Source organism: Cheilinus undulatus, linkage group 9 (assembly GCF_018320785.1).
Source record: "Cheilinus undulatus linkage group 9, ASM1832078v1, whole genome shotgun sequence".
Lineage (NCBI taxonomy): Eukaryota > Metazoa > Chordata > Actinopteri > Labriformes > Labridae > Cheilinus > Cheilinus undulatus.
The window spans coordinates 39,474,647-39,618,825 of record NC_054873.1 but is presented as its reverse complement, the minus strand read 5'-3'; the positions used below and the strand labels follow the sequence as shown (position 1 = coordinate 39,618,825).

At 38.8% G+C, this 144,179-nt stretch overlaps 1 protein-coding gene and 1 long non-coding RNA gene across 3 annotated transcripts; one reads left to right on the top strand and one right to left on the bottom strand.

The window, feature by feature from the left end:
- Nucleotides 1-45,773: 45,773 nt before the first annotated feature.
- shq1 (SHQ1, H/ACA ribonucleoprotein assembly factor) lies at nucleotides 45,774-128,395 on the bottom strand. 2 transcript variants are annotated; one of them, XM_041794973.1, is made up of 12 exons: nucleotides 128,335-128,395; nucleotides 118,703-118,871; nucleotides 98,766-98,830; nucleotides 95,533-95,661; nucleotides 95,245-95,393; nucleotides 72,138-72,250; nucleotides 71,939-72,036; nucleotides 69,286-69,443; nucleotides 68,715-68,768; nucleotides 53,199-53,322; nucleotides 48,148-48,268; nucleotides 45,774-47,114 (listed from the first exon to the last, which is right to left on the bottom strand). In XM_041794973.1, the coding sequence occupies exons 2-12, from the start codon at nucleotides 118,843-118,845 to the stop codon at nucleotides 46,982-46,984; spliced, it is 1,287 nt and encodes a 428-aa protein (XP_041650907.1). In that variant the 5' UTR covers nucleotides 118,846-118,871; nucleotides 128,335-128,395; the 3' UTR covers nucleotides 45,774-46,981. The 2 variants fall into 2 exon arrangements, with proteins under 2 accessions (XP_041650907.1, XP_041650908.1); XM_041794974.1 differs by lacking the exons at nucleotides 98,766-98,830; nucleotides 128,335-128,395 and having other exon boundaries at nucleotides 118,703-118,866.
- Nucleotides 82,935-83,641, top strand: LOC121514721. Its single transcript, XR_005992324.1, has 3 exons — nucleotides 82,935-82,970; nucleotides 83,175-83,339; nucleotides 83,560-83,641. It is a non-coding gene; the product is annotated as an uncharacterized LOC121514721 (long non-coding RNA).
- Nucleotides 128,396-144,179: the final 15,784 nt, after the last annotated feature.

The following is a 144,179-nucleotide window of genomic DNA, read 5'->3' as shown; positions in this document are numbered from 1 at the left end:
TCATTCGCCTGCTCCTCTGCTGCAGCTGCCCCCTGCTCCTCCCCTGGAAATGGCTGCTCATCTGCTCCAAAAAGACCCTGGATGCCAGTGCGATGTTGCAACTGCTGTGCCAGACAACCTTGCACAAAAATCTGATATGGTGACAAGTGTCTGGCAGTCCTCAGCTGGTGATGGTTCCATTGATTGATAAACAATCTGAGGTCACGGTTTAGCTGGGGCATGTAAACAAAGTGAAGAGCCCAGAGGTGCATTTCATTGTTCACATTCAATTTTCCTTCGTTCTCCAGAAATATAAACAAAGAATGGTAGATGTTTGTAGTGCCTCTCCATACATCACCCCACAGTCTCTCAATCCGTTGATTATGAGTGCTTCTCCCTCTTAAAGCACTCCCCCTGGTCGAGCCTCGGAAGACATTCATAAATAGACAAACAGAATTGTTTTCCCTCCATGATCGCATCTGACTCTGGATGGGATACCATACTGGCTGATGGCTTCAACAAACAGGTCCATTACAGTGTTGCTTCTGTTGTTATTAGAAGCTTCAAGGAATACCACAAGTCGGCTATAACCATCGATTCCTCCATGGATCACAATCCTCCACCTAGAAAAAAAAAAAAAAAAAAAAAGATGAAGAAAGGGATTGGAAGAAGGGGTGGGAGAGAAACAAAGGAAGGGAGACAAATGAAATTCAAATAAGTTTAAAGATGCAGAAGTACAAGCCTAGCTTTCCTTTATTGGGGCTGAGCTGCGCCTCAGAGACACAAAAAACACTGTCGACAACTGCAGTTCTCAGAGTGATGAGACAGAATGATGCTAAACAGTATTAAAACCAGAATAGTGCAATAACTCTTTCCAGCAAACTCTTGTTTATCTTAAACTGGAACTGAACCCCAAAAAACTAAATATATGATCTTCTCAAGACATAACACACTCAAAGGTTCATTCTACAAATGGAGCATGAGACGTGGTTCAAGTATAAAATACAAATACATTTTATTTTCACAAAGTTATAAAATTCTTTCTATAAAACACCATGCATAAAGGGATATGAGGGAAGGGGCCCTAACAGGGCTGGAGCTTACCAGTGGGAGGAACTGGGACCATGAAGGGGGGATAGGAATCCCAGGAGAGGAGCACCCAATGATTCGTGACACTCACACACACACGTAATGGTGAAGAATCAAAACCACAGTCACACAGCACACAGGAAGGGGACACCACCACCGGTGCACCAGGGCCACCACTGTGAGCTTCCAGTCCTGAAAGGAAAAGGGAAATTAGTGGGGTTGGACACAATAAATCAAAACACAATTGACTCAGAAACACAAATTAAACCAAAGAAACAAAAAAAGGAAAAGGCAGTAATCATCTTTTACAACTCCATCCAGTTAAGCTGCCTAAAATAACAGTTATCCAAAGAAACAATTTACTCAGAGAAAATGTACACAAAATTTGAATACACAAGACAACAATAATCTCAGCTGTAATGATTCACAGAGCTGACATGACACCAGTAACTAATTTGAAACAGATGTAAATCACCTAAATAGGAGGTTAAACCAAATTCAGAGCATAACAAAAGTAAGGGGGCCAACCCCACAACTATGACTCCTAAAAGAATAGGGGCCCAATAATGTCAGTACACACATGCCAATAGTCACTGCACAGGCCTACTCCTAATGTCTATCAGTCATCTGCAGGCTGGGGGGGGGGTGAAGAAAGCCAGCAGACTTAGCGAGACAGCGTGTTGGGAGCGGTGAATTACAACAAAGCCAAGCAGCGCCAAGCAAAGCAATGCAGGGTAGAACAGAGCCAAGCAAGGCCAGCAAGGCAAAGTAAAGCAGCGTGTTGTTGAAGTGAAGTGAGCTACATCAAAGCCAAGCAAAGCAGTAGTGTTTCTTTATCACGTACCCGACCCAGTCAGTCTCTGCCATAAAGATATGAAATAAGCCATGTTAATATAGAACATCTTTAATATTAAAGATGAAGTAAAGAAATCAGGCTGTTATGAACAGTACAGTACAGTACATACCAATGGGCGCAAAAGATCACTGGCATGGGAGAGAGGAGGAGAGGCGAGCTTCCTGCTTACCTAGCCGCGGTGGCAGAGCACAGCCAGCGGTGAGCATACGCGTCGGAGCGGGGATTTCCCAAGAGCTGCTGTGTCCGACACACCGAAGCTGGAAACAATTCGAGTGATCGATAAATAACATGTAAAATCATTAAAGAGACACACAAATCGAGGCAGCTAATGCTACATTACCTGCACCAGTGCAGCGGTGGAGAAACCGGAAGTGAGGCAACCAGGAAGTGGGCGGACCCTCAGAACCAAAGAGTGGCAAGAGGGCGAGGAGGTGAACAGGACCTGCCTATATAGACTGGCCTCCTGAGCTGATTGGCTAACAAGAGAGCACTAGGCAGCACAGTCACCATGAGAGCAGGAGTGATGCAGCTCATTCTGCTACATTAGGTATCTGGCTAGATCATGATTTGTCGTATAGATCCCACATTTGTTGTTTATCTGGAAAAATAAGACCGCAACTTGGTTTTCTGTATAGGAATAAATCCTGCCTAGTGCATAATAGAAAAAGATTGTCCAGGCTACAATACTGCCTGTTTTGGAATATGGAGACACACTCTACATACAGTGCAGTCGGATTTCAGAGCAACGTGGTCACCTTTTCCTTAGTCCTTTATGAATTCTCCTAACATCTTTCTTTAACCTCATGATGTTTTTCCCCAGGGTTAAGGTAAAGTGGTCAGTGAAAGGGGATAGGAGGGACAATCTGAATGCAGCCAGAGTAAAACAGCTTCAATTGTAACTTACTTAATGAGCTTGTGGTTGCCATCAAGATGCCACAGTGAATTTGGACCTGCCACTTGATAAGTTCTCCTGCAAAGCCTGTGGGACATCTTCAAAGAGCAGCACCTTCAGGATTAGTCCTTATTAGACTTTGCCGCACACGTCGTCTCTGAACTATGATGCCCTCACCCACAAGTCCTGCCCTGACAGCTTCTGGTCCTATTTCATCATTGGCAGAGACGATCCAGCACACGGTTATCAAGTGTGTCATCCATCAGATCTGTGTAGCGACCACTAAATGAAAGACTGTACTGTCTATAGAAGACAATGTGTAAAACATAAGAATTTAGATCAAAGGTCCTCTGAGAAAAACAGAACATTAGAACATTCTGCTCCGGTGGTAATAAAAGTCAAACTACAATGAAGATTGCTTTTCAGCGAAAAAAGCATAGCTTAGTTTTTAAAATTAACATTAAGAAAAGTGGCAAGGTCTGTTTTGTGTTATTTGACCACAGCAGTTTTTTTTCTCTCCAAGATTTTAAACACAGTTCCAACACTATATGGCCAATATTATGTGAACATTCAGCAGTATTGCTTGACCATTGATTAAAAGCCATTTGAAACAAAACCAAAAATAGACACATACCTTAATCGTCGCTTCACTGTGCTTCTTGAAACACCTATTATGTCTGCAGTCTGTTTTGACAGCAGCATATGCAATTGTTCTTGGGTTATCTGGTACATTGGTCTTCCAGGACATCCTCCCATTCGAGGTACAGTGAAACCAGGAAGAACTGTAAGGATTAAGAAAAAATTGATCGCTCTGGTGTTTCACACAATTCCAACCCCGTGCAGGGCCTTCACACTGTAAATTGAATCTAGGGATTTACAAGAGGAACAGTGATTTGCATGTACCCATGGTATATGAAATTGTCCAATATGTTGATCATAAAACAAAGTTGAACTATAATCAGAACATTTGCTGCAAATGCCCCCTCCCCCAGTCAGACATTTCTGGGGGTGGAAGGGATCGAAGTCAGCAGTAGGTACTACATACATGTGTTTTACATAAGATGGCTAGAGCCATGAAAATAAATTTAAAGATACTGCTTCACATTATGTGTCACTCTTTTCTCTTATCGTAAAAATGTTAAAAGCACTTTGTTTTAAATCTTGCCTATTTAAATTATATCAAGAGGGCAGAGGGGCTTGGGGCATTATGTGATGGAGCTATGATTGCCATTCCCAAGCTATGTGCCAAATATGTGTAATAGGTTGTTGTACCAAGTTTTGTGTTGATAAAATTAGTAATAACTTTTGTGTAGAGCTGCAGTGACTGGTATAAACAAAAGAAATGGACACGATTGCGCTCTTTTGATCCACAAGACTCTCAGCCTTCCAGCCATTACCAACTCATGCAATTCAAGATTCATTCAATGCAAGATTTTTCACGGACCAGAATTTGCAAAAATAGACAATATAATTCAGAAATTGTGGTAATAACATTCGTACATCAGTACATGATTTCAGAAATCTAGCATGATTGTAAAGTAAGGGTAAGTTACAATGGTATGGTATCTACGACTGCAGATCCCTTAGGATCTCTTGAGATGATACCTCCTTCTCCGTTCTGTTTTTACAGTGGCTTCCCGAAAAACAGTAATGTTGCCGGTGGTCTGACATATTTTGCTTCCTTGTCAGATTTTGCTACCTATTGACTACCCCTATGGACTACCCTAACTCTAACCCTTCCGGGTGTGACGCAATGGTGTAGGGCGCATGCGCACACATGTGCGGATCCACAAAGTAGCAATTTTTGATGGGTAGCAAAAAATGGCAGAACACCTGGCACGTATTGGATGATTTCATACAAATGTGCTCTGGTAACTCATTACACGGGTGCTGTGGTGTTTTAAATGTTTTTTGGTTGAATAAATTGTTCATGTTAGCTAAAGAGATAGCTACATATTTAAGAGCTATTTAAAGATAACTTTAATTTGGCGAGCAAACTTACCAGGTTGTTGTTGTTGTTGATTGTTGGCTTCCTGAACTAAGTCGCTTATGAGACCAAGCATTTTATCGGACACTTCAGGCACAACCAGTCGCCCTCTGGCCCAATGAACAGTCGTCGGCATAGTCTCCGTCCTGTTAGTATTACACAATACAAAAAGTGATTTACATTAGCTAGTCTAGCTTCCTTTACCATGTAAAGTTAAATTATGCCCCGCATCTTTAGTACAAACAAACTTACAATAAAACCTAGCCAGCATTAGGAGAGCTACAATGAAGAAAGTTCAACCGGTGTATCTCTGGCTTCACTAATTTAACAACCCATTCAGGCATTCTATTTTCAAAGAGTTAGCTTACATTAATGCCTTTAGAATTATTGATTTTCTATGCCTCGATCTCAGTCCTGTCCATAATATCATAACATTCTACAGAGCAGACCATTGCAATGTGCAGCCTAGGGTTAAGCCTGAAGTTAGCTCGCTAGCGTTAACCCCAAAACCAAGCTTCATAGAGCTAAGCATTCAAAAAATTGCACAAACATGTAACGTTAGCCAGGTAGCTAATGTTCACCTAAGATTATCAGCAAATGATGCAATTGCCGAATGTAATGCTGACATACTTGCCGTTAACTGTAGATTTGAAAACAATCGATCGATAATTACCAAATAAGTAACTCGGCTTGTTCGCGCTAGTAATTCATAGCCTACCTGGTTATAACATGCTGTATAGAATCCAGTTCTTGGTCATCCAGTGATAAAAGTCGGGTACATTTAGCAAATGTACGACCACAGTTGTAAAAAAAGTTTCTGGAGGCCATCCTTTTCTCTCCTCAGCTACCACTGACTTTTATATCACCTGCACAAACTGATACACACCCAGGCAAATGGATTGTCCCAAGTCAGTTACATACAAGACATGTGATAGGTACGTAGCCAAAACGTACCCAGTAGCAAGAGCCATATGACCACCACATGACCACAATGTAGGCATGTAAACAGCCCCACGCGGCCCCTACGTCTGAAAGGGGTGGGTATGTTGTGACTGTAAGGAAGTCTTAATGCTCTAAATGTCTTAACAAGTAAAAATTGTACTTGTTAACATGGCATATTCTTTCGTCTTAACGCGGTTTTAACATGTTTAGACGTAATATTTTTACATGTTAAGACGTAGACATAGAAGTAGACATAATGATCTAGATGGCATTCCATAAACATGTGCAGTGCAACGGGCTGTTGTTCACTGCAGTAAACTTAGCAAAACAAACTGTTTGAGCGCCACAGAGTCCACTGTTAGCTCCAAAAAGCTAAGTTTTTGCCCCAGTTAAATGATCCCTGTTTGTTGTCTGACAGGCAGAGCAGAGACACACTCTCTCACCAACGCACACACATTAACACACACCCTCATCTGTGTCGTGTCCAACACTGTCAAAGCTCATATCAGAAAAAAAGACCACAAAATGATAAAATAATCTATTTCTCTAAATTAGTGTAAAGACAAACAAACGTGTTATTGACAGAAATATTTCTTTTGAGTGTAAATATGGATTTCTGGACTCTATGAGAGTCTGTGCAGCAGCGCATGGTGGTTAAATTCTTCATCTTCAAAAAAATGAATCAATATTAAATTAGACAAAATATATTCTCCTCCAGTCTTAAAAGTCATGCAGTATGTCTCTTTTTGGGCAGCGTGTTTGCAGAGCTGAGGTGATGCTGCAGCTATGCTGCCGTGCGTCTTTTTACGATGCTCCTCCCTGCCCTAAAGAGAGTTCAACGTACCATATTGAACTTATTTATTGCATCGTATTACATCCTTTCTTTGCTACAATTAAGATCATAATAAATGAGTCAAAATGTGTATTTTAAACACTTAAGATGGTAAATATTAAAAATGAATATATTTTTCAAAATTTCCATCTCTTTTCCAAAATGTCTCGCGGGCCAGCTGACACCTGCTAACAGGCCATTTGGGGATTGCTGTGTTAGACCATTCCATCCGTGTTAAATTTCACCAGTTTCCAAATGACGAAAATCCGTCATGGCGACGGAGAACTTTAATCCATGAGCTCATATAATCTAACACATTTTTGGTAGACCTGGGGTGTCATAGAGGTATTTTTCACAGAGCCATCTCAGAGGACCGGTGACCGAACGCTAACTCTACAGGACTAAAGCCTATGGACTCCTGCACACCTTCACACGCTGTAAGAAGGAGAAAAGGCTGACAAAGACAGTATTTCCTCATCATCAATGATGTTCAGACGTTAAGTCTGATGAAAATCTTTGAGAGCACCTTGGGTAAAAACTGCTGGATTTTTGGTGTTTTATGGACAGAGTGGAGAGAAACTGAGCAAACAGTCTGAATGTGAAATTGGTACCTTGGTCTGTCTAGATAGATTTTGGAATGCCGAATGTGGAGAAAAAGTTTATCAGGGATTTTATGACTGCTTGTGTGCAGCGGTATTGCCTCGGGGTACCAAGTTGCTGCAGCACATGACATGTGACCGGATTTTGTTTTTGGGAGCGGTCTACACAGTTGAGGATATGTGTTCAAACGGCTCACAAAGATCTGGGATTGGCTTCAGAGGAGCAGGTGGAATAACCTGATTTGGTTTACCACTAATCTGGCAGACATGACATGATCGACAAAATTTGGACAAATCACTCATCAAACCTGGCCAAAAGAAATAACGCAGGATGCGGTGGTAAGTCTTTTTAATTCATGAAAGACCAGAAAAGGTGTCATACGCCAGGGTAAGGACTGGGGGAATTTCTGGCGATAAGGCCGGCAACAATTCATAGGCCCACAACTCTCCTTCAAACTCTCATCAATGGATAAGGTTGCACAAACTTCCCAGGCTTTCCCCACTAATTTACACTGAAGCACTAAACTCCAAACATCTTTGGGCCAACTAAGAGTTGCTGCAATGCACTTAAGGGCATAAAATAAGAATTGTCGCAATGAACATTAGCACCAGAGCAATATGCCCACTAACATCAAACTTACCAGTGGCAGCTGTGAGAAGATTTAAAGGGCTAGGCAAGGGGGAAGCTCTGTTCAGCTCCCTTATACAGGGTTGCATGAGCTCACCCTCATGGGTTTTTGTTTCAAGCTCCACCTCTTTCATGCAGAGGGCCAGTTTCAGATCCTCCGTGTCAATCCCAGCCTGAGATAGAGCAACAGGATCAGAGGATACCTGAACGGGTGTGGCAGCGTCAGCCCCCACATCCACCAGGCCGCTGAGGATTTGCTTGGCTGTGGTCGCCTCTGCTCCCATCTGCCGTGGCACACTCTCATAAGCACTGACAAGTTTAGGCTCTGATTTGAGTATGCCAGCCTCCACCAAACTCTTTGCCAGCTCTGCTTTTATCCCTGCCTTTTTGGAATTTAAGGGCAGAGACACATTAAACAAATTACTTACTGACAATTAGTCTGTTTTGCTGCACTTGTTTAACTTTTCAAGGGTGGGATTTTGTGCAAACCCATCCAAATCTATTTCCATTTTAAGATTCAAGATTCAAGAAGTTTTATTGTCATACTAACACACGTTTGCACATGGATAGCACGAAATTTCACCCTCAAGGTCCTGTTTTTAAGCCTGATAAATATCTAAGAAAACAAATAGGTTTGAAAACCATATATAAATATAAAAATACAAGTATAAGCACAGACAAAGTAAAACTAAAACTAAGGCAGCCAAATTTAGCACTGCTGAATATATGAGGAAGTCCAGCAACTGCAAGTGATCATAGTATCGCAGATATGTGTGTGGGGGGCTACAGAGCACCACTTGAGTTTAACAGTCTAACAGCTTCTGGGAAGAAGCTGTTCCTGAGCCTGGTGGTCTTGCTTCGAATGCTCCGCAGCCGCCTGCCAGAGGGGAGAGGAACAAAAAGTGTATGTGCAGGATGAGTGGGGTCTGTCATGATGCAGATGGCCCTCTTTCTGTATCTCATCCTGTCTGCGGTGGTGGGTAGGCTGCTCCCCACAGTCCTCTGTGCACCCTTCACCACCCTCTGCAGAGCCTTCCTCTCTGCAGCGGAGCAGCTGCTGTGCCACACAATAATGCTGGTGCTGAGGATGCTTTCCACCACACATTGATAGAAGCTCCTCAGGACGGCGCTCCCCAGTCCAGCGCGCTGCAGTTTCCTGAGGAAGCAGAGCTGCTGGTGGGCCTTCTTAATCAGGCAGGAGGTGTTGTGACTCCAGGTAAGGTCCTCGGTCAGATAAACATCCAGGTATCTGAAGCTCGAGACCAGCTGCTCCTCTGATGTGCAGGGGATGAGGGGGGTGTCTGTTCCTCCTGAAGTCAACGACCATCTCCTTGTTTTTTTTTTTTTTTTTTACATTGATTCGGAGGCAGTTCTCTCCACACCAATCCACCAGGTGTTCCACCTCCTTTCTGTATTTGGACTCATTGTTGTTGGTGATGGGTCCCACAACTGCTGTGTCATCTGCAAACTTCATTATATGACAGGTTGGGTGTTTTGTAAAGCAGTCATATGTTAGCAGAGTGAACAGGAGGGGGCTTAGTACACAGCCTTGGGGGAGCCAGTGCTGAGGGTGATGGACAAGGAGACAGTGTTGTGGATCCTGATGGTCTGTGGTCTGTTGGTCAGAAAGTCCAGGACCCAGTTCCCAAGTGAGGGACTCAGCCCTGGGGTTGCCAGTTTCTGCACCAGGGTCTGTGGGATGATGGTGTTGAAGGCGGAGGTGAAGTCCAGAAAGAGCAGGCGGATGTGCAGCATCTGGCAGGGAAGGGTCCTTTGGGCATTGTGCATCATTGGTGTTATAGTTAGTGATGCTCTTTATACCCTTCCACATGCTCCGGGGGACATTTGAGGTAAAATGACCCTGGATCTTTTGTGCATATGTGGTTTTGGCCCTCCTGATACCCGCGGTCAGCTCTCTCCTCGCCGCCCTGAGTGCCAATGCTTTGCCTGCCCTGAACGCAGCATCCCTAACCTTCAGCAGTGTTCTCACCTCTGCATTCAGCCAGGGTTTCTGGTTTGGGTAGACAGTTATTGTCCTGGTGGTGGTTACATCATCAGCACACTTTGAGATGAAGCTCAAGACGGAGGATGTGTATTCCTCTAGGTCTACCTCTCCTTCCTTTGTAGCTGCCTCTCTGAAGACCTACCAGTCTGTGCTCTGGAAGCAGTCCTGGAACATGAGGGCTGCATCGCTGGGACATACAGTCACAGTCCTCCTTGTTGGTCTTGACTGTTTCACCAGAGGATGATAGGCTGGGGCCAGCAGAATAGAGATGTGATCAGAGAGACCTTGGTGGGGGCGGGGAGGGCTCTGTATGCTCCGAGGACTTGATTAATTACTTTTCAACAAAGAAAGCCAGAAGAAAGATGGTGGTTTAAGGTTGAATAGACTTTTTTATTTGAAAGACATTTTGGTTGTGGCTCTGTTCTTACTTGTTTGGTTGTTATTGTTGTTGTTTGTCTGTGTGCGTGTGGGTGTGTGGGTGTGCTATGCATAATTATATGTGGGCTGCTCGGTTTGTCTGCAGTGTTGATTTTGTGTAAAGGTGTTCATGTAGCTCTACTAAGGGTTCTGGGCTTGTTTATTTTTATTGGTTTTCACATGGATTGTGACTTTATGCATTTAAAACTAACACCTTTGAGAAAACTTTTCATGACTCATAATTACAAGTTCAGCATTTTGCTTTTTTATCTTACCTGTTGGTGTGCTAGGCCCAACTTTATTTGTTATATTATGATGCATGATGAAAATACAGTGAAACGCACGGTAAATAAAACGATACATAATAAGTAGTTAAAATTGAAAGTAATGTGTGCTGTGTGGTTGTGGGTCGCTCTGTGTTACAGTGTGGCCAAACTTAAAGTGATAGAGGGTATACATAATGGACAACACACACAGTTTGAATGTGTATGTATGGGTCCATAGTAGAGCCTGACCGATATGAGATTTTTGGGGCTGATGCTGATACCGATATTGGGGGTCAAAAATTGTTGATATCCGATATATCGGCCAATATCCGATGTAGTGGCTGATAACCGATATATTGGCCGATATATGAGATAAGAACGTTAATATACAGTGCTTAACAAATGTATTAGACCACCCTAACCCTAACCAAAGTAAGGTTTATGCCACAGCTGCCCTAAATTAACAGCATTGGTAATTACCAAAATCATTTTTTATGTTTCTGCAATGGTTAATACACCAATATGTGGAAGCTCTTTAACTGAAATGACATTTTTAATGCTAAAATACAATTATTATTGTTATCCATGAATTTTCCAAGTCACTGATTTACAAAAAAAATGAAAAAATAGTAAAGCGCATTAATATTTCTTGATTAATATGTCAAATTATAGTTATTTACTTGCATTCCTGGACAGAAAAATGAGATTTAGTGGTTGAATGTTGTGCTTGATTAATTTCTGACTTCTCAGAGAAGCCCAGTGAGTTGGCTCAAATTTGGGTGAATTCAGTTTGAAATCCCTCATTCCTGTTCAAAGTGGTAAAATGTGGAGAGCTCACTGAAAATCAAAGAGTCTGCATTAAAGCACTTCATGATGCTGGATGGTCTTTGAGACAAATATGACAGATGGTCTAATAAATTTGTTAAGCACTGTACACAGGATATATACTGTACATAAACCAGTGAATAACCAGTTGCATTTATATTTGTTTATTTCACAAAGATGCAACTTAGACAATGTTAAAACACTGTATAATAATCTTATATTTTGGCTGTGGACCAAATTAGACAGGAAAATGATAAATGGAGAGCCACATTTACATTGTGGCAAACATGCACATAGAATATGTTTACAATGTGTTTCTTGATAACCCTGAGGAAGGCCACAAGCTTAAATGCACCTGTTTTATACAGCTTTTCTCTAAAGATCTACTATTAGTGAAACTTTCTGTCTCCACACTGGTAGAATATATCATAGGAAAGATAAACACTGTATGAATGCTTTTCTGGTTTGTGCTTTTCAAAGTAAAAGCCCGGTTTAGCATTTCTATAAAGAAATTCCGTCCACTTGTACAGAATGCTTTTATTTTGAATAGTTCCCGACAAACTTCCACTGTACACTGAATCAAGTGGCTTTTATAAGGGGGGTTTATTGAGGAAAAACTTATGAAGAAGGACAGGGCTTTGAGAGCAGGGAGATGCGGCTGACACACAGAAAACCCGCGCCCTGTGTGAAAGCTGTACTGGCAGGAATCAGAGCTGACACATGCGGCACACGCAAGCAGCAAAACAAGCCTAGTGAGTTCGACTGTAGCAGGATTGGGCTGCCTGTGAGTGCTTAGGGACGAAGATGGCGGCCCCCGCTGCTCAGTGAGAAGAGCAACCAATGATACCTGCTTTCACATCAGTCTCCAAAACTCTCCAGTAACACCAGAAAAAGTCACTAGATTTGTCGCTCATCACTTTTTTGAAAAGAGTCACTAGAGGGGTCTGAAAACTCGCTAAGTAGAGCAACAAAGTCACTCGGGCTGAGTTCCACTTGGACACACACAGAGTGACAGGAGCAAAAAGAGAGAGAGACATAACAGGGTATCTGCGGGGTCTTGAAAAGTATTAAAAGGTGATAAATCAATTTGGGGAAAATTAAGACCCTTAAAAAGTATTAAAAAGTCTTATCATGACTTTATAAAGTCTTAAATTTTAAAAGTATTTCTGAATTATCTGTCCAAGAGTTTGAGTCCCAAAAACATTGAAACAGTGTGTGAATTTATTCATTTTTATTAGGGATACACCGAAAATTCAGCCAAAAACGGCATTCAGCCAAGATGTGCATTTTCTGTTTTCGGCCGAAAGACTTTTTTCACCGAAACAACAAGGCCGATACACGACGTTGTGATGATGCAAGCAAAAACCACGGCCAGCACGCGCTTGGATAAGTGGTTCTCAAATAAGGTTACATATACGTGAAGGCACTCCAGGGGGTAGATTTTAAACTACATGCTGACTATTTAAGAAAAATAATGCCTTTCTTTGCACGTCAGGAGCTACATGAGTATATTACATTCTGGAAACACATTTGTGCTGCTAACGTCTGCGGTGTGTTTTCTCTGTCCTCTGGTAAACAGTGATATTTATTGAAGCAGAAGATAAAAATGGGTTCGTCCCTCTCTGTCCTTCACTCCGTGTGTAAAACGTGGCACTTTTACGCACAGCCAGGACGTCAGTGCCGTTTTGTTTCACGGTTTCATTCACTGTGCCAGCCAAGTTTGTAAGAGGAGGGACTGACTTTTCATTCATTCTATGTCAAATATGATCAATAAGAGTTATAATATTGCACAGCTGAGACTCACAGTGAGAGGAGTTAACTCTCTCCACAGCACACAGACTGGCTCACATGTTTTTGTTCCACTGTTCAGGGGAGTCATTTAGCTGGTTGATCCGGAGCTTTTATAAGTCGTTTGTCTGAGGTCAGAGGAGACTGTGTTGGTAAATATTTTAATAAAGTCCTGTTAGTTTAGAAACAGCTCCAGCTGTGTGAGTTTCGCTCCAACGAGCGCACATAGTGGTGGTGGTGCCGATTTTTAAGGTAGACAGAGGAACAAAAACGTCCTCCTCTCCAACACCACCTGATGTTTGATATTGCGTCATATCCCTCTGTATCAGTGCTTGTGTTTTTGCCTCTTTTTTAGCCTGGTAGAGAGGGAGACAGACAGCAGGCAGCCTGATATGTCCATATGAGCCCAAATACGCTACTTAAATATCTGCAGCAATGTCGCGCTGCGAAATGATGTTGCAGGTGAGGACGCTTGCTTTGACTCGCTACAGGTTCTAAATGTAAATATTTTGTGTAAATAATTTGCATGAAAAAATTGCGCATAGACTGTAGGACCTTAAGTTTGTAAACTGGAGTTAATATTTTGTAGGCTCTTAAATTAAAAAAAAAGAAAAAAAAAAAACCTGAGTCTCCCCCATGGCAGAGTGGTTTGACCCACACTGGCGCATACCTGTCAGTCTTTTTATAATTTGTTTATTATTTACCGGTCTTTAGTTCTTTCTAGCTCTAGCTATGTGTTTATCTCCAAATTGTTCCAGAGAGACCACTGCAGCCTAGCAGAGTTTTGCGCACTTCTGGGTTTAAAGCCTTTCCAGGCTTGTCTAACACAAATATGTGTCCCTGGCCTGTCCACAATCCCCTCAAATACCAGAAATATCCATTCCCTCTCCCTCCTCTTTCTCCACCTTTCAGAAAATGTGTGCTGAAACAAGCTGTTCTCAGATTTAGCTCCTGGTGACCTCACCAGGAGCGTGAGCACGTTCTGCCCTCTTCTAGTGATCCTCTCAGCTACCAGTTGATATGCTGGATAGCTCAATGGGTTATCCTGCTGACTATGGTCTGGAAGGGTTGATGGTTCAAATCCCAGTCAAGTTCTAACCTTTAGATAAAAGTGTCTGGTGTACGAGGAGTACTGCATCCATTTCCTGAAAGGGGTGTGGCCAGGGGCGGAGTCAGACAGCTAATTACCATTTAAAGCCACAGACACAGAAACAGCTCGTTCTGAGAAGGGCTGAAATAGAGGGGGTTTTAAACGTACAAAAATCCTATACTGGAGTGTTTTTGCAGCAACAAACTTCACAGGCATGTTTTAGGGACCTCTGAGACCAATTTAAGCTTGTCTTAAAAGGGTATAATATGTCTCCTTTAATGTCTTTCTTTTTGGTCAAAAGCTTTGCGCTGTTTAGGGGGTATTTGGCTGAAAAAATACTTCACAGAGGGTACATGACTGAAAAAAGGTTGAGAAATACTGATATAATGTATACATGAGTGCGGTCAAGTTAAACATTTTATTTTGTATTTTCTTTTATTTTATATTGTGTATTGTTGGAATGAAGTGCTCAATAAATATTTACATAATTCTTTAATTGATTTATTCTTTGGAGCATTAATATTAATTTTTGCAATTGCAATTGATTTTAGTGAGGTTAGTACACAGTCATAGCCATAAATGCAATGGTACTAATAAATGGCATAATAATTTCTTTCGGTTTTCGGTTTTTGGGCCTTGGTTTCCTCATTTTCGGTTCTCGGTTTTGGCCAAGAATTTTCATTTCGGTGCATCCCTAATTTTTATTAAAAAACAAAGATGAACAGGTACATAAAAAACTAGGCTATTGTGGGTGGGTTCGTAAATTGTCTCTGAGAGCGCCAGAGCGAGCTATATCACTTATGTAAATGGATACAGCTTGAAGTGGCTGTGAGGTATTAAAAAATATTGAGAAGGTCTTGAAAAAGTCTAAAAAAGGTATTGAAATTAACTTCAAGATTGCTGCATATACCCTGCATAATCCCTGTGCAGCAAAAAAGTTAATCGGCTACATATTGGCCGATGTTGATTAATCTGCAAAATGCTATAATTGGCCTGACGATAAATCGGTCAGTCTCTAGTCCATAGTGAGTATGTGCCCAGGGCCCATGGTAATGATAATCCGCCCATGACTGTATTGGTAACGCTTTCTTTGAACCAACCTCTTTTATAGAATACATCATAAGAACATTTCTAATGCATTCTATATATATTCATATATGGAGTTATTATTGTTGCATTAGTTTTTTACAAATGTGTAAAAAGGAATAATTTTCTCACTAAGTGCTGCTGACCACAATGTTTTGCCAAAGCCAAACTTTATTTTTTCTTGTTTTAAAGATTCATGTTATAGCCTGAAAGCTTGGACCTCCTTGTTTTTGATTTTCAGTGTTTATCTTTGTACTTAATGCCTGATACTTTTCAAGATGTAGTAAAGAAAAAAGCTTACCCAAAAATATACTTAGGTTAAATTAAAATGTGATTAAAAAAAAGAAATACAAAAAAGTGCAAGTACACAAAAAAGCTACTTAATCACAGTAGCATGAGTAGATACTAATTACTTTTCACCCCTGGTAAGCACAATTTACTTTGAATGTAGTGTGGATGTTGGGCCATCTTAGGTTTTCTTACTTAGAATTAATATTGCACATAATATTTGTTCTCGATTGCATGAGTAGATACTAATTACTTTTCACCCCTGGTAAGCACAATTTACTTTGAATGTAGTGTGGATGTTGGGCCATCTTAGGTTTTCTTACTTAGAATCAATATTGCACATAATATTTGTTCTCGATTGCATAAGTGTTTTGTGACTATGTTTTTTTGTTTATGGTATACTGGTATGTCATTGTCATTTATTGTTCTTGATATTTGATTTATTAAGCTGCAATAATAATTTGTTGATGGAAAAAACTGCAGTGATTTCAACTGATTCTCTCATTTTCAGCTTTAAAAATGTAGTTTTGTTTGCTGCTTAAAAGTGAGAAATGTTACTTTTGACTTAACTGTGCACTTACTGAAATTATATATTTTGTTCTAGTCTGATTTTATTTAGCAGCTTGTTATCAGGAAATGTTTAGACCTCCTTCACTGTTTGCTGACATAAAAATTATTAAAGTGTTTGCTGCAGACATTCATATGCTCATAATTAGTTACACTGTTGGTATGTGTAAGCTTACTGTTGTTGCACTATCTGAGGATACTTACTGTAGCATTTATTTTGATTCAGTTAATGAAAGAAAAATTTAATTTTACAAAGAAAGACAACATCATAAGAAATCTAAACATTTTATTAAAAACTGTTTTGGAAAATGCTAAATTTTGTAGTCCATTTTTATTGGCAGCATTTATAAGTATAGGCACATGAACAAAACTGATATAAAATCAATACAACAATCATACAGTCAGTATGAATGGGATGTTAGATGATACAATGACTTGCGGTTGAGGTATTTGTAATTTCAGCTGAATTTAGAATCAAGAATGTTTAATAACAAATAATTAATTTCAAGTCAAATAAAAGCCAAGCCCTCATTGCGAATTAGACTGATGAAATGTATCTTTAGATATTGGGGGGGGGGGGGGGGGCCCAGACTTAATCTAAGACTTTTTAAAACCTCTCTTAGACTAGCTGGAAAACAAGTAAAACGAGACAAAGCTGAAACCAGCAGTACAATGCAACAACCATGTATCAGTAACATTAACAGAAAAGCAGACCATAATTAATAATCCATATTTAACTTCCCTTCACAGTACTTTTACTTTTCCTGCTTCAGAGTGGGTCTTTCAATCATTTCATAAAGCTGCACCCTCCCAGAGCCCACTAGATGGTGCTCTTAGGCCCACAGATTGAGATTAACTGGTTTTAAGAGCAACTTGGAAATAATAAGGCCAACCTCAACTCTACCTCAAAGTTTTTGTTTTTTTTTTAAGTTAAAAGTTAATTGAAAAAATTCTTGTATATATATCACATTTGTTACGCCTCATCTACGGGTGGCCAGGACACATAAAAATGACCCATTTCACTCATTTCCCAAATAGCCACAGAACCAAGGTTCAAAGATTGAACAATAATACAATTTATTTACATGGTAAAAGTTTACATTAACAAAGGATGTTCACTACCTCAGGGGGAATCAGGGATAACAAATTAAAAAAGAGAGGCGATCAAACTAATCTGCAAAGTAATAATTATTCTCCCCAGTTAACAGCTAACCTGTTTGACAATGTAACATAAATAGATCTCACCCCTTCGTTACCAGCAGTAACAATAATACAAAGATTAAATTAACATATATATGAGCTTGACTCTAACAAAGCTGTGGCATGGCCGGTTGGAAGATGAATGAGATGGGGTTTCCCCTGTGCTGCGGCAACGTCACTTCTCCTGCTTAAGTTAAGGGCGAGCTCCGCGGCAGTTTACCACCTCTCCGCATGGGATCCAGAGCAGCCAGTCATCAGCAGGCGATAGCACACCTAACAAGATAGATAGCACACTAGCCACACTCACACACGCTGCAGGCTCAGAAAGTTTTGGAGCAAATAAGACAAAATACAATACCAAAACACATTACGACTGCGGCCGTAACAACATCACAGTGGCATATACCATGCAGCAGGGGTGGAAAAAGTACACCACTACCGTACTCTAGTTAAAGTACAGTTACTCAATTTACTCCAGCAAAAGTTTACTTTTAAGTATTCAATCTGAAGTTTACCTTGAGTAGTTACTGCAGAGTTGAACAGTTAAATATGAATTTTTCTTATTGGCAAAAATAACATGAGAATATAGATCTTCAACCATGTTTTCAGGTAAAACCTACCTTTATAATAAAAGTAAAATGCAACAGGTGTTTTGGGATGTGATGTGGAATCATTCTCTCTATAATGGATGCACAATATTGGATTTTTGCTTATATCCATTGTGCCAACATTTACAAAGTAATTTAATTGATACTAATACTTGAATGAAGTTCAGACCTCAATCTTTAGACCCTAAAAACACAACTGAAATGTTGAGGACAAACAAATTAATAAATTCTAGTCTTTAAAACACACTTTAAAGTGTAAGGAATTTGAGCTAGGTCTGTTGGTTCAGACTAAAACTGCAAATGAAAATGTACAGTCAACATTTAAAGCTGATATAGGCAGATGTTTAAATCCATCAGTAAAAATGAATTTAAATCCATCTTCTGCTTCTTCCCCCACTGAATAATCCATCCTTCTCATTAGCCTGGACTCCTTCTTCCTCCTCTGCTTCTGTTTCCATCTGTGTTTGAGGCTTGCGTTTCATGGTGTTTTTCTGCAACTTTGGCTCTCATGAGATTCCTCTGTAAACAGCGAGAACACCTTTGTTACACTGCAGTGCAGATTTCTGAGTAACCTAGGTGCAGTGATGGAGCCAAGCCAGGATTTGACTCACCCATTTCATATGCTGGCTTGCCCATAATGATACAAAATTATTTTTATTGTAAGAAACAAAACATTATAATTCCAAAACACATCATTTTCAACCAAAAGACAACACAAGCCCTCTTCGACAAAAGTAACATAAAAGAATATGGGCTTTAACCCAGGTGTTTAACTGAGCCTCCCTTTTTTTTTTTCTCCATAAAAGGCCCAGAGTGAGTGTCCTGTGAGTGAGTGTTTTTTCCCCTTTTTTCAGAGTACATAGAACTTTTAATATCTGGCAGTTGTTTGCAATTTACTACATGATAAAAGTGTTCTAACAGTTTCAAAAGAACAGAAAAATGAGGGAATTTGATGTTAGATTTTTAGTGGAAAAAATGTAGAATTACCATATCAACCACATTAGCTGTAAAACACAACTTCTAAGATTTCAGAAACTGTTTGAATTTTCCAGTAGCACAAACAATGGCATTTATACTAGAATGCAAAATGTGCTTGTTGCCAGCAAAGTACTGGATTTAAAGGATTTCAACACACCACACCACTGTTGACATTTAAAAACAGTGGTTTAGGTGAAAATCAACACATTTATGAACTCAACAAAAGCAAACGCCTCCTGGTACAAAGCCCTAATGGCTACTCTCAAAAAATGTGACCTATTATAGCACAGTGCTGAGGATATTAAATGGGCCTTCAATATTGAGGATATCTAATGTATGCATTTACACAGCGCCACATGGCAGGCTGCCTTTTACAGCAGCTCTGAGGACTCTCCGGAGTTTTTCCTATTTTATTCCTGTTTATTGTTGGTCTTTTTTTTCCTTTACGTTGTTTTGTTGGGGTTGTAAAACTTGAGTGCACCAGAGACCAGAGACACCAAGCACGGTGCCTCTTGTGCTTTTTAAAAACAATTTTACTTCTCCTACAACCTTTTTCTCTGCGTCTGTGGGTCCGTGAGCAGCAATGGCTCCCGTTCTTTACAGTAGGGACCAGCTGGGACCAGCTGTTGGCCCTGTGTAACACTGCTGTGCCACCAGAGGAGCGACCTGATGACCCCCTAGAGTTAAGGAGGATGCTGCACAGTTGTGACAAGGTACTTACCTCCCAATAGAAAGTATATCCCCTGTCTGCGGGAGCGTGCATGTCTTTATGGAGAGGAAGTAGTGGTGCTTGTGTGTGTTTTGTAAGTGCTGTCATTTTGTCAGTGATGTTTTGTTAAAGAACACAAAACGTATTTGTCAAAATAAACTATATTCTTTCTAATTCGTAAGGTTGTTGAATGGTCGTAAATTATTAGACTGTGTAGCATCGTTAAGAACAGATCTTCCAGCCACACACTAGATGATTTTTAAATCTTAAACGATTTTAACCCTTTGATGCGCAACATGGGTCAAAAGTGACCCGGATGAGTTTCTTTTATCTATATCTTTGGAAAACATTAATTTCATCATTCAGTCCTCCAGGTATTCCTCAATTAACTTGTTTTTAATCATAAAACATCCTTATTTGAATTTCCACTTTCTTACTTTTTGAGTTAAAACACTTTTTTCATCACTACCCCTCTAACGCGCAACATGGGTCAAAAATGACCCATATCTATTTCCTGTGTTATTTCATGTAAATGGCAGAGAGTTTCTATGATGTTTCTTTAAAAATGTTTTTTTTTTTTTTTATCAGTAACTATTCCAATTATGCAGTAAATATCTTGTTTTTGAAATGTACAAATCATCATTTTTATTTTCCCTTCCTTACTTTATGAACAATCAGACTTTTTGTATTTCTACATCAAGTTTACACACACGGGTCAGAAATGACCTGCACACATAAAAGTACATTGTGGGATACTGTAATGTGTTTCAGACACTTCACAGCCCAACACAGCTGTCCTTGCACATCTGGTAGATGTAAGAATTTGTTTTTTGTTGTTTACAATTATTACAACCTTACCTCTGAAAGAAAATAAAATGACAGTTCTGAAAGATTACTGTAAATAATGTGATAATTTTAGGTTACCTTAACTATTAGCTAGCTAGCTAGCTAGCTGTTGACATAGATAATCCATTTTATTTATGCTTTATTTTATTTTATTATTTAGTTGATAACCTTTGTAGTTAACATTGCTAGGCTGCTTAGAAAAGTAGCTAGCTAAGATTTTTTAGCCAAACAGTGAGCTAATCCATAGTTAGCTCATTCTAAATTAGTTTCTAACATTTGCAGTTAGCTATCTACTTAGCTAAGTTCATTGCTAGAAAAGTACTGTAGTTAGCTAAGCTATTTTAGCTGATCAGTGCGCTAATCTATCTTAGTCAAGTGGTTAGCTAAACTATTTCAGTCAAACAGTTAATCTGTCATACTCAAGCATCTAGCTAAGCTATCTTAGACAAGTCATCAAATAAAACTATATAGCAGAGTGTCCGCTAGACTCCCCCGGTCAGAATGACCGACAGTCCTCAAGAATGCCGGCCATTTAGAACAACTACCGGACATTTGCTTTAACATTATTTTGCTGTATTAACAACAGCAAAACGCATAAATCTGATATTCTGTGATACATCGATATATACAAGTCTGCGCTAAATGGGACTGAGGACGCATTTTTATTTCCAGACCTGACCCAAAACCGAGACAGTAGAAACCAAGCCAACAGTAAACCTGAGTACGGTAATTATTACCCTGTTATTACAGACACATGCTTAGACCCTAGAACCGACTGCATATAGTCTCTTATTTTTCTTTGTGTAGGTGGTTTAAAGTATCAAAATCAAGACTGCGCACTTTTCCTTACACACGCAGTCAGTTACACAATATACGCCCACGTTAAACTCATAAATAACAACAGTTAGCTTCACATTAGGAGCTGGGCAAAGAGCTTGTAATGCCACATATGAAGAGGCGCATGGAGGGCACGCTGAAACTCCATAAGCATGTCATCGAGGCAATGGGAAGATGTGGGTTAAAAAAAAGACAACACAGCCACCACTGCACAAAAAGACTGTGATCCTTTGTGAGGCACGCAAAAATTAGGATGGTAGTTTGTGCTTTACTTAAATGCTGTGTTTAGTTGAAAACAGACAAAACACAATTCAGCAGTTTTCTGTTATAAAACAAAAGTACAGTTCAGTTCAGTTCAGTCGCTGCTTTATCTGTTATCTGTGTATGTGTGACAAAATTACAAATAAACATGTTGCAAATATTGATTACAAAAGTGTTTGGCCCCACTTACTGCTAAAGAAATAATACAAGATCAAATTATTCAATTATAAATCACACATGGAAGGATGGGTCTTTTTGACCCATGTGTGTAAACTTGACGTTGTAATATAAAAACTGGTTCTTTTCATAGCGTAAAGAGGAAAAAAATAAAATAATGATATGTGGTAATCAAAAAAAGCATATTGAAAGAATATCTGTAGCAATTTATCTATGAAATGAATTTATTTCAAAAGATGGAACAAAGATAAACTCAGCCAGCATTAAATAGCCAGGGAAATGAATGCGGGTCATTTTTGACCCATGTTGTGCATTAGAGGGGGGGTACTTATGTTGCGCATCAAAGGGTTAAAACCGTGGGAGACCACAGTCATGAGGACAGTTTGAAATGATTTTTCATGTTTAATCCTCTGAACACACAAACTAGATGACTCAGCCAGACTGTCGGATCACTGGAGACCACATACCTGCTGACCTGCCTATGACCATGACTTCAGAACAAAACAAACAAACATGGATGTCTGTCGGTACCGTCTTGCTGTCTCTCCATAACAGGTTGCCATGGCATGCATTACAGGTGCAACAAAAATCATAAAACAAGGGAAAAACTCAGGACAAAATCCTGGCTGAAATGAAGGTACAGTTGTGTTAATAGTTCTGAGCAGTAAAAGTACGTATGATCCGTCTGGTGATGCTTACCGGTGAGCTCACTCTGTTGTGGGTACTCTGTCACAGGGATGGTGCCAGGATTTCAGTTTTAGGTGGGCCAAACCAATTTTGGCTGGGCCTAATTAATAAAAATTAGTAGATCACTACTTGAATTAATAAAAACGACTGATTGATAAACTACTTTTACTGGGTGTGGTTTTAAAGTGGATTTGGTTGCTTTTTGCTTCTTTAATATTTGATTGCATTTTTGATTGCATTGCATTTTTTATTAGAGCCTGACTGATTTATAGTGTTTCACAGATTAATCAACATCAGCCAATATGTAGCCAATTTACTTTTTTGCTGCACAGGGATTTTGTCTCTCTCTCCTTTTGCTCCTGTTGCTCTGTGTGTGTCCATGCGGAACTCAGCCTGAGTGCCTGGCCCCTCCCCCCAGATGCAGAGTACAGCAGCAACTCTCCCTCACTCACAAGCGGCAACCTCTGGTTCCTGAAAAATGAAGCCAATGCGGAAGTGCAAAAAATTGCAATACCACGAATGTCCACTTGAGGCTAGCTGCAGGAACACCTTAAGTCCCGTCTGGACACCTGTTAAACAGCCGGTTTTGACACTAGAAATAAACTGGTTTATAGCCTGGTTCATAACACCAAACGTGTCTCATTTGTTAGTCTCTTTCTGTGCTCCCGCTGTAAGGGGGTGAATTTTTTTGTATGACGATCGTTTGGATTATATTTAGGATGAAAGCTGATTGGCGCGTCTCATTTGATTGACGGATAGCTCAGCAGGCAGAGGCTCTGTTTCTGTCAACCAGAATGCTAGCTAGCAGTCTGGGGAAGTCACACTTACTGGGCAGGCCGTTAGGTTGATCCAAAGTTCAGTTGGGACTGTGATTTTTATATGGAAGCCTCCACGGATTGGCTTCAAGAGCAGTTTGAGTCTGCCTATTGTAAGCTTGTATTGACGTCACACAGGCTTTGTCCAATTCTTTCTACAGTCTGTGCTCACTCAGTGTTGCCAACTTAGTGACTTTTAGCGAGTTTTCAGACCCCTCTAGCGACTCTTTTTCAAAAAGCGACTCGCGACAAATCTTGTGACTTTTTCTGGTGTTAATGTAGAGTTTTGGAGACTCTGATGTGAAAGCAGGCATCGTTGTTGCTCTTCTCACTGAGCAGCGGGGGCCGCCATCCTTGTCCCAAAGCACTCACAGGCAGCCCAATCTCTGCTGCAGTCAGATTCACTCCGCTTGTTTTGCTGCTTGCGTGTGCCTGCTCCTTTTCCTACTGGTGTGGCTTTCACACAAGGCGCGAGTTTTCTGCCCGTCAGCCACATCTCCCTGTTCACAAAGCCCTGTCCTTCTCCATAAATTTTTCCTCAATAAATTCCCCTTATAAAAGTGACTTGATTCAGTGTACAGAGGAAGTGTGTCAGGAACTATTCAAAATAAAAGCATTCTGTACAAGTGAAGAGAGTTTCTCTATAGAAATGCTTAACCGGGCTTTTACTTTGAAAAGCACAAACCAGAAAAGCATTCATATGATGTATCTTACCTGTGACATATTCTATCATTGTGGAGACAGGAAGTTTCACTAATAGTAGATCTTAAGAGAACAACTTTATAAAACAGACACATTTAAGCTTGTGGCCTTCCTCAGGGTTATCAAAGAAACACATTGTAAACATATTCTATGTGCATATTTGCCACAACGATGTAAATATGGCTCTCCATTTATCATTTTCCTCTCTCATATGGTCCACAGCCAAAATACAAGATTATTATACAGCGTTTTAACGTAGTCTAAGTTGCATCTTTGTAAAATAAACAAAACAAAAAAATGCAACTGGTTATTCACATGTCCACATCTGAGTTCATGTACAGTATATATCCTGTATTAATGTTCTTATTTCATACATCGGCCGATATATCAGTTATCGGCCAATATATCGGATATCAGCCGATATATCGGATATCGGCTTTATTTAGCCCCCAATATCGGTATTGGCATCGGCCAGGCTCTAGTTTTTATAACGTTTTAGTGCATCAGAAGGACCCACCCACAAACGCTTTCCATGGTACTGACCAAAGAGTAGGACCAGCAGGCTGGCTGCTATGGCTTTTCATTTGGCTGTAGAGCAGCGACATTAACCACGGTTAAATAAAAGACAAAAATCTACAGTCGTTCCCAAAATCATTCTCTTGTCCCACCTGTATAACATGAGGCTGAATGTTTTGTGACAGTGCCACATAGGTGTCAAAAAATGGGAAAACTGTAACATTAGCTGTCAAATCACAAAAGAAAAATGATTGATTTGTTTGCAATATTATTAAAGGTTTAGTTTTCCTCTGTAGAGAGTGTTTGAATGTGGCGTTAAATGCTAATTTCAATGGAACAGAAATTATTTAAGGAGGATATGGCGTAGCGTAATAGGAGGTCCAGGGAACACCGTGGGGGAAAAATAGTGCCAGATGTCTGCAGCTAAGTAATTGTGTTTAAGTTGATAAATGTTTAAGATATGAAATAGATATGAAATGAACACTTAACGAACTGAGTGGAAGAGTAACTTGTAAGAGTGGATTTACTCAGAACTACAGGTGGAAAACCTGCCTTGCACAGAAACGCGCCTATCAGAGTCCCCCAAACAATAGAGGGATTTTCGTTCCTTAGATTTTAACACTGGGTGAGACCTATGCTTTTTGTGCTTTTGCCTGCTGTACCAGCGTGTGCTTAATCCATATCGGTGGTGTGGATGACTTTTGTTTTTTTTGGGAGACTGAAGGATTTTTGTATAAGAACAGTGGAGCACAGCTGTGGCAATGAATTTAAAATAATTTTTGGGGACAATTAAGTGACTAAAAAGACTACTTAACGTCAACTGTGGAATCCCTACATTCATATTTCGTTTGGTGGTGTCTGTGTTAATTTTGAATTGATCAGTGTTTAATTTATGTGGGTATTTTTGATCGAAATTAAATTTTCATTCTTTGTATTGACCTGAGTGCTTTAAAGGTTCAGGTAGATATCGCAAGGTTTTTCAGAATGTTTTGGCTATACCCAGTAGAAAACTAAATGTATAATTTTAGCTTGAAAATATATTAATGTTTTTTGTTTGTTTGTTTTTTGTTTGGTTGTTTTTTTTTTGTTACTGTGTTTAGGTTACCAGGATTTCATGGGTGTATTTCTAAAAGAATCCCCTTAGCATTTTCAACCTCAACAGTGTGAAGTCGATTGTTACGGTTTCATAAATTCATTTAATTGTTTTTCTCCAAGAGGCAACAGATTACAGGTAAAAAGACTACAAAACTCGGCTCATCTTATAAAGACATGGCATCTTACAAAAACAAAACTAACTTGGAAGTGGCAAAACTTTACAATGTTTCTTTTAACCATGTCAGGGACAAGAAAACACAGAGGTAGCCTAAGTTGCAAAAAATGTATATATCCACAGTCCTTTAAACACTTACATTCATTCACAAAACAATCAACCTCTCCATTTACAGGAGAAGTCGTCGTAGTCCAGAGTCACTGTAAGTTCTCTCTCAAATGCCACCAGACAGAGCGACTTAAGGCGACTAGTGAGCACGGTGCTCCTATTAGGGGTTTTAATCTGGTTAATACTGGAAAAGATGCGCTCCACTTTACAGGATGTCATCTGTAGAGTTATTAGAGTTTTCAAGAAGGCAAGAATATTCAGAAAAACGTCGACACTGCATATGTCTATTGTCACGGTTCCTTAATGTGACCTGATGTGTGTTTTCTATTGGAGGTACTGCGGCTGACGGGGACCACTAGGGCCCAGTGCGTTTCCGGAGCTTTAAAAGGCTGACTTCCGCCACATCACTCTCTCTCTCTCCCAGACTCCATCCTCCAGCCAGCCACGTCGCAGCCGCCGCGTTTTTCTTTTGTACATTTTACATGCACCTCAACACTTACATTTCACTACAAACGTTTTCTTACTGATACTCACTCACACACATGCACAGACAGCACACAATTCACAATACTGACAACAGAAATATAACCTTTATTATTATTTTAAAATAAATGCCCCAAAAGAAAGGGCTTAAAATGTTGCCATCCGTGTCCTCCCCTTCTTTTTGTTGCTGCCTTTGAGCCGGGTCGTAACACCATCGCTTCAACAAAAGTTTTAAAATGTTCTCCACTTTGTTTTCTCCTTTCAATGAGCTGCACAAACACTGCGAGCTCCGGCTCTGTTTTGGTAATGTGGAAGCGCTTTCCTGCATCATTTAGAGAATTTGCCATTATAGCCAAGGTGTTGTCATCTTTCATCTATCATGACTAGGGGACAGAAGGATTTCTGCAGATCCCATGAGACCATAGGTGTTATGGGGAGAGATTTGTCTCAAAATTATGCACAAATATATATCCACGATTTACACATGTTTTTTAGATCCACAAATACATCCAAAAGATCCACAAATATATCCACGATTTACACAAATGTTTTTCAGATCCACAAATATATCCACAAGATCCACAAATATATCCAGAAGATCCACAAATATATCCACAATTTACACAAATGTTTTTTAGATCCACAAATATATCCATGATTTACACAAATGTTTTTCAGATCCACAAATATATCCACCATTTACACACGTGTTTTTCAGATCCACAAATATATCCAAAAGATCCACAAATATATCCATGATTTACAAATGTGTTTTTCAGATCCACAAATATATTCTCAAGATCCACAAATACATCCATGATTTACAAATGTAATTTTCAGATCCACAAATGTATTCAGAAGATCCACAAATATATCCACGATTTACACATGCGTTTCTTAACTTTGTGTGTGCATTTATCATTTGCAAATCTTCAATTCTGCTTGTGAATTGTCGAAAGTGCGTTTGTAGATCAACCGGCACGCGCATTTATTTTTGAGACAAACATCACACAGTTTTGAAGAGATTCACACACACAAGTGGAGCATTGATATTCACATGTGTGGTACAGCGCTGATGGGTGGCAGTGTTGCTGTCTCCGTAGAGAGCATCGATGGGTTTGGTGACCCGGAAGCAGTGCGCGTTGTGTTGGACGACTTCTGGCTAGTGAGCTAACGAACAAACAATGGCTCAAGCTAAGTCAAAGTGTCACTGCAGTGTGCCTTTCTGCACATCTAACAAACAGTGCCAGCATTATTTAAGTTTTCACAGCTTCGCCAGTGATTTGGCTGAGAGAAGAAAATGGATTCAGGTTATTCGCCGTGACAAAGGTCCGGACTTCAATGTTCTTCACGGAGTACTTTCGTATGAAGTTCACAGAGGAAGACGACACCGCGGCTAGCATTGGTGGTGAGAGAAAGCAGCTGAAAATCGGAGCTGTGCCTTCTTGTTTACAGTGGAATAACTGGGGAGAGTCGCAGCTGGGGCATGACATCCGTCCCGACCCATCACAGACAGAGAGCCGGACTGAGGAGGAGCCCCTACCTGCGGTACCTGCGTCAGCTGATCATGACTATACCTGTGCTCCTACTCCAGGTATGTTGATGCATAATGAAACAGTCTGTCTTTCTTCCAATATTTTGGCTGTTATTTGCCGTTTATATACAGTGTGTACATCGTATATTAGGTTTTTACTTTCATTAGGTCTCCAACTGATTTTTAACTAATCAGTAGGTGCGTTCAAGTTATGCATTTCTGTAAAGTATGACATTTTGATTTGTGGGACGATTTGAGTGGAGGAGGTTATTAAAAACATCAACACCACAATACATTAAATGTATATGTATTGTAAGTGTATAAAGATATGTAGGTAACAATACGGACTTTTAATTAAAATACATTTTATGTGACCCCTGTTCATCAATGTAAAAAAAAAAAGATAGATTAATGATAGATGGCACACAAAATTTGTGTGTGTGTGTCTGATGGTTTGTTTTTCTGTCTGTTGTCAACCCAAATCTCTAACAGGTGCGCTGGATGCTGCCTCAGTCTGCATACAGATGCCGGAAGCTGAAGTTCACAGACTGGAAGTGGAGCTTAAATGACTGAGACTGGACCAGTTGCTTTTCCAACAGTTTTGTGTCTCTGAAGAGGACATCTGCTTCTACACAAGATTTCCTTCACAAGAGGTTTTTCTGGCATTCTTGGAAGCTATTCAACTATCAGCGTCTCTTGTTTATTGGTCAAAAGCACAGAAAAAGGCAGAATATCTTGTTTCACTTCCCCCAGCCCACAGTGCAGGTTACAGTTAATTGATGAATTTTCCTGTACTGTTGTCGTGTTGCTGCAGGCCTGAAAAAGAAAATGTTAGCTGAGATATTTCAAAGAGTATCACATCTGAGACACTACCATTCCTTTGACTCTGTCTGGAACAGTCAACCAGCTGTGGACCAACTGCTGCCTGATGACCAACTTTCAGGGACCACTTGATTTGAGAGGCCACATACCTGTATAATAGAGCACTGTGACATACAGGACACTGATTATCTTTGAGTATAGGACAAAACAGGTAATGTCTTCAAATGCTGAACCATTAATATTTCCCAGACAAAATTCCGTCATACTGTCTAACTTGGGAAAAAAAAAAAAAACACGTTTGTGAATTTTCACTTCTAGACTTTCATCAGTTTGCATCATACACATAGAGTAGCTACCGAACTTAATTAACATACAACAAACAACAGCTTCCTAACTGTGAGAATAAATATGAAGAAAGACTAAAAAAATTAAAATCTCCGTTCTATTATATAAAGTGTAATAATTCAATAATATTGTTTCATGTCTATGAAATGTGCTAAATAAACTATTTGTATGACTTAAACAATAGAAAATTTATCATTAGTGTTTAACACTTAATTTAAACATGTAAAACCTTTTTAAAAAGTTGAGATGGTGTATGGAGATTACTTTTCACTAATGATACTTAATGTACATATTTCTGATGTTTCTGTGCCTTTTTTATATTTTCAAGTTCTAGGGCACTTCTTGCATAACTGCCTTGAGATACACACATGGTGTAAATATGAAGATTTAATTATATGTGCTAATTGATGTGAAAGGTTGATGGGTTTAGATAGTAAACTTAATGCACATTGTGTCATTCATTTGTTGCATTTTTCACATTTGTTGTAAATCATATTTTTTTTTTAATTCTAAAACAGTATATAATGTGTTTTTTTTATATGTATAGACCTTTCCAAAACAAGTCACTCCATCAAACTCTAAGTTTATTTGTGTCAAAATCATGACACTTGAAAGTCATCATATATATATGCATACAGGGGCTTAGACAAACGTAAATTTGGACAGGTACAGGAGACAAAATTTTGTTTACAGTTACCATTACAGCTGAAAAATGAACGTTTTTATCTAAACAAAGCTCTACTATGTACAAGTAAAAAGCACAAAACACTGGAGCTGCAAATGCCTAAAAACAGTAGAAGCTAATACAAATTAATCGATGTAGCCTAGCCTTTAAATCATAGTCTCAGGTGCAAGACTGTTGGTTTTGTACAGAACCAAGAAAACAGCCACATAGGATTGTAGAAATATTTTCGTAGATATCTACAAAAAAAGCTGCTCTTTATAAATCCATTTTAGTAAATACTGATTTTGATACTGGTATGTACAATGTTATTCAGACCTAAAACCTTAGCCCTTAAAACACACCAACAGGTTGAAAAAATGATGAACAGCCTAAAACTCCAGTAAATTAATTACACATACACCCAAAAAAAACAAAAAAAAAGTATCATATCAAGCAAATTGTTTAAAAACAGTAGACACTGATAGTCATAGTTGATATATTGGCTGAAAAATCAGAAGTTTTCATATCTGCCAACACTGGATGACTACTTTTTTAAGGTAATATCTGCCATTAATGATGTCATGCAAATAGTATCGTGTATCCCTCTAGCCACCTGATCATGTCTGCATTCTGCCCATACCTAGTTACCATTTAGCTTGTTGGAGACACACCCATTAAGGTGCCAAAACAGTGGAGGTCTAGCCTCTTTCATCTCTCTGATAAATTCATCATCCCTCCACACTATCTTAACTGCAATGTCCTCTTCAGTGTCAGTGATGAAATCGCACCAGCTCAGTCCAGTCACTGCTAGCTGACCTTGAACCTGCCAGTAGTATTTATGATTCCTTTTGAGTTTTGGTAGACCATATACACATTTTACATGTCCTGTTTCAGAGATGTCAAGGATATCGGGGCATTTGATTTCAGCAAGCCCAAAAGTAGGACTTGCATTTGGGTGAAACACCTTTGCATCTGGGCTAGCTCGAAGATGAGGAGCATTAGGATGAATTACAAAGCCATAGGGTGAGACATTTACATTGAACAGTTTTGAGTACTGTTCTAGCACTTGGGGTTCACGCTCAAGGCCCCTTTTCATTGCACCAGTCTGTCTACCTCCCTTCAGTATGCGTGCTGCCAGTGCCTGACCAGAGGACTCCCCCCGAATGTGGCAAACCTCTCAGAACCTGCTGGCTGTTACTCTGGGCTACCGCATTTCTCTCCATAACTGGCACTCAGACTGCTCCTGTGTCCCCTCCTCAATCATAGCTGAAGTCTCTGGAGTGACAGTCAGGCTCTCCAAAAAGAAGAAATGGACAGCACTGGGGAGTTTGCTACCATCCATAGGAAGTCTGGGAAATACTGGGGCATCTGAGTGTTTGACATGACTTGCGGCTACAACAGGAGGACGCTGGTATGAAAGAGGTGAACCTCGTGGCACAAGTCCAAACCTGGATTCAACCAGCGTCAGCTCAGACAAGTCATGCAGCACTGAGGATACGAGTGGCTGGGGTGTCAGGCTCTTAAGCTTTTCTCCAAGGGACAGCCCAGAGGGATCAGGGAGGGGACCTGAAAAAAACAACAAGCATAAATAAGCAAATATTTTAAATAATGCTGTCAAAATGTTTGATTTTGATTGGAGTGAAAAATGTGAAAAAAAAATGTAAGCCAATTAATCTGATGCCATCACACAACCACTTGTGATATGAGTAAAACTACAAAGTTAGCTTTGAAAATCTTATTCAAACACCTGAAAAAAATCTCTTTGCCCTTTATTTTTAGAATTTTATGGATTAAATCCATATTCTACAGATGAGCATCCTCCTAGACGGACTAGAAAGTGGACAAATCTGTCCTTAGTCCCCACCTCTCTTTTTTCAAAAACTCGTAGAAAGTTCTGAAACTATTCAAAAGCATGTCCTTTCTGATTGTTTTGTTACTCTTAATATAAATTACAATGTCTATTCCATTTTTTAATCAACTGAAATGACAATTCCAAAACAAAAGCGTTATAATGGCCATTCATCACTTTACTTAAAACTTCAAATTGGTTACACAAAAACAGTAGCAAATTATGTGACAGTGCAGCAATAATGACCCTAACCTGTGTATGATTCGTAAAGCATTGACTTACACACACTCCTGGCAGATGGCTTAGGTTTCTTCACAACAAAGTCCTGAACAGGCTCTGCAGAGATCCCCTGAATTTATAGGAAGAAGCCATGGCTTTAAGAAATTCTTTCTTTAATACATTACCAGTTATTATAATAGGGTTTTGCACAATGTTGCACAGTTACCTGTGTCCGTGGTTGATGCCCTGTTTGTAGAGTGCTTGTACCGGCCATTGATGATGGTACAGCCTTGACCTTCATTATGCTGTAATGGGCACAAACACATCAGACAATATGTCTGTATTTAAAAAGAACACAACAAGAAGATTATTTAAATTAAAAACTTGCAGCTGTGATGGTTGATTAATCAGTTTGAGTAGTTTTTAAGCTGGAGAAAGAAAAACTGATATATCAGTGTCTTAAGTGTGAATTATAACTAAACATCGTTTAGCTAGGAGTAAAATAAGAAATTTAATGATGTCCTCTAAGACTTTCAGATCCAGTGCTTAATATTTTCCATCATAATAAATATTTTAAAACAATTTACTATTAATCAATTTGTTGAGAAAGTAATGACTATTTAATCAACCATGGAAATGGCAGATAAATAGCCCTGAAATACTGGCTGCTTATCAAATATGGAACAATATGGAACAGGCTTACAAAAGACTCAAGCTCATTGTCACTCTCCCCAGTTTTTCCACTGAAAACAAGAAGAAACAGCTCCGATTTTCAGCCGCTTTCTCTTACTACTGATGCTAGCCACGGTGTCGTCTTCCTCTGTGAAGTTCTGGCTTGATACGAAGTTACTCCGTAAAGAACATTGAAGTCCGGACCTTTGTCACGGCGAATAACCTGAATCCACTTTCTTCTCTCAGCCAAATCACTTGGTAAGCCGTGAAAACTTAAATAATGCTGGCACTATTTGTTAGATGTGCAGAAAGGCACACTGCAGTGACACTTTGACTTAGCTTGAGCCATTGTTTGTTCGTTAGCTCACTAGCCAGAAGTCGTCCAACACAACGTGGACTGCTTCTGGGTCACCAAACCCGTCTATGCTCTCTACAGAGACAGCAACCCTGCCGTCCAGCAGCGCTGTACCACACGTGAATATCTATGCTCCATTTGTGTGTGTGAATCTCTTCAAAACTGCGTGATGTTTGTCTCAAAAATAAATGTGTGCAAACGCACTTTCGACAATTCACAAGCAGAATTAAAGATTTGCAAAGGATAAATGCACACACAAAGTTAAGAAACACGTGTAAATCGTGGATATATTTGTGGATCTTGTGAATATATTTGTGGATCTGAAAAATACATTTGTAAATCATGGATATATTTGTGGATCTGGAAAACACTTGTGTAAATAGTGGATATATTTATGGATCTTTTGGATATATTTGTGGATCTGAGAAACACGTGTGTAAATGGTGGATATATTTGTGGATCTGAAAAACATTTGTGTAAATCGTGGATATATATGTGGATCTTTTGGATATATTTGTAGATCTGAAAAACATGTGTAAACCGTGGATATATATTTGTGCATAATTTTGAGACAAATCTCTCCCCACAAGTTGTCACTGTGGAAGCAGGTGTTCAGTTCATTAAGCTGACAGTCTATCGGTGCATTGGAAATAGCTTGCAGATCAGTGTCACTCATCACCCTTGTCAATTTTCCCAATGTAGTAGTAACTATTCTGCACTCAAATCGCCCAGGCAGCTTTCACGAGTGGGACGGCAAATTCAGTATATCCCAATTCTCCAGACTATTATCCGACATCATCTTGTTTGTTGTTGCCAACACCGTTGTGAACGCATGGTCACTGGAGCGAATGTCTCTTATTGCTTGTTTAAGGTTTTCGATCAAATCCACTGTCTGTCACCGATATGTTGATGGACTGGAGGCCTTTTGACGCAAAGTCAGACTTGCTAAACAACTCCTTAAATAGCACAAAGAGGAATATGAATTTTTTTGTTCTCATCTGCTGCAGTAATGACTGTGCCTCAGTCTCACTCTGCATATTGTGACAGCACATCCAAAATGACATCATACAGAGTGAACACTTAACTTACTGCTGCCGATCTTAAATCCCATCTCGTGTCACATCCTCGCTCCAATTCCAGTGGTCTCTGATCGGGTCGCATCTCTTTATGCACGTCAAGGAAACGAGCATGGCGTTCACTGCCACACATGAAAGTGTGCAAAGTGTTAAGGGAATTGAAAAACACTGAAGTATCCGCAGATGTCCGCGCCACAGCTGACAGGACGAGATTTAGTCTGTGAGAGTGACAGTGCACATAAACGGCATTTTGAAAGGTGCACTTGAGGATGGCTTGAACACCCCCTATATGTCCAGCCATAACAGAGGTAAGATCAAATCCAAAACCAACACACAAGTTAGGGTCCAGTTCAAAAGGTGCCACAACTTTCTTTATTTTCTCTGCTATTGCCTCAGCTGTCATGTTGCCTGTGTCTACAAGGCCAACTGCATGTTCCCTCACAGAGCCCATGTAAACATATCTTAAACACACGGCCACCAGTTGCTTCTTTGATATGTCCTTACACTCGTCTGCTAGAATTGCAAAAAAAGTTCCCTCACTATGCAGTTCGTGTTTTATCTGTCACAGCAGGAGAGTACACGCAGCATCCAGCAGGTCATTGTGGATGTCATGGCTGAGTATCTTTGCATTACCAGGGATTACATCCAGTCGTTCTTGAGTTTCCTTGTCATGCCTGCAGACAAGTCTATACCATTCAAGAAAATTGCTGGCATTTTTTGCCATTTTCCAACTTTCCACGCAGGGGTATTTCTTATTTAGCGCAAGTGAGCAGGACGTCCAGAATGACTTTTCAATGCTCCTGATTCCTTTCTATTATTTCACCCTGTCTGCCATCAGTGTTAATAAGTTGATGAATCACAGTGCCACGTTCCGACATTGATTGCTTGTAGTTGTTGAATTTCTCCAAAGTAAACATGTGATTTACTATTTTTGTGCTTAAAACAAGCATGATTTAAATGCTTCCAATCTCTGTATCCTCGGCTAAACTTCTCTTCCCTGTCCTTCCCTGTCTTTTTCGTCCTTTTGAATGCTGTACTCCAGGAAATGATATTTATCATACCAGTGTGATGAGAAGCTCCTTGTTTTGTCCCTTATCATCACTGTGCCTGGGTACTGTTTTAATTTCCACTGCGTCGCTGGCTCATCTGCAGCCAACAGATCTACAGGGGGTGAGGCGGTGGCAGTCACCGGCTCCTCCACCCATGGGTCGACGGCATTAGCACCGGTGCTACTGCTAGCATCCCTAGAAGCTGGCGGGAAAGAAGAAGAGGTGCCTGGAGTCATCACTGCCACTGTTGCACCATTATAAGAATGAATGATAATTTGGGCTTCAATCATTGTTGCTAAGTCCGCTTATTTTAAGCAACTTTGGGCTTGTTTTTCTGTAAAGTTGCTTATAAATATTGGTAGTCGCGGGTCGTGTTTTTTTTTTTGACATGGCAGCCCAGCGCAGCAGGGGGGTTTGCTTTTCCACCACAGCCGAGCTACCCGTTTGGGGGCTGATGACAGTGTTTTAAGCCCTCTACGATCTCCACTGTCTGATCTGATTGTTTTTACATCGTTTTAAAGCAAAAATCGAACTGTAGACCGACAGCGCTGCAAGCTGCTCTTTTAACTATTTCTCCCCCTCCCCGCCTCTCTTTTCCTCTCTCTCTCTATCCGCGTTTAGTAAACAAACAATAATTCACACTCATCGTCAAAAGGAGAGAATTTTCCTGCTTACAAGTTAAAGAACAGTCTCCTTATTATTGATTTGTGGGTCTCTAAAGAGCAGAAAATGAATGCAATCATATTTTTGGATTTGGCAGTGAGAACAGCATGCTTTAATAGCGCCAGTTAATGAATTAAAAATGGACTCCGTCATGGGCGAAATGTTTCAAACATCTCCAGCATTTTATTTTTTAAAAGTCTAAAATTGTCCATAAGAAGGGGACAGGGTCAAACTTTGGTTCTTAGTAGGTGCAGAAAAAGGTGTATTCCTGGTCCTTCCTGATTTCACTCGTCAGAGTGAGAATCTGGCACAACTATCTGACCGTAGTACGAGTATAAAAATCTCAAGTTTTGGTCTTGTGTCATAAATCTCTAAGTTATACAGTAAATCCTGACACTGCTGTAACAGAGTTATGGACAGCTGGAGATGAGGTAGGAATAAAACGTTTATTTCTCTCTAATTAGCTCTGACCCAGACAGCAACGAGCACTGGCCAATCAGAGGTAGAGCAGGGCAATGTATTGTTTTTCTGTTAAAGAAAACATCAGTGACATTTAAATTAAAAGCGCGACTGATGGTGGACTGCAGGAGAGATTTTTGGAGCAACAAAGTGCAAAGTTCCTGTAACTAAAAGAAAAAAGGAAGTTGAGTGCATAAAATCAATAATAAAGAATTCAGGATGATATTTATTTGTGTTTGCACATTTTAATTATCAGAGGTTTACTGTGTATATAATGTACTTGGTACGTCAGTCTATATTTGATGTCCCATCTGTTTTCTATTGTTAAATAATGTGAAAAGATGGTTCAACTACCTCTTGTGCATTGTCCTGAAGCTTGGGGGATAAACTGTACCGTGGGTACAGTTTTGCAAAATTGTGCACAGTTTACCAATGTCCACATGGATGTAAATTGGCAATCTGTACCCACAGTTTACAATCCTTCCCCACGGATTTTTCTCTCCCCGGAACCTAGCGGGGCTCCGTAGCAAGTCGCTTGTTTTGGGCTTGTTTTCATAGGCCCGGTTGCTTATTTGTGTTGCCAGATCTGGTAACACTGGCTTCAATATCACTCCTGTTAGCATAGCCCACCGGTATGTTACATTGCTCTCTCAACAACCTGATGTGCCTGACAAACTTTCGCAGGCACATCAAAAATAAACATAAGCAGATTTTTAATTAATTTATTTCTTTTGCACAAAGTTATGTATTTAGCTACTTTTGAGTAATTCATGACAAAATTAGAATATTTATATACCGTATTTTCTGGACTATAAGTCGCACTTTTCTTTTATAGTTTGGCTGGTCCTGTGACTTATAGGCAAGTGTGACTAATATATCAATATATATAATTTGACATGTTTTTAAATGTTAATTCATACTGACTGGCATGAACCGAGGAGTAAACATTACCGTCTACAGCCACTAGAAGGTGCTCTAGGCTTGTGACAACTATATGCTGCCCCTGTACCACTGAAAAAATTAACTGAAACATTAACTTAAAGACAACTGAGAAAGTCTGAACACAAACAAAATGCCCCTAAAAAGAATTCTGCAGATTACAAACTGCAGGTAGTAAAATATGCAGCTGGAAATGGTAATCAAGCAGCAGAAAGAAAGTTTGGGGTGAGTGAGAAACTTGTGAGGGACTGGCGAAAAGCAGAGGTTACTCTTACTGCAATAAAAGAAAGCTAATCGCAGCTAAAAACAAGATGGCCAGAGCTGGAGAAATGAATCCACAGATGGGTGCTTGAACAATATGCTGCTGGGAGAGGCTTGTCAATGGTGCAGTTACGTCTCCACGCCCTGGTAGTTGCCAAGGAGATGAATATAAATGACTTTGCAGGTAGGCCTTCTTGGTGTTACTGCTTCACGCAATGCAACCGCCTCTCTATCAGAGCAGGGACAACGGTGTGTCAGAAACACACTAAATAAATGCAACTAGTGCAAGTCCAGTGCGACTTATCAGGGTTTGTACAGGATACAAGAGTTGAATTTACTACCTTTTACTAACTTTTTTACTTCCTCTACAATTTTTTTTTTTTTTTTAAATATCAACACATAATACTTATGCTCGTAGCTGAGCTTATGTTTACAGTTGCACTGCTCTGTGTCGCATAAAAAAAAAAGAAATAGGGAGCTGCTCCCCCCCCCACTCCACTGCTGCTGCTGGATTCTTGGTGTGATTTTATCGCCGTATCACCGTTCCAGGTCACATTTATAGGGCCCTACGATATTCGTTTTATTTTTTGCTAAATTCTGTTTCATTTTTTTGCAAATTCTGTTTTTTTAACCTTTCCACTAATTTTACCATAAAAAGAGTGTCTTGTTTTTGTAAGTCAATCAAATGTTCACTAATTAAATAGAAAAAACCTTAAATTTTTTTTAAAAGGGCCACAATTGGCCCAGGAGCTGTTGTTTGGATAACCCTGATATAAAATAACTATAACCAGTGTAACAGTCAGATATTTCCAACATTTTAGGACCCATTCACGTGTATAATCACATTCTAACTGATCTTTATAATGTAAATGAAGAAATCCCTCCGTTCTCTCAAACACAGCGTGATAGTAACTTAATAAGAAGGTCACATTAAAGCTAAAGGGTTAAAAGTAAACATGTTACCTAAACTTTTCTTTATTCTCTCAATATGTAACAGTGCATGCAGTTTGATTATGCATTGTTTTCTACTCCTGACTGTAACAGCTCTCTCCATCTTTACTGTCTGTCCGTCTGCCTCATATCAGAGCGCTACGTTAATACAGACACGTGTTGGCTCATTAAGCAACCAAAGGAAACTACAGTATCTACAGAATTAATTATTAAGCTGTTACTTGAATTTAACATCATTTAGACTTCATAAAATCTCGAGTCTGTCCGACTTGATTTTGAGCCTCCAAAGGTTGAGCGGTGTGATGAGTTAAAATAACTCGAAGCAGGGATGAGTTTTCTTGAAGGTGCAACATCATGTCCCACGGTACAGCCCCGTATGGGGCTACGTGATGTTTGCCGGTGTTTTGTGAAGCCACTTTGACACGCTTTTATTGTTTAGGAGGGGGCAGGGTGAGTGTTTCTAAGTGAGGGACCATAGACTGTAGAAAGAAGTGGACCAACCCTATGTGATGTCAGTCGTCAGGTTGCCGCTTGTGATGGACAAGTTGTGCCCTGCTTTAGTGTTCCCTGGGAACATATTCCTCAGATATACGTTCCTCTTTCTAAAAAAACACAGCATTTCAGTCAAATTTATTCAATTTCTGCGATTTCTGTGTAAAATTGTATATTCCGTTTTTATTGACCAATTCCGCGATTCCGTCCGCAATTCCATAACGCTGAAATCATGGGGCCCTACATTTATGTTTTTTGCACACTTTACAAAAAGCTTCCCGGTCATTCCCCATGACTGGCTTAAGCCAGTGGTGAGAGAGTCTCTTGCGCTTCAACCCCTCCACTCGTGGAGGTCGGTGCTCACAAAAGGACCAGCAACAATCAGAGGTGTTTCAGTGGGTAAACCAGGTAAACCCAATGAAGAAACTTGGAGCACACAAATTACTTGAGGACGTTTAAATCAGGTGCAGAGGACTAACGTTTCGACGCGCACTGCGTCTTCATCAGAGTCAAACAGTACTGGTGTTGTTTGAAAACCTTAAATCCCCTCCTGAATAAAGAGTTACTACACTGATTGGTTTTTTGAGGTGGGACGTCAGCCCACAGTGGACCAATACTGTGACAGCACTCATGTCAAACTATCTATTCCAAACAGGAATATGTGAACATATTTCACAACAAATATATACAAGTATACAATATTTACAAAATACATAGACCGACAATGTAGACGGTAAAATGTAACATACTAAGCGTAACAAATCCACATATTACAAAAAACATGAGAGGCTAAGTTCTTCATTCAGTCCAAATGGTTCAACTGTGTTAAGGGTCTATATCCAAAATGCCTCCCTCCTGAGGAGCTTGTTGACCATGTCACCACCCCTCAGGGAGGGAGAGATTTTCTCAATGCCCCAGAAGCGGAGGGTCGCAGCGGAGCCGTGATTTACCTGTTTGTAATGTCGTGCTATTGCGTAGTCCATATTGTTGTTGCGGATGGCTGCTTTGTGTTCTGCTATGCGTGCTTTGAGGGGACGTTTAGTCTGACCGATATAAACCATACTGCAGGGACATTTGAGCATGTAGATGACGTGTGTGGTACTGCAGTTTATGAAAGAGTTTATGGGAAATCTTTTACCCGTCCGGGGGTGACAGAAGTGTTTGGTATCAGAGGAGTTTGAGCAGTGAGCGCAGTGACCACACCTGTAAAAACCAGAGGGAGGAGCAGGCAGCCAGGTGGCTTTGTGTGGGGGTTGTGTTGTTGTGTGGACCAGTCTATCTCTAAGGGAGCGGGCTCTTCTAAACGAGATGAGAGGGGGTTGTTCACAGATCTGCTTTAGGGCCGGGTCACTCTGTAAAACATGCCAGTGTTTCATGATGGTGTGTTTAATTTGGCCAGCAATGGGGGAGAACTCCGTGGAGAAACAGGGGCGTGAGGATGTGGGAGGGCGCTGTGATTTCTCGAGGAGGCAGGGTCTATCGGAGCGCACCGCCCGCTGATAGGCTGCTTTGATGACGTCTTCCTTGTAGCCTCTGCTCAGAAAGCACTCGCTTAGCTCCGCTGCTTTGCATTCAAACTCATCATGTGTACTACAATTTCTTTTCAGACGTAAAAACTGTCCTGTTGGGATGTTATTGATGAGTTTTTTAGGGTGATGGCTGTCGGCTCTGAGGAATGTATTTCTGCTTAGTGGTTTGCGGTAAATTGTGGTCTCCAACCCTCCTTCGTTGTTTTTATAGATGGTTAAGTCCAGAAAGTTTATTTTTTCTTTTGAATGCTCAACGGTGAAACGTAGATACTGTGTGGTGGAGTTAATATAGGCCAGAAAATCATTGAGTTCGTCAGTAGTGCCAGTCCAGAGAAACAGAATATTATCTATGTATCTTTTCCAAAGTGAAATCTTGGGGAGAAATGAATTATTATTCGCATTGTGAATGTATTTATCTTCCCAGAACCCCATGGTTAAGCAGGCATATGATGGTGCGAAAGAACTACCCATGCTCACCCCTTGTTTCTGTAAATAATAGGAGCCTGCATATTGAAAGTAGTTTCTAGACAGGACAAGTTCCGTTAAGGTGAGCAAGAATTCATTAAGCGGAAAAGCATTGGAGCGTGCGTCTAGATAGTATTTAAGTGCTTCCATGCCTGCTTCGTGCGGGATACATGTGTATAGGCTTTGGACATCACAGGTAACTAAAATGAAGTCCCTGTCGCTTTTAAATGATCCCAAAATGTTCAACACATCTGTGGTATCTCCTAAGTAGGAGGGGAGATTTAGCACAAATTTCTTGAGGAAAAAGTCCAAATATTGAGATAGGGGTTCAGTTAGACAGCCAATGCTTGATACGATTGGTCTCAGAGGTGGATTTTGTAGTGATTTGTGAATTTTTGGAAGGCCGTAAAATATGAGACGGACAGGGTGTTTAACTGACAAGAATTCACTTTCTTTTTCTGTTATCCAGCCTCTTGAAAAACTCTGTTGTAAGACCAGGTCAATTTCAGATTTGTAATCAGATAATGGGTTTTGAACCAGGGGAGTGTAATGGTTAACATCTGTAAGTTGACACTATCTATTCCAAACAGGAATATGTGAACATATTTCATATATATTTGTTGTGAAATATGTTCACATATTCCTGTTTGGAATAGATAGTTTGACATGAGTGCTGTCACAGTATTGGTCCACTGCGGGCTGACGTCCCACCTCAAACAACCAATCAGTGTAGTAACTCTTTATTCAGGAGGGGATTTAAGGTTTTCAAACAACACCAGTACTGTTTGACTCTGATGAAGACGCAGTGCGCGTCGAAACGTTAGTCCTCTGCACCTGATTAAACGTCCTCAAGTGATTCGTGTGCTCCAGTTTCTTCATTGGGTTTACCTGGTTTACCCACTGAAACACCTCTGATTGTGGCTTAAGCCAGTCTTTAAATGCTGGGTCATTGAACCAAAGTGGTGAAAACTTACATTTTCCCATTGTGACGCTATTCCGACACCATGCACGTGCACAACAGATCGGGCAGCAGAACCAAGCGAGGCTATCATCGCCAACCCAGGTCCTGCTGTCCTGCTCACACGTATATTTTATTTTAGAATTTTTTTTTTTTTTTTTTGGTTAAAGCAGCACTATGGAACTTTTACTTTTTTTTGTAGTTTTGTGGCGCCGGTGGACAAAAGCAGTAGTGCTTTACCAGAAGGAACACTCAATTACCCATGAGCACCAGCGCGTACTGCCATAAAGATCCTGATGTCCTGGTCGTATGCATTTGTTTTGGAAGCGAATGAAAGAAGACTGGACTTACTTTCAAAACTACTCTTCTGTCTTCAGCGGCCGTTTGCAGGATGGATAGTGAAGAGGTAATGTATTTATTTTTGGCTAAATGACGATGTTGAAAATCACTAAGTTCAACTTGGTTTTATCACTGTGAAGTCGCCCTTGGCCCCCGTCCTGTTTCAGCGAGATAGTGAATAAACTGATGACGAGATGGCCCTTAGTGATACGAAAAGACACATTACAAACTCAAGAGTACTGTATTTAGATGGTAAGCAATCAACATATACTTACAAGTCCAACAATAACAGGGCCAAATCAGCATCGGTCGGACATCCCTCCGCGTCTTTCAGCTCACACCAGTGAGTGAACGCCAGGCCAATGTTTATTCTTGTCCGGGCATTTATCTTGTAACTCTCCCGCTTTCTTTTTTTTGTCTCCTCTGATAAAACTTTTCGCTGCTTCCACCATGATAACAACTCTACGTTTAGCTTTCTTCTTCTTCTTCTTGTTTTCCAGCAGTTTCGACACTACAGGGCATATTACTGCCTTCCACTGGTCAGACTAGGTGTCACACCCTCGTCTCATATCCTCACATACAGTTCTGTATTGCGCAGGACATTTAGCTTTCGCCTCGACTTCCGTCTTTTCAACGAATTGGAAAGGAGGGGGAAGTGACATATGCCGCGGCTACCCTGCTTATAAACGTTTTTTTCTTCTTCATTTTTTGACTGATCCAACCTATACTCCGGAGCGACTTACAGTGTACCCCCTATTCCAGAATGCTCAAATCATGAACTTCCCTCCTGCCTTTCATTTTGAGTGTATTTTTGGTAAAGACAAATAGCACCCCTCCAGAATGCTTCCTGGGGGGGGATACACTTTTTATGCGGGCCAAAAATGTGGCCTGAAATAATTTGTATCTCCCTGTAACTTAACATAGAAGTGAGCAAACCTGTTCAAACTCACAAATATTACCAGGCTTGATCAGAAATGAACACAAAATAAATGTTATGAGGGTAGTTCATGATTTGAGCATTTTGGAGGGGGGTACATCTTTTGGCAGGCATAAAATATGGTCAGAAATAATTTGTATCCCCCTGTAACTTAAGTTTGGCATCCATCATTTTTGTCTACCCCTTTGTGTTTCACTTGGTTTGTGTAAACAACTATTAAGTTCTCTGTTGTCTCATTGTGTCATGTCTGTTTTTTTAGTTTCCACCTTATTATTATTAGGACCCGAGCACCGACCTCAGCGCAAGGACCCTATTGTATCTATTAGGATTATTTTATTCATTATTATTTTTCCAACACTTTGTGGTCGATTTTAGGGGTTTAAACCCCCCAAAAAGTCCTGGATTTTTGCTCATCTCATCAGTCCCGGTGAAAAATTTTGTATTCTGGTGGTGCCAGACTTCGTCCTCCAAAAACAGCCTCTAGGGCGTGCCAAAACCAACAAATCAGGAGCCCCGCCCACAAGTTTGTCCGACATGCATGAAAATCACTACACATATGTCTCATGGCTAGACGAACAAAAAAATCCTTTTGGAGCCATCCTCTAAAATGCACAGGAAGTGAGATCATATGCAAAAACTGGCCATTTTTGCCCATTTTTGGCAGATTTACAGTACTCGCATTTGAAGGATCACGTCCGATGGGACTTATCTCCTGGACTCCAGACTGGTATTTCCTGAAACTAGACAAAATGGAGATATCTTGTTGTGCTCTTGGTGAGTTTTTGGCTGGGCTGTTGTAAGGCCCCAAACTTTGACGACTGCGTTTTTCATCATTTAAAAAAAAAAAAAAAAAAAAAAAAAAAAAAAAAAAAAGGTGTTAAAACATTAGTTACAAAACATTAGCTTGAGTGCTTACACCAATCATCACCAAACTTCTCACAGATGATTATCGATGGAGGCTCTATCAAATCATGCACTAACATCAGAAATCAATAACTCCACCCCCTTATGACATCACAATGTTGAATTTGGCACTTTTTCCCCTTTTCTCACTTTAAAAATTCAGTCCCCGAACACCGTTGAACTTAGGCAGATGATATTTGGGAAGGACATGCACCATGATCCCACCTACAAAAAAGCCTCTTTGACCCATGCCAAATACAAACACCAGATCACCAGCTTCATCGCGATTTCACAATAAGCATTTTTTTTTTCTTTTACTCTCCCAAAATGGTTTTACATTCATAACTCTGAATACATCGTTGTATCTTACACAAATTTCATGTGCTTGATAACAGCCCATCGCGCCCCCTCTGGCAAGAGAAAGTCATTTTCACATTCCAGTAACTACATGGTTTGCCAAATCATGCTGAAATTCACTCAGGTTGTTTCCAAGGAGTGGACATTACAAAAATGCAACGGAAAAAATTTTATGTAAAAAGGCGTGGCCCTAACGATTTTTTGTTTGCCATGAAACAGGAAGTAGAATTTAATTTTCAGGGGCTTGTGATATGTGTAAAGCAATAAAACTTGGTAAAAACATTCTCATTAGCATGCTCAGATAATTGATGGGATTTTTATTAGTGGGTGTGGCCTATTGGCTTAATGGCACCCTGTACAAATTTTCAAAAAATTCAGCCCCACCAGCTGGTTTGACTCAGGATTATGAATTTTGGTGGGCATATAGGTCATCATCAGACCTACAAAAAAGCCTCTTGGACCCATATTGTAAATCAAACAGGAAGTTGGCCATTTTGATTTTTTAAATTTGTTTTTTTGTAAATTTAGGGGTTGTATTTGAACGAACTTGTCTGTGGGATTTTATCTTACTGACTCCAGATTTTTTTTTACTCAAACTAGACAACCTTGAGACCCCAGGTTGTGCCACCATAGGGTGGTGAAGTTACTGGTGCCCAAACTTTTCTGCATTTTACTCCATTATTGCACCATTATTGCTTTATAACTTTTTAGTGTTTATTTCAATCATCACCAAATTTCACAAGGATAATTTTACAATGGTCCTGAATACAACCATGCATCAACATCATCACTTTGCCACAGTTCCCCCTTCTGCCAGGTGAACATTTACACTATTGATTTTTCATGTCTATTTTACGGGTTTCCACAACAAAATTCACCAAAAATACACCGTTCATCCTAGGCCTATGATTTTCATATGGATCATCATCAGTGCTACAAAAAGCCACCACCAGCCACCAGTCCACCAGCTCCGCCCCAATTTCAAAATAAGGCAAGTTTTTAGACAATTAGTCACTGAAAACTGATGTGACTTTGGGGGATATCATTCTATGGTCTTCAAATCATTATGGCAACACAACAGTATCACGTTGAACACGCCCACATGAACACGCCAACAGCTCATCATGGCGCCCTCTACTGCCAACAGGAAGTGATGCAAATGGGTCATTTCTGCATTTGTCGTAATGACACTCAAATATGGATCGCCCTGGTCTCTTTGCTGTGCTGCAGCACACTGCACAAGTTTGACTACACCCCGCTATTGCCACACAGTGGCGGTTGTGCCACACCCCGAGTTGCACTGGGGTGCGAGGGCCCTCCAGTACTGCTTGCAGCCCTAGTTATTATTAGAATTATATTAAGTTGAACTCTTTAATAGGCCTCGGTCTTACAGGTTGGTTTGTAAATTTGGCTCTTTGGGTAAAATGAAACCCCAAATTTTCTTTGAAATGATTCTTGTCTTTTGCCTCCTGCTTGGTCCTTAACAAGGATGAAAGTGTTCCTCTAAAAAGCCCAAGACAATAGTGTAGCACAACACAACGTTGCGATTTATGGACAATTAAAAGAAATGATTAAAAAAAACTAAACAAACAGTGCTGTAAATCAACTGAAAAATATTTATTTAACCACTTACAGGCTTGGTACTTTACAGGCTTTACAAGTAATGAATAACAAGCAAGTGTATATATCAATAACACAAAAAGAATTGCATAGCCCCTTTTCTGGTTGGTTGGTTCCATATCCCACTTGTTTTCTTACTGATGTCTTCTTATTATTGAGTGAAGTCAAAATTTACTTTTATCTGATCAAATTGCCTGTCATCAGTTCTCACTAACACCATACAGAGTTTCCAAACCAGTTAGAAAGAGTCAACAATTTAGGGGCCTGTATCCATGGATTGCGCTTTTAGTGCTGACAGCTCATATTTCATTCAAAGCCAAGGTAGCCCTAATCTGACACGCCAGATGGATTTGTTTCACACATCCATCTGGAAAACCTTCAATATACAGTGTTTGGGAAAGGGCAGAGCCTTTGAATAAAAAAGTTCAACTTTTGAAAAAGTGTCAACGTCACTTCTCTCTCACTGGCCAATCAAAGTCAAGAAGGGGAGGCAGCATACACCAGATGTTCTTAAATCCACCGCAGAGGAAAACCAGAAGGGCTACCAGGAGAAAGTTTGTGGCAGTTTTCCTATCTTCTTTTGTTTGGTGCATTACTGTGGCAGCGTTATAGTGCAACTTACAGGCTTGGCATATACTACAGTGTTTTCAGTCGTTCTGTAATCATGCAGCCATTTCCTGAAACTATCCTGTGTTTATGGAAAATTTTTCAAAACGAAACAGAAATATATTGTTTTTGCCCATGTGTGGACAAGCCCTAAAATATATGAAGCACACAACTATTTCAAAACCATGTTATGGATATTACCAAGAAGAGTGGGAGTTATTTTTTGTAAAGTACCAACAAGAAACACTGGTGAGAAATCTGAAAATGAGTTTGTGAGCACTGCCAGCTACAAAAAAGATGGATGTGGACAGAGGCCCTAAAGCTACTTAAACACTGTCACTCTCAAAATCTTTCTGCATTTAAGATGGCCGGCAGAGGGTTTCTGAAAAGACTCATCTCTAGAAATGTCCTGCTATTCCTTTTAGAGGTTTCTTCAGTAACTGCTTCACTGTTGTCAAGATGTGTAACAACTCTCCTTCTCCCTTGTTAGTTTTATTGCAGCCATGCCCTTCAACTGATTTACCACTGCAGTCACTAGAACAGTGCATTCTGTCACTGTGGGATAACAGATAACTCTTACAGGCTCACTGCTTGTTGACTTCTTCCTCAATCACCATTGATGCCGCCTCCTCTAGCTCCTCAAGTTCTAGCTCCAAATCTTTTTTCTGCAGTGGGACATCCTGTAGCATAAGAGCTAAAGCTGTCATCCTCTTTGACCTGAGAAGATAAAGAATGTATATAAAAATCTAACAAATCTAACAATCCTAAAATACATTGAGAATTGGCAAAATGAAATATCATTCATCAATAAATTGGAATCTCATTGTCCATTGAAAAAGAGAATACTCTTCAGCTAAATATCATGAATATTTTGAGGAATTCAAACAATGTACAGAACCTGTGACTATAGATCAAAGATTGAAACAGATTTGTCATAAAAATCTAAAGCCTAGAGAAGAAAGACTTTGGAAGCACTGTAAATGAGAAGAAAAAGAAAATAAAATCCACTTTCTTCTCATCTGCCTGCTGTATGAAGCAGAAAAGTGCTTCTTGATCCAAGTTACAACCGCAGAATTACATAAGGAACTAATGATAATGACCTGAAGAGCCACAATTTAAACACCTAGCCACATGTTTTGTTTCAGTATATTGTTTTAATTAATTGTTTTGATTCTGGGTTATAACAATATTCATGTGTTTATCCGACTTTACCCAGTAGTACTTGAATGAGGTTTGAATATTTTGTCAAAGAGTGATTTTAAAACTAAGTAGTTGTTTGCTAGCTATGCTAAGCTAACATGACACAAGCCTCTCTGCTGGCTTGATGTTTAAAAGAAAGGCTGTATGACATTACTGCATGCCTGCTTTACTCAGTTTAGAGAGCATGGGGTAGCCACATGACAATGCTGGAATTGATACTGGTAACATTTAGACTAAAAACTTTTTCCAAGCACAAAAATTGTTATTCTTTAGAAAGCTACTTTTGTGATCTGTGTCACTGACTTCATCAAAAATGCCCAGGGGGATCCGCATGCCAGAGACACAAATGGAAATTTTACATTTATAGTTATGCAGACTCTTTTAAAAGAGGTATAATTTCAAACTGTTTTCCTTTGATACCGGTGCTCTGTTTGTGAATCATGTAAGAACGTCTCATCAAAAACACTGATGCACATTGGGATTGAGTAGTACATTTTTCCTAACACTCCTGTAATTTGAGTGTGGGTTTTGTTTATGTTGCTTAACTTACTTGACCTGTTGCGTCCAGATGCAGTAGTCTGTGATGTACAGATCGTTTAGTATGTAGGATGGGTCACTCTCTCTGAGGATTTTGTGAATATCCAGCAGACATCTGAGGACACAGGATTTTCCTTTGGACAAATAAAAAAACATACCATGGCAGGCAAATAGAAAAAAGATTATTTACACGTAGTGTTACGTTTTACTATCTCTTCCATCCATGGTCTATCTATGCTAGATGGCTTCCAATTGCAGACACAGCATGTAACTAAAAGCTTAATGTGAGAAACAAAGGGTAACTGCATAAGGGGTAATCTAAGTTAGCAGAAGATTAATATTCCTTGAATTAAGGAGTTCCGGGTCAATACAGATGTACTGACACCACATTTTATATTTTATGAGCACAAGTTCATACATTTGGGTACTCACCAATACTGAGTACAATAAAGTGTACGTAATAAAATCATAACTTTTCTTAAATTATTTTGAAATTTCTTTCTAATTTTCATCGGATGTTCTTCATCCTCCTCTTGACAATTTATTGGTGCATAGTTTATCATTCATGCTAAAATTTAAACCAAACTAAACATATACACTCCCCTCAAAATGTTTTGGAACAGTGGGCCCAATTCCTTTATTTTAGCTGTAGACTGAAAACATTTTGGGTTGACACTAAAAGATGAATATGAGAGAAGAGATCAACAAGAGATCAACATTTCAGCTTATATTTCCAGGTATTTACATCAGGATCTGATACACAACTATGGAGGCAGTTTTATTTGTAACAGAACACCACATTTTTAGGTGAGAAAAGGTATTAGCACAGATAGACTTCAAACAGATCCAAGTGAATAAGACTTAATCTTTAGTTGTAATACTTGCTTGCAATAACTGCACCAAGCCTGACCCACTGACATCATCAAACTTTGGTATTTATCTTTTGTGGTGTATTTCAAGGCTTTCACTGCAGCCTCTTTCAGTTGTTTGTTTTGGGGGTACTCCCTTCAGTCTTCTCTTTAGTAGGTAAACTGCATGCTCTATAGAGTTTAAGCCTGGAGATTGACTTGGCCAGTCGAAAACCTTCCACTTCTTGCTCCTGATGAACTCCTTGGTTATTTTTGCAATGTGTTTTGGGTAATTATCTTGCTGCATGATGAAGGATCTCCCAATCAGTTTGGTTGCATCTTACCTTATATTGGCAGGAAAAATGTTTCTGTAGACTTCTGAGTTCCTTTCTGCTGCTGCCATCATGTGTTACATCATTGATAAAGATTAATGAATCAGTCCCAGAAGAAGCCATGCAAGCCTAAGCCATTACATTACCTCCACTGTTTCACAGATGAGCTTGTATGTTTGGGATCATGAGCAGATCCTTTCTTTCTCCAAATTTTAGCCTTCCCATCACCTTGGTAAAGATTCATGTTTATCTCATCAATCCATAAAGCTTTGTCCCAGAAATTTTGAGGGTGGTCTCTGTACTTTTTGGCAAATTCCAGCCTGGCTTTCCTGTTCTTCTTGAGTGGTTTTCATCTTCTGGTGTAGCCTCTGTACTTTTGTTCATGAAGTCTTCTGTGAACAGTACAGGGTAATACCTTCACTCCTGCCCTCTGGACGTTGTTGCTAATGTCACTAACAGTTGTTTAAGGGCAGGGGTCAGGAACCTTTTCTTTCCTGTACCCCCTTCCAGAAAATCTCTGAAGAGCCCCAAAAAACATTTGAACCTTCCAGTGAAGGTGATGCAGTCAATTAGCCAAAGTCTTTGTAACATAACTGATTGAGCACTGATATGTTTGATCACACTGATAACTTTCCACTTGGAATTTTATTCATAATTCTTATTTGAATGCATTTATGGATTTAGAACTACAATAGAAACAACTGTGTACATATCTTTAATTTTTATCTATAATATCAGCCAGCGATTACTGACTTGTATCCTTAATAATACTGTTATGATCATTATCATTATTTCTTTATTCATCCACACACACTTCTTACACCTGCTGTCAGACAGTTAATGCAAGATATTGTGGAAGCCTGTTAACCTACAGATGAAACCTTCTCTACTTCTTCTCCTCTCTCTATGCTGCTGTGTCTGTCTACGTCACATACAGGAATGCAGAAGGAAAGACGTGACAATAAGTGTCCATGATCACTGGGTCACAGATCGCATCAACAATACAATCAGAAGGACAAACTGGAGCAATCATGATAATCACTCCAAAATATTCATGAGAGAGTAGAATCAGCTGTTTACAGCCTTTTTCCCTTTCTGAAAATGAGAGACACATGTCAGCAGCATGGACAGCATCACATTAACACGTGACATTTTCAGCACCAACATCAACAATCTCAGCTTATACAACACTGCGACACTTAAAGAACACAATGTACACTTGTACACATAACCTTCCATTCATACACGCCAGAAATAATTAAATCACGATCAAATGTATCAATCTTCTGAATGAAAATAATGAATTCACAGCGATAGAGTAGAGAATAATAATAAAACGTGAGCTTACATGTTTATTTGGCTCAAAGAGCACTCTATTGATCCCTTGGCCTGCTTTATCTCTTTCTGTACCTGACTGATGCTGTTAAGTGTGGACTTGTCTTAGTTTTTCATGCTGTTTTTTAAGGTTATCACCAATTACATTCTCCACTGACACAATTCCAGTCTGACAGACACAGCGGCTTAGTATGAAACCTATCAAAGTTGATGGTCGTTTTCACACTCTTACCCATCCCTCTTGCTGTGCTAACCCAGATTTCAGATATTCAAAACTTAACTCACGTGACGAGCACAAACTCCTGTATTGTTTGTGACAAGACCATGTCCTGACCTTTGTTCCCAAGACAGGAAAGCACCAGTATGTGCTGCACCATAGAGGCACAATATGACGCATATCTAAGATGATAAAATAGGCCTATTTGTAAAAATAAAGTTAGAAGTGAATGAAAGAGTTTCACATGTTATGGATAAATTTTACAAAACTATACCAATATAGCATTAGAAAAAATAATTGTTTAATGTTAAGAAAAGTTTCCTTCATTTAAAATTTCTGGCACAGCTGCAGAGAGCCACTTGGGAGGGGCAAAAGAGCCGCATGTGGCTCCAGAGCTGCAGGTTCCCAACCCCAAGGCTCCTTTTAGGGTCTTTCTGTAGAGCTCTCTCAATGTTTCTGTCGTCAACAGCTGCTGTTCTTCAGAGCAATGTTTTTAGAGGTTACCTCAATTAAGGAGTGAATAAATAACTAGCTACAATACAGAGAATCAGCTGTTCTAAAGCTTTGTATTCACAAAACTTCAGCATTAATTTAGTTTCACATCCATCGCGGATAGACCAGGCTAATATGAGCCTTCAGGCTCTGCTATGTGTTCTTAAAATCAGATCCAGATGAACATCAGGAAACTTGATTTGTGGCCAGATATCAATATCCACGAACTAGGAAACAGTGTGGATCTCTGTTGAGTTCAAATATCTGAGATTTAAGCGAATATTAGTCAGTTTTTCTCCCGTTTTCGCCATTCCTCACAGAGCAGACTTCCTTGTTTTGCAGCCCAGAGCTGAGCAGCTGTGTTGCACACAGCTGACGTGACATCAGTGTAATCCCCTATTGTTGTGTGTGCAGCTCCACCTTTTTGGGTCGGATAGGTAAGATTGGTACTCCTACAGAAGGTTGCCAAAAAGTGGGACAGTACAGGTCAGCTTTTTGGGACCCTTTCAAACTTTTGCTCTACGGAAACCTTGGTGGAAATGACCAATTTGAGTTCTGAGTACCAAGTAGCTACTGAGGAGTTGTACAGTACAATATATGAAAGATGAGACCAACACACAACATTAAGGAGAGTTTATTAAGTTAAAGCAGGTTAGGTTTGTCACGGTGCTACCCCGTGCCCTCTAAACTGAGTAAAGCATGCATGCATTAATGTAACACAGCCTTTCTTTCAATACATCAAGCCGGCTGAGAGGCCTGTGTCATGTTAGCATAGCATTGCTAGCAAACAGCTACTTAGTTTAAAAAGCTCTTTCTGACAAACTAAAACATTTTAAACTGATTCAATTATTACTGGTTAAAGTCAAATAAACAGACATGAATGTTGTTCTAACCCAAAACACATTTATTTATAGCTAGGGACGTCAAAGTGATATGTTTGTTCACCCACTGCTCCATGTGCCTTCTTGTGCTTAGCTTCTGAAACCAGGAAGTGGCAAACAGAATAGAAGCCCGCCATTGGCTTATATACAGGTGTGCTGGGTAGAAGGCACCAAGTGTGGTAGAGTTGGAGGGGAGTTTTTATGGCAAACAGAAGGAAATGTCTTGTTTTAAATTAAATGTGAACATGTAACTTACCTGTGATATTGTGTATGATGATATGAATTTGTTTGGAAAACGTTTATTCATTTTGCAGTCATTTATTGTGTTTAGTAGAGTTAATTGATTTCAGCTTAGTCCTTTGACATTGGCACCTTCCCCTCACTCCTATATAAGAGGAGGCTGAGGCCTTGTGAGGTTGTTGGTGGTTGGTGTCAGAGCTGTTAGGTTGTGAGAGCCGTTTAAAGTGAACAAAGGGTGTGCAGAGCTGCAACAGAGCATTGTGTAGAGCTCAGTCTTCTTTTGTTTTCACATTTTTCCTCTTTTGCAAGTTTTTTGCATTATTTTTCTCCAGGCCTGCACTGTAAATACCACTGCACATTTTTCACTGTAAATATATTTCACTTGGACTGCATTTTTTTGGAAACTTTGACTCTTTTTTTTGAGCCTAACCCACTAGGCCATCCTTACAAGGTTCATACTATTTTTAATGATAATTAAACATTATATTGATATGCCAATGTGGCTTCACTAATGTACTACTAGATGTGAGACTGAAAATTAATGCAAAGCTAGGTCCAATTCAAGTATGCATATGCTCTCCTTGCTGTGTTTCCATTAAGAAAACTGCCTCTGCTCTACATTATGCTGTACCAGTAAATCGTGCAATTTGACTTTAAGTAGCATGGATTTACAACATTTGTGTTGCAGTCGGTGCTGTTGTGCTTTTCAGGAAACTCACCGAGCTTCAGAATCACAGCCGTGTCACGAACAGCAGCAGAGACGATGGAAAAGTGTCTGTAAAGTGGGAAGCACAAAACCCTCCGTCCAAATGACACAAGGACTTCTTGCAAGGAGTTGTATGACTGAAAATCAGAGAACATGAATATCAGAAATGTACTCTGCATCCAGAAACTATACTAAATGTATAAAAATACATTTATTACAGTTCCTGTTTGACACAACATTTTTGATTCTAACCCTAACCCTTTTCTACTGGGGCATTTTAATTTCTTCCAAAAACTAGTGGCTAAAAAGAGCTTGTTTAAACATTTCTGCTGCCCTTGCCCATTTAATAGCAGTCTTCCCTTTCAGATTTTGCTCTTTCAAAAATGGGATTTTTGTCCTTCATTTCTACGTTACCCTTTGTTTTTTAACGGTGCATTGTGAGCATGGAACATGCAATAGTATGAGGGTAAACATGGACATGTGAAAATTCAGCCCCCAACTGAAAAACCTTTTCCCCTTACATTACTGAATGAGATTTACATCGAAAATGTCTTTTGGCCTGAGGTGACCCTGCCAACTTCTGGCAGGAATATTGTTCTGGGGTAGAGGTAAAAAAAAAAACAAACACAAAAAAAAAAACAAAAAACAAAAACAAAACAAGGAGAACTAGAAAAGCACTCAGGGAGCGCAGACCTCCGCCATTAGCCTTATCTCCCAATAGTGAAGAATCCTTTAAAAAATTCCTGGATCCAGACGGTAATCCAGATCACTCCCAAAATCTAATCAGTTCTTCCTTATGCCATTTCTGACATTTCCTGAAAATTTCATCAAAATCCGTCCACAACTTTTTGAGTTATGTTGCTAACTAACAAACAAACCCTCCCGATCACATAACGTGCACATAATGAAGTTTATTGTTAGCATTAAGCTAATTCATATCTTTCATCCATTAGCATTTAGCCATGTTTGGAAAGTAATGTAAGTAGAGTTACTTGACAGCCAACTTGTATAGAATTGTTTGCAAGAAAGTTTTACTATAGCCAATTTGTAAAAGGGAGAAGATCATGTGTGGCACACATGCACACAGTTAAGGAGCAATTAAGTCATGTGGCTACATTAAAGGCAGAGTGTGCCTCTTCAGTCTTTGTGTTTAGAATACACGTTGTTAAAGTAACTGTGTACAATTTTGTACTCTTCACCTGTATTTGTTTCTACTGTTTATTGTAGAAACCACACACAAAAAAACCTTTTTATACTCCTATCATTACCAATAAAGGACTTTAAATCAGCAGTGAGCCAACCCTTTCTTCAAGCACCACCAGAGTTCTGACCGACTCTGCACAGTGATTTACAAATCCTATCAGCCTAAGAGTTCAATTGTTTTTCAAGGCCACTTGTTTTCCAACCTGGGGTCCAGGACCCCCAGGGGCGGGGCGCCAAAGATCTTAGCGAGGCTTTGTCTGCTCTGAGGCTGCCAAAATTAAATTTGCAAATGTTGACTAAAAACATGAAAAAGCCGTTATTAAGTAGTTTATACAAATGTGTTTTGATTAAAAAAGCATGCATAGGATGTTTCCAGGGTTTTATCAGTGAAACAATTGAAATCTATGTTGATTTTTGGCACCAGTGTGTCCCTTTTTCTTTTCTTTTGGGTCCTGGGGGGTTCTGCTTTTCTTAGGTACATGTAGGGGGGGCTCCAAGGAAAAATGGTTGGGAGACACTGTACTAGGCAATAGGCCAGAACAACACATCCAGGTACTTTGCCTGAATGATGCCAGCCCCATCCCTTTCTAGTGGAAAACATTCCTTAAAAATGAACGACAGTCAGTGTAAAAGTTTGGGTCATTTGGGATTTAAAAGCTTAAAATATGAAAACTGTACAGCTCAAGGGTTGAGAGCAAACATCTAATGGCCAGGGGGATAAACATATAATATAGGACCTTTATGAAAAAAATTGCAAAAATATGAAATAAGACAAATTACAGATGTACATGAGGGTGTGTTCAGGCTCCCTCTGTCAAACTGGACAAACAATCCCATCTTGTGACAGGAGATGCATAAACCGACATCACATTCCTAAAGTGTTGGATCTTAACACTTGAATATGGTTGATAAGTTAGCTAATGTATATAAAAGCTGTTAACAGAAAGACAGACTACAACTCCTGCTGTCAAATAGTGATTGCTATCTTAAAGTCATTAGGAACACAGGACCGGATCCAACATTTACCCTCTTTACTCCGCTCTAGTTTCAGCCAAAAAACACAGAACTCTTCTTTGACACACTGTCCTCATTTGAGAATAACAAATGTCTTAAATTGTGAATTTTTGGTTGATTTAGGCACAAAGCACAACAACACTAACCTTGCAAAGCAGATGAATATGCCTGTTTCCATGTTTCTCACTGGCAAATCCATCTTGCAAAGCTCCCATCTGAACCGTTTGGGCCAGGTTAGAAAGTGACAGGACCAGTCAGTGACGAGGGGCAGTACTTTCAGGGGCAGCGGAGTCGTGACGTATGCAATCAGCAACAAGAGGCCAGTGCAATTATGGCAGAAGAGATTAGTGTGGATGCTGCTAAAGCGCCCGTTTTATCAGAACTTGACATTTCTTCTTTAAAAGAAGAACAAAGAACCGCATTGAGTTGTTGTCTTTTCAAAACCGACAAACGTCCCGTACTGACATGTCTACAGCCGCCATGGTTTGTGGCGTTATGGAGATCTATATAGAGTTTACTCCTTCCGGTGCAGCTCGATGGTGGCTACGTCACGTGCTTTGTTGCTCTGATTGGCCCGTAAAAATGTGACAGAACATTCATCCAATCACCCTCTGAGTTTTGTTGCAAAGCCTCTGCCCTTTCCCAAACGCTTTCTAACGCATCTTATAACCTACTGCCACTCAGTGTGAGGGATTGTTTTCCCCCAGATTGGGGCGCGGTCACATTGCAAAGCGGGAAGTGACGTTGTAGTTCTCTGATCTATTGCAATGGCTGCCTTCAGTGTAGTAATGAGCTCCGACCTGCTTGTCACTGAACAGGAGGCAGGTGGTAAAGGAGAGCGCCATCCACAGGGCTTCAGTAGCGGATTCACTCGCGACAAGGTTCGGCTGGCAGGCTAATGTGGCTAATGCTAATGTTTTCCTGTTTGCTGAGTCAGTGCAGTCATATCAGCCTGTTCAGAAATGGAACTGGGAATATGAAGCACTCCTAAGAAAGTGAAGAAATGGGACACACAAAGGTAAGTCTGTGAAGCCAGCTGCTAAAGATAAACACCACACCTGTCTCCATTAAAGCAGCCGTCTGCATCAGGTAAATGAATATTCATCTGTTTACAGTAAAACGTTTGATAAATGAGCTTTGTCAGTTATGACAGTGTCTTAAAGCTTTACTGAGTCCTGTCATTTAGGGTGAAGCTGATCAAAGGAGATCATCACATTTGTAACAGTTTTAATGGTTGAAGTACTAGAAAAGAGGCTATCAGATAACAATAATCAGTATGGTTTTTATTGTCACATTAGAACTGAGTAAACCCCAGGGAGAGTAGCTGCTGTAATGCGGATAGTAATGAGGATCTAATCAAACATACAAAAAAGATGATTATTTTTGAACTATGCGCTAAATATTAGGGTAAATTTTGGTGCCCATTAGATCCACTTGTGAACAGGGACTAGTTGGTGTCTTAAATTTTGATTAACTAAGGAGTATACACAGGATATTCACTGTAAAATAAAAGTAAAATGCATCTGCCTTTGAATAAAATGAGAATATGCTCAAATGCTGTCTAAAATATAACACAATGTCATGACAGAAGCATACTGAGCAGTCTGACAATAGCACTGTACTTAAAAGATGAAAAGGCAGTTCCTGAATTAAAGTTAGTCGTGTTTTTGAGTTAACTTAGTCTAGTAGTTTGACACAAATTAGTCACTCTGACGCTCCCTCTCTTCCTCTCCTCTCTGTGAGGACAGTACATCTGCACAGCAGCAAACCAGACAACAGAGGGCACTGGAACCAGGACTACAGAGGGCACTGGGACCAGGACTACAGAGGGCACTGGGACAGGACCACAAAGGACACTGAGGCCAGGACTACAGATGACACTGAGACCAGGACTACAGAAACTAGCTACAGAGTTAAGGTCAGCTATAATGTCATTTACAGCGTTTTGGCAGTTTGCAGTTAATCTGCAGTTTGTTTGCATTCATTTTCACCCAAAATAAAAGGCTAGATACAAGTTCTGATATTTGTTTTAATACTAATATACTCGATTCTGATAAAGAGGAGTTATTACTCAGGATCAGTTTAGTCAAAAAACTTTTTTTTAGGTTAAAAATAAATAATAATTCTGATGTGTCTTTAACAGGCATGAGCCATACCAAAAAGCTGTTCTCCTTCACAAATCACCTCATCACCACATCTCTGCTGCAGGGAGAAAAGTTCCTTTTAATACCACTGGATACTAACCTGGCACGCCGGATGGATTTCTTTCACACATCCATCTGGAAAACCACTCATACACAGCATTTGGGAAAGGGCAGAGCCTTTGAAAAAAATAAATAAAAAAACTAGGAGGGTGATAGGATGAACGTTCTTTCTTTTTTTTTTTGGCCAACATTATTTTTTTAAATTTATTTTTAACATGTTTTATATTACATACATGTTCAGAAATACACATGCAACTGAACATAGATAAATCATAACAAAAGAATTTAGGTACATAATGAACAAATAACTCAAAATATTTAACAAACACATATATCACTGCAGTCTTAGTTAAGGATCTTGCTTAACTGGGATGACAGTTTTTAAGTTTATAAAATTCAAATATTATGTCTCATATTTCATGCCCAGATGAACTGCAGAGGATCACTCAAGAATCATCTTCAGATGTTTCTATTATATCGGCAGTGTTGGGCAAGTTACTGAAAAATAGTAACTACTTACAGTTACTAGTTACTGCTTGCAAAAAGTAACTGAGTTACTGCTTTGTAAAAGTAACTGAGTTACTGCTTTGTAAAACTAACTAGTTACTTTGAAAAGTAACTCAGGCATTCCTTTTTTCACTTCAGTCCTCATTATTGTACACATCACATTAATTTGTGTAGTTATGACAGTGTGAGAGGAAATAACTCAAATTTTATATAACATTGTAGCCATTATCATTATGTTGGAAAGTGGTGAAACAATAGAACTTAGTAGAAATGTTTCTCAATTTTTGACAGTGTTAAAGCATTTTTAACACTGTGTAATAAGTCTCAAATAGATATAGGCTACTCTACTGACAGAGTAAAGATTAAATCCCGGCTGCTCTATGAATATCTTTTTAAATGGCAGTCCTATCCCTCATCTTATCTTTTTCTCTCGTTATTTTTCTGAAGACAGCGGACTGCACAGCTTATATCAGAAGCGTGCCTTTAACAGCATACCTTGCTATCAGTCTGTTTAGTGCTTCCTTAGTGACACACTCTGCCGCTGGTGGCTAATCAAATCCAGTCTTGGGTTGTTTACATGGGGCAGTTCCTCCCTGCTTGCTCTGCCCAGCTAACGTGAGCTGTACCTGGGTTAGCGGTGTCTTTAGCTCTCCGGAAATTAGTTTAGCTGAAGCGTGTTGTTTAACTCAGTATTTCGTGAAGTTAAAATTGCTGTTTGTGGAGGTGGAAAGGTTTTACTTCCCTGTTCTTTTTCGTCCTTTATCCCAAGGAGGGAAAAGTAATTCTGGTGTTTCCAAGACAGAGAGCTCACGCTCGAGTGCTCAGCCATGACGTGTGTGCGCGCTTCAGTGCCTGTGTTTGTTTGTTTGTTTCTGCAGAGGCTGTTCTCTCTCCCAGGATGCTGATGTGCTTACCGCTCTGTCACGTCGTCTGCCGAACCTGATGTTTACTAACCTTCATCAACGAGTTGTCAGCTGTAAAAATAACCAGTAACGTGTGATCTAAATTCCCGGTAATGGTAACGGCATTATTAATTTTGAAAAGAAACGCGTGACACTACTAGTTGCCAATAAAAGTAACGGAGTTACTGTAACGCGTTACTTAGTAACACGTTACACCCAACACTGTATATTGGTTAAGTCAGTATTTTCAAGGAGTGAAACAAAGGGGTCCCAAATGTCATAAAAGACTGCCTGCTTGTCTTTGATAGCATAAGTAATTTTTTTCTAAAGGAAGAGATGTACATAATTCAGAGATCCAAACACTTATCCTTGGCCTATCCTATTTTTCCCACTCTAAAGCAATGACCCTCTTAGCTAACAACAGATTAATTTATAAAAAAGCTCTGATGCTTCCTTCTTATCTTTTAGTTAACTGGATATATACCCAATACCCAATTTGGTACAAGAGGTATATGTATAGATAATATATCCTGTAAGCAGTTCCTCACCTCCTCCCAGAACTTGATTATTTGGGTGCATTGCCAGATGCAATGAAAAACTGTACCCTTCCCTTTTTTACATTTAATACATGTGTTAAGTTTATCTGGTGTTATGTATGTGTGCATCAGCCAATTATGTTGTAGTAACTTGAGGCGTGAATTAACAATTTGTGATTGTATCTTTGCACATGCCTTCTCCCACTCCTCAATAGGGATGTTTGCCAGTAGGTCATCCCTCCATGCCTGTAGTCTTTTCATAGATGATTCTAATGATTTTAACAGCAATAAGTTAAAGATTTCAGAGATTAAACCTCTTCCGTGAGAGTCCTTTATCATTATGTCTTCTATTTTTGATGGACAGGAACAGATAGTGACTAATTTTGTTGCATTCCTACAAAACTTCTTTATTGTAAATACCTGAAAAAGTGTTTACGGGGTACACTATACTTGACCATTATTTCATCAAAAGACATCAGATGTTTGTCAGACTTGTAAATGTCTCCTATTTTTTTGTATTCCCCTCTCTGCCCAAATTTTGAATTCTCCATCACTTCTTCCTGGGGGAAAGAATTGTTTCCCCATATTGGGCTAAAAAGTGAGAGGTGATCACTGGCTTTGATATATCTTTTAACTTGGTGCCACACATTTAACATGTTTCTAACCATAGGGTTTTTAGTGTTCTTTTTAAGTTTCTTAATTTTAGCTGAGTACAGGTAGAGAGGTAAAGGTAAATTTAATGAATACTCTTCCATCTCTCTCCACAAGATGGCATCGTTCTTTGTATGATACTACATCAAGTTTCTTAACTGAACTGCCCAATAGTACCAAAGCACATTAGGACATTTGAGCCCCCCTCTATCAAAAGGCAAGTACAGCAAGGATAGTCGCAGTCTAGGGCGCTTATTGTTCCATAAAAACCTAATAAAGAGTCTCTTTAGATGGGAGAATAGAGTATCTGGAGGCGGCAGTGGCAAATTTTGAAACAAATACAGAAGCTTAGGGAGCACATTCATTTTGATAGTGTTTATTTTTCCTATCAGTAACATTGGTAAAGGTGTCCATCTATCTAACAAGTTTGAGATTTCTTGTACAGCAGATCTATAATTTATATCTACAATGTTATCAAGTGATGGCACAATCTGAATACCTAAATATGTGAAACAGTCAACAACCTTAAATTGAGTTGCTATGTTGGGGGGATGTTCATTTTCTTTATGGTTTAAAAACACAATTGAAGATTTAGACTTATTAATTTTTTAGCCTGAAATCTTACCAAATTTTTCAATTAATTCTAGCAGCACAGGGATAGATTTGTTAATGTCTTTGAGAAAAACACCAGACGGTGTTTCTGTTGTCCTATGACGATTCCTGAAATATATTCATTAGTCTTTACTGAAATTGCCAAGGGCTCAATTGCCATAATAAATAATAATGGAGACAAAGGATCCCCTTGTCTACATCCATGCTTTATGTGAATAGCTTTTGAAATAATGTTATTAGTAATTATTTCTGCATATGGATCTTTATAAATTATTTCTATCCATTTACAGAAATTCCTAAACCAAATCTATTGAGGACCTCAAGCAAATAAGGCCATTCCACTCTGTCAAAGGCCTTTTCAGCATCCAATGACAATAAAGCTGAGTCAGAGGCCTTTTTTTTTTGTAATAAAGAACATTCAAAAGTCTTCTTACATTATGACAACCTTGTCTACCACGAATAAAACCACATTGATCTTTGCCGATTACCTTGGGAATCAACTCTTCAATTCTTCTAGCTAAAATCTTACATAGTATTTTCAAATCTACATTCAGGAGGCTAATGTGTTGCATATTCAGACATTTGTTGTTTGGTTTACCTGGTTTTGGAAGAAGGGTGGTTTGAGCTCCTCTTAAAGAAGTCGGTAGTATCCCATTTTTAAAGGACTCTGAACATTTCTAAAAGAGGTGTCACTAATCTGTTTCTGAATTTTTTCTAAATTTCAATTGTCAGCCCGTCAAGCCCTTTCCTGCTTTGATACTATCAATTGCAGTAATTATTTCTTGTGGTGTAAAGTCTTTTCCCAATTCACTCCTAAAAGCTTCTGGGATGTGTGGAATATCTATGTTGTCTAAAAATCCCTTTAGTTCCATCTCATTATTAGTAATTTCCAAATCATAAAGCTTTTCATAGAATTTCCTAAAAGTGTAATTTATCTCTATTGGATCTATGAGTCTGTCTGGCTTTAGAACTAGTAATGCTGATGATTTGACCGCTAATAAAGGCTTTAAAGGCTTACCATCTTGGGCTTGCTGAGGTTTCTGTCATATTTGTTTCAAAATAGAACTGTATTTGTTCATCCAGGAGTAAGACAAAACCTGGGTCTGCCAGCCATTTTTGCTTACGACGCCATGCCATGGTGTGGCAATCACCAATCACCAATCACCCTTCACCAATTTTGAATTCTGATATATTAATGAGTTTGGGGCATGGTCAGAAATTAAAATACCATCATAAGTGCATTCTTTTATTCTGTATTTTAACTCTGCTGTAATCAAAAAGAAATCTATTCGTGAATAAGACTTATGTACACTGGAGTAGCATGAGAACTTTGATTCCTTAAGATTGATCTCTCTCCAGATATCTATCAGATTCATCTCCCTCATAAAGTGTTTTATTGTTGCACTACTACGAGGACGGGACTGGTAGACCCCCGAGCTCCTGTCCCTCACCAGATCCAAAGTGCAGTTAAAATCACCTGCTATTATACAACTGCCAGGAAGTGTGGATAGAATAAGGAATACATTTTGAAAAAAATTAGGATCATCAATATTTGGTGCGTAAATATTTGCCAAAACTAACTGTTCATTAAAGGAGATTTCCCTCAATGATCAGGTGTCGTCCCAGCTTATCTTTTATAACCTTATTTACCTGTAATGGTATAGATTTGTGAACCAAGGTTAGAACACTTCTTGCTTGAGAAGTAAAAGGTGCTGAGAAGACATTTCCTCTCCACCTCCTCCTTAACCCTTATATCCCAGATGTTCATCAGGTGCATTTTTTGAAGGAGTACAATATTAGATTGTAATGACTTAATCCTAAACATAACTTGCTTAACTTACTTGAGTTTTTGTAGCCCTCTACAGTTCCATGATGTGATTTTGACTTCTAATTCACTGGACATTTTACATAACTATCACTGAATTTCCCGGTACTTTTAAGAGTGTTTGCATGGAAAAAACAACCAAAAGAAAAAATCAAGTTACATTTGGTAACAAAACTACAAATCTCTAAATAACCATCCACCCAGGGTCCCTTGACCTGAATCTTCCTCCTCTCAAATCTTTAGGCTTCCAGATAGCAGTTATACGTTCCACACCCAGAGTGAGGATCGCTACTACTGAGCAAAGAAAAACAAAATCACTAGAACCTCTAACCTACGCTTGTGCTACTCCAGTCAAAACAGAACATTTGTGTGAAAACCTTCACTTCACAATGAAATAAATCCAACATGACCAGATGTCAAATCATATTGTGGGGAAATGCACTTAAGATTGTATATGCTTATGGGTTTAGACTCTTATCCCCAGTTGTAAGTAAACATAATCAAACCTTGAGTAAAATCCCTTTACACTCTGAATTTAAACACTTTTCTTGGTAATAAACAAAGGAATATATATGTTCCAGTGGGGAATAACTAAACATTGAGAACACTTTCAGGTGGTTTTCATTTTGTTATAACCTCGCACAAAAGCACAACTTTAACAGTTGCTGAGATAAAAACTAGTTATTATCTTTGAACAATATTCATAAAAATGATTAATAATACTATTTTCTGAGCTGAGTATTTAGTAAAAAGAAAATATATCAGCTCTAACCTGAGATGTTGCCGTTCACTTTACCAGACAAAAGTCTCTCTCCTTTTCTTAATCTGGGCGCTATCACTCACTTTATAGTCACTCAGTCCGGTCCCTTTTCTGACCTGATTCTTTTGGCAAAGTCCTCGGCGTCCTTGGGGTTGCTGAAGATGTGAGATCTTCCTCCAAGATAACAGCCTACGTTGGGCTGGTCTCACCTGCAGGCACGGTGTTAGCCGACAATGGGCTCTCTGAAGCAGCATTAGCATAAGTGCTAGCGGGCTGCGTGGCTTGTCTGCTAGCCATGTTGCTAGCACCTGGCGATGTATAGTTTGGCAGCGTAGATTGTTGAGTTCTGCCGCTACCTTGATTTGCTTTCCTTTGTGCCGCAGACATTACTCTTGCTTTTCTTAAAAGTTTGTGTTATTTCACTCACCAAAGTCCGAGTTTTGTGAAGGATTTAGAAAATAGCGTAGCAGAACAGGTTAACACACGTCCACTCAACATGCCGCCATACCGGAAGTCTCCGAGCGTTCTGTCTGTCACATCTTTACGGGCCAATCAGAGCAACAAAACACATGACTTAGTCGCCAGTGAGCTGCACCTCTACTGAAGGAGTAAACTCCATTTAGAGCTGTATAATGCGAAACCATGGCGGCTGTAAACATGTCAATACACAACTTTTGTCGTTTTTGAAAAGAAAACTCACTGCTGTTCTTTGTTCTTCTTTTAAAGAAATGTCACCAAGATCTGTTAAAAGTGGCGCTTTAGCAGCATCCACGCTAAGCTCTTCCGCCATAATTGCACCGGCCTCTGGTTGCTGCTTGCATACATCACGACTCTGCCATGCCAAAAGGTACTTCCCCTCATCATTGACTGGTCCTGTCACTTTCTAACTGGACCCAAACGGTTCAGATGGAAGCTTTGCAAGATGGATTTGCCGCCACTGAGAACAAGGAAACGGGCGTATCCATCTGCTTTGCACTGTCAGACAGATACTGCAGCACCTAAAACTCTTGTAGCAGTGCACTCCATGTTAAACCATGGCAAACTTTAAGCTGGACTCTTCTTTTTTGGACAATAGCCTTCAGGGCACTCTGACAGAAACTGTAAGGCTTCCTCATCACAATACTGATGAAAACAGCTGAATCTAAGAGGTGGTCATAGAGACACACAATTATCTAAATGCTCAGGCTCTCTTCTTCACGGAAAAGATGTTTAAAACATTTCTGACTTTAGTAGGAGAGTCAGTGAGAGGTTTGCCTCTCTAAAAGGAGGAAGGATCCCACTACAAAACAACATTTCTGACCTAAATAAGAGAGTTAATGAGAGTTTTGCCTCTCAGAAAAACGAAGGAATCCTACCACAAATCAGCTGATAGAAATACATGCAGGGTCTCTCATCGTAATAATTATTTTTCAAAGTAGCTTTAACTAACACAAAGTTTTATTTATTTTATACAGTCTTGTAAAAGGAATTGGTAGGGTTCATGCATCTTGTTTATTGTATACAGATTCAGGTGCTTTGATGGAATATTCTGCTGATTAAGCTACAGGACAGGACAGCAGACTGTCTTTGAAAAAGGGGAAACATTTCCGAAGCAGAAATTTACTGGAGGTCAGGATCTCTGCATCTCAAAGCTCTCTGATACATGCTACTATCTATTTTTATGTCATTACTGGTAACTGTACCACATGCTCACTGACATGCTGCATGTCTCTTACTAGATCTTTCCTTGATAATATATGCTGATGAGTTTTTAAGTGTTAACTTAATTTCACATTTGAATAAAATGATTGTTGTGTGTTAAAATGCAAAGAAGAATTGTTGTTTTTATACTTTCAATTTTTTACTATAAAAAGAGACAATGTGCCCTGTAGCTGAACTGATTTAGGACAGCCCCACCAATGAAATTTTTTCACCAGCCGCCAGAGACATGCAGTAGATACGTGGAACGGTCTATCTGGCATGTCAGGTGCCCAGTTATCATTTCACATTTAAAACTGTGCTATGCTTATTGTTCATAGTTACTGCTTGTTGTATTGGGGGATTAAAAATGCATATCAAAACTATGGTTTGTGTATGTGTATTAAAGAATTTAAACTTATCACCCTTAAAGTTAATGGCCTGATAAGCCCTATCAATAATACTAATTTAAGTCCATTTTACACCTCTATTCTAAGAAAAATAGAGGTTTCTCGTTGGTAAAAAAAGAAGGTAAACTGGACACTAGAGAGGTGGCACTGTTAAACCTATATTTACCTCTGAACAATAAAAGGGTGTTTCATAGGAAATAACTGAATTAATTGAATTTCCAATCACTGACTTCATGATTTATGCTGGGGACTCCAACATTATCTTGGTGCTACGGTTTGTTCCAAATAATAGAGGGAATATAACATGACAAAAAAATTGGTTAAAAGAAGAGTTCAGGATTTTTCATCCAAGAGATGTTGAAGAGATTTTCAAAACCATGACAAACCATATATATTCTACTCAAATTGCAATCTCTCTTGTTTAAGGGTTTATTATTTATTATGCACAACTCCAAGAGAGGCGGGTTAAGCGAGTATGAAAAAAGTTAGGTTTACAAGATCATTTCACTGTCTACTTAGTGTTACATTTAGATAGCAGGGCTAAAAACACAACGAGGAGCTAAAACATAAGCATGTTTAACTAACCCTGGGTTCAGGGAAATAATAAAAAATGAACAGAAATGAACTTAGAGAATAATAATGATGGGAGTGCAAACCCATTTCCAAGTTCTTAGTTTATGAAAAATCTTTGAGTGCACTGTGGCACAGCACTGCCCACCAGTGGACACTTTTGTGAAGTACCTTTTTTTTTTCTCAAAGGCTCTGGACACTCACACAGGTCTGTGGGATTGACTGTAGAGGTCCAAACCTTTACTACAGTGGTTCCCAACCTTTTCCAACTCAGGGCCCACTTTTAAGTCTCAAAAATTTTCGCAGCCCACCTCCAACTGCATAAATACGGAGGCCATATACTAGTGCATCTCAAAAAATTTGAATATCATGAAAAGTTCAATATTTTTTGTCACTCTTTTCTAAAAGGGAAACCCATATATTTAATAGACTTGTTACACATAGAGTGAAATATTTCAAGCCTTTATTTCTTGAAATGTTGATGATTATGGCTTACAGATAAGAAAACTCAAAATTCAGTGTCTCATAAATTAGAATATTTCATAAGATCAATTAAAAAAGGATGTTTTAAACAGAAATGTCAGGCTTCTGAAAAGTTTGTTCATTTCTATACCTTCAATACTTGGTTGGGCCTCCTTTTGCATGAATTACTGCATCAATGCGGTATGGCATAGAGGCGATCAGCCTGTGGCACTGCTCAGGTGTAATGGAAGCCCAGGTTGCTTTGATAGCGGCCTTCAGGTCATCTGCATTGTTGGGTCTGGTGTCTCTCATCTTCCTCTTGACAATAACCCATAGATTATCTATGGGGTTCAGGTCAGGCCAGTTTGCTGGCCAATCAAGCACAGTAACACCATGGTCATTGAACCAGCTTTTTTTTTTTTGGGGGGGGGGTGCATGGCCCACAGGTATCACTTGGGAATCACTGCTCTATTAACAATTGTGTAGGTGTTGACAAGTTAGTTTGATTGACAGCTTCACCACTATGTTCATTCTGTAGTGCATGTTTTGGAAGTAGGACTTGTTAACCTGTAGGAGGACTGTAGGACATGTAGAGGGACTAAATAACAAGTAACAGTGACTTAATGGATAATAAAGATGACAGAGGCATATTGTGATTATGAACTGTAACAAGCACTCTGATTGGCTGAGGATATAGACCATAAGGTACAATGAATAAGCAGCGTTAGGTGAGTAGAATTGGGCAGATATCACAATTTTGCCAAAAAACGATTAAGGCAATTATGCTATGAGGCTAATCATGTGTAAGTGGATAAGACTGATTTAAGGCAAGGTTTTCCTCCCTCTGCGATCGTGGGGGTATATCCCGAGGGGAGCCTTGCCGCCAACAACTGCTTGTCTGATTAATCCTCAGGTGTGTTCCAAATCACGCTGTAGCCTCCCGGACCCTAAATCATTAATATAAAACACATTTGATGTTTACGATTCTAGGTCATAGTGCCTCAGTGTACCCACAACAACAAATGAGAGGGAGAAGATGGAGTCACCAGCTGGATCATATATACTTTCATCTCTCACAACCATAAACACAATTGTAGCTTCATTACAGCCAGGATTTATTTCATCCTGAGTCTTTCCCTTGTTTTATGATTTTTACTGCACCTGTAACACATGCCAGGGCAGCATGTTTTTTTCAGAGCTGTCATTTTATTCTGGCTCTAGGTTTAGGGTGTAGGCTTTTGCAATCACCTTTGCAAAATGCAATATGCATATTTTTAGAGGATTAACAGCAGTTTACAGAGGCTATTTTCAGCTTTTAGTGTTTGTTAGAGTTTTGTCTCTTGACTCAACAGCCGGGCTAAAATTTTGGTTAAATCAAGTAAACGTGTCACATTTGCAACAATGTTTCAATCAGTTTGGACTTAAAGCTCTATAGTTAAGATCAACCTTGTGGTGCAACCAAACAGTTATACAACTTAAGGTACAAAATAGTTTCAAGATAGGGTTTGGCATGTACTTAACACCATAATTTAAAACAGAACTTAGACATAGTTGGTGCAACAGGCTGCTGAGTATCTGAAAATTCATAAAAACTCATTAAAAGACATCAGGGCTGGTAAAACCTTGTAGATTTCATTGATAGCGTTTAAGGTGCAGCTGACTGTGTGTAAGGGACAGCTGATCACTTTTTTCCATTATGTTTGTTTCAACTACTTACATACAGCTAAATAAATAAATAAATAAAATAATGACTTTTCACCCTCTTTTTTATGGTTCAGTCATGTTTAATCTGTGTAAAAAAAGCTAGCTGTTAAAAGGAAACAACGATTCCGGTTTACTGCCAAGCTAAGTTTTGCTGATTTTAATCACCATTTTTGGCTTTGTTACTTTTCAACTTTTGTATTTTTGCTCTTTAACAATTGGACATCAGTTTTACTGCAGCAAAAAGTTGGAAATAATTGCCCATCCAACTGTAAACCATTACTATTAACCTGGCAGCATGTCAACTGTTTGTCCGAGTGAGCTCAGGGGGCGACACTTTGTAATATTGAGAGATGATCTGCAACGTGTTAATAAAGTGGCAGTTACTACAGATCTTTGGACAGATCTCTCCACGGAGTCAAGTTTCTGTTTGCTATTTTCCTCTCTGTCATCTGAATTTCAGTTTCTCTCTCATAGTTTTCATAACTGACTCACCTCCAGCCAGCAAAGAGTCCCAGAGAGTTTTCTGATAGTCCAAGGCGACTCTACCTGCAAAGAGAAATGGGGCCACTTATTATTGCAGCAATTGCAGGCAAGAAATAATTAAGCATTAAAGCATTTAGTTTCATTTATTTTGGTTACACAAAAATTTGGAAGGTAGAAGCTAAAATTATTGATCAAGGTAAAGAACAGCTGCAGATAATCTGGATTAAAAAAAGAAACTTACTTAAGACCCTTAAGTGATAATGCCCCCTGTGTCCCAAATGTTTACATATCAAGGTTAGGTTTTTCTTTTAGGGCTTGCCTTGAACTCAGGATCATACAACTCTGGTATGTCATATGCTCATGCAGCTTCTAAATTTAATCATTAATAAGCCTACCTCAATTTCCCCCTCTTTAGCCACCTTATAGAAATGGCACGTTGAGGCCTTACCTCTTGGATCTGCCCGTTGACCTCTTAAAGCTATGAATTAATGGAGGGGGTCAAACGGATGAAAGAATAGATGGCTTTATTATCCAAGCATAAGTGCTGCTCAAAGTTACCTCTTCACACAAACATACTCACACTATGCTCTCCTGCTGTAGACCGTATTTCATAGGAATAAGCCAGCAGGATGTCTACAAGGCTTAGCCACACTTGGTGACGAGACACTTTGTCTAGCAGGTAGGAGCGGTTGTTGAATTTCCTTAGCTGTTCCTTTTCAGAGTTGGTGAAGGATATGGCTGCACAAAAAAAGACAACCAACAACGCATTATTTCAAGTCAGCAAAAGTATTTCATTATTTTTAAAACCATTATCAGAACTAAAACCCTATTGCCTTTAGCCCTACAAAACCAAAAACAATCCAGTATTTTCTGTCAGTTTGGATCTGCTCTATAAAGTGTTAATTAGTGTCTTATCTCTTGATTTACCCTGTCCTGGCTGGGTGTATTAGGTATTCTCTCTATCAAAACAGTCAAGCCATTGTTTTCCAAGCATAGAAACGGCTCCTAAAGTATAACTGCCAATCTTTTTCAACATCACGACATGACAGTGTGAATGAAAAAGAATCGCTATGCTCACAATGAGGATGTTGAAGTCAGCGTCTCTTTATTCAAGCTGTGTACAGAATGTCAAACATCACAGGACTGTTGGAGAGGAGCTCCCCAAAAAGAGAGTTGTAACAGTATTTACGCATAATAAAAATTCCCCTCAGCATACGTCATGGTTGCCTAGCAACCAGAAAGTGAAATTTTTTATAGCATGGGAGAGACTCAGTTGAAAATTCCCCTCCTTACCTTCAAGGCCACCTGCCTATCTTAGATAGATAGAGAGATAGTTGTTTATTGTCACATTGCATTTTAAAAACACAACAAAATTACGTTTGGCAGTCTCCTTTGTAGCAGCAAACACAGTCATCCAAGCGGTGGTTAGAAATCCATAGCCTCACACCATCCATACATCCTGCTGGCCAAGGAGCAGGCACCCTGGAGAAAGAAGCTTGGTATGGCAGGGTTGTGTGGGGCCGCTCTAAGCCTAGCCTGCAGCCCAGCTTGTTTGTCCCGCTTCCGCCTTCTCACACAATGCCGTCTCTGCCTCCTCTCCACTGGCTGTAGATGTCGCGCTGCTCCACGTCATCCTCCTTTCAGTCTCCAAGCACCCTGTTTTCTAAATAATCTCCATCGGGAAAGATGTAAACTCAGTGGGCACGCTGTCAGTTCTGGTGTAAGTGTAGGGCTTTGTTTTGCTGCAAGTGATGGAGCACCGGGCCGCTGCGTTCGTACGAGCTGCCCCATGCTATCTCAACAGGTAGCATTTGGTAGTCTCCTGTTGATCAGGCAGGGTTCCATGGCAATTACTGGCAGTTGTTTTTAGCTTAACCTAGCCAGGAGATGTAGTTGAGACTGAGGTCTTCTTTTTCAACTTTTTGGGGGTTTTCATGATAGAAATTTCCTGTTCCTTCTCTTAAAGGTGTCATGGACCATTCATCTTCCTTGTTTTCATAAGTTTCAACATATGTTGTCAACTTCATTGTAAAAAACACTACAAGTCCAAGATATACCTCAAGAGTGCATCTTTCTTGCTGCCAACTGCTCTGGTTAACCGGCAACAGAACTCTGTGTAATTCTGTGTGAATTTGAATATTTTACCAAAATATCTTATTATCTTATTATGTTATATCTCTCATGGCCTTAATTTTCTGCAGCTTCTTGCTGCTGATGCTTTCATGCACTCCTAGTTTTAAATAGTTGTTGTGATATGTGTCACCATAAATGGGCCTTGATGCACAGGTCACCTGATAACAATATAATATTAAAAAACATTTGAAACACCACTTCAAATGAAACATCTTTAAAGTTATGTTAATAAATATTGTAAAAAGAGCAGAAACACAAAAACAAGAGAAAGAGTCAAACATTTAGAAAAAAGAAATAAATATTCTTCTTTGGCCAGATGTTATAAACTATTCACTTACACAGACTGGCCAGCGTGCTGTCCTGCCTTGTCTCCAACTGAAATGTATGGCACAATATGAAGCACAAAAACACAACTGAAACCCTGCACTGTTGCACTTCAGGCCCAAGATTTTTACCTGGGTTGTGAGTGTTGTACTTACTTTTTTGGCACATGCTGCGACATTAAATTCAAAATATGCATGTACTTCCAATCAAACAAAATATAGTTTCAGTTTAAACATGAAATATTTTGTATTTATGCAGCATTCAATTAAAAATATGATCAAAAGGATTCACACATCACTACATTCTGTTCTTTTTCACATTTTATTCAGCACCCCACCTTCTTGGAATCTGGGTTTAAATTTTATATTCATAAGCTGAATTTAATCTCATTGCAGCAGTCATAACACCAAAATGGTGTTTTGAGCTGAAGTTCATTTGTTTGTGCATGATCATACTGAATCAAAAGGTGTGTAAAACTCAGTCGTCTGATGTTTACAAAAAAAAAAAAAAACCCTTCTCATTTGCAAGGTCATATTTTTAAAGATTTTTTTTCTTCCCTCGTATATGGCGTCTTGGTTTTTTTTAATCTACTCCAGTGTTTTCCCCTTTACAGTGTTTTAAGTATAATTTACCCTTTTTGGTTTAAAGCTTTAAGAAAATAAAAACATTCAAAATACTAATTTTATATGAATGCAACTAAGTGTCAGCTGCATCAGGCAAGATAATTCAGATTAAAGGGTGTATAAATTATATATTTAAAGATGATTTTAACTCACAAGTTTCCCCCTCCTGCTCTGTAGAAGGACTCAGCGTTGTCCACCATGGTCTATACTTCAGCAGCCTCTTTATCTCCTCATCCTCATATAAATCAGCACTGCAGTGATGTAAAAAATGTTAGCAGATCATATACAGTGCTGAACAGGAAAAGGGGAATTGTTTCAAAATTTCAAGAGGTTTTTGCCTTGATAAACTTACAGGTAGTGGTCAGGAGAAAAAGCACAGGCTTCAGCATGCAGCCGGGCCTGCCTCCTCTCTGCTGATGTGCTCTCTTCTGGGTTTTTGACATCAATGACATCACCCATTTCTTCCTGTCAAGAAATTACAAATGATTATTTCTCACAATGTTATCTTTCACAATGAGAGACAAAAATATCAATGATGATAAAATTGTAAAATAAAAAGGTTTTACTGGCACTAAATCCACCTTGGCAAAATTAGTCCCTGATCCATTCTTCACACCTGACTCTGCCGTCACACTAGTTTGCACTCTGGTCACTAGTCTTGTAGTACTCAAGAATGCTCTTGGTCTTGAGACATTTTGAATGTCTTGGTCTTGTCTCAGACTCGAGAGCATTTTTACTCGGCCTTGTCTCGGTCTCTGACTGGTCTTTTCCATCAAGACCAGTTGAGACCAGCACTGATCTGCTATTCTTTGAATTCATTAATGTGGTAATAAGCAGAAGCACTAGCTAAAACAACAAATACGGTCATGGACGAAAGTATTGGCTCCCTGGAATTTTTCCAGAAAATACACCATTTCTCCCAGAATTTGTTGCAACTACAAATGTTTTTGGTATACACGTTTATTTCATTTATGTGCAATTGGAACAATGCAAAAAAGCAGAAGAAAAAAGACAAAATTGACATAATTTTACACAAAACTCAAGAATGGGCTGGACAAAATTATTTGCACCCTTTTAAAACTGTGGGCAAATCATTTTATTTCAAGCATGTGATGCTCATTTAAACTCACCTCTGGCAAGTAACAGGTGCTGGCAATATAGAAATCACACCTGAAGCCAGTTAGAATGTATAAAAGTTGACTCAGCCTTTGTGTTGTGTGCCTGTGTGTGTCACACCAAGCATGGAGAAGAGAAAGAAGAGCCCAGAATTGTCTGAGGACCTTGGAAGCAAAATTGTGGAAAAACATGAACAATCTCAAGGTTACAAGACCATCTCCAGAGATCTTGAAATTCCTTTGTCCACTGTGTGCAATATAATCAAGAAGTTTATAATCCATGGACCTGTGGCTAATCTCCCTGGACGTGGACGGAAGAGAAAAACTGACAAAAGAATGAAACATAGGATAGCTCGAAAGGTGGATAAATATCCACAGTCAACTTCCACACAAATTCAGGCTGTCCTGCAGACTCAGGGTGCAAAAGTGTCAGCTCGGACCATACGTCATCTGAATGAGATGAAGCCCTATGGCATGAGACCGAGGAGAACCCTAGTGCTGACAAAGAGACATAAAAAAGCCTGACTGGACTTTGCAAAAATGTACCTGAGTAATCCTCAAGCCTTCTGGGAGAAAGTTTTGTGGACAAATGAGACTAAGGTAGAGCTTTTTGGAAAAGCATGTCATTCTTAACCTGGCACGCCAGATGGATTTGTCTCACACATCCATCTGGAAAACCACTCATACACAGCGTTTGGGAAAAAACTCGAAGGGTGATTGGATGAATGTTCTGTCTGTCACATCTCCACGGGCCAATCAGAGCAACAAAACACCTGACGTAGCTGCTATCAAGCTGCTCCCCTACCAAGGACTACACTCCATGGGGAACTGCATAACACGAACCATGGTGGCTGTAGACATGTCAGTACACAACTTTTGTCGTTTTTGAAATGAAAACAACTCACTGCTGTTCTTTGTTCTTCTTTTAACAAAGAAATTTCATCAAGTTCTGATAAAACTGGCACTTTAGCAGCATCCACGCTAATGTCTTCTGCCACAATTGCACCGGCCTCTTGTGGCTGCTTGCTTACGTCACGACTCTGCCGTGTCAAGAAGTACAGCCCCTCGCCGCTGATTGGTCCTGTCACTTTCTAACCGGGCCCAAACAGTCCAGACGGGAGCAAGATGGATACGCCAATGAGAAACACAGAAATGGGCGTATTCATCTGTTATGCAAGGTTAAGTTCTACTGTTTACAGAAAATGGAATGAGGCCTACAAAAAAAGAACACAGTGGATGTGTGAAACAAATCCATCTGGCGTGTCAGGTTACCAAAAAGGTGGAGCTGCACACACAACAATAGGGGGTTGTACTGACTTCACGTCAGTGCGCAACACAGCTGCTCAGCTGCTTGGCTCCGGGCTGCAAAACACGGAATCTGCACTGTGAGGAGCAGGCGAAAACGGGAGAAAAACTGATTAATATCTGCTTAAATCTGGGATATTTGGACTCAACAGAGATCCAAAATGTTTCCTAGTCTGTCGATATTGATATCTGGCCATTAATCAAGTTTCCTGATGTTTATCTGGATCTGATTTTAAGAACACAAAGCAGAGCCTGAAGGCTCATATTAGCCTGGTCTATCCGCGATGGATGTGAAACTAAATTAATGCTCAAGTTTTGTGAATACAAAGCCTTAAAACAGCTGATTCTATGTACTGTAACTAGTTATTTGTCTACTTCTTACTTGAGGTAACCTGTGAAAACATCGCTCTGTGGTTGTTGGACGTGTTTGTAAAACTTTGTGCTGCAGCCTATTTTAAAATGAGATCAGCGCACCCAGGATTTCTGACGTAATCTAGCTTGATTTTAACACCAGCTAAACTTTTACCTTATCTTTAATCACAGTACAGCTCTAAACTTTAATATTTTGTTGTATAAACTGTTATAGACTAGATACAGTGCATCCGGAAAGTATTCACAGCACGTTACTTTTTCAACATTTTGTTATGTTACAGCCTCATTCCAAAATGGAATAAATCCATTTTTTCCTCAAAATTATACACACCACACCCCATAATGACAATGTGAAAAAAGTTTGCTCAAAATTTTTGCAAATTTATCAGAAATAAAAAACTAAGACATCACATGTACACAAGTATTTACAGCCTTTGCCACAAAGCTCAAAATTGAGCTCAGGTGCATCCTGTTTCCACTGATCATCTCTGAGATGTTCCTACAGCTTAATTGGAGTCCACCTGTGGTAAATTCAGTTGATCGGACATGATTTGGAAAGGCACACACCTGTCTATATAAGGTCCCGCAGGTGACAGTGCATGTCAGAGCACACACCAAGCATGAAGTCAAAGGAACTGTCTATAGTCCTCCGAGACAGGATTGTCTTGAGGCACAAATCTGGGGGAGGGTACAGGAAAATTTCTGCTGCTTTGAAGGTCCCAATGAGCGCAGTGGCCTCCATCATCCATAATGGAAGAAGTTCATAACCACCAGGACTCTTCCTAGCCACCCGTCTAAACTGAGCGATCGGGGTAGAAGGGCCTTAGTCAGGGAGGTGACCAAGAACCCGATGGTCACTCTGTCAGAGCTCCAGCAGTCCTCTGTGGAGATAGGAGAACCTTCCAGAAGGTCAACCATCTCTGCAGCAATCCACCACTCAGGCCTGTATGGTAGAGTGGCCAGACAGAAGCCACTCCTTAGTAAAAGGCACATGGCAGCCCACATGGAGTTTGCCAAAAGGCACCTGAAGGACTCTCAGACCATGAGAAACAAAATCCTCTGGTCTGATGAGACAAAGATCGAACTCTTTGGTGTGAATGCCAGGCGTCATGTTTGGAGGAAACCAGGTACCGCTCATCACCTGGCCAATACATCCCTACAGTGAAGCATGGTGGTGGCAGCATCATGTTGTGGACATGTTTTTCAGCGGCAGGAACTGGGAGACTAGTCAGGATTGAGGGAAAGATGAATGCAGCAATGTAAAGAGACATCCTGGATGAAAACCTACTCCAGAGCACTTTTGACCTCAGACTGGGGCGACAGTTCGTCTTTCAGCAGGACAACGACCCTAAGCACACAGCCAAGATATCAAAGGAGTGGCTTCATGACAACTCTGTGAATGTCCTTGAGTGGCCCAGCCAGAGCCCAGACTTAAATCCGATTGAACATCTCCGGAGAGATCTGAACATGTCTGTGCAACGATGCTCCCCATCCAACCTGATGGAGCTTGAGAGAAGCTGCAAAGAAGAATGGGTGAAAATGCCCAAAGATAAGTGTGCCAAGCTAGTGGTATCATACTCAAAAAGACTTCAGGCTGTAATTGCTGCCAAAGGTGCATCAACAAAGTATTGAGCAAAGGCTGTTAATACTTATGTACATGTGATGTCTTTTTTTTATTTCTGATAAATTTGCAAAAATTTAGAACAAACTTTTTTCAAGTTGTCATTATGGGGTGTTGTGTGTAGAATTTTTGAGGAAAAAAATTAATTTATTTCATTTTGGAATGAGGCTGTAACATAACAAAATGTGGAAAAAGTAACGTGCTGTGAATACTTTCAGGATGCACTGTATATTCATATATAAACATACAGTTACGACTCCAAACGTGTCTGTACATGTATTCCATCAGCTGATGAGCTGTACTGACAGCGGCTAACATAATTAAAATGTAGTTATCTTTTTAAAAGCACTTTCAGCTGAAATAAAGCTGTTTAATGCTTATTCCCTAGTGATTTCTGTCACTCATCCTTTCTATAACTCTGCAGCTGGACCAGCTGACTCACACTGCATGGGACTTCACATTAATAGCTTTTAAAGCCCGCCCACCAAGTGGGGTTTAGCTTACCAAACTGTACTGAATCAAACCTGACCTCCTGATGGACACATGGCTATGGTGGAGGTTCAAAGGTGTTTTGGGGCTGTTTTGTTGCCTCTAGCACTGGGTGCCTTGACTGTGTGCAAGGAATCATGAAATCTGGAGACTATAACAATAGATTTTGGGCCGCAATGTAGGGCCTAGTGTCAGAAAGCTGGGTCTGCATCAGAGGTCATGGGTGTTCCAGCAGGACAATGACCCGAAGCATACCTCAGAAAGCACCAAGAAATGGTTGGAGACAAAGCGCTGGAGAGTTCTGAAGTGGCCAGCAATGAGTCTGGATCTAAATCCCATTGAACACCTATGGAGAGATCTCAAAATTGCTGTTGCAAGAAGGCACCCTTCAAATCTGAGATACCTGGAGCAGTTTGCAGAAGAAGAGTGGTCCAAAATTCCAGTTGAGAGGTGTAAGAAGCTTGTTGATGGTTATAGGAAGCGACTGGTTTTAGTTATTTTTTCCCAGGGGTGTGCAACCAAATAGTAAGTTGAGGGTGCCAACAATTTTGTCCGGCCCATTTCTTGAGTTTTGAGCAAAATTATGTCAATTTTGGCTTTTGCTTCTACTTTTTTGTGTTGTTCCAATGCACATAAAAGGAAATAACCATGTGTATGCCAAGCCGCAGAGCTGCAGAGCTCAGGGGTGCCAATACTTTCGTCCATGACTGTAGCTACACCTGCAAAAACTTGGACATAAGTCCATCTTATTTCTAGTCACAAATACCTATGAATACTTACTTTAGGCCTCATTCCCCTGACAATTTTAGATAAACATCTCAATTTCAGATATTTAGAATAATTCCAGGATACATACAAGGATATATATATTTTTTTACAAGAAGTTAGGTGAACAAATTTGTTAAGATTTGAGATTTTTGCATGTTGTGCTTTGAAAGAGCTGCAGACATCTTGTTTTTATCTGTCAAATGTATTAAAAGAAGAGAAAAGTAAAAGAATGCTCTTACACTGTTCATGTAAGTCATATTTTTTTAATTGATTTTTATGGTCTTAGTCTTGTCTTGGTATCTGCTTGTCTAGGTCTCAGTCTGGTCTCAAGAGGGTCTGGCTGCAGCCCTCGAGCAAACCTCTACGCTGGGGCATTCGGCTGGAGACCTCAACGGTGGGGCGAAACCTCCTCGCCTGGGCATGACGTTCATTGCCCAAGCCTATACTGGGGCGTGCAGCATGTTAGCTGTTGTTAGCATGACCTAGCTGTTGTTAGCATGACTACACCGCTGTGTTTATGACACATTAGCATAGCCCCGTACGCTATGGGTCTACGCTATTAAAACCCGACTGGTTTGGTTTAGGCATTAAAATCCGACTGGTTAGATTTAGGCTTTAAAACCCAACTGGTTAGGTTTAGGGTCAGCCTGTCGGCAAGCAGATAGAGCTGAAATTTCATCGCGGGTAATATACGTCACGCCCCAGTGTAGAGGTCCGCCGGCTCTGGCAATATACATCACGCCCTGGCGTAGAGGTCCAGATTGATTACTGCAACTCCCTTTTTTTCTTTGATCTCCCTAACTAATTCCCTTCATAAACTTTAACCAGTCCAGAATTCTGCCTCCCATGTCATTTCCAGAACCCCATCCAGTAATCACATCATTCCTGTTCTACAGCAGCTTCAATGGCTTCTGGTCAACAACCACAATGACTAAGATTGCTCCTCACTTTCAAAGCCATCCATACCCTCACTCCCCTGTACCTTTGTGACCTCTCACACATAAAGCACACCCTCCTACACTCTGAGATCCTTTTTCTCTATCTGCCTCACTGCACACTTGACCACCGTGGGATCTAGAGCCCTCAGGTCTCCACTTATCTGAACTAGGGCTGTCAGGATATCAGATTTTCACTTCACTGTTATCGTGGACAAAAAATGTCTCAATAACGATATCATCACGATATCAATAAAAATTCAAATAATAATGGGACAATTAATCAAATTTATCTTTAACTTAATTTATGTTGTGTTCTCTCTTTTGGAAGATGAATTACAATCAAAATACCTGTCTAAGGAGGTATTGCAGCTGCTGTGTCATTGTGGAGGGTCATTCTTTAAAAATGCAGAAATATTAATAGTAGGGTTTCTATTTATTCTGTAGCATGTGCTTTTAAGCTTTTCAAAGTAAAAAAAAAAAAAAAAAAAATCTGATTTGGGGTTTTTTCAGTTTGGCAACAAGAATGAAATTTCTACGGTGTGATCAGCAGGGTCAATCTGTTTATCAAAATCCAAGATAGTTCTTTTTACATTCATCAGTTTTCAGAGATAACGTACTTTCACCAGAGTTAGAGAATTTGGGGGTCATTCTTCGCTATTGGTGACTTTTGAATGTGCTAACTTTTGGGAAAAACATCAAACTTTTTTTCAGTTTTTCAGACTGAATGTTGTTAATGACATGTTAAACCATCAGAAACTTGAGTGGTAGAGCTTAAGCACCCCAAAAATAGAAATTATAGGCAAATGTTTCAGAAAAGACCTTGAGAAAATTCCACCCTGTTAGGGGACATATACATAGGTGTTGCAAAATGTTAATGATATATATACATCGACTAATACACTGTTAAAAAGACGTCAATCTATTGACTAGAGTTTGTATTCTTAATTGTGTTAACATGAAAATTAAAATAGCTATTATTTAACTAGAAAATACATGTTAGACCAATAATGTGCACCTCAATATGACCAAATATGTAATTGTAAATTAGCAGAATTTGCAATTTGTTGTTGGCACAACAAAGTAGGAAAAAATACCCATAATGCAGTTCTGACATCGATCCACGAGGTCAAGCACGCGCGTGCGCATCTTCTCCCTCACTGGACCTTAGCCCTTGGTGCGCAAATTTGAAAACGGAGACTTTTCTGGAGGAGTCTTAAGAACTAAAGGAGTCTGGAATAAACTTGATGAAGGAAACACCAATATTCAGAGGTAATGTCATTTTAAACTTAAAGTTGTGACTTTAATTCTTTAAATGTTCCATGCAGCCCATTTTTAATCTAAACTGAATAAACCGAGTGACTGAAGAGCTTGCTAGCATTGTCTAGATATTAGCTTAAGTTAACCGTCAAGCTTCAGGCAGTGAAAAGGAATAAGTTATGACCATGGTAGCAGGTATGACTTTTGTGACAATTATCAGTAGGTTTTAAGTTTTATCTACAGGTTTTCAGTTTTGTTTTGTTTTGTTTGTTTTGTTTTTTTGCGTAGCTTGGTGGAATAGTAACTAGCCAGCAGCTAAAGAAAATGCCAGCTCATAGCCTGGCTAACTGAAATGCTACCTGAGGGTAGATTTCTGTACCTTTGTGTCTGTGTGACAGAAAATGTCCTCTCAGTACACTTCTGTTCCTCTACAGTCCCGACGGTTCATAACGGCGTTGGTTAGTTGGTGTCCAGTAACTGAGAGCTTTAGCTGATTATTGTGTTAGATTGTAGAGAACTGATGAGTAAAGGGCCTCACATGTTATTTCAAATATCCCCTTTCATGCTGTTACTGTTTTAAATCGGTTGTTAAAAGTTTCTTACGTCTTAAAATGAATGAAACTGTAGTTTATCTGGATCGTTTGTGACGTTACTTGACGTAGCTGTGATGACGTCATTGCAGCGGTATCCCTGTTTACAGAGGTGTGTGCAGACAGGTGAGCTGACTCTGCCCTTTGCTAGAAACTACACCAGTGTGGTAGAAGGCTGATAAATGTACCGCTGCTTTGCTGCATTAATGGTTCAGTTGTTAAATATGTGGGTCTGATCGGAGTGTTCTGTCCACCGTCGGACCGTTAGCAGGCTATCAGTTGGCGTGTTTGTTTACCTGTAGGCTAACGTCACTGATATGAGTGGAGCTCCCTCAGGAGACTGTGTCAGAGGAAAAGGAGCCGGTGCCGTTTGTCTTTTAACTTCCTGCTCATGCAGTGTTTGTTTATTGGTCGCAGATTCTTTTTAATATTATTAACCGTAGCATTTGCACGGACTGATGTTACGTTGTAAATAGCGACTGTGTTAATCAGTGACTTTCAGCTAGACGGATGTTAATAACGGAAACTTTCCCCACAAATTCGCTCTGTTTACCCTTTCTCACCCAGTTTATATCAGAAGAGTGCTTTCTTTGTGTACTTTAGGCCAAACTATACCGGTTGGGACAGATTGAGTCGTTTACACCGGCTGAAAGTCCGTGATGCATTTATGTAAAGCAAGTAAGTCACTGGTTAACACGGTCACCAGTTACACCACAACAGCAGCTACAAATGCAAGCTGCCATATCCCATATTTTTGATTTATTGGCCAGATCAACAATGTTCCAATCAGTAGTACTGTTAGGTGTTTAGTTAAGCAAGAAAAAATATCACCTATACTAGTACATGGCAGTTTAACCCTACGTTTTCGAATGAAGTGATAAATTAACCTTTAATGTGTGTTGTAAAAATGACAGTTCTCTCTCCCTTTCTGTGTGATCATTCTTGTAGGTCATGGAGAAGATGGCAAACAACAGTCTGGCATCACAAAAACACTTGGTGTCACAACTCTGTTACTGGTTCATTCAAGAAGCAAGCCAAGTTCAGGCCAACAGTATCTGTAGGACAGTAGGACCAGATCCTGGGGAATTCTTCAAGAAGCCTTTGGCTTGAGAAGGGTAAGTTTTAATGCAAAAACATCCTTATGTGTCTGGAAAGATATGGTCTATATTTTATGTATATTGAAAGATATCGTCTCATCTTAATAGAAGGTGGATTTATTGTTGTTTTAACTACTAATTAAAATATGTAAGTATTCAAACCCTGAATTTACACCACACAATTAAACTACTTCACTGCAAGTATATGTCTACTTAAAAAAAACTTACTGATGTAGGGGTAAGATCAGCAAAACACTGAAAAGTACATGTACACATTAGTTATAATGGTTCCTAGTGTATTTGTAAAAATGATATTCTAGAGCCATCATACTGTGTCATTAATCTTCATTCGTAATTGATGTTATAGAAAGTAAAGAAATTCACATACTTTTAGCACTTTTTATACACTGCTGGGTAACTTAACCCACAGCAGTGCATAATATTTTATTGGATCAGTATAACTATATATGGGTATCTTTTGATATTGTGATTTCAAAACATCACGAATAACTTATTGTATATATTTATTTTATCATTTGATAATGAATGTTTATTTTGCTTTATTATTTTGTTTTAGATACCTTAAACTCTTGACAAAGTGGAAGGAAGTTAAAAGAAATTTGGGTACCAAACACCAAGAGTTTCCTAGTGCTGCAAGAACTTGTTGCAGATATGTGTCAGGGGTGAGTGGATTGATATAGCTGCATGTATTTATTAGAAATGTTTTTTGCACAATTACATGTAACTGTATGTTTCTGGGACAAGGCTAAAGCCCAAAACACCAACACCAGACCACTGCATTGTGTTATATGATATGATACACCTCAATTGCCATGCCATCAATTGTACACTTCAACAACAGTAACCGAAAGTAGTTCTCTCAGGTAAACACTTTGCCAGCTGCAGCCAGCTGCACGGGGAATAGAGCAGTGGCTTAAAATGTTCCGGTACTGATAGAAAGTAATGTGGGCGGTCGTTTGGATGTGGGTTTGACAGTGCCAGTGTGTTTTGGGCTTTTGGTTGCCAATGGTTAATTCATAGGTTCATCTATTGATTGTTTTCTAATTAGTCAGTTTATCATGTGGTTACGTTGGCATTAAATAATTACCATAACATCTAACATTGATCTTAAAACAAAACCTCCAACATAAAAATAACAAAGGATTGAAATTATGTCAGTGATACAAATGTCCTTGTGATGAATATAGATTATTACCATAATAATCATAAAAAATGTTCTTGTAATCTTTCACTTTAAAATGAAAAAAATAAATTGCAACAAGATAAGTTTTGCCTTTTTAAATCCTGGCCAAATCAGTTGCATTTGCATCTTTTCTAAATAAAAATTCCAGGGCAAATAACATAGTATTTCAGCCTCTGATAATGGCAGTCTAATTGGAGTCAGCATTTGGTGATTGTGATTATTTATTTGTTAATTCTAGCAGGTAGTGCATTCTCTATTGAGAACCATTTGTATGATCTACATATGGGATACCAGAAGATGAAACCAGTCCTCTCCATGGTCAAAGGCTAGATGCAGCAGACCTTTGCATGGTGGCAAAAGGAGATCCCAGATGGCATGACAACTGATGATGCACTGAAGAAATGCCCTTTCCTAAGTCTGGCTTCACATGTAAGTGTCACTAGTTGTGGTACTTCAGTCTGCTTCCATCTGTTCAAAGCACACAGTCTGTGTTAATGTAAGCAAACTTAGCGCTTTTAACAGTACAAGATAATGGTGCAAGAAAGATGTTTCTGAAATTATCTGGTTCCTACTCTCTTTGGTAAGATGATGTGGAAAAGAAGTTATGAATCTTCCCTCTATCACTTCTTTCAGTTTTAAGGAGAGGTTGATGTAATCCATCCATTTGCTGTGAACCTGTGCCAGTGCCAGTGAGAGGGCTGTAACCACAAACATCTGAACGTGATCAAGCTGAGGATGAAAATCTCCAATGGCCAAAAGTACTCTATGGCAACGAAACACTGGGATTTGGTCTACCAGGTATTTTGCTATTTCATTTTGGATATAAGTAAATTATTCAAGCATATTGATAATATGGTCTGTTTGTATATTAAATAATAGTCCTGAAATTATATTTAAGTTTTTCATACATGCTGATACAACAAGTAGCTCAACACTCTTCCAGTTATTTATTGGGAATCCCCAGAGGTGTTGCATAGTCTGAATGTCTCAAAGGACCTTTTTTTGTTGTTTCTTACAGATATTAACCTCTGTGCTGTGTTAGTCCTGCTGCCCCATATCTGGAGGGACTGAGGACCATTTCATTACAGTGGAGCAGGTATGGTGTTAGTTTTTAATGAAAAGGAAGATGTTCATGTGTCTCTAACTTGGAAATTTTTAATATATATATACACTCTATTTTTGAGAATCTGGAACCTAGACAATAAATCTGGGTCTGTGCTATTTACATTTGCTACTTTTGCTTCTACATCATTTTGACTTCTGTTTTGTTTTTGTATTTTTACAGTGTGAACGGGAAGTTCCTACCCAGCTTTTACCCTCAGTCAACAATGTCCAGAAGATGTCCATACCAGGAATGTTATGGTTTCAATCAAGGTGGACTATATGGATCTCTGCTGAGGAGCAGGAGTTGAAGATTGGGTAACTGCAGCCCTCTGCACCTTCATTGTTTTCACCTAGGTTTACACACCTTACATGAAGATTACACACCTTCTTTAAAGGACTTCACTGACCATTACTGGGATTTTATCTGCTGTACTGAAGCATACAGTTGAAACCAGAAGTTTACATACACTATATAAAAAGACACAAACTTTTTTTTCTCACCGTCTAACATTAAATCAGATTAAACTTTTCCTGTTTTTGGTCAATTAGGATTACTAAAATGATTTCTATTTGCTAAATGCCAGAATAATGAGAGAGATCATTTTTTAGACAATTTTTTATTATTTTCTTGAGAGTCAGAAGTTTACATACACTAAGATTACCATGCCTTTAAACAATTTGGGAAAGCCCAGATGATGATGTCATGTCTTTGGAAGCCTCTGATAGGTTTATTGACAACATTTGAGTTAATTAGAGGCACACCTGTGGATGTATTTTAAGGCACACCTGAAACACGCTGCTTCTTTGTGTAATATCATGGGAAAATCAAAAGAAATCAGCCAAGATATCAGGAAGAGAATTGTGGACTTGCACAAGTCTGGTTCATCCTTGGGTGCAATTTCCAGATGCCTGAAGGTGCCACGTTCATCTGTTCAAACAATTATATGCAAGTATAAACACCATGGGAATGTCCAGCCATCATACCGCTCAGGAAGGAGACGGGTTCTGTGTCCCAAAGATGAACGTGCTTTGGTCCAAAAATTACATCTCAACCCAAGAACAAAAGCAAAAGACCTTGTGAAGATGCTGGCTGAAGCTGGTAAGAGTGTGTCATTATCAACAGTCAAATGAGTCCTGTACCGACATGAGCTGAAAGGCCACTCTACCAGGAAGAAGCCATTACTCCAAAAGAAACATAAAAAAGCCAGATTACAGTTTTCAAATGCACACAGGGACAAAGACCTTAATTTTTGGAGGCATGTTCTGTGGTCTGACGAAACTAAAATTGAACTTTTTGGCCATAATGACCATCATTACATTTGGAGAAAAAAGGGGGAAGCTTGCAAGCCTGAGAACACCATCCCAACTGTGAAACATGGGGGTGGCAACATCATGTTGTGGGGTTGTTTTGCTGCAGGAGGGACTGGTGCACTTCACAAAATAGATGGCATCATGAGGAAAGAACATTATGTGGAAATACTGAAGCAACATCTCAAGACATCAGCCAGGAAGTTAAAGCTTGGGCGCAAATGGGTTTTCCAAATGGACAATGACCCTAAGCATACTGCCAGACTGGTTACAAAGTAGCTTAAGGATAACAAAGTCAATGTTTTGGAGTGGCCATCACAAAGCCCTGATCTCAATCCCGCTGAAAATTTATGGGCAGAGCTGAAAAGGCATGTGCGAGCAAGGCGGCCTACAAACTTGGCTCAGTTACACCAGTTCTGCCAGGAGGAATGGGCCAAAATTCCTGCAAACTATTGTGAGAAGCTTGTGGAAGCATATCCAAAACGTTTGACCCAAGTCATACAGTTTAAAGGCAATGCTACCAAATCCTAATGAAATGTAAGTAAACTTCTGACTCTTAAGAAAATAATAAAAAATCGTCTAAAAAATTATCTCTCTCATTATTTTGGCATTTAGCGAATAGAAATAATTTTGGTTATCCTAATTGACCAAAAACAGGAAAAGTTTAATCTGATTTAATGTTAGACGGTGAGAAAAAAAAGTTTATGTGCCTTTTTATATAGTGTATGTAAACTTCTGGTTTCAACTGTACATATAACACAGTAGGAGAGTATGGACCCACTTCTATCTTTGTTTAAACTCAATGGTGCATCGTTCTATTTTACATTGCTCCTAATGGCATTGTTGTGTGTGATTTGAAAAGGAAAATATATTATATGTGATTTTTATGAGTGATCTATACACTCATTGATGCTGCCTGGGAAATCCTTTTAACAACAGAGACTTTAAAAAAAGATTAATCAATGGTTTGTGTGCCTTTGCACTATTAACATATATTCTTAAAAAAACGTTTTTGAAATGCTACTTTAAATGTGAATTATGTTGAAGTTATACAGTAAATAATTGAAGTGATCTTGCAATAGCCAAAATATTGCTATTCTCTATCAAAGTGTAATGTAATAATTTTTATGTTAATAAATATTATGAAACTTTTTTGTTTGTTGTAATAGGTTCAAATTTGCCACATAAAAGGTACAAATACCTTGTCACTGTGGTGGTACCTTTAGAAGAACAAATTCGTACCTTTTCTTAAAGGTACATTTTTGTACCTAGATCATTTGGTCCCAATAAGGTACAAAATCTAAGGGTATGGGTACAGTATATGTACCTTTGGGTACAAAATGTAAAGGTACAAAATTGTACCCCCTAAAATTGTACCGTATACTTGTACCTTTAGGGTGCTGCCACAGTGACAAGCTTTTGTACCTTTAAAGGTAATAACTGAGCACCATTTTTCTGAGAGTAAAGTGAAGTGAAGAGGAAGCTGTTGCACCAACTTCATCAGCTATGATGCAGAACATGCTGTGATTTTGGACAAGGCTGTTGTCCTGGACGATGGGCCAGATTTTCAAGTGTTCCTTTTTTTATACAATGAATGCCTTCATACCTGTTATGGTATTCCTCTGGGTAGGCCTGTCATTCTTTACAGTGTTATCACCAAAGTGTTACAGTGTTGCAAACTTAAGTGAAATAAAAGTATGGAAACACCATTTAGGATTGTGTATTTATTGAAATGCAGGTAAATAAATAATGATCGTGCAGTGAATTAGCTTTTGCTAGTTATATGAATGACGCCATTGAGCAAATAAACATGTTTATATTGGCAAAACGAAGAATTAATAATAGTGACCAATTACAGAACAACGTAAATGTAATTGGTACAACGTTGAAATGTCACTTAGGACAATGACAAAGCAAATCGTTGACACAATTCAAAAATCTTACTGCAAAAGGTTGCCTTAAAATTTTGAGTTTTCTCAATTATTCTTTTTTAACAGTGTGCTTAGCTTTTTGTAGACCTTTTGTGTCCCCTCTTCCATTATGCTAGTTTTTTTTTTCTTTGAGTAATACTAACAAATATATTGAGCGGAATATATCTATTTTTAGGCAACGTATTGTTTTTGCACCAGTTTTTCCCAAAACAACTTAAAAAAATGAGATTTTTCCCAAAAAGCATGTGTATGCTGTTAATCATTTTTAACTCTACAAATTTACATAAACACATGAATAACAATCAGTGTACTTCTTACATAATTTAAAAAAAAACATGTATCAGCAATATAAGATAATGTAAGAGAGGTAAATGCTGTAAAAGGAAATGAAAATAATAAAAGCAGTTAAAGCATTAAAGGGTGATTTAAGTGGCAAAAAAAAAGTCTAATTTAAGAAGATTTTAAGGAATGTTTGAACATTACTGAACAACAAGTTCATTAGGAACTGACTGATTAATTTTTAATTAATTAGCAAATTGTTTGAACATAATTTACTGATAATGAACAACAACTGTGTTAGGCTTATTGTCTGCACACAAGAGATTGTGATCAACTACTTGATCACAACTATGGAATACAGGATTGATGTCAAGCCAAGTAAAAGTCTTATAACTGATTATAACTATGTTGTGTTAGTTTTGTTGAATATTGGTTAATTAAATTAACAGTTTAAATGGTATTTGAATATATAAATATCAGCAGTTTTATGTCTTTCGTGGCATTTTATGTCAGATTTTCCACCCTGTTAGATTCAGGTTCCACCCAGTGATGATTACATACCTCACAGGGTGAAACCTAACTGGGTGGAAAACTTTACAGCAAATTAGCAATTGCTATGTCAGAGAGCAGAGTTATGCTAGCTAACTTTGCACAGATAAACAATATTTTAATACAAATATTGAATCAAAAAAAAATTTTTTTTTATTGATTTTCTTCCATCATAATTGAGCCTAACAGGGTGCAAGTTTAAGAGTAGCATGGACAGATTAACAGCATAAAACTTAGAAAGTTGCTTTTCACCTTTCTTTTCTTCTCTAAATTCCCTCCAAGAAGTCATGTCACTTCCTGAAAGAGGACTTAATGGGAAATGTAGGGGTTTTATACAGTAGTCGAAAAACCACAAACAGGGTGGAACTTGGTTCTAGGGGACACACATCTAATTATGAAAAAATAATAATAATACAATTTGTTTGTATTATTTTCATGTATGATTAGAGAGATCATAACTTGACCTGTGCAATAATGAAGTCCTTTATCTATATATTTATTCTAATATTACAATGGTGTCACACTGAAACTGAAAAAAGGTTCTGGGGACATCATAAAAATGAGTGTATGTGTGAAAAAACAGGCATCCAAAATACTTGAAAAATACATTTCTGTACATTATTGTGAGTAATTATTATACTGGAGACCACAGTCTTAAAAAAGTCTTTTGAAAAATACATTTTATTTACTTTGAGTAGAAAATTAAGTGTTAAATCCTGGGGACCGGAAAGTCACCAATAGCAAGGAATGGTATAGACCCCACAAGCCCCCCCATGGCTCCACCTCTGACTTATAAACTTATCCACCACACAAGATTTACATATCATAGTGCCAAAACAGTGTCAGAAATGTAGGGTTATAAACACATTAAATAATTAATAACAGACATATTTCAAGAGCACCTGCAGCAGTTTTTTAATGAGACTTTTCCTGTTAGCTCTACTAAAAGAACCAAGTTAGAGGGCTGCGTTGAGTTCAGGTCTGAATTTAATTTTTGCTTGCACTAAAACTGTTCAAGTCAGTAAACAAGAAACAGTCTAATTTCTTTAAACGCGCACGAAGCTTCAATGCTCCTCATGGCGCCACAGACAGTATGAGCATCTCCGCTGCTCTGATGCGCCTCATGACACACAGGAAGGGACTGGCACAGAGATACTGAGCCATAATACTGTTATTTGAGGGGAAATCCCTTCTATCCATAAAACTTGGCCTCTTTTCATAAAGCATTTAATTTACAGAAAAGGACAGGGACAGAGAGGGACAAAAAGAGTAAAAACGAACTCTCAGAGAGAGCTGATGGAGCGCTGCGCTCTTTGGCACTCGCAAACAATGATCAGTAAAATAATTCCATCTACGGCTTAAAAAACAAAATATGTAGTCTGTAAATATCACACTGATGTTACTCTTATCAATATTGTCCAGTTAAATTAGTCCAGGCTGCCAGCTGCCGATGTTTTTGGAGCGTTGTAGCTGACGAGGATGTGAGACTTTTCTTTCATGCTTCATTCAGTGAGAAAACTTGGTTTAGAACAGAGAAAAAAACTTATTTTATTATAATATTATAATTTCTCAACCTGAACGCAGCTGTCATTCCGTGTTTTACATGGATGGTCAGACTTTAAGAGGAATTGGACGAGCATGTTGTGGGTGCAGGTGGGAGGGGGGGATGACACACACGCACCAGCAGGTGTTAACAGTCAGGAAATTAGGGGGAATGGGCAGGTAGGGTGTTAGCTGTCCGACGCAGGGCTCTAGCTCTACATCCTGTCCGTTAAGAGCTGTGTGAACGAGGAAAAAAGAAAACTTGTTTTCTCTAAACATCTTGCTGGGCTCCCAGTGTGCATGGGCTGGGGGTTGCATGGAGAGAGAGACAGAAAGCGGCAAAGTGAGGCTGGACGGTTTTATGAATGAGGGGCACAGAAGTTAGAGGGGTGCAGGAGTTGATGATCTGCTACATTGACGGACTTATCAAAAATGTTCAGGGCGCTGGAGTGGCACTGGATCATTTACACGATATTATCATATGCACATTTTTAACACGATATTGTAATTTTATTTTTTAATACCACGATTATTGTCAATACCGGTATACCGCGACAGCCCTAAGATCTCCCTTTCACCAGAAATCCGCAACATCCAACTCGTTCCATGTTCATATCCCCTCACAAAACCCATCTTTCCTTTTTAGAATGTATATTTTTTCACACAAGAAGCAGTGAAAAATATATGTTTAGCCTATTGACCTCTGCCTGTAAAAGTGCTATTACTAGACTCTGGTTGCTCCCTGCAAGATACAGGAATGGATTGATACTGTGAATAAAATTTATGTTATGAAGAGATCACATTTTGTTTGCAAATGCAGAAATATGTCTGTTACATTTTGGACGGACTGGGTTAAATGTGTCAAACCTATTCAGACAAATTTGTGCAGGTGACCATTTAAGGAGCTTGTGGGGCTATCTAATCTTAGCAAATTACATTGCTATTCTAACTTTGGTATACTTTTCCTCCTCTTAAGACTATTCGTTATATGTAAGTGGCTAATATTGTGTGCACACTTTACCTCTCTGATTTTGTGCTTCGTTATTTATACTTAAAAAAGACTGATTTGCAGAGAAAACTAAGGTACCTCTTCATCTATATGCTATGTATTGATGTCTGCCTTTTAGAAATTAAAACAAAGAATTCTAAAAGAAAAACACATCTTTGTAACATATTCAGTCTGATTGTTCTCTCTTTTTAGTCAACCTTCACTGTTTTTATTGGATTTAATTTATATATGTAATTTATGTATGTTGTTTCAGCTGGTAAAGTTATCTTGAGTGCTTTCAAAGGTGACTATAAATAAAATGCATTATAATCATCACTATAAAAATAAGGCCCTTCCAATGCATATCGTGTTCTCTTATATCCACTGGCAGACAAATTTAATATTTCTTTAAACTCAGGTGAAGTGCATCTAAGTTGGAATTGTGCTACAGTCACGCCCTTGCATAAGGAAAAGTGACTTCATGACATTAATAACTATATGCCTATCTCCATAATTAACTGTGAAGCCAACCTTGCCAACCGTGGCAAAATAAAACATTTTGAGTGCGACTTGTGTCCTGTTTTTTCACAGATTTTTGCAACTCCTCTGCTTTGCACACAGTAACTTCCCCATTCACTGTCTTGATTGGTTCACTAACTGGAATGTGTGTGTGTATGTGTGTGTGTATATGGTCTTTGAGGCAAATATGACAGGTGGTCTAATAAATTTGTTAAACATATAAGTATATAAGTATATATACTGTATATATACACATACATAGCACTGGTGCTACAGAGGTTGACAATCTTGTAGCACAGAACAATTTTTTTTTTTTAAATTTATCTAGCATTTATTTGACATGGACACTGTAACATTGATGCTGTGAAATTTAATCATACACAGGTCCCAGATGCACTGCTGTAAGTGTTTATAGCAAAGTGCTAATTTTCAACACCTGTCCATGGGAAGCTTTTAAATTAAAAACCTGTCGCACAATATATAAAATGTTTGTTACATCCCTAAAACCAACATGTAACCAAAACATATGCTCAGTAAGTGAAATTACTTAAAAACAAATCCAAAACAGCCTAAGTTAAAGCCCTACATTAATGTCTACCAAAGCTAACAGCCAGCAAAGAAAAGAGATGCTGTTGGTTCATCTCCACATCCAGACACAAAACAAGAGCAACCTGCAGGAAGCTGACTAACTTTATAGAAGTGTTGGTGCTTGAAGATAATTAGAGCAGTATCATTTGTAAATCAGACCTTGAGATAGAACAGACAGAGGAAGAAATAAGCTCCAGCCATGCTGCTATTTGCTGCTGTAATCTTTTAGTTTGTATTCATCATTTTTTAAGCTTTAAGCAGTACCAGCAGACAGCTGAAGACTTTTTCTGTGTTCATCCTATTAACTTAAACTTTAATGTGTTCTAGAGACTGAAGTATTAAAGTTATCAAAGTTATTGTATTGTATTGTATTGTATTGTATGTTTCTGTGTTTATCCTAAAACTGCGTTTCAAGGACTTAAGTGTTCGGTCTATGCATATTTATATTGGTATTGATATTGACTAAATTTAATTTGTAAATATCTCCATATTGTATAAACCTCGATATTGTTAATCCTAGTCAAACTAAGAAAAAGAGTAAAGTACAAGCTTTATGTTCTTATGTGGGCCTTTTTAATGGATTTCTTGCAGGTCAATTCAAAAGAACCAAGGGCAACAGCTGGCCCACAGGCCATAGTTTGGACACCCCTTATTAATTAACTGATACTCAGCAAAAGGAAAATATTTGTAACATTATTAGAAATTCATTAAACACTGTTAGAGTTTGGTCCATATTGTACTATCAAACTGGGGTTTGTTGTTTATACAGCTAATGTAAACAAATAAATCCCTCCTTTCTCTCTAACAGTGTAATGACAACATTAGTACTATTGGAATTAAATGGTAATTAAAACAAAAATATCTGTCACCAAATCGTGTCTTCACCCTCACAATACACACAAAGTTTATGCTGTCTGTCTGTCTGTCTGTCCGTGTCATATCAGACCTGTATGCTACATTCAGATGTGTATTAGCTTGTTAACCAAACAGCAGCAGTTACAGTATTAGTTAAGAGAAAATGCATCGTTTTATACATTAATATTTGAACAGAAGTTTGCGCAGACTGAGCGCTCTGTCCTCTCACTGACAGCCAACACACCATCCGTGTGTATTTGGAGAGGACGAGGAGAACAGAGAAGCTAGCAGATACTCGTTTTTAACATCGTCCAGCCTACCTGCCTCAATAAAAAACTTGGGATTAAAGCAGTGCTCCTCTTAAACATGACACCCACCTGTACTGCTTCTGCCCTGAGCCTGCCCCATCTATATGAGCTGCTGCAGGGCACTTTCTCGCCATCGTATCTGCTGTGGAGCGTGGCCGCTCACACTCCAGATGCAGAGGATTTTGCATGACGAGAGGAAATAAAAATTAAAGGATTAGGCATGAATTTCAAATCTTAAATCAAAGTGGAGGGAAGTTTTTGTGGCTGGTAAAACTGCGCACCTGGCATGCACGCACCTCTCTCACTTTGTCATTGCACTGGGAGGGAGCATAGGGAGGGAGGCTCAGCAGACTCATTATTCTCTGCTACTCTGCATAATTGGTTGAAACTGCTTCACCACGCTGCTGCATCGTGCTTTCAGTCATGAGTATGATGGTGCATTCCTTCAGAACTCACATGTCCACAGCTTTTTGCGTAGTTTAGAGAGTCAAGTCATACCAGTGTATTTACATGTCAAATTGTGTACCTGGTATGCAAAATGCATACAGGTTGGCAGGTCTGCAAATTGTTCAATGACCACAGCTCTTTCACAACTTACCAATGACATCACATCCAACTCAGACAACATTAAGCTCACTGTTGTATAATTTAAAGACCTGATCACTATCTTTTGTTGGACAAACTTCATGACATTGGACTTCCACACAGCCCATTTCTCTGGTTTATTCTCATCTCCATCACAGACACCAGTGTGTCAGATTTTTTGCCAGTTGAAAAAGGCTTGACTCAAGGCTCCTCTCTAGGTCCACTACTGTTCTGAATTTTCATTAATGATCTGTCACAAACCTGTTCCAATTTTTAATTTCAACTAATATGCAAATGATAAGTTATTTACATTTCCAGGGCTAACATTTCTCAGACTCAGACAACCTTACAAACCATCCTTGCCAATGTCCATTACTCAAGGGGTTCTCAATCTTTGAGTTGCCACCCCCAATTTAACATGCACTTGGATTTACTGAAAAACATATAGCAGCATCACAGTAACTCTTTAACGTGACCAACAGACCGAAAATAGTCGCTACATCACATCATATTGCTGATAGTTGAGCCAGTTAACATGTAAACAAATAACACAAACTTTAGGCTATTTTTCTTTTTAATCAAAGAAAACAACAATCAACACATACTAATTAAAGCCTTAACGAAACACAATGGGAAGAAAAACAGCCCATGTTTCATTTTGAACATTTATGTTGCTGAGAGCTTGTAAACATGAAAAACATGGGTATTCCGTGTTGTTTTTGATCATGCATGAAAAGCCATATTTCAAAACGGGCTGATATTTACGGAGTCTTGAAGCTCTGATGTCAGCCGGTGTCGGCCCCAGTGCCTTACATTTCTCAGTTGGTAGAGCTGCTGTTAGGCTTTCTGGTGACTGACCCTGAGAACCCTGCTGCTGCTGCTGACCCAAGTCTGAGATGGAACACTTTTTCTGTGAAGCCATCACTCCATTTTTTATCATCAGGTAGCTAGCAAACTTACTGCAGCTGCGGCCGAAACAACAACACACAAGTTTTTTTCTTTCTCTTTGTTTCTTTTTTCCACTATGTGTCACTGAACAGAATCTCACACACACAGTCTAGATCATTCAAACTCAGTTGAAACAATGAATTTTGGAAAAATAAAACAAATAAAACCACTCCCTGTCTGAAATGATGTAATTTAATATTAACTATGTGCATTTATATTTTTCCAATGATTTGGCGACCCCCAGAAATCATCTTGCCACCCCCATTGGGGTTAGGACCCCAAGGTTGAGATAGGCTGCATTACTCCACAAGAAAAAAAGTCTTTGCTGTTTGGCACAAGATTCAAAAATCACACTCACATAAATGGCTTTATTATCTATCTTGATAATAACCTTGAAGAGGTTAATAAATATAAATGAAGTGTTTGGCTTGATTCACATCTTTCAAGTTTAACATCGACTCTGTCATGAAGAAAATAAACAGCAGCTTAGGTCAACCTTATTTTTCCATCAACTGTTTAACTCTTCAAATCAGGAAAGGGATTGTTTCTAAGCTATTTAACCAATACTGGACGACACAGATGCCATTTATCAAAACACATCAGAAAACAATCTCCATTCCATTAATGTCATTTACAACAGCTAGTGTGGATTTATTTTAAAATGTCTATACAGAACCCATCATTGCTCAATGTATTATTCTCTATACTGGTTACTACCTAAATCTAGAAGGCATTTTCACTGGTTGCTGTTTACATTCTGATGAATTTACCCTCCTTATCTAAAAAAATAGCCAACTCAATATACAAAGATCACAGTATGACCAACACACAGACAATCCCTTTACTTTGTTCCAAGAATAAATAATGATTTTTCTCTTCATCTCTTCAAAGAAATTTTTCTTTACACATCTACAAACACTCTACTCTTAGCTTTAGTTTTGCCATTTTCAACGGAGAACTTGTGCTTTATGTCTGTGTAGCCATGTTTTCTGTAAGGCTCTGTTATGTCTGTATTGTATGCCTCACATAATGTTCTGTAATAACTTTACTGTAATATTTCTCTTAAGGTTTTGTAATGTCTGTTTTGTACTGGTTGAATTGCAATGTTTCTGTCTTGTCAGTATCTTTCCCTGGGACCCCCTTGAAAATGAGATGATATCTTTATCTCAAGAGGCTATCAATGAAATTTCAAATCTCACCTGTAATCTTGCAAACACTCCATACCGCTGATTGCCAAAGCCATATTTCTGTTTCTCTTCAGAGCTCTCCTTGAAAATTTCCTGTTCAACATGCCAGTCAAATTCTTCCTCATCTTCATCTTCATCTTTTCCTTCACTTTCAAGGCAGTCTTTTAAAGATTGAAAGTATTTGGTTAGCTACATTGCTGCAAACTCACTACATGTATTTTTTTTTACCATACAGTTTAAATACACATCAAATACATAATTTTCACTTTGCAAACAATACAATAAACAAATTTTACCAACCTGTATTTAAGACCTCCACCAATGGTTTTGCTGAACGGGAACCTTTAGGGGCCAGGAGTTGTGTAAGCAACTGTAATCCTTCAAAGTGTTCTCCAGGTGTTTCTTTGGGCACCTGGACAAAGAAGATACCTACAGAGGACAGGACATGATGTAAAGGTCCAACAACACAACAATACAATAATAAACCTGTTCAATAAAAAAAGGCCTGTTAAGTAAAATACCTGTTAATTAAAATATTGCTCTGATAGTGGCTGAAGGCAACAGCAGTGCCACAGACTGGCTGCCTCCATGCCACACCACATCGTTGCCATAATTCATCAAAAAAAAAAAAAAAAAAAAAAAAAAAAAAAAGTATCGAAGGCTGTATATGTTCAAACATTTCTGAGTTAAAAATCCTTTTTAAGTGGTTTTAGTAAAATTCTAATTTTCTGAGATACTGAATTTAGGGTTTTCATTAACTGTAAGCCATAATCATCAAATTAAAAGATATAAACAACTGAAATATGAGTTTCACTTTTTGAATTGAATTACTGAAATAAAACAACTTTTTGATGATATTCTAAGATTCACCTGTATAAACAAAAGGCACTTTAAAGAGGGCTCCATTTGAAAAAAAATAGATACATTTATCTTGTAACATTTAATATAATCCCATTTGATGATTATACGCAGTATTTAAACACACACTGGTTTTAAACTGTCATTGGGTGACAACGAACATATGAGGGTCTGTCCGTTCTTGATTCCTTGAAGAACCCTGATTCTTTATCATGTGATGACCAAAAACAATTTCTAGCTCCATTTTCGTTGTAGGGATGAACATAAACCTAGCAAAAAAGTAAAAGCAAAGTAAAAGTAAGAAAATTTGCGTTTGGTAGATTATTTCTTTGTTGTAACAATGCTTTTGACAATAAGTCTTATACCATTGGAAAGCCAGTTTATTTCCCTTTAAATGATGCCACATTTTTGAGAAACATACGTGTGGGATGGGCAGCAGAGCTGAGCAAGTGGTTTGCCCCCTTAAAAAATTTGCCAAACCATAACTGCCAATGCCAAACAGCTTATTCTGCCATTGACTCTTCTTTGATGATGTTTGGTGAATAGGATAATTCAAGTCTGAAAAAATGAGATGCATTGCCAATTTAACAATTTATTCATTTAACAAACAGGAGCCTCAGTACCGTGTGGAAGAATAATGCACAGCCACAATGGCCTGTCACCTAATTGCTGTGGGATGGCATCTCATTCTTTGACCAGTATTGATAATTAATAATGCTGCAACTTTGTTTTGCTGAACACCAGCTTGAAGATGCCCCATCACACAGGCCCTATCCAGATAAGTCTAATGTGGCATGCCGATTCTTGGAGCAGACACCTACTGAACACTTTATCAGGGCCCATGCTCACAGGTGCTGACAATCAGGTGCCAATCAGAAACTCTCAGCACCTGGGGGTACCAGAAGCTCAAAACAAGAGTCAACAGCAAAATAAGCTGTGTGGCATTGACAGAGATTTGGCAAATTTTTCAAGGAAGCTACCCATTTACTCTGTTCTGCTGCTCACCCCACAAATGCATGTTCCTTGCAAATGTGGCACCATCTAAAAGGGAAATAAACAGGCTTTCCAGTGGTTTAAGATTTGCCAAGAAGCATTTTTACAATAAAGAAATTATCTACCAAACAAAAATGTCCTTACCTTCAGTGCTAGATGTTTTTCCTCTGATCTTAACATTTTTTGATACATATTTCAGTTTGGGGGTATTCTCCCTCAACTTCCATACATCACACCTAAATCCCTTTGCAGGTGCATACTAGTAATATTATCATCTGCTAAAGCCATATATTATCCCTAGTTCAGCTGGTTTTACCCTCTGCCAGATTAAGTCGGTTACAACTTATGAAAACCTAGCATCCTGTTCAAAATTGATAAAGCCAGCTCAGAGCTGAGAGAATCCTTAAGGGCAGCCATAGAATGAGCAGGTAATTTTTCAACACTAAATCAGAGGGAAAAGGTAGAAAAACAAAAAACTGTGCAAAAGTTTCATGTCAGAAATCAGCAATTTATCTTCCTCTGAAAAATCAAGTAATTTTCAGTGAGACAAATAAAGATGTCAGGCTACCATAATCACTTAATAATGTATACAAATGGTGCTGTGTCAATTTACAGCAATGCTCTATTCTCAGCACAGCTGGCCACAGATGGTAAAGTGTTTCTCTGGAGGACAGCTGCTTTGTCCATCTCAACTACTGTACTAGCTGCACTATTTGGTAGCACATAAACAGAACTTTAGCACCATCTTTTGTTCGAGGTGTAGAATAAGAGGTAGGCTACAGCTGCTAGTGAAATACCACTGCTTCTATTGTCTTTTCACTTATCCAGTGAGGGCAGAGGAGAGCTCAAAACAAGCTCTTGACTGCGGTATCAAACATCTAGCCATGCAGTAGCTACTGGGTAGTTTGATCCTTGAGCCCCTACTCTTGGTGTGTGCTAGGGGTAGCAATCTAGGTGTGTCATATGCAGTGTTGGGAGTAATGCGTTACAGTAACTCCATTACTTTTTCTGGCAGTGTAACGCGTTTCTTTTAAAAATCATTAAAGCTGTTACAATTACTGAGAGTTTAAATCACTCGTTACTCGTTACTTTTACAGCTGACAACTCGTTGATGAAGGTTAGAAAGCATCCAGTTCGGCGGACGACGTGACAGGATTGTGAGTACATCAGCATCCTGTGAGAGAATAGAGCCTATGTGGATACACACAAACACAGGCACTGAAGAGCTCACACACATCGTGGCTGAGCACTTGAGCGTGAGCTCTCTGTCTTGGAAACACCAGTATTACTTTTCTCTCCTCCGGATAAAGGATGAAAAAAAAATGGGAAGTAAACTCTCCCACCGCAAAGAACAGGTATTCCAACCTTATGAATTACTGAGTTAAACACACGCTACAGCTAAGCTAGTTTCCAGAGAGCAAGAGAGCAATTACTTGCCCAACACTGGTCACATGGCATGACGTGGGGGTCTGGCACTAGTGTGTTTTTGTTTGTGCAGTCTACATCAGGTTAAACTGGCATGTCAACTGAAGCACTCACATTCAACACATCAGTTGTTAATGTATTTACGGATACTCTTCGAACAGCATTTTGTTTTGCAACTCTAAATTTAAAAGAAATGATGGCTTACCATATGGCTTTACAGTCTATTTATATGTTCATTACAATTAAAATGGACTTACCTTTATCAATGTCAAACTTAGCTCTCTCTCTCCCATCTTCCACTATTTTCCCAGGAAGAGATAATCTGAAAATCACATACATGCATTCACACACGTGCCACAGATAAATAGAAGGCTAATGCCCCAATGAATAGATCCTGTGATGATTTCCATCATAAAACTTGTATTAGCCTGGCCTAACAGTCCACTAAATTACCAAAACAAGTCATGTATTTATTTTGTAAACAACAATTTCACACAGAAAAGAAGGGAAAGACTACAATGTTGATATTAATGAAGTTGTGTCAGAAATTTTATTTAACTGTGTACAAGAGTAGGTTATTAATAAACAACTACATGACAAACAAGTAATGTGCTCTTGCTTTGTAGTAAAGCCTGACCGATATGGGATTTTTGGGGCCGATGCTGATACCGATATTGGGGGGCTAAAAAAAGCCGATATATGATACATCGGCCGATATCCAATATATTGGCCGATAACCGTTATTTTGGCCGATATATTAAATAAGAACATAGATATACACAGGATATATACAGTACATGAACAAAAATGTGGACATGTGAATAACCAGTTGCATTTATCTTTGTTTATTTCACAATGATGCAACTTACACAACATTAAAACGCTGTATAATAGTCTTATACTGTAGCTGTGGACCATATGAAAGAGGAAAATGATAAATGGAGAGCCTTAAACCGTGTTTCCATCAGGCGGTCCGGTTTGATTCAGTTGGGTTTGGTATGGTTTGGTACGCTAAACCCCAAAATAGTTTGCGTTTCCACAAACACCAGTGCTCTCACTTGGGTGGGCGGGGCTGTGAAAGTATGCATGTTAAGTCACAGACAGCGTGAGTCAGCTGTTCCAGCTGCAGAGTCATAGAAAGGATGAGTGACAGAAATCAGACGGGAATAAGCAGTAAACAGCTTTATTTCAGCTGAAAGTGCTTTTAAAAAAATAACTACATCTTAATGATGTTAACCGCTGTCAGTAAAGATCCTCAGCTGATGGAATACGTGTACAGAGACGGTTTGAGTCATAACACTACGTTAATATGTGAATATATCTGGTCTAGAACAGTTTATACGACAGAATATGAAAGTTTAGAGCTGTACTGTGAGAATTCGCCGCATTGAAAATAAAGTAAAAGTTCAGCTGGTGTTAAAATAAAGCTAGATTAAGTCAGAAATCTGGGGTGCACTGATCTCGTTTAAAAGTAGTCTGCAGCCTGAAGTTTTACGAGCCCGTTCAACAACCACAGAGCGATGTTTTCACAGGTTATCTAACGTAAGACATAGATTAGTAACTAGTTACAGATGAGAATGAACTGTTCAAAGGTTTGTATTCACAAAACCTCTGCATTAATTCAGTTTCTCATCCATCGGGGATGGATCTGGCTGATGTGAGCCTTCAGGTTCTGCTTTGTGTACTTAAAATCATCCAGATAAACGTCAGGAAACTTGATTTGTGGCCAGATACCAATATCCATAGACTAGGAAACAGTTTGGATCTCCGTCGAGTCCAAATATTTCCCATTTAGGCAGATACAGGTCCATTTTTCTCCCGTTTTCGCCCGCTTCTCACAGCAGACTTCCGTCTTTGAAGCCTGGAGGTGAGCAGCTAAGTTGCGCGCTGACATAACGTCAGTGCAGCCCCTATTGTTGTGTGTGTAGCTCCACCTTTTTGGTACGGGTAGGCAAGATTGGCACCCCTACGGAAGGGTGCCGAGAAGTGGGATGGTACAGTTTGGTTTTTTTGGGACCCTTTCTCTATGGAAACGCCAAAAAAAGTGAGCCATACCACACCAAACTGAGCCGGACCGCTCGGTGGAAACGACCTAATATTTACATCGTTGTGGCAAATATGCACATAGAATATGTTTACAATGTGTTTCTTAATAACCCTGAGGAAGGCCACAAGCTTAAATGTGCCTGTTTTATAAAGTTGTTCTCTAAAGATCTACTATTAGCGAAACTTTCCATCTCCACACTGGAAGAATATGTCACAGGAAAGATAAACACCATATGAATGCTTTTCTGGTCTGTGCTTTTCAAAATAAAAGCCCGGTTTAGCATTTCTGTGGAGAAACTCCATTCACTTGTACAGAATGCTTTTAGTTTGAATAGTTCCCGAAACACTTCCTCTGTACACTAAATGAAGTAGCTTTGAGAGCAGGGCTTTGAGAGCAGGGCTTTGAGAGCAGGGAGATGCGGCTGACAAGCAGAAAACTCATGCCCTGTGTGAAAGCCACACCGGCAGGAACCGGAGCGACACGCATGGCACATGCAAGCCACAAAACACGATCCCAGTCTGAAACGAGTGTTAGTCCTCTTCTCTGCTGCAGTCGAACTGCATGAGGACGAGGCTGCCTGTGAGTGCTTAGGGACGGAGAGGGGCCCACGGCTGCAGCACTGCTCAGTGAGGAAAGCAACAACGATACGTGCTTTTATGTCAAAGTCTCCAAAACTCTCCAGAAACACCAGAAAAAGTCGCTAGATTGGTTGCTAGTTGCTTTTTTGAAGAAGAGTCGCCAGAGGGGTCTAAAAAACTCGCTAAATATAGCGACGAAGTTGCTAAGTTGGCAACACTGAGTGAGGGAGAGCTGCTGCTGCACTTTGCGTCTAAGGGGGAGGGGCCAGCCTCAGGCTGAGTTCAGCATGGAGACACACCACAGAGCGACAGGAGCAGAGACAATCCCCGCAAAAAAAGTTAATATATCAGCTACATATTGGCCGATGTTGATTAATCTGTGAAACGCTATAATTGGCCTGCCGATAAATCGGTCAGGCTCTACTTTGTAGAACAGCTTATCTGAGACAACCTGACACATAGATCCCTATTAAAACCCTTTAAGACCTGCAGTAGCACTGGCACTCCCACTCTATTTCTATTTTTAACCGTAGGTAGAATTGCAACCAATGAGAGAGAGCAAAACCGGAGGAGGAACACTAACTACCACACGCTCAATGTGTCCCAGAGTACTGTTTCCTTTCAGAAATAGCCCTCTTTCTTTTGCAGAAATGTAGTAAAATGCGCACACATCAAAAACAATATACTTCATTATTATACAGACCGCTGCCTTTCACAGCACTTCCTACTTTTAGTGTACATGATGCCGTATGATGACGTATGTCTGCACGAACCTATAGAGTTATTTTCTTGCAGGTCACGAGTAGCACTTGTTATTGTTTCAACATGGTCTTCTGCAAACATAAGTATGCTCAAAAGTATCTGGCACACTTACAGATCTGACTGCACAACTGTAAATAGTTCACTTCTTATAAACATGCTGTCTTTCTGCAAATAAAACAATTTCAATTTATCTTCGTTTTTGCCTTCTATGGTAGGTCATGAAAGGTTAATTTTGTTCTGGCCAGTGAGGTTCTGTAAACATATTAAAAAGGCCATCGGTAAGTTCTAGACTGAATAGATCAATAAGAGACAGAAAAATCAATTATAAGAATTCAAAATTTATTTTGAATCTCTGATGCCAGTTGAACAACAGAGTACAGTGCCGTGAAAAAGTATTCGCCCTCTTTCTGATTCCAGATTTTTTTGCATATTTATTAGAGATGGGTCAAAAAAATTGATTCTTAGATGAGCTGATCCGATCAGCCAAGCCGATCATTTATGTCAGTTGCCGTAAATGGAGCACAATTTACAACAGGCCGTAAACACGCCAGTAACAACAAAGCAGTGGTAGAATATTAGCTTTCCTGTGTTAAAAATATCAGCAGTGTGGAAAAACTTCAAACTTAAAAGCAAAAACAGTCCAACAACCACTTGCAGCATCTGTAACATGACCATGTCACAAGGTGGTAACAGCAGAGCTGCCTTTAACTCTACAAATTTGATCCGTCATCTTCGATCAAAACATGCAGCGGAATACGGAGACTTTAAAAGAACAACAGAAAAGGTGGTTGAATTCATCGCGTTGGACAACCAGCCCGTCTCCGTGGTGGAGAAATTGGACCTACGTTATGCCCTGCCGTTTCCATGTTACATTACTGACACTGCTTTACCAGAGCTTTACAACAAAGTACGTGATAGCATGCTAGAGAAAGGCAAATTCACTGCTGTTAGCTTCACTACAGACATTTGGAGCTCAGATGTTTGCCCCATGTCACTGCTGAGTTTCAGAAATAAAAGTGAGAGGGAAAAAGTGATGTAGCAGGTCTTAATCGCACTTTAGAAATTGCAATGACATAACAAGAGTGCCTTGTATTTGATATTTGGGTTTTATTCCAGTGTTAATGTTTTGGTTTACATCTCAGATTAAGCTGCTACATTTTAATAAGGATTGTTGTTTTGAATCTGTATGATTCATGTTTTTGATCCTATTCAAGTTAAACTGTTTACACCACTTTAAAGTGGAGTTGGGATGTTTTTAATTCATTTTTTGAGTTCAGTTATGTTGTGACTAATAGAGTCAAGTTAACTTCTAAGTGGAATTATAATATTTAAAATTCATTTATTGAATTCATATGTTATTGTGGCTATTGACTCTGTTATACCACCTCTAAGTGAAACTGAGGTTGAGTTCACTTTTTTGACTGCTCAGGTCATTCAGCTGACCACTTTAAGTGGATTTTGATTGACTGAATACTAAACACTGCACTAAGTGAATATGTAAATTTATTTTTTGACATATAATCAAAGTGAAACAGAGCTATTACACCATTCTGAGCAGAAATGTGATTTTATAGTTTTTTCTGTAACATTGATGGTGTAATTGAATTGGACAGGAGCCACACCGTATGTAAGCTCTGTCATGCTAGAGCTGGTCAATATGGCCTAAAATTGATATCCCGATATATTTTTGCTATATACTGATACATGATATATATCGCAATAGTTTGAAATGGCCTCTCAGCAGCTATATTTAATTCGTCCCCAAATGACACTAGTTTGGTGATAAAAATAGACTGTTCCATAGGATTTTTAATAAAATTCTTTGCAGAAAGTAAAAATCAAAAAAGTAAAATTTAGCAGTTTTATTTTGAAAAGGACTTCATTCAATCTTTTACTTATAAATCAAAAATACATAAATCATGAAATACTTGGTATTTTAAAGTGTATGGAAAGTCCTGAAATGTTTTCTGTGTTGCTTGCTATTGCTGACTATAAAATGATTATTTTCCTCATTAAGGGTGAAGCAAACCAACACAAAACTCACCAATCATGCGTGCAGTAAATGGCCAAAACCCTGCAGTTTAGTCCATCAGTCAGGTTCACAACTGTGATTATATTAGTCCATTAACTGTGCTGATGAACGCTGGACCAGTTTCTGACAAGTTCATAACATGAGAGCGTCTTTAGACCTTATTCAAGAAAATCTCCTGTGTGATTATGGTGGAAAAAGCTTGTCTGGAGGCAGGAACATTTTAACTTCTCGTTGTCAGTGTTTTGAACTGTAAGGCTGTAGTTGAGAAGAAGTGGATCACATTTTTCTGCTGCTGAGCCGTCTTCTCTTTAAAATGTACAACTCTGGCAGGAAGTTTTCAGCAAAATGCTCGCGCCCAGGCAAATCTCGTATTCTGGGTTGTGTCTTTTCAACAACACTGGGCTCGTGTCTTTACCGACGTGTTGTGTTACTGCCGCCGTTGTCTCAGAGACATCTTGCAGCGTACCACGTGAGTTCGACCTCTTCCTTTTCAAAGTTGAACAACTGCTCAATGCTGCAGATCCAGCATTGTTTCTTGCCGTCTCAAAAGTCAGCGAACTCCCCGCTAACTAGCCACACTGCTCTGTTTACCTTCCTCTTTCCTTTCTTCTCGCCACTGATGCGCATGTGCAGAGGAGTTTTCTGGATAGGCGCAGGAGAGAGAGTGAGCTCTCTGCTGTGAGAGATGCGTTCAGGGACAATGGGAGAAGCGAAACTCCAGTGAGAAATGCACGCTGACGGCTCAAAACTTCCACATGATTTATACTCGGATATTGGCGATATAGTCACTTTATACATCGTGGGTGGCAAAAGCCGGGATACATCGAGTATAATGGATATATTGCCCAGCCCTATGTAACGCCAAATAAAAATACTTAAGGAACACAACAAAGATTGAAAGCCATATAGTTCACTTTAACCCAGAGGAGGAGAAAAAACCACCCCAGACACTGTTGCTAAAAGTGCCTCTGCTAACCAGAGAGCAGTCAAACATATCCTAACAAAGTTTCCAACCTCCTTGGAAAAGGTGAAGCAAATCAACAAGTCCATCCAACATTTATTGACTAGGATTTACGCTGTACTTAGTTGTGGAGAACCAGGGTTTCGAGCGCTGCTGCATACGTTGGAGCACAGTCATCCCAACGCTTTACAATGAAACCAAAACAGGTCATGGCATCACTGATGTAAGCAGGTCAGATAGCAGTAATGTGCTGCTTGGACGTCAATTGCCTCCAAATTTTAAGTAATGATTCCGCACATTTTATCTCTGATGACTGGAAGCTAATGTCATACGTGCCCAAAGCAAGAGCAATGAATGAGAGGTGAGCTGCACAGCCCACGTCTGCAAGGGCTAAGAAGGAAGTAAAAAAGTACTGTAGCACACTTGCATCTGAACATTTAGATCAGCTCGTTCTTACACAGAATCTTGCAAATTTGCCCTTCAGTCACTCACAGCAAACGTTGCCTAATGTTTGCTGTGGGGTTTTTTTTTCTCGAGTTCCTGAAGCCATGAACCTCACAAGCTGTTTTGGAAGGACGTTATTTTTTGTCCTCTTTTTCAAAGAATTGTTGCAGGCCAAAGTCTTATTAATTTGTGACTTATGGCAGCCTTTTGTTAAGCTAGAGTTAGTTATTACAACATAGGTCTGAATGGACTATTGTTAAGTATTGCTACATAATTTTATATTCCATCGTTTTCTGTAAATTGGCATTTCTTGTTTGGCAAAATATTTTTGGTTTGTTGGAATCCTTTATTGCTCGTTGCACATAACAGCAAGACATAGATTAATAGCTGTTCGTCTGTAAAAAAAGGACATTTTTTGTTTGTAATTCAGGTTATGTTACAAAGAAAGGAGGCATCAACCTTTGTTTCAATGCAATTGTAATTTTCCAATTTACACAAATCTTCCATTAGTTTAATAAAGGATGATGGAAGTAAATTCATCTCGTTTTCTCTTACTACTATTGTCTTTATAAAAAGTCAGTGGACACAGTGAGAACAACAGATATGTTGTTAAAGAACATGCATCAAAATACATCAATAATTTTTCAATTTAGAATCGAATTGTAGCCCTCTGAATTGTAATCGAATCAAATCGTGAGGTGCCTGGTTGTTCCACCCTTGGCAGCAATAACTGAAATCAAGCGTTTTTTATAACTGGTGAAGAGTCTTTCGCATTGCTGTGGAGGAATTTTGGCCCCCTTTTCTTCACAGAATTGTTTTAACTCAGCCTTATTGGAGGATTTTCGAGCATGAACTGCCTGTTTAATGTCATACCACAGCATCTCAAATGGATTTGAGTCCGGACTTTGACTTCGCCACTCCAAAATCTGAATTTTGTCTTTTTTTGAGCCATGCAGAGGTGGACTTGCTGGTATGTTTCGGGTCGTTGTCCTTCTGCATAACCCAAGAGCGCTTGAGCTTGAGGGCACAAACTGATGGCCGGACGTTGGCCTTCAGGATTTTCTGTAGAAAGCAGAATTCATTGTTCCATCAATCACGGCAAGTGGTCCAGGTCCTGAAGCAGCAAAGAAGCCCCAGACCACTCCCATGGATGCCATTTTTGCACAATGTCTTTCTTATGGTTGAGTCGTGAACACCAACCTTAACTGAGGCCAGTGAGGCCTGCAGTTCTTTGGCTGTCGTTCTGGGTTCTTTTGTGACCTCCTGGATGAGTTGTTTTTGCACTCTTGAAGTAATTTTGGTTGACTGTCCACTCCGGGGAAGGTTCACCACTGTTCCCAGCTTTCTTCATTTGTGGATAATGGCTCTGACCATGGTCTGCTGGAATCCCAAAGCCTTGGAAATAGCTTTGTAACCTTTTCCAGAGTGATCGATTTCAATCCAGTGTGTCTCATTTGTTCTCGAATTTCTTTGGATCGTGGCATGATGTATGCCTTATAAGATCTTTTTGCCTACTTTATTTTGTCTGACAGGTTCTATTTAAGTGATTTCTTGATTCAACAAATCTGGTGGTAATCAAGCTTAGGTGTGGCCAGTGAAATTGAACTCAGCTTTCCAAGAACTGTGGTTAATCACAGTGAACCCATGATTTTACAAGGGGGAGCAATTACTTTTTCACACAGGGCCAGTTAGGATTGGGTTATTTTTCCCTTAATAAATCAAATCATCATTTAGAAACTGCATTTTTCACAGCACTGTACATTACGCCTATCCTATCACACACTAAGGTTCAAAGTTGATATTCTTCATCTAGATCCTTGCATAGAAGACTAAGAGAGAGAGTTTGCATTCTGTGGATGCACTCCCACATGTCAATCTCCCAATGACATTGAAATTTGTTTTTCTCACACTGTTTCACATACACTCCCCTCCAAAATTATTGTACAGGGTTCTTGCACCATTTTAAAAGTAAAATTTAATGCTTTTTAAGACCTTTTTAAGACCTCAACAAATATAATTTAAGACCCAAAAATAACATATTTTACATAAACATAATTTCTTTGGAATACTCACTTTATTGCCTCCTACAATGGAAATCAAAACTTTAATGTTTCCCATTGTTTCCGTTTGTGTAATTATGATAATAGTAATAATACTACTACTACCACTGCTACTACTGTAGAAGGTTTTATATTCCCAAATGAAGAGACTCTGGGGACTTCAGGTAAATTGTCACGTCTTCTTTACTCACACTTCATAGACACCAACTCTAACCTAACTATCAGATGCCACCTAGTGGGCACATGTACTATAACACTGAACATCTGTACATCCCCCTCTTTTAGCTTGTAAACCACTTTTCTTTACTTTTTTATATTAAACTTTACCAAACTAAAATAATTCCAAAATGACAATCACATCTATCTTAACAAGGTATTGATAATTGGGCACATTCAACTCAGACTGAGTAACAGCACAAAACGTATCACCCTCTGTTTTAGGAACAACAAACTGTTAAGCCCATACATTTTTCCAAAGGCCAGGGGAATTTCCTGGACAACTAAAATATTTTTCACAAGTCCAGTCTATCAGGAGGACGGGAAACTCTTCCTGACCTGGTCACTGTTTCACCTGAGTCTTTCTGCCTTGGATCAGCCACTGTCTCATCAGAACAGGATAGACCTTTCTCTGGAAGCACTGTCAGGTGAGCCCTGTTTCTTCTTAAGCTCCCTTGGTCTGTTTCCACATTGTAAGACCTTGGTGTTGTAGCAGGTCCTTGGACAGTAGCTGTGGTCTGCGCTGTTCTAATCCACACTCTCTGCCCTGGAACCAGAACTGGTAAGTCCTTTGTCTTATGTCTTGAGCTGAATGTCTTTCTCTGTTTTTCTTTCATTGCCCTGTCTTTTTTCCTGAATGCTCTGAGGTTTGGCCAGGCTGGTTTCAACACTTGTGGATTGGTTGGAACTGTTGATCTTATTGTCCTCCCCATTAGCAGTTGTGCTGGACTCAGCCCCTGAGCCAGTGGTGTAGCTCTGTAAGCTAAGAGAGCTTTCTGAGGGTCTGGGCTTTTGCTGGGCAGCTGTTTAACTGTGCGGACAGCTCTCTCTGCTTCCCCGTTGCTCTGGGGGTAGCGAGGGCTGCTGGTCATGTGACTGAAACCATAGTCCTGTGCAAAATTGGTGAAGTCGGTGGAAGCAAAGTGCGGGCCATTGTCAGTTGCCAAGATTTAAGGCACTCTAAATCTTGCAAAGATTACTTTCAGTCGTTCCACAGTTGTAGACGTTGACAGGGTTGGGAGGTTTGCTATTTCAATATATCGGGAGTAGTAGTCTACCACCATGATATAATGGCCATTCTTCCACTGAAAGATATCAGCTGCCACTTTTCCCCATGCTCGTGCAGGCAGGGGCGTGGTCATTAAAGGCTCTGTCTTGGTCTGTGAATACTGGCAGCAGAGTTCACATCTTTCCACCAGTTCTTTAATCTGTCTTGTAATCCCCGGCCACCATAGGGATTCTTGTGCCCTTGCTACACACTTAGTCACTCCCTGATGGCCTTCATGTAGCCTTTCCAGCATTTCCCCCTGCATACACCTCGGGATCAGAATCCTCACTCCTTTGAGAAGCAGGCCCTCTGCCATGTGGATCTCATTCCTCTCTGACCAGAATGGCAGAAGGTGTTCAGGGACGCTTCTCCTGTGAGTGGGCCAGCCTTTTGCAGTGAATGCTTTCAGCTGCTTACAAATGCTCTGAGCTTCCCTGATGTGAGCCAGTTTACTTTCAGTGGCAGGTAGATGTTGTACGATATGGTCAGTGTAGGTGAAGCATTCATTTTGCATGCTGGTGTTGTCCTCTCTATCCTCCAGTCCTTGAGGGGCTCTTGAGAGAGTGTCAGCAGTGACAAGTTGTTTGCCTGGGACAAGTATGATGTTGTAGTTGAACCTCAACAGTCTTAGCCTGAACCTGAGGATTCTTGAGGTAAGTCATCTAAGGGCCAAGAGCCTAGCAGTGAGATTAAAGGTTTGTGATCAGTTCTCACTGTGAATTCCAAGCCTAGCAGATATGAGCTCAGTCGCTCACAGGGCCACGTTACTGCTAGAGCTTCTTTTTCTATCTGAGCATACTGGACCTCCATAGGTGTCAGGCTCCGGGATATGTACACAACAGGTCTCCACCTACCCTCTGCTTGTTGCTGCAAGAGTACTGCCCCAAGTCCATATGAAGATGCATCTGCAGAAACCATTGTTTCTTTCTTAGGACTATATTGGGCTAGTATTGGGGGAGAACTTAGCTCATTTTTAATCTTCTCAAAGGCTGTTTTCTGTTGTGCATCCCAGATCCACGTGCTGTCACTTTTTAACAGGTCACGTAGGGGTTTTGTGAGGGCTGGTAGGCTGGGTGAAAACTTGCCAACATAATTTACCATTCCCATGAAACGGCAGACCTCTTCCACATTGCGAGATTCTGGCAGTTTTGCAATGGCGCTGATTTTGTCTGGATCAGCCTCAATTCCTGTTGAACTTATGTTGTGTCCCAGGAACTTTACTTTCTCCACTGAAAATTAACATTTTTCATTAAGGGTGAGGCCGGCTTTTTAGCACTTCTCAAGTACTTCCCGCAGCCTTTCATCATGCTCTGTCTAGTCTTTTCCATAGACTAGGATATCATCCGCATGGCACAGAGCGCCCCTTGTCCCTACGATGATTTGGGAGATTCTCAACTGAAAATGTTCGGGCGCCGAAGAAATACCAAAGGGCAGCCTTTGAAAGCAGCATCTTCCGAAGGGGGTAATAAAAGTTGTTAGGGGCTGTGATTCTTCGTGTAGAGGAGCCTACCAAAAACCGGATGTTGCATCCAATTTTGGGAAGACTTTTGCCTCCTCCAACTGTGCCAGTGTGTCATCAACTGCTGGCAACAAGTGTCTCTCCCTGCAGACACTTTCATTCAGTCGGGTGAGGTCCACACATATGCGGGGTTTCTTATTTGGTTTGGGGACCACCACCATTCCCGCGGACCATTCAGTTGGCTCCTCAATGTTTCTTATAACCCTCATTGCTTCCATCCTGTCTAACTCTTCTTTGACTTGGTCTTTCATAGGTAATGGGACTCTGCGTGGAGCTGAGAGTGCATAAGGGACTGCTCCATCTTTCAGTTTTATCTTGTAGCTTCCCTGTAGCTTTCCCAGCCTTGAAAACACTTTAGGGAACATAGCTTTGTACTGATGGCTCTTCTCCTTTTTCTCCTCCTCAACTGAGGCTACCTGTTGAATCAGGTTTAACTTTATTAAAGCAGGGAGTCCCATTAGTGGTATCACCAGGTTTGACACCACATACACATTCTGCTTTGTTTCCTTCTGTCACTTCTAAGGTGTGCTTCCACAATGCCCAAAACCCATAATGGGAAGTTATCTGGACCTTTAATTTTCTTTGGAGGTTTCTTCAGCCTGCCATCACGAATTCTAGAACACATGGAGGCTGGAATAGCTGTAACTGAGGCTCCTGAGTCCAGTTTAAATGTTACCTTCTCTCCATTGAGGTGGATTTCTTTTACCCATACCTCATCTGTTCCTTCGGTGTTAACTGTCCCCATGAAGGCTATATCAGTGTCTGTATCACTATCTGCTATAGCTTCCACTCTTTGAGATGATCTGCAAACCGCAGCGAAATGTCCCTTTTTCCTGCATTTGCGACAGCCTCTTTGGCTGGGCACTGTTTCCATGGGTGTTGCGGAGTTTTGCCATATCTCTTACACTCGTCAGCATAGTGTGTCTTGTTTGCAGTGCTTGGCTTGGACATTGACTGCTCTGGCCTGCATGGGGGAGCTTGACTATATTGTGTTCTCCCTCTGTTTGTGTTGATGGCATCCACATTAGCACCTTTAATTTCTGTGTGTGCCCCTCGCAGCAGTTGCTGTTGTTTTTTAACTTCTTCCCGCTGCCTGACCTGTGTTATTGTTTTTGCCAGCGTCAGATCGGGGTCTAACTGAAGCCTCTCTGACAATTTGGAGTCTCTTATCCCGACCACTATGCGGTCTCTTATCATTTCCTCATTTAAGGCACCAAATTTGCAGTGTTCTGCCAGTTTATGCACATCTGTGATAAAGTGCTCTGCTGACTCGCCTTGTTGTTGCTGTCTACTATTAAACTTAGCACGTTCATATATCACATTGTGTTTACCAACAAAATGTTCACCAAAGGCTTTTGTCACCTCTGTGTAGGCTGTCTTCTGTTGGTCTGTCAGGGGCAGTATGCTGAGAATGTCGTCGCTCTTGTCGCCCATTACATACAGGAGGGAGCTGACTTGGTATTCTTCTGCTTTTCTCTCTAGCCCTGATGCCAGTCTGACCCTCTCAAACCGTCTTATCCATTGCGGCCACGAGCTGGGCTCCTCAAAATTGAAATTACCAAGAGGTGCGATGGAGAATATCTGATCCGTCATCCCCCCTTCTCTGTCTGGGCTCCAGAGCGGGTCTGCTGCTCACTGTTAGCCACATAGCTTTAGCGTAGCCTCCGCGTCAGACGGGTGAACACCGCCTGTCCCTACCAGACTATCTCAGACTGACTTCACTCAGCTAACACTGCCTAGTACCTACTTTATACTCACAGTAGGTTTGCCGCTTTCTGACACCATGTAGAACTCCCAGATGCCACCTAGTGGGCACATGTACTATAACACTGAACATCTGTACAACTACTGCTACTACTACTACTAATAATAATAATAGTAATAATAAGAACAATAAAAACAACAACAACAATGGTTGTGCTTATATAGCAGAGAGAGGGATCAAAACATCCATCAAAACCACTGACAACTTAATTGTGATAATGCAATTATTCTGCTGTCATTTCTTATTTGAATAATTTCTTGCTTATATATACATAGAAACATACAGATACAAAATCATAACACACATGCACACGAATACATACACCTACACAACCATAAAACGCAAACATACACACACAATATTTAACGTTAATCATTATATATTTGGTATATGGGAGACTGAATTTAATTCAGTGTCCAGTGAATTCAATTCAGGTTTGTTTTATTACAAACAGCAGACATGTAGTTATGATACATGATGCTGTCTTACATTAAAAATGTGGGCTTTGATACTAAAATACATAATGCAGATAGTAACAGTACTGGTTATGTGTGCTATTCAAGTCAGTCTATGGTCACTGTGGTCTTTCTGTGTGCCTGGCCTATAAATTTAATGGTAAAATTTGCAAATTAAGCTAATTATTTTCTTTAGATTTACTAACTGGTAAAATCATGTATTTTGTGCTGAAATATAGCATATCTAATGTGTATTTACAACATAGCTTTCATTCTGTCTCTATTTACAACAAACTAACCCTTACGTGAATGTTAACTGTTGCTATGGCAACAAGTGACAGCCGACATTAGCAGCTAGACTTGTCCAACCGTCAGCAGCAACCATAATCACAATTCAGCATATCAAACAAAATAAACCACATCTACTGACAGTTACACCCCTTAAACTCTGAGCTAACGTGTTGTTACCTGTTAGATTGTCAAAGTGACCATAGACCTGTGACCTACCAGTCCTCTGCTGACTCTGCCCGGATTGGGAGCATTAAGCATCGGGGGAGTGTTGGTGTCTATACCGCTAGCGTAGGAGCTTTGGACCACACTAACGTTACTAAATTTTACACAACATGACAACATATGGCTTCTCACAGACGCTGCGCGATAGCTCCTTCTTGATGAATGAAGCGATGCCGTATTTGGTGACATGTGTTGTTTTATTTTCACCACAGGTGAATGACTTTGCAAGCTGCGAATCGGGGAACATGGCAGCAAAGACATCACGTATAGTGCTTAACAAATTTATTAGACCATCATGAAGTGCTTTAATGTGGACTCTTTCATTTTCAGTGAGCTCTCCACGTTTTACCATTTTGAACAGGAATGAAGGATTTCAAACTGAATTCACCCTAATTTGAGCTGGCTCACTGGGCTTCTCTGAGAAGTCAGAAATTAATCAAGCATAACATTCAACCACTAAAACTCATTTTTCTGTTCAGGAATGCAAGTAAATAACTATAATTTGACATATTAAGTAATATTAATGTGCTTTACTATTCTTTCTTTTTTTTGTAAATCAGTACATTTGAAAATTAAAGGATAACAATAATAATTATATTTTAGCATTAAAAATATCATTTGGGTTAAAGAGCTTTTACATATTGTGTATTAACCATTGCAGAAACATAAAAAATGATTTTAGTAATAACCAGTGCTGTTAATTTAGGGCAGCTGTGGCATAAACCTTACTTTGGTTAGGGTTAGGGTGGTCTAATAAATTTGTTAAGCACTGTATGTCCTCATCAGATTTAAATGAAATGTGCCTCGCCACAGTATGGAGAATCCAAGTACCTCTGCCTTTTGGGTGTCTGGCGGTGAAAGGAATCTTGTCATAGCCGACTGAGAGGTGGCATCTGAACTTCTAACGTTGCTAGGTCGTGCTGCTCAACGGCTTTGAGCCCCGTTGTCCCTAATGAAAAAGTCTTTTTGCAGAATTTGCACATTGCCTCATTGATATTTTCAGCCGGTGCCAACCACCTCCTAAATGCATCTACTTCCATCCACTTGTTGCTGAATTTGCATTTCCCCATCTTTGTACGTTGAACTGCTTACCTTGACAACCGTGTAATGGCGGCATGCATCCTGACATCAGTGTACCGTAAAACAACTATTAATTGCAGAGACTCTCATTTACGACAGCATACTAAATTAAACAAATACACACTATTAAATCTTTTATGGTGGGCCACTAAGCTTTTCTATTGGCATTAGGTGCACCGGCTGAAAATTTAATACCTAAAGCAAATTTACGGTATATTTAAGACAATTTAAGACCTTAATTATTTTAATTTAAGACATTTTAAGACTTTCTAAGGACCTGCGGGAACCCTGATTGTAACCATGAGGCCAATTCCTCCAATTTTGCTGTAGCCTGAAAACTCATGGGTGTGACATCCAAAGATGAATATGAGACAAGACATCAACATTTCAGCTTCTATTTTCAGGTATTTACATCTGGATCTGATACACAACTTTGAAGATAGCACCTTTTGTTTGAACCCACCCATTTTTCATTTGAGCTCAAGCATTGAAAATGTGACTGACAGGTATGTTTTGTTGTCCAGGTGTGTCCTATTACATTAATTATTCAAACAGCGCTGAATGCCTCCACTCAGTTTCAGATTTGGGTTTTGCCTGTGCAGACTGCATTTAACAGGGATGTCCTGATCCCGATCACATGTATCGGATCGGGCCAGTACTAAGCATTGTTAATTGATCTGCAATTTGATTCGATCAGCCCAGCCAATCACTTACGTCAGTTGCCATAAATGGAGCATAATTTACGAAAGGCCATAAACGTGCCGGTAACAACAAAGCAGCGGTTAGCTTTTATGTGTTAAAATGTCAGCGGTGTGGAAAAATTTCAAACTTGAGAGCGAAAACAGTCCAACGACCACTTGTAGCATCTGTAACAAGACCGTTTTCACAAGGTGGTGGCAGCAGAGCTGCCTTTAACTCTACAAATTTGATCCGTCATCGCCGATCAAAACATGCAGCAGATTACGGTAACTTCACAATGGCAACAGGCAGCTTCACCGTAGATACACACTGGTCTTTAAGAGAACAGACAAGTACCCTCAAGGGAGCGATAAGGCAAAAAGGATAACAGAAAAAGTGGTCAAGTTCATCTCTTTGGTCAACCAGCCCATCTCCGTGGTGGAGAATTTGGACCCACGCTATGCCCTGCCGTCTCCACGTTACATTACTGACACAGCTTTACCGAAATTATATAACAAAGTACATGATAGCATACTAGAGAAAAGCAACTTCACTGCTGTTAGCTTCACTACAGACATTTGGAGCTCAGATGTTTGCCCCATGTCATTGCTGAGTCTCTGTGAAATAAAAGTGAGGGTAGGGGGAGTGATGTAGCAGCTGTAGTTGCACTTTTAAAATTGCACTGAAATTACAAGAGTGTCTTGTATTTGGGTTTTATTCCAGTGTTAATGTTTTGGTTTACATCTCAGAATAAGCTGCTACATTTTTAAAAAGATTGTTGTTTTGAATCTGTATGATTCATATGTTTTTGATCCTATTCAAGTTAAACTGTTTACACCACTTTAAAGTGGAGTTGGGATGTTTTTAATTCATTTTTTGAGTTCAGTTATGTTGTGACTAATAGAGTCAAGTTAACTTCTAAGTGGAATTATAATATTTAAAATTAATTTATTGAATTCATATGTTATTGTGACTATTGACTCTGTTACACCACTCTTAGTGAAAGTCAGGTTATTTGAGTTCACCTTTTGACTGCTCAGGTCATTCAGCTGACCACTTTAAGTGGATTTTGACTGATTGAATACTAAACACTGCACTAAGTGAATATGTAAATGTATTTTTTGACGGATCATTAAAGCACGACAGAGCTATTACACCATTCTGAGCAGAAATGGGATTTTTTGTTTTTTACAACAATATTAACTGTACTGAGCTAAATGGAATAAGTTTGAGATATCTAGTAGTAACAATTGAAACTGTAATCTAGGTAATTATGAGTATTGGATCAGGACTTGGTATCGGCCAATAGTCAATATTATAAGATCGGATTGGGATCGGAGGCCAAAAATGCTGATCGGGACAACCCTAGCATTTAAGAGATGTTACCAACATGAAAACCAGAGAGCTGTCTATGGGTGAAAAACAAGTGATTGTAAAGCTGACAGAAGATGAAAAATCAATCAGAGCCATTACACATACATTGGTCATAGCCAGAACAACCATTAGGAATATCCTGAAGAATAAAGAAATCACTCGTGTACTCAGTAACACATGTCAAATGGGTAAAACAAGGAAAACAGCAGCCATTAATGACAAAAACATTGTGAGAGCTGTAAAGAAAGACCCAAAAATAACTGTGACATCAGCAACAACCTCTAGAGGGCAAGGGTGAAGATATCACTATCTACTGTTTACAGAAGACTGACACAGAAGACACCAGAAAATGCAAAGCACTCATTAGCAAGAAGAATAGAAATGCCAGGCTGGAATTTAACAAAAAGTACAGAGATGAGCCTCAAAATTTCTGGGACAAAGTTTTATGGACTGATGAGACAAAGATGAACCTTTACCAAAATGATGGAAAGGCTAAAGTTTGGAGAAAGAAAGGATCTGCTCATGATCCCAAACATACAAGCTCATCTGTAAAACACAGTGGAGGTAATGTCATGGCTTGGGCTTGCATGGCTTCTTCTGGGACAGACTCATTAATCTTTATCGATGATGTAACACATGATGGCAGCAGAAATGAACTCAGAAGTTAATAGGAACCATTTGTCTGCCAGTTTAAAGAAAGATGCGACCAAACTGATTGGGAGAGCCTTCATCATGCAGCAAGATAATTGTTGCGGCGATCTGCCTGGAGGAAGCTCTGTGTGCAAACTGCACGCGACCGCCGCTGTGCTGCTGCGCGCGCTCGACAGCAACTGTGCTGCTCCGCAGGGCACCTTAACAGATGAATGAAATCATGACTAATCAGCAGGAGACGCTGGGCTCAAACAAAGTAAGCTCAACAAACCAGTCTGTAAAACGGAGCTGAGGACGGCAGAAGCAGTCACTAAAGACGGCCTTCAAGCTAAAGGATAACGCGTGGAGAAAGGACGTTGATCTAAAAAGGGCTACCGGTAAGCTCACGTCTCCTCACTGGACTCTCTTTAAAAAATATGATTCCTGGCTTAGTTGCAGGCTATGCTTGAGCAAAGGATTTAAAACCTCCTGTTGTTGTTGACAGCATGACCTTTTGTGTTTGTTTGATTTCTTACCCTGTTATTTACCCTGTTTATTTACAATAAGTTTAAATTATAAGATAAAGCAGGGACCAAATTATTTTGCTTAACTTAAAACTTTGTCTTAAGAATCTGAGTTGAACTTGGGTTTGAGTTAAGTTGATAAAATGTATAAATAGTATTGGCTAAAATATAGCGAATTTTGCTTTGTTAAAATGTAAATTAAAAATGTTTAATTTATGTTTTAAAAAATAGAATATTTTTGTTTAAAAATGGTAATGTAAAATCTACAGCAAAATCAGTTTAAATACTTGATGTCTTGTGAGTTAAAGCAAATGGTTTTAGCTAAAATTGTGATAAAAATTCATTTCTAAAAATCTGTATTAAATAATTCAGGCAAAGGCATAAGGTAAAAAGAAAAGGTTAATTAAAAACTAAATGGTTGTAAAATGTGGAACTAGGTTTCTGTTAATTAAATTGCTTACTTTATTTAAATGTACCTACCTTGTTTAAATGTGCTTACCTTGTTTACCTTGATTGATAAAATGCTGAATTTTATTTACATTAATTCCTATTTTTTGTGTTTGTAGGTTTTTCACCTTCATTCTTTGACCATGTTTGCTGGTTAAATAAACTGAAGTTCGAGTGAAATCCTGTGTCTGGTCAAGTCCTTCCTTTGTCAAGTGTGGGAAGCCATGACGTTGTAGAGACACTTGACAATAATGACCCAAAACACATTACCAAAACAACAAAGGAGTTTATCAGGGGCAAGAAATGGAAGGTTTTAGACTGGCAAAGTCAATCTTCAGACTTAAACTCTATAGAGCATGCATTTTACCTACTAAAGAGGAGTCTGAAGGGAGTAGCCCCCCAAAACAAACAACAGCTGAAAAAGGCTGCTGTAAAAGCCTGGAAAATTGTTACAAAAGAAGAATGCAAAAGTTTGGGGATGTCAGTGGGTCACAGGTTTGATGCAGTTATTGCAAGCAAAGGGTTTGCAACTAAATATTAAGCCTTTCAGATTCACTTGAATCTGTTTGAAGTCTCTCTGCTCCAATACTTTTGCTCACCCTAAAAATGTGGTGTTCAATTACAATTAAAGCTATCTCCTAAGTTGTGGATCAGATCCAGATGTAAATACCTGGAAATAAAAGCTGGAATGTTGGTCTCATATTCATCTTTTTCTGTCAAACCCAGATGATTTCAGTCTACAGCAAAAATAAAGGAATTGGGCCCACTGTTCCAAAAATTTTGGAGGGGAGTGCACTGGCATATTTCTGTCTTTCTTCAAACTTTTTGTACAGTTTTAGCTTTATTTTCTGCATCTCGTTTTTTATTTCCCATTTTTTGAACCACAAACTACTTCAACTCTAAATGCATAAATGTCTCCAATGGACCTGACAAGTAAATGGCGTGGGCCTTAAACTGGGATTGGCTTTTATATGACATTTTATAGTATTTACATTTACACTCAAACCACGATCAGGAAACAAAACTCTATAGATCTAAATTGACTTTGGTGGTCCACTCACCTGAGAAAATAGGGCTTGGCGTAGAACTTAAAATCTGTTCCATAAATATAAAGATCAAACTCTGTTGTTCTAGTGTAAGGCACACGGATGTTGAGGAACAAGTAGTCAGGATCTTGGCTCAGATCAAATGCAGGCGTTATCATTATAAATGGTTATGTGATGCCAACGCCTGCAGCAACGACAAGAAGACAAACTGAATACATGCACACATTCATATATGCATTGATATACATACACATAGACAGTACAGGGGTGGTAGTTCACTTGTTTTTTTTTTTCCTCTCTATACCAGTGGTTTTCAACTGTTATTTGGACCAAGGCACAACTAAGCTCATGCCAAAATCTAAAAGCACACAATATCCATGTTAATACAAAATAGCCTCTTTAGAACATGTTACAGTAGCTTAAGTTATACGACAGCTGTAGCATGTAGTACAGTAATGTATGGTTGTACAAATTCCTATGACCTACAAAGACTTGCCACACTAGTGTGCCTTGCCCATAGACTGTAGAAAGAATTAGACAAACCCTGTGTGACATCAGTCGTCTGCTTTCAATAGGTGGACTCAAACAACTCTTGAAGCCAATCCGCGGTGGCTTCCATATTGAAATTGTGGTCTCAACCGAACTTTGGATCAACCTAACTGCCCACCCACTAAGCACGACTTCCTGTCAGCTAGCTAGATAGCATTCTGATTGACAGACACATAGCTTCTGCCTATCAAGCTATCTGTCGATCAAATGAGATGCGCCAATCAGTCTGCAGTGAGGTTTTTCCTAAACATAATCTAAACCATTGTGGTACAAAAAAATTCACCCCGTATAGTGAGAGCACATGTAGACATTAACTAATGAGACACGTTTGGTTTTTGAACCAGGTTGTAAGCCAGTTTATTTCTAGTGTTAAAAACCGGCTGTTTAACAGGTGTCCAGACAGGACCTGCGGTGTTCCTGCAGCCAGCCTCAAGTGGACACTCATATTGCAATTTTTTGAGCTTCCACAATGGCTTCGTTTTTCAGGACTGGAGGTTACCGTTTGGCCTTGCCATACCATTTGAGAACCACTGCTCTATACCAAAGACTGCGTTCAGCTGTAGATCGTATCCAACTGCTAATGCATGGTGAAATAAAAATCAGTCAATCAAATCAATCAAGAGTGGTCAGAGACACAGAGAAAGGAAATAACAATGTTTTTGCAACATGTAGACTGAATACTCACATTTAGAGGAATTATGAAAAGAAAAATGTATAGAAAGCTGTTTTAATATAACTGTTTTCAATATCATTTTAACCCCTTGTTCTCCTGCAGACAGAGCTCTGTCTATCCAGATCTCCTTGTGACTTTAAATTCAATTCAATTTTTGCTTCTTGGGAAAATTTGATATTTAGTTTGTACAACATTTTAAGACACATCCACGTGTATAATCACATCCTAACTAGGGATGCACGATATTGGATTTTTGCCGAATCCGATATGCCAATATTGTGAAACAAATTTTGGCTGATACCAATACCGATATTTAACTACATTTTTTCCACAGTTAAAAACACCAATTCTATCATGGACTACATTTTTTTTAAATATTGGTAGTCTATTTTGCACAAACTGACAAAACATTTGATTTTTATCAGAACTGAAGGATATATTGTTTTTTTCAAATACAGTCATACACTAATGACAAACTTACAGTAATGTCTTTGGGTTTTATGTGTATTACATGCTTCCATGTATTTTTAACAGTACAGCCTAAGTCATGTGCATTTTTGAGCGCAACAAGCAGCAGCAAAATAACCTGCTGACACTGAGCTCCACAGTGCAAAAAAGAAATAGCTTATAAATTTAGGCTGATTCTCCTTATTACTCAGCCAGTTTGCAGGATGGCTCCCTGACATACTCCTGACAAAGGGCTTTAAATAACAACAACAACAACAAATGATTCTCAAATGCAAAAAATCTAGCTATAGTTCAGAGCTTAATTCTAAATTTCTGAGACTCAAGATGAACAGAAATAAAACTTCAACTAAAGTAGTTCTCCTGTTTCTGCCTAAACAGCACAAACTAACTAAGCAACCAAGTTTAATGGGCATTTCACTGTAAACAGCTCTGTAACAACACAATGACACAAACATCTCCAATGCTGGAGACACTTTGGTGCACCTTCAAGTGTGCACAGGAGACAGCACACAGAAGTCCGTCATTGCTTTTGCCATGTTTCGCACATGTCACGTAGGACGACGTGCATGTTCTTTTTATCTCTATTTTCAATGTCCCAAACATGTTATCAAAAGCGGCTGCAACTGCGGCTGCTAATTGAGCACTCCTGTGAGTGTAGGACAGACTTTTTAAGAGTAAAATCCTCATTTATCCATGGAGGCAGTGAGGCTAAACGTGCTAACAGGACGGTCACTTGATGTCCATATATCTGTGGTGAAGCTAATATGTTTAGCTTTAACAAGGAGCTTCTCTACATGACTGGAAACTTCGTTTTGCAGTTCAGGTAAGGCTATATGCGCCTCTAGGTATAGCGTAGCGGGGCTTTAAATGCACCATAAGCCGGTACATTCCACCACGCTGAAAGGCTGTTTATCAAGAGCTATAAATTAAATGATTTTCCTGTTCAGCTCCTTACCTTTGGGTGGCCACTGCTGTATTTTTTAGCTTTGTTGAATGACTGAAATAGAGGCTGCTGCCAAGTTTTTCCTGGCACGAAGTTTTGTCATTCTTTGTCATTCATAGTCCTTGGACTCATCAGGGTGACGTTTTTTTTTTAGATGCAAAATTAAACTGGTAGTGTTAAAGGCATGTTGCCAAGCTCCTCCATGCATCTGATGTACTTTACAAGCAATGCAAACAGCTACTTTGCTGTATTGTTCCCACTCGTCAGACTTCTCCCACACAGCTGACATGTTGTTTATTGTTGTCGGCACACGTCCAGCGTCATCGTGTGCACTTAATTATGACGTCACATTATCAGCCGTACACATCGGCATAAATTTTACTATCCGCTGATACCGATACTTAACTTTTTAAGCTATCATCAGCCAGTACCGATATACTACCGATAATATCGTGCATCCCTAATCCTAACTGATGTTTATTATGTAAATGAAGAAATCCTTCTGTTCTATTAAACAGAGAGTGATAGTAACTTAACAAGAAAGCAACATTAAATTGTTAAAAGTAAACCTGTTACCTAAATTTCTTTACTCTCACAGTCTGTAACAACAGTCTGTAACAGTCCATGCAGTTTGATGCTGCCTTGTGTTTTACTCCTGACTGTAATGGTTCTCTCCTCATCTCAGCGAAAAGCCGTAGTGAAAGGCCCCATGATTTATCTCATAAATGCCCAGATACCCTATCAGAAGAGGAAAAAATATAACTTTCTAATTTACAAATTAAACTAGAAAAGCAACCGGAGAGCGCAGACCTCCGCCATTAGCCCTATCTCCCAATACTACAGAATCCTTTAAAAAAATTCCTGGATCCAGACACTGATCCAAAATCTAATCAATTCTTCTTTATGTCATTTCTAACATTTCCTGAAATTTTCAGTTAAATCTATCCATAACTTTTTGAGTTATTTTGCTAACAAACTAACTAACAAACCCACCCAATCCTTGGCGGAGATTATAAAATAGATCAACATTTTGTATTACTATGGAAGAATGTATTGTTTGGACTCATGGGATATGGTGCAAATTAAAACAACTGTGTATTCTTAATAAATCTTATTATATTGGCCAAATTCCATATCCAAATGTGTACATTTTCAGGCAAAAGACCATATTTCAATACATTTTTAAATGAGTTCAAACAATATATGAATTCCATCAAGTACTCTGAAAAACGAAAAGCAATTAAAACTGTTTCTGCTTTTAATATGTTTGGTATCTCTACATAAACCCTCATCCCCCACTAGCATTTATTGTTTACTTGCTTTTTTTGGTTTTTCCCCAATTATTAATGCACTAGAGAATTTATACAACTGTATACATTAAGGACACAACTGTATTACATATATCAACTGTGAATATGTGAGCTGTAAGTCTGATATTGTATATGGAAATGTGCAATAAAGTTTGAAAAGAAAAAAAGGAACACTGGAAGTCCCGTCTGAACACATGTTTAAAGCCGTTTTTTACAGAAGAAATAAACTGTTTTATAGCCTGGTTCAAAAACAAAACGTGTCTCATTAGCTAATGTCTTCATCCTTTCATTGTTGGGGGGGATTATACCATAATTGTTTAGATGATAGTTAATAAAAACCATACTACGCATTGATTGTCGCGTTTCATTTGATTGACATATAGCTTGACAGGCAGATGCTACCTCCAGAACAAGGACGCCTTTAAGGCTAGCTTAGCTGAGCTCAGAGGGGACTTCCGGCAAGATGGCGGAGGGAGCAGACGCACCATAGGCAGCTCACATAGCAAAACTTTAAACTCACGAGGACTAACTTAATAATGACTTAAAAACCACTGAAACACATGGGAATTCACTCAGTTATTAAAAAGTAAACTACAAAAGTGAACTACCGAACGATATCAACTAAGCTAACCACATGGCTAACAAAGGCGCGATGGCTCTCCAGGTACATGATTACTGCAGTCCAGAAGACATGGACACAAATGCCAAAAGTACCAAAAATCTTCTATCATCACCATCCAAACCACCAGGACCTTTGAAGAAAACAAGAGGTAATGAAGAGACTAACAACGAACCTCACGACGGAAACACTACAGCAATACTAGCTGCAATTAATACGCTTCAAAACATGATGGAAGATTTCAAAGCAGAGTTAAAACGGAATACACTGACCATGTCCAACATCGCAAAGGCGGTCGAGTTTAATTCAGCAGAAATCAAAGAATGCAAAGAAAATAACAAGAAGCTGGAGAAGAGTGCCAAACAACTTCAAGAAAAAAACATAGAACTGGAGAAGAAAACTACAGAGCTGGAAAAGAAAACAATAGAGCTGGAGCGTTATAAAAGAAGGTGGAACTTGAGACTGAATGGACTAAAAGAAGAGAAGGAAGAAAATACATGCCAAATAGTCACAGATATTATCACAAGGATCATCCTGCCATGGAAGGAAAAGATGGATTTCATCCTTGACTCTGTGCACCGCCTTGGCCCGCCCCCCACCAATGGCCCCCGTCAGATCATCCTGCAGTTTACAGTTTACTGTTCAGAGATGAGCTTTGAAGATCCACAAAAAAACATCCCATGTGTAAGAATCTTAACGTCAGATTTGCAGAAGACCTTATCAAAGAAGACAGAGAGGCAAGAAAGGCTGTATGGGTCAAAGTTGAACAAGCAAGAAAGGCTGGCCACAGAGCTGTGTTCAGAGGCCCATATGCCTTCATCAATGGACAGAGATTTTTACCATGAATAACAGCTTTCACTGTCATAAACGTGAGTTTTTGAGAAAGTTTTGCAATATGTTCTAGGTTTTGCGACCTTTAACTCTTCACAAAAAGACACTACCAGTGTTCTATAAAGGTTGTAAGTTTTATTTACCTTTCATTTAATTTCTTGTTCATGTTTCATTTAAAAAATGAATCATCTCTCATCTTTGTTAATGCAAGGGGCCTAAAGGACTTAACAAAACGTAATAGCTTTTTTTTTTTGTTTTGTAAAGGGAAAAATGAAAATATCATTTTGTTACAAGAAACCCATTCCAACCACGAGGAAAGTTTATTCTGGCATAAGCAATGGGGAGACACAACTTACTTCAGCCATGGCATGACTAGGTCTGCAGGTGTTGCTATACTGGTGAAAAACTTTCAAGGTCAAATACTATCTCATATAGCTGATGAAAATGGACACTGGCTGATACTTGTTCTCACTCTTGATAGCTTCAAATTCATATTAGCTAACATATATGGCTACAACAACAACAAAGAAAATAAAAAATCAGAGTCAATCAAACAGATACTGGAAATTTAACTCTAGCCTTCTAAAAAATAAAAATTACTGTAACAAAATCAAATCACTAATTATAGAAATCACACATTCTAATGAACTAACAACTCCTGTGAAAAAATGGGAATTCTTAAAGTATAAAATTCGTCAAGTTACCATTTCCTTCAGTAAAAAACTTAAAAAGGATCTAGAAGAAAAAGAACTAGAAATTGTAAGACAGTTAAATATACACTGCAATAAACCTAATCCTACTGATGATGACAGACAACAAATTATACAACTTCAGCCACAGTTAGATGAACTTTACACTCAACGAGCCTTAGGAGCATTTGTTAGGTCCCGTGCTAAATGGACAGAGGAGGGGGAAAAAAATTCAGCATATTTTTGTGGTCTTGAAAAAAGAAGACAGGAGAGAAACAGCATAAAGTCCCTTATAATTAACAATATTGAAATCACTGATGAAAAGCAAATTTCCACTGAAATATTTTATTTTTACAGCCAACTTTAAAGTTCTAAGTTTTCCCAAGAAGATTGTCATTCATTCTTTTAAGATATAACAGAAATTATATCTAAAGTGGAGGATGACTTTAATGAAGACCAAATAACAATCACAGAGCTTGATGCAGCAGTCAAACGCCTCTCTTCAAATAAAGCCCCTGGCTCAGATGGTTTGACAGGAGATTTTTACAAACATTTTTGGGAGAATTTAAGAGAACTACTGCACCAGGTCTTCTTAGAAATTTTTGAAAGTTACATCCTCCCACCCTCAATGAGGCAAGGAATAATCGTCTCAATTCCCAAACCTAATAAAGACCCCAGATTAATTGAAAGCAGATGACCCATTACCCTGAGAAACTCAGATTACAAATTGTTGACTTATATTTTTACTTCTCGCCTCCAAACAGGAATCTCGAACCTTGTTGCAGAAACACAATCAGGTTTCCTGAAAGGAAGAGCAATCCATAATAACGTTAGATTAGTGATGGATAGAATTGAATACAGAGACCTTATTGAGGATGGTGGCTTCATCTTCTTCTTAGACTTTTACAAAGCCTTCAACTCTGTAGAACACCCTTTTCTCTTTGCAGTGTTAGAGCAATTAGGCTTTGGACCAAAATTCAGACATCTTATTAGTGGATTATATCAGAATATCAGCAGTTGTGTTTCGTTACCTAAGAGCTCTACCCCCAGGTTTGAGATCAAAGTAGGTATACCTCAAGGATGCCTGATTTCCCCATACCTGTTCATACTGGTAACAGAAATGCTTGTGATTTACCTAAAAAACTGCAATGATATTAAAAAACTGAATGTGGTAGGCACAGACATTATTATTAGCCAGTTAGCAGACGACACAGCAGTGTTCTTAAAAGACAGACACAAATCCCAGTAACAATAGAAAAAATGTAAAAATTCTCCGCTGCTTCTGGTCTGACTCTAAATTTAACAAAATGTGAATTGTTTGTCATTCATGAGACACCACTCACAGAAATTTGTGATATTCCTATAAAATCAGAAGTTAAATACCTTGGAATTAATCTCACAAAGAACAAAGATTTAAGTCACTCACTGAACATTGAAACTAGAATTAAAGAATGCAAGGCAAAATTGAACTCATGGCTCCAAAGGGACTTATCAACTTTGGGTAGAATTTATTTAACAGAGATGGAAAGTTTATCAAGGGTTATTTACCCATCCTACTCAACTGCCAACCCGAACAAATTAATTAAAAAAATCAATAGCATTAATTTAGACTTCATTTGGAAAAATAAACCACACTACATGCAGAAAGGCAATATTGTTAAAGAAACAAAAGATGGAGGCCTAAAAGTGATTGACTCTGACTGTCTCACCGGTACTCTAAAAATAAATTGGCTTAAAATTTGGATGATGCAAGGTGAATCTTTTTGGTACTGTATCCCAAATCATTTGTTTAGTAAACTAGGTGGACTAAAACTTCAACTTCTCTCAGACTTCGGCATAGATAAACTACCTGTTAGATTATCAGAGTTCCATAAGCAAGTATTACTGTATTGGAAACTGTTGTATGTTCATAACTTTTCACCACACTCTACTATAATCTGGAATAATATATACATATTACACAGAAACAAGTCATTTTTTTTCAAACATGGTTTGAGAAGAACCTGTGGTATGTTACTGACTTAATGGATGATAATGGAAATTTATTAGATTATGAACATTTTTGCATGAAACAAAACTTAAACCCATCAAAATCAGATTTTATGAAACTACAAAAAGCATTGCCCAAAGAATTTCTGTTCCTAACCAAAAACATCATGATACATAAATCTATAGAACCACAGCTCGCTCCACTATCAATCCAAGGTCATTTTATTCTCGACAAGAAATGCAACAATTATTTTATAAGAAAGTCCCTTACTGAAAAAATGTTCCCTTGTTAAAATAACAAAAATGACATTTTGCTTAAATTTGAGGAGAATTCAGTCAGTAAGTTAAGAACGATGTATCTAAAATTCTCTATACCCCCTAAAACGAAAGAAACACATTTCAAAATTATGAACAACATTTATCCCTGTAAAGAATTATTAAGACTCCGTTTTAACATTGAAGATAATATATGCGCATTCTGTAAAAATGACATTGAAATTAAGACCACATGTTCTTCTCATGTATTATAATTAAGAAGTTTTGGATAGACATCCATAGGTGGATAAAACAAAAAAGTCCATCCTTTCAATCTATCACAGAAGAAAATGTTTTATTTGGCATTTTACTTAAAAACAAAAATGATGAACTCTGTGTAAATGTAATTTTATGTCTGGCTAAATTTTTCATACACAAGAACAGAGCTTTAAGCTCAACCCCTGTTTTTGAATCCTTTTTGAATGAATTCATGTTATACTTGAAGTCATTGCATGTCATGAAGTCTAAAATTGCACTAAAACTGTTGGACAATCTGAAAAACTTTTCCACGGACTGAGAGAACTGATCTAAAACCACACAATTCTCAATATAGCCATGACTTTATTTTTGATGTAAAAAGTATACACCCCTTTACTCTTAAACAAGTCTTACCCTCTTGTATTATAATTGCATTTGACTTATTTTATTTAATTTATTTTTGTCAAGATGAACACTGAGGCTTCACAATTGTTTTATTCAAATGTTCCCATGCACTGAATGTTAAGGAAGAAAGTATACTTTGCCTTGTTTGTTTTCATGTTTTGTACACAGTACAATTTCAATAAAAGTTGATTAACAAAATAACAACAAAAAAAAAAACTGAGCTCAGAGGAAGTTGGGCCCAGTGGGCGGGCTCTTGTCTGCCGTTAAGTTGATCCAAAGTTCGGTTGAGACCTATGGTTGAGACATTGATTTCAACATGGAGCCTGACATGATTTGGCTCAAAAGCTGTTTGAGTCCCCCTATTGTAAGCAGACGACCGACGTCACACAGGCTTTGTCCAATTCTTTCTAGTCTATGGTTGAAGACGGATTACACGAGAATGAAAATATCACCGTCCAGTTATCCATGAAGAAGTTCTACGCTACAACCGGAACAAACAACCTCGTGTTTAGGTAACACGGCAGGTACAGCAGTGGTTCTATTAGGCAGAGTATGCTGCCGCTACCCTACACTTTTTTAAAAAGTGTGGTTGAATACATCACGTAAAATCATCTGTGCTACAACACATCAAAAACGGCTTACAAAATGAAACACTTACCAGTAACTCACTGTGAAAGTCTTCTTCTCCCTTGTCAGCGTCTTCTTCTTCTAAAGGCGCTCTGGTAGGTTGTTCACTACAGGATGTAGTGCTGCCCTCCACAGACTAGGAGTGGGTACTCAATTCAAATACCGAAGTACGCTCCAGTTCAATAGTATCTGCAGGCGGCATTGGACGTAAGCATAAGTACTCATTACTATTGCCCTGGTTGTCGTCCATATCGGTGGTGGGTAATAGAAATAGCAAGCAGTCTGTATTTAAAAGAATGCCCATAAACAACTCGCATGTGCGCAAACAGACTCTTTTTTGTTTAATGACAGCATGTAAGTTTACAATCCCTCGAAGGAGTAGGATGCATTCTTCAAGACACAAGTGAAGAACCATACCGGAAAAAAACACAAAATAAAGATTATTGCGAGACATTTAAATCCGCTTTAGATTCCATAGTTTCAAATGATACACACGTACAACTCATATGGCAACAACTGTTAATATGCTAACATACGGTCACATCTCAATATAAGTCCTTTCCTCATTCAAACACCGACAGTCTCTTCATGTTTTCATACAGTACCCTCACCTGCTTGTTTATATTAATCAGGATTTGTAACAACACAAAATAGTTCTTAATGTAATTTTTGAAATAAATAATTGAAGGTTTCTGATACATCCATGTACAAAAGTGGATGTTATTTCTTCTAATTCTAATAATGTTTAGCCTACCACAGTATAAGTTTCAAGATACATTAGCATTGTGTCATAGGATGTGTTGTTCTTCAAAAGTGTTAATATTTTTAATTTTAATGCTCAGCCAGTTTTTTTTGCAAAAAAAAATATTCTTTTGTTTCTAGTTCATTATCGTAGAAAACACAACTGTCCACCTCAAATTTGAATCTCCTCCGAAGTGTTTTAGCCACAGAATAGTAACTCTAGCTCATTTTAAACTGTAGGTTACTTCTTTAGGCTTTGATGAAATTGGCCATTTCAAATATTTAAGGAAATTGTTAGTTACTGGTATATTTGAGATACTTAACCTAATTTTCAGCTCACATTTATGGTAATGGAGTATAATTCCTGTTGGGATTATTCCCAGAAGTTTATTGTTGCATTTCCTGTCCCCTTTTGGTGTTTGGTCAACTTTTAAAGCTGGAGTGGAAAGTAACTACTTACATTTACACCAGTTACTGTAATTGGGTAGCTTTTTGTGTACTTGTACTTTTTTGAGTACTTTTCAAATTCACTCTTTTTACTTTTACCTAAGTAGGGAAGTATTGTACTTCACTACATTTAAAAAAAAAAAAGGCATTGTGTATGGAGTATAAAAATTGACACTAAAAGCCAAAATGAGGAGGTTCTAGCCTTTCACAGCAATTTGACTTTCACAGCACTTGATGGTCAGTAGCAAGTAGTGATGTTTTTGTCACAAATGAGCCAGCAATTAAGTGTGAACGATTGGAGCAGGCACACCATTGAGAGCCACCCCTCCCCCGCCCTCTTTACCACACAAAAGGGCACAGAATTGAGGGAGGAATTTTCTCCTCACTGTTCTGCCACAGCCAACACCTTGAAGACACGTTCTCATTAACATAACCATGGTTGACTCCATATGTGTGTGTAGCTGCATGTGTTTGTTTGTACAACTTGTAACCAATCAGATGTAATAACAGAAAGGCTGGTGGGGAGGGGGGTGATGTTGCTCAGTTCTCCGTGACATTCAGTCTCCAATCACAGACAGAAAAGGAGGAGAAAATGTAGCTATGTAAATTTCAGAACCCAGTAACAATAAATAAATTATAAGTAGGACATGTGCTAGGTTGTGTAACACAGTTTCTTTTTTTTTCTTTTTTTTTTTTTTTTTTTACAAAAAAAAATCTGTAGTCATTCTTTGAGTTTTATGGTTTATTTTTTGCCCCCATGCTCCATTTAGAGTTATATTCTATTATTATTAACATTAGTTATATTTTAATGGAAATCACAGAAGACTGCTTGCACCGTTTTATGTTTAATGTAAAAACATAAAAACTTACAGCTTTCAACATATTGAAAAGTTATAGAACTGGTACTTGATTATATAAAAAATATATAGTTTTGTATCAAGCATTATGTAACAATTTGTGCTATTTGGAGAATAAAAGCATTTAGTCCAACAATTTTCTGAAAAATACATGGTCATATATATATATCCTATTTCCCATCACTATTAGCGAGAAACTGTTTTGTCATTTCATCCTAAACAGCTATTGCATTTGACTATAGGTAAAGTCTCACCTTATAAAAACAACCTATGGTTTTAGATTCATATTCTCTTGCAGTTAATAAATATTAAGAAAAGATAATATTTTACTTTATAACCCCCTCAAGTATCAAAAGTAGCTACTAAGTACTCAGTAATTAAGTAAATTTTAAATGACTGACTTTTTACTTTTACTTGAGTAGATTCATAGATGGCTTCTTTTACTTCTACTTGAGTCTATTTTATCCAAAGTAACTTTACTTTTACTTGAGTACGATAGTCTAGTATTTTTTCCACCTCTGCATCAGAGTGTGCAAGAATATTTATGATCATTTGCACCAAAAGGGATGGCACAGCTCTATATATTTTGTCATATTATCTATACTAACAATGAAGTTTGTATTTGTCCTTGAATGTGTCCTCAAGGAACAGCCCTGAAACTGCAGTACTGCTGCCTGCGAGCCTGCAGATACAACCTTGTCATGTCCCCCCCCTCCAGATGGCGCCATTTGATAAAGCTGGGCGGTTAATTGAAAAAATAATCTAAACCGACATTTAGAGCCAATACCCTTTATAAACCTGCTGTGTTGGTTATTTTGGTTTTGTCCCCTTGTAAATCTCTCTGTTTTAGAAGAGCACTACGAGAGAGGCAGTCACGTGACACCGCCCCATTCAATGCTACACGGAAGCGCGGCGAGGGGGGTTTGCTTTTAGCGTTATATGCACATCAGGCCGGTGTTTATATGATAAAGGTAATACTTATACAGCATTGACCGAAAATAATCTTATCTGGGCGTAACACATTATTAACCCCAAACCTAGTTATGGAGATCAGCGTCATCCGTAATCAGTTAGAATGTGCGCAGTGGTCGCTCGCTCTGCATCCCTCTCCCAGCACAGAGACTCTCTCAAGTCTCTCCTGTAAATGCATCCTCTCCTGTTAAACGTCAGCCTCCGCCATTGTTTAGTGTTTGTGAATGTCTGAAGAAACTCCGTGAAGTTACCGCGCTGGCTCTGATCGCCAATTAATTAATATCAAACTTCCTCAAGCAGATCAGTTGTTTTAAATCAACGGGTGAAAACAAATAATGACGACGCAGAATTAAAGGTGATTTAATAAAAAAGGCTAAAGTAGAAACACACAAAGAGAGAGAGAGAGAAAGAAAGCAAAACAGGTGAGAAACAGGCGAGCTGCTGTGTGTGTAGCCTATGTGGGGGGTGGGGTTCAGGGGAGGAGGCAATATGAGTTTATGTTAGTTTAATTTTGTGGAGAGCACCAATACAACGGATAGCATTAATTAAGCTAAGATTAAAATAATCAACCCTTGGTGATGACAGTTTTTTTTATAATAGACACAGATAAAGAATTAAATTTATTATCATTATTAATGCAACGATGAATATGATCATTAAAAGGAATGATCATTTTGTGACTTTTTCAGATATAGGTTAGCTTTTCTCATAAACAACAGTCTGTGGTAGTTTTTGGTATAATATCCTTGCTGATGCCTAATTGCAACTCATGTCAATGTCAGTTTTTAAGGAAAGAAAATCTGTTTAGTCTTAAATCTGTATCAGGAGGTCAGTCCAGGAAAATTAATCTGAAAATGGCCGGTCAAATAGGAATCAGCACCACTCTGGTTTAATTATAACAAGGGCACAAAACTGTTTAAAATAGCTGCACTTTATTGATTAAGCCACGTAATTTTGTTGTGAAAATACACAAGATTGATGCATTAAACTTTAAAATATACATAACTTCAGTTGTTTGTTTTAAAATTATACAAATATTTACAGTACAAACCGAGTCGGAGTGGAATAACCGTTAATTAGCGGTAATTGAGGAAAAAGGTTAAAATAATTGTGATTTTGATTTTTGCCCTAATGGCCCAGCCCTACGCCATCATCAGCCAACAGGGACTTGCCATTGCCACGATTAACTTCTTTAAATATCATTGAACGTGACACTGGAACAGAGATGCGCACAAGTCATTTTTTGCAAGTCCAAGTCAAGACTCAAGTCTATGGTCAAGAGTCCAAGTCATGTCTTAAGTCTTTGGTCATGAGTACAAGTCAAGTCTCAAGTCTCAGATGGTTTTAATGAGCATTCTATGACCTGCCTCTGACATCCAGTCTACTTAGACCACTGCATTGTTCTAAGGAGGGTCAGCAGGGTCGGGCTAATGGCTACTAGCCACTCAGTGTTTCCACTAGCCACAGTTCTGTTGTTGGGAATGTATGCACTATACATCATATGTACCCCTGCTTTAAGATGAAACATAAGCTCTCTCTTTTCCCCTCATTAACATGATCAATATCAGCTTTCCTCTTAATAAAACTCCTCTCTGTGTACAAATGAAACACTACACAACACAAGTCATACTTCACTGATAAAGACATACACTAAGACATTGGAGATTACACGTCTTTTTTATTTGTCAGATATATTTCTTTAATGGTAGTAATTTCATACTTACACAAAAACAATAACTGTTAATGAACTGTTTAGTCTGAAATAAAAACTCACTCAGCATTTCTAACTCTCACTCAGACAGATCTTCAACAGAGTATGCTGAGTATTGTCCTTATAAAACTTCTGTCATCATTTATGGTGTAAACAGGGACGTAGCTAGGGATTTAGGGCCCCCAGAAAGAATATTACACAGGGCCCCCCCTTAACTGGCTTGCCAAGCAGCAAATGTTATATTTTCACAAATATCTCTGCATTTTAATGTATTTCTTTAACCATTTCCCCCATTTATGAGCAATATTTTTACTAAATTTACTTGTATTATTCTGCAGCACTGGACCACACATTTAGACATTCTTAAAGGAGGAGCAGGGGCCCCCAGTATTGCATTTTGCTCTATTTGATACTAATTTCAGTCTGTTGACCAATTCATTTAGACACTTTTGATTCAATAATGACACGAAATGCTAAGGAAAAATAAATCAGTACACCTTTTTCATTGCAGGCTTCTTAAGGGCCCCTCCCTACTGTGGGCCTGGGTAATCATTACCCTTTTTCCCCCCGGTGCTACGCACCGCATGTAAATTTCTTTGTATGGGTAAAATCCAGCAAAATTTTTCTTTATTCAGCTGAAATCTCCTGGAATCCTTAATTTAGTAATTTATCTGTTACAGTTTCTCATCCATCTGTCTCTGTTTCTCGCTGCCTCCATGAAATGTATTTCAAGTTTTAATGTTCCTATTGTCTTTTATGTCCGTTCATTATCAACAAGGGGCAATGCAGAGATCCTGACAATTTGTTCGCTATAAACATATGATATGGCTCATGCAGGTGACACAGAGACACACACAGATGGAGCACACACACAAACAGCTGACGCTGACCCTCCATGGTCAGAGAGTGGCTTTAATACATGTGGCAGCTCAGGGGTGAGTTTTTATACTTTAATTGATTCCACTTAACATTCACCATGAGTGTAAAAGACCAACAACGTCACCTTTGGAATTTTACCAAGGGAATTAACCAAGTCACAGTAAGGGGCACAGATTCGTTACTGAGCAAGCGAGAGACGTGGTTCCAATTAATAAAAATAGTCTTTATTAGAAAACAGTTAAATGAAAATGAAGTACTTAAAGCTATTTAAAAAGGGGAAAAGGAAAAATGAGGCCGATCAGTACTGAGGCTTACCGGGGGTGAAAAGGGGCTGACGTGAAGGGAGAGGGGTATTCCAAAATAACAGAAAATAAGGCACCCCAGATGCTCGTGCCAAACACACACTCAGTCTCACGGACATGAAGGGGGGACCTCAACAAGGGAAACACACCACACCAGAAGGGGGGGCACCACCAGCCAAGACACCAACTCTTCCACCAGTGGCTCTCAGCTCTGAAAAGACAAACAAAAGAAAATTAGATGGGCCAAACAAACAGAATGCAAAACAAAACAATTATCCAAAACCCAAATTACTCAAGGGGGAAAAGAATAACTAAATAAAATTAACGAAACCAGTAATTAAGGAGAATAACTAATCACCTCAACTAATGCAGAAAAATTATGGGAAGAGATTTGTCTCAAAAATAAGCACAAATACATACCCACGATTTACACGTGTTTATTCAGATCCATAAATATATCTACAATTTACTCGTGTTTTACAAATCCACAAATATATCCACAATTTACACGTGTTTTTTAACTTTGTGTGTGCATTTATCATGACTTATCATTTGTAAATCTTCAATTCTGCTTGTGAATTGTCGAAAGTGCGTTTGTGGATCAACCGGCACGCGCATTTATTTTTGAGACAAACGTCACACAGTTTTGAAGAGTGGAACACAAGTGGAACATTTTTTTTTTTCTTTATTGAGGTTTAACAAACACAAATGAAATAAATTCATTCATTGAACACTGAACAGACCAGGGGGTTCAAGAGTCCATTGCCAGTTCTTTTAAAATAAAAATCAAATTAAATGTATAGTTTTTAACAGGTTGAGTGTCTTTACGTCTTTGTTGTTGTTTACACCTTCAAGTGTGGTGCCATACTGCTGGAGTTCAACAGTAAAACGACGAAAGCAGGATTTAGAATCAGACCATTTAAATTTGTGTATATGATATTTTCCAAGGATAATTAGAAGTTGTATTATGTAGGCAGTGTTGTTGTCCATCCTACTGAAAACAAAGTATAGCATCACATCAAACATAGTAAAATGAATAGTAGTAGCCATTCTTTCATTTACAAAGTCTTGCATATCATTCCAAAACTGCTTTGAATGATGGCAATGATAAAACAAATGAAACAATGACTCTTTGTCAACACTGCAATGTTTAGCTTAAATCTCTCCAAGACCTCCTTAGCGGGATACACTCAGTGTAACACTTTGTTGAATACTTCTTTCACTTTATTATTAATGCAAAATTTATTTAAAACACTAGGCTTTTTTCCATTGTACATTGCTCATGATAGATGACCAGAAGAATCTTGCTGCAGGGGCTGTAGTATAGTTCAATACATTTCTGATGTGTCTATTGCTGCAAGGTTTATCTTGAATATTGATGTCTCCAATAAAAATCTGCCTAGATCGAAATGAGTTGGTTTCTGCTAGGTTATGGTTCTTTAAAAATAGAAGAGAACTGGAAGGAATTGCATTTATGAAAACAGCAAATTCTTTAGGTGTGATTGTCATCTTGAATTTCTGAATAAATTGTGAATATGACATTAACACACCATTCTTATTAAATAATTGACATACAAGCAAAATTCCATTTTCATACCATGAGCGATAAAACAGGGATTTTCTTTTGTGTAGAATATCCTTGTTCCAAATATAGTACCTATGAGGACTGAAGTTGTGCTAATAACCACGCTAAGAGAGCTTGTTTGTGAAAATTAGCTAAATGAAACAGGATTTTATCAATAGAGAAATTACATCTAAATAAAAAAAATCAATGCCACCAATTAAATTAAATAAATAAGATGGGAAAGCATGCCATATACTGTTGTATTCTTTAGAAATTCAAAACCCATTTGACTTTAAATGTATTATTTAGTAAACTAACGTCCAAGACCTCAAGACCACCTTGATCCCTACTACCTTTTATTGTCTCTTTTCTGAGATAATGGGGTTTTTTCCTCCAAACATAGTCATACAGTAACTTATCCAGTTGTTTAATAACATTTGGTGGGACATGAAGTGATAATGATTCATAGATGGATCTAAATATACCTTCTGTTTTTGATAACAAAACCCCTTCAAATAAAGACATATCTCTCATCAACCATGAGTTCAATTTTGTTTGTTTTTTCAATAATGGGATTAAAATTGGCTTTACTTCACTGTTCCTCATCCAAGATGACAACCCCTAGGTAGGTTACCTTTTTCTCTTATTGGAATTCCATGATAGCTTGACAAATTACAATTTTTAATTGGAAATAAAACCGATTTATCTAAATTCATCTTTAACCCAGAGCTATCAGAGAATTCATGTATACAAGCCACAGCTTCTAAAATCTGACTCTTATCTTTAAGAAAAATTGCAGTATCGTCTGCCAATTGACATAATTTGAAGTTCTTACCTACTGCACTTAAAGGGGGATTTCTTTATATACAGTTGAAACCAGAAGTTTACGTACATTTTATAAAAAGGCACATAAACTTTTTTTTCTCACCGTCTAACATTAAATCAATTAAACTTTTCCTGTTTTTGGTCAATTAGGATTATCAAAATTATTTCTACATGCTAAATGCCAGAATAATGAGAAAAGGTTTTTTTTTAGACAATTTTTATTACTTGCCTCAAAGTCAGAAGTTTACATACAATAAGATTACTATGGCTTTAAACAATTTGGGAAAGCCCAGATGATGATGTCATGTCTTTGGAAGCCTCTGATAGGTTTACTGACAACATTTGAGTTAATTAGAGGCACGCCTGTGGATGTATTTTAAGGCACACCTGAAACACACTGCTTCTTTGTGTAACATCATGGGAAAATCTAAAGAAATCAGCCAAGATATCAGGGAGAGAATTGTGGACTTGCACAAGTCTGGTTCATCCTTGGGTGCAATTTCCAGATGCCTGAAGGTGCCACGTTCATCTGTTCAAACAATTATACGCAAGTATAAACACCATGGGAATGTCCAGCCATCATACCGCTCAGGAAGGAGACGGGTTCTGTGTCCCAGAGATGAACGTGCTTTGGTCCGAAAAGTGCATCTCAACCCAAGAACAAAAGCAAAAGACCTTGAGAAGATGCTGGCTGAAGCTGGTAAGAGTGTGTCATTATCAACAGTCAAATGAGTCCTGTACCGACATGGGCTGAAAGGCCACTCTACCAGGAAGAAGCCATTACTCCAAAAGAAACATAAAAAAGCCAGATTACAGTTTGCAAATGCACACAGGGACAAAGACCTTAATTTTTGGAGACGTTCTGTGGTCTGACAAAACTAAAATAGAACTTTTTGGCCATAATGACCATTGTTACATTTGGAGAAAAAAGGGGGAAGCTTGCAAGCCTGAGAACACCATCCCAACTGTGAAACATGGGGGTGGCAGCATCATGTTGTGGGGTTGTTTTGCTGCAGGAGGGACTGGTGCACTTCACAAAATAGATGGCATCATGAGGAAAGAACATTATGTGGAAATACTGAAGCAACATCTCAAGACATCAGCCAGGAAGTTAAAGCTTGGGCGCAAATGGGTTTTCCAAATGGACAATGACCCTAAGCATACTGCCAAACTGGTTACAAAGTGGCTTAAGGATAACAAAGTCAATGTTTTGGAGTGGCCATCACAAAGCCCTGATCTCAATCCCATTGAAAATGTATGGGTAAAGCTGAAAAGGCATGTGCGAGCAAGGCGGCCTACAAACTTGGCTCAGTTACACCAGTTCTGCCAGGAGGAATGGGCCAAAATTCCTGCAAACTATTGTGAGAAGCTTGTGGAAGCATATCCAAAACGTTTGACCCAAGTCATACAGTTTAAAGGCAATGCTACCAAATACTAATGAAATGTATGTAAACTTCTGACTCTCAAGAAAATAATAAAAAAAATTGTCTAAAAAATTATCTCTCTCATTATTCTGGCATTTAGCAAATAGAAATAACTTTGGTAACCCCAATTGACCAAAAACAGGAAAAGTTTAATCTGATTTAATGTTAGACGGTAAGAAAAAAAAATGTATGTGCCTTTTTATATAGTGTATGTAAACTTCTGGTTTCAACTGTAAGTGGCCATTGTTTGGGTTACTAATATAAACAAAAAGGGAGAAACAGGACAACCCTGTCTAATACCACGATGAATGTCAAATCGGCCTGATGTGCCATATTTCAATTTAACAGAGCTGGAACAATTTTTATATAGAAATTTGATTGCATCACAGAAATATTTTCCAAAGCCAAAAAAAAGAGATGGTCTTAAAAATAAACTCATGTTCAATTGTATCAAAGGCTATGTAGAAATCAATAAATAAGATGAAACTTTCATCTGGTATTAAATCATGATAATCTATCATATCAAGTATCAGGCGGATATTATTGCTAAAATGTCTTTTTTGTATAAAGCCAGATTGCTCTATATCTATTATTTGATTTAATCCATGTTTTAACCTCCTAGCAAAAATTAAAGCAAATATTTTTGCATCATTGTTTAGCAGACTGATAGGCCTCCAATCCCATATATAATCTGTCTTTTTTTGTTTTGGGAATTAATGTGATTACACCTTGCTTTAATGTAGAAGGAAGCTCACCTTTTTGAATGGATTCTTTAAACATGGCTAGTAGGAAGGGGGCAAGTTTAAGACTGAAAGTTTTATAAAATTCCCCTGTGAAACCATCATTACCCAGAGATTTGTTTTCTTTAAGGGATTTAATACATTCATTAATTTCAGCCAACGATATCTCCTCTTCACATGAGACTCTAAGATCATCATTTATTTTTCTTGAGTCTGCTGCAATAGTGTTTAAGAAAGATTCAATATGGGAGGGTGTAAAGGTTGAGGAATATAAATCTTGATAAATTGAGCTACATGTTGAGAGATTATTTTAGAATCATCAGAAATTGTGCCATTGATCATCAATTTACTTACTGCTGCAAATTCTGCATTTCTTTTTTCTAAACTAAAAAAGAATTTTTTTATTCTTCTCACCTTGCTCAAGCCATTTACATCTTGATCTACTAAAAGCACTCCCGTTTTTTTCCGCATAAATATTTTCTAATTGGCTTCGCAACTTATTTAAATTCAACATCTCTTCATTAGTTAAGTCATTACAGTTTTTTGTTTGCAGATTCAAAATAGCTTTGATAATCTCAATTTCTTTCTGTTTTTTACATTTTGCTTTGAATTTACCTTTTTTAAGTGTAGCCTTTCGAATATCAAATTTCATTAATTCCCAAAAGTACCCATAAGAACCATTAATACATGCTTTATTCCAGTACTTATCAATAATAGTGTTAATTTCTGTTATAAGGTCTGCATTCTTCAATAACACGTTATTAAGTTTTCAATAACCTGGATTGTTTTTTTCCGTACATTTATTCTCTAGAATAATTTTGATAAAGATCCCTCTATGGTCTGTTAGAATTGCTGGTTCTATTAAGCTATCTCCAACCATAGAGACAAGATCATTAGAGATAAGCCAGAAGTCTATGTGTGATTGCAGTGACATATTCTTATTACACCAAGTATACATGTTGTTCTGAGGGTTTTTCTGTCTCCAAATATCAATTAAATTCATTCTTAAACAGATATTTTCCAGTTCACAGTTGGTAGCTGTGTTTTTTGGAGGCCATTCATCCATATTGTCATCAAACAGTATTAAAATCACCTCCCCATATTACTTTAGCAAGTGGATAAGTTGTGTAAAGATTATATATTTTTGATTCAACACTTTGAAATAATGCTAGGTTGGTGGTCTTATTTTTAGTGGCATAAATATTAATCAAAATAAATTGACTTATATCCACAACTAAAATGATCCATCTCCCTGACCTATCAATTTCGCTGTGTAATATCTGGCCTTTGAATTTGTCCCTTAATATGGCAACCCCTGCTGATCGATTATTCCCATTGGAAAACCAAACTTCATTGCCCCATTGATTTTTCCAAAAAGACTCATCTGCTGAACAAGCATGAGTTTCCTGTATAAAATGAAAATCAGCACCTTTGCCTCTGCAATATAAATAAATGGCTTTTCTTTTCAGTAGGTCTCATATTCCCTTGGCATTTATAGAAAACACAGAAAGACATATTAGAACAAGGAAAGAAGAAAAAAGAAAAAATTCACTCTTTTAGATTGAGCTTAACTTTTGGGATAGGCTATAGGGTTTTCGCATATTTAACATGTTGAATTAACAATTACACAGCAGACCTGATAGAACAAGTTTGCATTCACTGCTGTAAATTAAGGAAATCTTAACAAACTGTTTTAGAATAAAGGCTACTTTGATTTCACATCTAACTTCATCAACATCCTGAATGATGTTGATTTATGAAATAATAGTTCAAATAATAATTATAATTAATAATAATTCAAACAGAATTGAGGTTGTTGTAGATTTTAACTATTTTCACATTTCATTTTCACTTTTCTTTTCCATCAGGAAGATGCAGTTTTTTCCCCTCAATAAACGCTCTGGCTCCACTGAAATATGCAGTCTTGCCCTCTTTTCTTGCCCTCTCCACAGCTGGCTACAGACGGCTCCTGGCTTCTCTGTCACTGGCAGTGAGGTCCTCCTTGAAGCTGTAACCTTTACTCTTCAAGAAGTCGTTTTGTTTCGCAGATTTCCAAGTCAGGTCCCTCGATGTTCTCGACACAAATCTTATGATATCGGACGTTGTCTCACACCTCTGCCCTCCCCGGTTTTCAGTCGACCCAGGCAACGTGCGATGTCTACCGCATTTGCCACCTCAAGTTTATCCATCTCTGAAACCACCGCTCTGCAGATTTCCCTGGCTCTGAGTTTGACATTCTCAGCAGGATTCTCAGCAACATCATAAAGGCGAAGACACCATCTTCTGTCCAGCTCATTAGTCCTTTCTTCCAGTACAGTCATCTTTTTCTTTAGATCAGCATTTTTTGTTTTTAACTTTTCACAGTCCTTTTTCAAGTCTATCACATCATTATGAATTTAACTAAGAGCACCACTCACATTTTCAATTTCAGCCGAGTTTTTCTTGACCGTGCCTTCCAGTTGGTCTGCTCTTTCATTGATTTTTTCAGAGAGAATCTGTAGGCTATGATGGTATTTTGGATTTCAATCAGGGAAGGTTCAGTGGGTGACGAGATATTCTTTGCCTTTTTGGTAGGATGAGCTTTAGTTGGTGTGTTCTGGAGGGAATCACAAACTCCACCTTTTTCAGCATTACATGCATAAGAATGCATTTCATGTATTGTTCTCTTGTTGCTCAAGGTTTGTACATCCATATCTTCCAGAATCTTTTGTAGCTCTTGTGTAGCCATTAGTTAGCCTGAAGTCAGTTGCGAGAAGGTAGACTTACTTTAGCTGTTGAAAACTTGAGTCATATGCCCGTAGCGAGTTACTGTCGAAGTAACATAAACAAAGTCCTTGGGGAGAATATTAGTTTGCTGGGCAAATTGTTGGTAAAAGTGTAGAATTTAGTGAGAACTGCCTTTGCTAAACTTCCGCTGCAAGAAAACCGTCTGCTCACAGCGCCATCTTGGCAGGAGTCCTCCAGTGGAACACAGATATTCACGTGTGGAAAGCGCTGTCCCTCCACCCGCTGGGCGGCAGTGTTGCTGTCTCCGTTGAGAGCATAGACAGGTTTCGTGATCCGGAAGTGGTCCACATTGTGTTGGACGACTTCTGGCTAGCGAGCTAATGAACGAACAATGGCTCAAGCTAAGTCAAAGTGTCACTGCAGTGTGCCTTTCTGCACATCTAACAAACAGCACCAGCCTTATTTAAGTTTTCACAGCTTCCCCAGTGATTTGGCTGAGAGAAGAAAGTGGATTCAGTTTATTCGCTGTGACGAAGGTCCAGACTTCAATGTTCTTCATGGGACCTTCATATGTGGCCCGCACTTCACTGAAGAAGACTACACCGTGGCTAGCCTCGGTGGTGAGAGAAAGTGGCTGAAAATCGGAGCTGTGCCTTCTTGGGACTCACCCATGCCACCACCTGTTCTCTCTGCTACTGTCTGGACGGCGTTAGAGAGCTTTTAAGACACAAACCTCCCGACTAAAGAACAGCTTTGTACCGAGAGCCATCACTGAACGGAACTCCCTTAAACATGGGACTGAACTCCCTTCAACATCAATGACTTGATTTAAGTATGTGCAATATGACATGATGCTGACATTATCTGTGGACACTGTGCAATATTATTAATACAAGGTGCATTAATACAAGGTCATTTTTAAATCTTTTATCTTATTTTCTTCATGCTATGTATGTTATTTAATGTTGGTGTGGATATAAAAGTGAGTGTGTATGTAGCAGTGGGATTCTATTTTTAATTCTATTTATTTTTATCTATCCAGGATGCATGGAAAAATCTCATTGTACTTTTTTTGTACAATGACAATAAAGGTTGAATTAAATTGAACTGAATTGTTTTTAGTGGAATAACTGAGGAGAGTCACAGAGAAAGTCTGTCTATGACAGAGCAACAGCTCGTTTGGGGCATGACATCCGTCCTGACCCGTCACAGACAGAGAGCTGGACTGAAGAGGGGCTCCTACCTGCGTTAAGTGTGTCAGCTGATCATGACTCTGCCTGTGCTCCTACTCCAGGTATGTTGATACATAACAAAACAGTCTGTCTTTCTTCTAATATTTTGATTGTTATTTGCCGTCTATATACCATGTGTACATTGTATATTAGGTTTTGTACCTTCATTAGGTCTCCGACTGACTTTAAACCAATCAGTAGGTGCGTATCAGGTTATGCATTGCTGTAAAGTATTACATTTTGATTTGTGGGACGATTTGAGTGCAGGAGGTCATTAAAAAACATCAGCACCACACTACATTAACTGTATATGTATTGTAAGCATAAAAAGATACAGTGCTTAACAAATTTATTAGACCACCTGTCTCAGAGACCATCCAGCGTCATGAAGTGCTTTAATGCGGACTCTTTTATTTTCAGTGAGCTCTCCACGTTTTACCATTTTGAACAGGAATAAGGAATTTCAAACTGAAGGGTAGTGACACCATAGATATATATAGAAGACTGGATACGTCAGCGCGCTGTAGCAGCCCGCTAAGTGACATGCCTAAGTGGCGGCCATCTTGGCGGGGGTGACGTTCTCATTAAAGGCAATGCATGTACATTGAAAATAAATCATAACTTAATCATTTCTCAACCGATTTTCATGTGGTTTACTTTATTGTCAACGTCAAAACTATTACAAAGCTACAAAGCTATTAATACAGAACATTTGATTAAAAAAATTAAAAAAAAACAGAAAAGGGCTTTCTACCTGTGCAGCCTACAATCTTTTATGTTCAGCCATTATATATCTATAAATGTATATACAAAGATGTATAGTTGTATGTATAAAAATAGAAAGATAAATATATACATATATAGAAAATACATTTTTTGATCGAAATATTTAATTGTAAAGGTAATCAAATAATCACATATTAATTTATTTGTCTCTCTCCCCCTCCTTATCTCTCGCTCCCTCTCTCTCTATATATGTTTGTAGAAACAAACACAATTTGTGGAGATAGAATAGAATAGAGTTTATTGCCAATTGTACAAGTTAAAAACAGGTACATTGAAATTGTTGTGCATGTCACTGAGTAAATAGTAACATTCTACTTCACCTTGGACTTATATGACGTACATAACTACACACACACACACACACACATACATACATACATATATATATATATATATATAGTTATATAGTTATATACCATAACATATATAATTTATATAACTACTACTAGTTGTAGTGGTAGTACACCAACTACTACTGCTGGCACTGCCACTACAACTGGTAATACTCTAACAAATGCTGATACTACTTCTATGACTCTAATGGCTATTTATACTACTACTGCTACTTGTACTTTTAGTACTCCTACTACTGCTTGTACAACTATACTACAGCTACTATTAATCATCTGGTATTTGGTTGTCAAGCTGCTAGCTCACGTTAGTGTTTTG

Excerpts from the sequence above, each read along its gene's own strand:
- shq1 (XM_041794973.1), bottom strand. The coding sequence starts at position 118,845 with ATGATAACGCCTGCATTTGATCTGAGCCAAGATCCTGACTACTTGTTC. Across the intron at positions 95,662-98,765 it reads TAAGTTTGACATTGATAAAG|GTATCTTCTTTGTCCAGGTG; the intron begins GTAAGTCCATTT and ends TGTCCTCTGTAG. Across the intron at positions 95,394-95,532 it reads GGTGGAGGTCTTAAATACAG|ACTGCCTTGAAAGTGAAGGA; the intron begins GTTGGTAAAATT and ends AATCTTTAAAAG.